Source organism: Pseudophryne corroboree, chromosome 3 (assembly GCF_028390025.1).
Source record: "Pseudophryne corroboree isolate aPseCor3 chromosome 3, aPseCor3.hap2, whole genome shotgun sequence".
In the NCBI taxonomy this organism is placed as follows: domain Eukaryota; kingdom Metazoa; phylum Chordata; class Amphibia; order Anura; family Myobatrachidae; genus Pseudophryne; species Pseudophryne corroboree.
This window is the reverse complement of record NC_086446.1, coordinates 783,263,687-783,407,865: the sequence shown is the minus strand read 5'-3', so window position 1 is coordinate 783,407,865 and position 144,179 is coordinate 783,263,687. Positions and strand designations below refer to the sequence as shown.

Sequence of the window (144,179 nt, the reverse complement as noted above, 5' to 3'; positions counted from 1 at the left end):
TTATGTACTCCTGCTATAACTGCTCCCCAGTCTCCCCCACAATTAAGCTGTGTGAGCAGTGAGCACTCAGCACAGTCAGATATACATAGATGATATTATCAATCATGCAGCACACTGAGGCTGAGCACAGATATGGTATGTGACTGTGTATCGTTTTTTTTCAGGCAGAGAACGGATTTTTTGAATAATAAATAAAACTGGTGGTCACTAGTATAACTATCAGCAAAACTCTGCACTCTCTGAGTACTCCAGTCCTAATGCTCCCCAAAATTACTAAAATTAAATTACTAGTAAATCAAGTGTCTCACTCTCTATCTAAACGGAGAGGACGCCAGCCACGTCCTCTCCCTATCAATCTCAATGCACGTGTGAAAATGGCGGCGACGTGCGGCTCCTTATATAGAATCCGAGTCTCGCGATAGAATACGAGCCTCGCGAGAATCCGACAGCGGGATGATGACGTTCGGGCGCGCTCGGGTTAACCGAGCAAGGCGGGAAGATCCGAGTCTGCCTCGGACCCGTGTAAAAAGGCTGAAGTTCGGGGGGGGTTCGGATTCCGAGGAACCGAACCCGCTCATCTCTAGTAGTGACCCTTACACATAATGCCCACAGTAGTGCCCCTTACACACAATGCCCACAATAGTAGTGCCCCTTACACACAATGACCACAGTAGTACTGCTTATACACATAATGCCCACAGCAGTGCCCCTTATCCACATCTCTGCTTCTGTCCTTCCAGCAGCTCCATGTCCTGTATCCCTCTAGCAGCTTCCCCATCTGTCTTGTACCTCCAACCCACTCTCCTCGTGTCTTCAAGATGCACAGAGCCTGCTCCTCTTTGTAGCTCTACTTCACATACGCTGTGTCAGAAAAGGAGGCCACTGGTACCTGAGGAGGGGATGAATGCTGTGCAATAGACACACCGTGTGTGAGTACCAGGAGGAGTTGGCTGTAGATGGAGGTGGACCATGGAACCACCAGGACCTGAGGAAGGGAGAGATGGCTGCAGCTCATTAGTAACACTAGCGTAATCAATTAACGTTGTTGATGGGGCAGGCTTTTCTGTAGAAATTACTGTGCAGGGCAATGGAGGAGGTGGAACTAGTTCCCCCTACCATTACAGGTGGTGGAACTCAGATCCACCTCATCCCCCCCCCACTTTAACCTCTGTATATATATATATATATATATATATATATATATATATATATTAGAGATGTGCGGCGGGCACTTTTCGTGTTTTGTGTTATGGTTCTAATTCCCCGCTCGTGTTTTGGTTTTGGCTTGGTTTTGCCAAAACTACCCTTTCGTGTTTTGGTTGTGGATCTGGATGATTTTTGAAAAAAAAACTAAAAACTGCTAAAATCACAGAATTTGGGGGTAATTTTGCTCCTATGGAATTATTAACCACAATAACATTCATTTTCACTCATTTCCAGTCCATTCTGAATACCTCACACCTCACACTATTGTTTTTAGGCCAAAAGGTTGCGCTGTGGTAGCTGGATGACTAAGCTAAGTGACACAAGTGGGTGGCACAAACACGTGGCCCATCTAGGAGTGGCACTGCAGTGTCAGACAGGATGGCAGTTTTCAAAAATAGGCTCCAAAGAGCACATAATGCAAAGGAAAAAAGAGGTGCAAGATGGAATTGTCCTTTGCCACTCCCCCTTACGTTGTTTAAACGTTACATGAACAGTTTAATAAACTCATCATTTCAGCGATAGGTGGTCCCCCTGGAAAAAGCTGGCCAAGTTCTCCGAATCATAGCTAGCTACCACATACCACCTCCATATTTGATGACTTTTCACATTATAAGAAGAGGCAAGAAGAGAGGACAGTGTCAATAAGGTGATTAAAAATTAGAGAGGCACACGCAATCAGGAACAACACACAGGCTTTCACCTCCACTCCTATCTTGGTGTGGAACAGAAAGGACTTTAACCAAGCAAATATATAATTACCACATTACTGGACAAACTGAAAAACTAGGGGCCAAAGCCTCTGAATTTGTACCTCTTCTCCATTTTCAGGGATTATGATAATCTTGGATTTAATGCTGGGATGCAAATAAACTGGTGTGTACCACAGTATCAAGATTGGATATTTTCCGCTCCACGGAGTCAGGAGACTTATTTTGTGAAAAAATTGTAATTGCATTTTTATTTACATATTTTGTGGCAGATGCCTTATTTTCGTTTTTCACAGCTCCCAGTTACACGCATGTGAGCATACCTGGGTATCCCAGTTACACGCATGTGAGCATACCTGTGTGTATTTATTCATATTTTATTTTTAAATAAAGCAGCCTCTTAGATGTTTTAGCAGCCCCTTGTGAGCCCCCACAGCAGCCCCTGGTTGAGCAAGTTGAGTTTGGTGGGTTCGGTACAGTACTAAGCTGGACTGTGCAGTGAATGTTTTGTTATTGAGCCCCTGCCCTAGTGAAGCTTACCACTCTGGTCGAAACTCATTTCATATTACAAGTAGGACTGTGGGAAGAAGCATCTGTGCCACCAGCATGCCTCAGCTTGGCAAGCCAGACATCTTACTGTCTGTAAGCCACCATGAGACTCCATACTGGGCCCTTATTCAGTAACTGTTTGTGCCTCACAGGAGCTCCTGGCCCATCTAGTGCTGTAGTGCAATGGAAAGCTGATGCAATGCAAGATCACTGAAACTCTGTTCTTCTAAAACTGTAAGGTCTTGCGATAACCCTACGCAGACCAACATTGTACAATTATTAAGGAGACAACATTTACAAAATAAAGGAAAAGACCCCTGTACAACGAATGTGCATCTTGTAAATAATTCCAAAAATAGGATTTTTATTCCTTTCCTTGTAGTCCGTAGAGGATACTGGGGTCCATTAAGTACCATGGGTATAGACAGGTCCACTAGGAGCCATGGGCACTTTAATAATTTGATACTGTGAAACTGTGCCCAAGGAGATGGACATACTTTGAGAGAAGAATAGATAAGGATAGTGATGAGATTCAGAACCAGCACACACAACAAGAGGAAAGCCAAGTTAACCAAACTTGAAACAGGAACAGCAACAGCTGAGCCAACATTACTTAACAAAGTAACAGTGCAGGAAGAACAAAGCACTGGGCGGGCGCCCAGTATCCTCTACGGACTAAGAGAAAAGGATTTACCGGTAGGTAATTAAAATCCAATTTTCTCTTATGTCCTAGAGTAATCTGGGGTACACTTAGTACCATGGGGATGTACCAAAGCTCCCAAACTGGGTGGGAGAGTGCTGAGGTTCCTGCAGAACTGATTGACCAAACTGAAGGTCCTCAGAGGCCAATGTATCGAACTTGTAGAACCTAGCAAATGTGTTTGAAACTGACCAAGTAGCTGCTTGGCAGAGCTGTAAAGCCAAGACACCCCGGGCAGCCACCCAGGAAGAACCCACCGACCTAGTAGAGTGGGCCTGTACAGATATTGGACATGGCAAACCTGCCGTGGAATAAGCATGCTGGATAGTAAGTCTGATCCAGCGTGCAATTGTCTGCTTTGAAGCAGGACACCCAATCTTATTGGAATCACAAAGAACAAACAGGGAGTCCGTCTTTCACATTTGACAAGCTGTTTTTTTCACATACACCATCAAAGACTTTGAAGTACAGTAGCAGAGGTGTCTGTGACAACCGGAACCACAATAGGTTGATTGATGTGAAATGCGGTCACCACTTCAAGAAGAAATTGCTGACGAGTTCTGAGTTCAGCTCTGTCCTCATGGAAAATTAAATATGGACTTTTGTGAGACAAGGCCCCCAGCTCCGACACACGTCTTGCTGAAGCCAAGGCCAACAGTGTGATGGTCTTCCACGTTAGATATTTTACGTCTACATCCTGTAACTGTTCAAACCAGGCCAATTGGAGGAACTGCAGCACCAAATTGAGATCCCAAGGTGCCGTAGGAGGCACAAAGGAAGCTTGGATGTGCAGAACACCTTGTTCCCCTTGTTTAGTAGATGAGGTGGAACTGAAGCAATGACCTGAGTCTGTACCAGTTTTTGGATTGCATGCTGTAAAGTTATACTTGCCTCTTGTGAAACGTGCAAGCCTAATTTGAAGAATCTGTGAGTTGGGAGCTCTTGGAACTCCAGTCTGTAGCCCTGGGAAATAAGATCTATGACCCAGGGATCCTGGCACGAATTGACCAGATCTGACTGAAGAATTGTAGTCGGGCTCACACCTGACAGCCTTCCAGGCATTGCGGTCAGCCGTCATGCTGAAGTCTTTGAGGAAGCAGAGCCTGAACTCTGTTCCTGAGCAGCTGCAGTTGCTGGTTTGCGTGGTTTACCTCTTATGCCGCTGGAGGACGTAGAAGGACCTCTGGATTTGCCCTTGAACTTGGCAGTCCAAAAGAACTGTAACTTAGAAGCTGAATAAGTCTTCTTGGTTGGGGGGGCTGCGCATGAAGGAAGATATGTAGATTTACCCGCAGTAGCTGTGGCGATCCATTTGTCTAGTTCATCTCCAAACAAGGCCTCTCCTGTGAATGGTAGGCCTTCCACGCCATTCCTGGAGTCCGCGTCAGCAGTCCACAGGAGTAGCCACAAGCCCCTGTGTGCCGACACTGCCATAGTGGTGGTGCGTGCGTTAAGCACGCCTATTTCCTTTATGGCTTCCACCATAAAGTTCGCAGAGTCCTGTATATGCTGCAGGAGTAAGACAACATCCCCCCTAGATAAAGAATCGAACCTCTCAATTAGGTTACCTGACCATTTCGCAATGGCTTTAGTGATCCACGCATATGCAATAGTGGGTCCTTGGACCACCCTAACAGCTGTGTACAATGATTTGAGTGTAGTCTCAATTTTTCGATCAGCCATGTCTTTTAGGGAGGCTGCACCAGGAACAGGCAATACAATTTTACGTGACAGCCTAGAGACTGATGCGTCCACTATCGGTGGATTTACCCATTTTTTCCTATCCTCCAGAGGAAAAGATGAGAGCAACATTTTAGGGATCTGAAACTTCTTATCAGTATTAACCCATGGTTCTTCAAACAGGGTATTCAATTTCTTTGACACAGGAAAAGTAACTGAGGACTTCTTCTTTACATTAAAATAAGATTCCTCACACTCTTCTGACACCTTATCAGGAATATGCAGACCATTTCTGATAGCCTCTACAGGGCCGAAAATAGGATTTTTGGCACCCGGGGCAAGGCAGTCATTTAGCGCTCCCCCCCCCCAAAAAAAAAGAAAAAAAGAAACAAAGAGAAACATTACATTAAAAATTAAGAAATAAAATGAAAGAAAATTCCCAACCTACGCCGCACAGTAGTGCATCCTTATTCACATTAGATAGTAAGCTCTCACGAGCAGGGCCCTCTTCCCTCATGTGCTTATCCTTTTCTTACTTTAATAATCCTCAACTGCCCAAATCAAGCAGTTTTTTTGGCCACCTGGAACTTCTGTCATTTACTGGTGTAGTTATGCTTAGTTACCCTGTACTTGTCCTAAATTGTCATCAACTGTAAGTCACTGTTTTCCTGTTTTGATTATGTGCATATGTACTCTGTAATTGGGCGCTGCGGAACCCTTGTGGCGCCATATAAATAAAGGATAATAATAATAATAGTAGTACCCCTCATTAACATTATACAGAATATACACTGCTCAAAAAAATAAAGGGAACACTAAAATAACACATCCTAGATCTGAATGAATGAAATATTCTTATTAAATACTTTGTTCTTTACATAGTTGAATGTGCTGACAACAAAATCACACAAAAATGATCAATGGAAATCAAATTTATTAACCCATGGAGGTCTAGATTTGGAGACACACTCAAAATTAAAGTGGAAAACCACACTACAGGCTGATCCAACTTTGATGTAATGTCCTTAAAACAAGTCAAAATGAGGCTCAGTAGTGTGTGTGGCCTCCACGTGCCTGTATGACCTCCCTACAATGCCTGGGCATGCTCCTGATGAGGCGGCGGATGGTCTCCTGAGGGATCTCCTCCCAGACATGGACTAAAGCATCCGCCAACTCCTGGACAGTCTGTGGTGAAACGTGGCGTTGGTGGATGGAGCGAGACATGATGTCCCAGATGTGCTCAATTGGATTCAGGTCTGAGGAATGGGCGGGCCAGTCCATAGCATCAATGCCTTCGTTTTGCAGGAACTGCTGACACTCTCCAGCCACATGAGGTCTAGCATTGTTTTGCATTAGGAGGAACCCAGGGCCAACCGCACCAGCATATGGTCTCACAAGGGGTCTGAGGATCTCATCTCGGTACCTAACGACAGTCAGGCTACCTCTGGCGAGCACATGGAGGGCTGTGCGGCCCCCTAAAGAAATGCCACCCCACACCATTACTGACCCACTGCCAAACCGGTCATGCTGGAGCATGTTGCAGGCAGCAGAACGTTCTCCTTGGCATCTCCAGACTCTGTCACATGTGCTCAGTGAGAACCTGCTTTCATCTGTGAAGAGCACAGGGCGTCAGTGGCGAATTTGACAATCTTGGTGTTCTCTGGCAAATGCCAAACGTCCTGCACGGTGTTGGGCTGTAAGCACAACCCCCACCTGTGGACATCGGGCCCTCATACCACCCTCATGGAGTCTGTTTCTGATCGTTTGAGTAGACACATGCACGTTTGTGGCTTGCTGGAGGTCATTTTGCAGGGCTCTGGCAGTGCTCCTCCTGTTCCTCCTTGCACAAAGGCGGAGGTAGCGGTCCTGCTGCTGGGTTGTTGCCCTCCTACGGCCTCATCCACGTCTCCTGATGTACTGGCCTGTCTCCTGGTAGCGCCTCCATGCTCTGGACACTACGCTGACAGACACAGCAAACCCTCTTGCCACAGCTCGCATTTGATGTGCCATCCTGGATGAGCTGCACTACCTGAGCCACTTGTGTGGGTTGTAGACTCCGTCTCATGCTACCACTAGAGTGAAGGCACCGCCAGCTTTCAAAAGTGACCAAAACATCAGCCGGAAAGCATAGGAGCTGAGAATTGGTCTGTGGTCACCACCTGCAGAACAACTCCTTTATTGGGGGTGTCTAATTGCCTATAATTCCCACCTGTTGTCTATTCCATTTGCACAACAGCATGTGAAATTGATTGTCAATCAGTGTTGCTTCCTAATTGGACAGTTTGATTTCACAGAGGTGTGACTGACTTGGAGTTACATTGTGTTGTTTAAGTGTTCCCTTTATTTTTTTGAGCAGTGTATATATATATATATATAATATATATAGGGGATGCAGTTATGTGACTGGCGGTCGAGAGACCACCAGTCACTATACCGACACCCCAAACAGTGAACAGCCCGCCCCTCGGCATACTAACCAACAGGCATTATTCCACAAAACCCCAAGAGTGGGAATAAAACCTGTGGCGAGCGCAGCTTGCCACCAAGAAAGCAAGGAGCTTTTTGTGCTCGCCCCCCCGCCAGCCAGCTAATAACCGGGTTCCCGGCGGTCTCCCAACCACCGGTCACATGAACCCTACCCATACAATATATTTCAGCAAACGAGATGCGGCACTCACGGGTTCTAATGTTAGCTGTGTGCAGCAGGTTTTCCTGGCTTGTCAACGTTTCATTAATTTAAATAAACAAAATTTATATGAATAAATGAAACATTGACAAGCCAGGAAAACCTGCTGCACACAGCTAACATTAGAACCCGTGAGTGCCGCATCTCGTTTGCTGGACATTTTACTTGATGGCACCCGGGCACACTTCCACATGTACAGGCATTTTATATATATATATATATATATATATATATATATATATAGATATAGTTTTTTGCTGGTTGTATATATATATATATAAAAATTTTATATATATATATATATATATATATATATAAACACACAGTATAAACACAGTATGTGTATACACAGTACAAGGTAGTGATCCCCTTGGTGAAGAGGAACACTCCGCTGTACAAGAAACACACTCTTTGCCTGACATAATGTAAATGTGACAGGGCCGTAACTACGTGTGTGCCAAGTGGGCTTGGCACACAGTGCAGTTGCCCTGAGGGCGCACGGCCAGTGGCATGTAATGAGTCAAACCACATCTCCATCAGAATCCTCATCGTCAATATCCTCCTCATCCTGGTGTACATGGTGACATCCTCAATCTCAATATCAGCAACTGGACTGGCGGTGCTCTTCCCAGCACTTGCAGAGGGTGTGCAAATGGTGGTAGGAGGCTCCTCTTCCCATACAGTGTTGGGAAGGTCAGGGCTAGATATCGCAACCGCGGACACAGTTGGACTCTCCTTGGGGATTTGTGATATCTCTGAACGTACAGTTGTTTCCCGTACTTTAGCAAGCTTTATTTTTCAATTTTTCGGGAGGGAGGAAGGCTTCCATCTTCATGAGAAGCCAAACCACCAGTCATGAACATAGGCCAAGGCCTTAGCCTTTCCTTGCCACTTCATGTTGTGAATGGCATTTTGACAATTTTACGTTTCTCATCAGATAATTTCTATCTTTTTTTTCTGGTTATTAATTTTTGCTTCTTGGAAAGTTTGTGCAGTCAAAGCAAGCTCAGGACTTACTCACCCACTGCGATGATCCGGCTTGGAGCTGACGTCAGGAACCCTCCTCTTCAACGGCTAGACATGCCTGCGTTTTTCCGGACACTGCTCAAAAACGGTGAGTTGCCGCCCAGGTCCGCCTTCTGCCTGTCAATCTTCTTGCGTTCGCCGCTGAGAACGGCTTCTTCGTAAGGTCCGTCGCTCCGTGGCATCAGCCGTCACCGGTGACCAACGCGCCTGTGCATTGCCACCCGCGCGCATGTGCAGTTCAGACCCCTTTGCACGGCTGCAAGAAATTGCAGCGTGCGGACAGGTCGGAATAACCCCCAGTGCCCCTTTATTTTTATAGCAACAGAACATTGCCCCTTTATATTTACAGCACCCCTGCATTTTTACAGCATACAGGACAGTGCCAGTGTTACTTTATTTTTAACAACACCCCTGTATTTTTACAGCATACAGGACAGGGCCAGTGTTCCTTTTTTTTTACAACACCCCTGCATTTTCACAGCATACAAGGCAGGGACACAGCACCCCTGTATTTTCACAGCACCTCTGTATTTTTACAACACCCCTGTATTTTTACAGCATACAGCTCAGGGCCAGTGTTCCTCTATTTTTACAACACCCCTGTATTTTTTTACAGCATACAGGACAGGGCCAGTGTTCCTTTGTTTTTTTTATAACACGCTTTTTTTTTTTTTTTTGCAGCATACAGGACAGGGCCAGTGTTCCTTTATTTTTACAAAACCCCTGTATTTTTAGGTTCCAGTATGAATGGTCGACAGTCATTAGGTCGACCACTATTGGTTGACATTTACATGACCTTATCTCTCTTCACATTCCCACCCGTCCTCTTCGGTCTGCTAATGCACGCCGTCTCTCCTGCCAACTAATTACCTCCTCCCACTCCTACCTTCAAGATTTTGCACGTGCTGCTCCCTTACTCTGGAATTCTCCCCATCCGACTCTCCAACTCTCTACAAAACTTCAAACGGGCTCTCAAGACCCACTTCTTCACCAAACCCAGCCAACTCTCCTCCTAACCCTCTTGTCTATGCTCACTGTCTACCCCTTCTGTGTCACCCCGGTCTGTCAGCCCTTCACCTTTTAGACTGTAAGCTGGTAAGAGCAGTGACTTCTTTTCTCATGTGCCTTTCCTTTTCTTACTTACACTATCTTATACTCCATACTCCCTTTGATGACACCTAACCCCGGGATTTCTGTACCAGTCCTATATTGTCCTGTACTGTAAGTGCGGTTTTCTTGTTTGCTCATTTGATTATGTAGTGTGTAATGGGCACTGCGGATCCCTTGTGGCGCCATATAAATAAAGGATAATAATAATAATAATAATAATAATAATAATGGTCGACATGGACACATGGTCGACACATGAAAATGGTCGACACATGACAGTTCGACACATGAAAAGGTTGACATGGATTTTTGAACTGTTTTTGGTGCCATTTTTTCCGTAACATAACCAGGAACCCCAATTAGTGTACCGCATCCCCTTGCATGGCGAGCGACTTCGGGCATTCCCAATCGTAGTCCACGTGGATGGTAAAGTATGAAAAATGTAAAAATCTATTTTTTTTTCCAAAAAATGCGTCAAGCGCTTAAACCCGAATAAAGTAATGGGTGTGATCGTGAAGAGACCCGTTTGGATGCTCGCGGGTAGTGAGCTGAAATGAAGTTGTTGAGCCCGTCAGCGGTAAAATTAGAATACCACCAGCGGGCGTGATATATCTTTACCCACCATCTACACTCTTAAGCCATTAATGAACTACCAAAGAGATAAAAATCTCAAAACCTTTCTAGTTCCTCTAACACAGGGGTGGCCAAACAGTCGATCGCGATCCACCGCCCATCCACCCGAGGCGAGGAGAGCGCAGCGCGCGCTTCTCCTGCCTGCCGCCTTGCCCCTCAGTCTAGTCTCCGGCAGTGACGGTGGAGTGTATAGCTCAAATCAGGCGCCGGTTCATTAGCCAATGAGAGCTCGCGGACCGGCGCCTGATTTGAGATATACACTCCGCCGTCATCGCCGGAGACCAGACTGAGAGGCAGGGCGGCAGGCTGGAGAGGCGCGCGCTGCGCTCTCCACACACAGCGGTGAGCAGTACTGTCGGGGCATATGTGGCACTGTGGGGGCATATCTGGCACTGTAGAGACATATCTGTATCTGGCACTATGGGGCATATGTGGCACTGTGGGGGCATATGTGGCACTGTGGGGTCATATGTGGCACTGTGGGGGCATGGCACTGTGGGGGCATATCTGTATCTGGCACTGTGGGGGCATATCTGGCACTGTGGGGTCAAATCTAGCACTGTGGGCACATGGCACTGTGGGGTCATATCTGTATCTGGACTGTGGGGGCATATCTGACACTGTGGGGTCATATGTGGCACTATGGGGGCATGGCACTGTGGGGGCATATCTGTATCTGGCACTGTGGGGTCACATCTGGCACTGTGGGGGCATATTTGGCACTGTGGGCACATGGCACTGTGGGGGCATATCTGTATTTGGCACTGTGGGGGCATATCTGGCACTCTGGGGGCATATTTGGCACTGTGGGGGCATATGTGTATCTGGCACTGTGGGGGCATATCTGGCACTGTGGGGGCATATGTGTATCTGGCACTGTGGGGACATACTGTATCTGGCACTGTGGGGGCATATCTGTATCTGGCACTGTGGGGATATACTGTATCTGACACTGTGGGGGCATATCTGTATCTGGCACTGTGGGGACATACTGTATCTGGCACTGTGGGGGCATATCTGTATCTGGCACTGTGGGGACATACTGTATCTGACACTGTGGGGGCATATCTGGCACTGTGGGCACATGGCACTGTGGGGGCATATCTGTATCTGGCATTGTGGGGGCATATCTGGCACTGTGGGGGCATATGTGTATCTGGCACTGTGGGGGCATATGTGTATCTGGCACTGTGTGGGCATATGTGTTTGAGGTTTTTACCTGTGGGGGCCCAATGTGTTATTTCGTGCGAGACAGTCATTACACTCTGTGCAGCACGGCTACGTCCCTTTTTTTGTTACACCACGCCAACTTTTTAAACCACGCCCACCTTTTGTTATGACACGCCCCCTTTTGGCGCACGCCTGCGGCTCGCGCTATTATCCCACCTAGGTAGATCACAAAAGCTTTTGAGCTTTAAAAGTAGATCGCCGACTCCAAAAGTCTGGCCACCCCTGCTGTAACACATGATACTGAAAAGGACACTTTTCGCTCAAAAAGTGGGACACTGTCCAAAAAAGGATGCTTCAAATGCATCACATGACTAACATGCACTAACTTGATATCAGGAGTTAAATGTAATGTAATCTTTCCTGTTTAGGAATTTTTTATTGTGTATGTTATTATATGCGCCTGTAATTTATTATACGTGGGCAAGACAGAACAGGAAACGAATGCACTATATCGTTCAGCTACAGTATCAAAAGAGCCTTATCTACAGGAATAAGTGATCAACCGGTGGCTGATCATTGGGCCTAATTCAGACTGGATCACTGCCGCAGCAGCGATCGCAGTCTAAAGCCATTTGGGGAGTGCACCCACGCAGCATGCACACTGTGCTGCACACCCCAGGATGCCCAATAAGATGCTAAAAGCAGAGGCGTAGGTGGTCATGGGGCGGGAGGGGGCAGAGGCGGTCATGGGGCGTGTCAACCGCGTTAGAACGCCGTTGGTGGGGCGTGGTCCAGACAACACAGGCGGGCCCGGATCGTTGCAGGGCCGGGCCACAGCAGCTGCGTAATGTCACACACCGCCGCTACGACCCGCAATGCAGCCGGTAGCCGCCTGTCAGTGAAGCTATACTTCACAGGCAGGGAGCTACTCGCCGGATGGCTGCAGTGCGATGCTTTCGCACCCATGTGGGGGTGGGGGAGCAGGGTCTGACATGCGGGCGGACTAGCCCAGTGCTGGGCGTCCCCCCGCATGTCTGAGTAACTGATCGTAGATGTGCTAAATTTAGCACATCTACGATCAGATCTGAATCCCCCCCAAACAGCTAAACTGAGACATTCTGTTAATTCCATTAAACATATTATAATTGATCATATTCCAATGCCGGCACGAGGTGGGGATTGTTCCAAGATGTTACTCAGACTGGAGACAAGATGGGTTTTCAAACTGAAAAGGGGAATCTTTTTGGACTCAATGAAGAACAAGATTTATCTTGTCTTCTTTATCTTGTCTTCTTTATTTTCACTGCAGTTTCTAATGACTATGTATATATTCCAGTTTTGATTTGACAATCTGTTTTTTAACTTTTTCATATTTCACTTTTTTTACGCTTTGGTTAGTCCTGCATAGATTGTGAATAATATACAATTGGGGAGTCCAACTGTTAAGAAACTTATGCTTAGATAATTAAGAATTCAACCCCAAGGTCATATTCAGCATTAAGCACACATTTCCCTAACATACACAATTCTCAAGGAGCCATCTGGATTTCCCGCAGATGAATTATGCAAGACTGAAGCATAGCCATGTGTTAAGTAAGAGTAGAGTGGCTGGCTGGAAGAGCGGTGGACAGGGTCGGACTGGCCCACAGGGGTACAGGGGAAACCACAGGTGGGCCCCACGGCCTGGGGGGCCCTCCTCCTCCTCTAGGGATCAGGTTCCAGACTGTGTTCTTGAATTATTCATTATACATATGTTACCTTATACTGCACAGGACTATGGTGTATTCTCTACAGTGCATTGCCAATATTTATCTTGTACATTATCATGCACGCACTAGCAGTATTTATATATTTGTCAAGGGGCCCAGCCCATGCACTCACTAATGGTTAAGCAAACCAATGTAGCAGCTGGCCACACCCCCTCGGGAGACTGACCACACCCCTAAACATGGGCCCCTACAACGACATTCCCCGGTGGGCCCTTCATGCCCCAGTCCGACGCTGGCGGTGGAGGATTTGTCCTATTGGGAGTTGTGCCATGTGACTCTGTTGTAGGGACACAGACAAGAGAAGACTCTTGGTGACCTCAGTAGATCTACTCAGTGGTGGAACTTAGTTTCCATTGACTTCAGACAGCAGAGCACACCAGATGATTTAAAACCCTGAAACCAACAAAGGACAATTATGGAGAGCTATCAAAGCTTGGAGAGAGTTAAAGTGGGGAGAGATAAAGTATCAAACAGCTCCTAACTGTCATTTCACAGGCTGTGTTTGAAAAATTAACATTTAAAGTTGATTGGTTGGTACTTTTTCTCTTTACACTTCTCTAAACTTCTCTCTTTTTTTCTCTAAACTTTGATAAATCTCCTCCTTAACACTGTAGATGTTACTTTCTATAAAGAAAAGGAACAGGTACAAAGAAACACCAGGGCTATATAATAGCAGACCACATCAAATAAAAATGTTGAATGTTTCTTCAACCTCTATCCCCATCACTGCCAGGCACCTGACTCGGTTCAATTCTGTGGTGCTTTCACCCAAGTAATTTCCTCTCTCCAGGAAGTAGATCTCGACAATGCACACCAGGCGTTCACTAAGCAGAACTCCTCCAAAACTGTAAACGAATTGTGGCAACTCAAATGACCACCAAAAGCAATGATAGCAAATGTGAATGGGTGAGGGCCACTGTTATAATACAGGTTGAGTATCCCTTATCCAAAATGCTTGGGACCAGAGGTATTTTGGATATCGGATTTTTCCGTATTTTGGAATAATTGCATACCATAATGATATATCATGGTGATGGGACCCAAGTCTAAGCATAGAATGCATTTATGTTTTATATACACCTCATACACACAGCCTGAAGGTAATTTTAGCCAATATTCTTTATAACTATGTGCATTAAACAAAGTGTATCTACATTCACACAATTCATTTATGTTTCATATACACCATATGTACACAGCCTGAAGGTCATTTAATACAATATTTTTAATAACTGTGTGTATTAAACAAAGTTTGTGTACATTGAGCCATCAAAAAACAAAAGTTTAATTATCTCACTCTCACTCAAAAAGTCCGTATTTCGGAATATTCCGTATTTCGGATATTTGGATATGGGATACTCAACCTGTATCAGAATTTGCTCACTTTTGGAATGCTCTGATGTAACTTCCTGGTTCCTCACTCCTCAGGCATGTTGGGAAATGTAGCCTTCAACACCTACGCCAGTATTTGAAAATCCCCACCATTGGTAAGCACCTCTTGGCTCAATTTCATGGTCCAGACCACTGTTTTACAGGTGAGCGGTGGATCTGGTTGTTGGTATCCGGTCTCTAGGTTGACCACACTTAGGTCGACAATGTCTAGGTCAACCACTATTGGTCGTCAGTAACTAGGTCGACAGGGTTTCTGGGTCGACATTTTCTAGGTCGACAGGTCAAAAGGTCGACATGAGTTTTTTTTAAAAAAATTCTTTTTTTTTTACTTTTTCATACTTTCCGATCCATGTGGACTACGATTGGGAATAGTAACCTGAGCCGAGCGCAGCGAGGCACCGTGCCCGAAGCATGGCGAGCGAAGCGAGCCATGCGAGGGGACACGGTGCTCTAACTGGGGTTCCCCGTCACTGTACGGAGAAACCAACACAAAAAAACAAAAAAAAAACTAATGTCGACCTTTTGACTCGTCGACCTAGAACATGTCGACCTAGAAACCCTGTCGACCAATAGTAGTCGACCTAGACACTGTCCTTCAATACCACACCCCTGGTTGTTACAGACACAATTGCGCAACAGATGGCATTAAATAAGCTTTTATCTATGCATTATGGATGGAGCTAGTGGTAAATATTTTATTACTCATTTAAATTGTTGGAAAAAATTAGTAGATAATTTGTGGTCCTATATTAAAGAAACCTTTGCATGTGACCTTGTAATAAGATTTTTTTGCTGCTGTATACTGTATACTGAATTTCTGGTTCCTAGTCTATAGACGACTGGAACAAAACAAAGTCGCCCTGACTGACCCTGACTGAACATAACAAAGCAAGAAACCCTTGTGGTTAATGATATAACATTTGTGTATGTCACCAGCTGTCACTTAGGGCTGAGCAAGTTCCCATAACTCTGCCCAGACACGGTTTCCAGAAATCACAGAGGACTTTACCTCTGTATCCTACTGAGCTTTTCCTGCAGGATACAATCTGACAGAGGTCTCAATGCCAAGTAGCAAACACTCCATCTATAGAGCCTCTGGCAGGAACAGGCTCAGTGCAAAGCACAAAAAAATTGTGTATTATTTAACCCTCGCTGTTGATTGTTCTGTAATTGTATGAAAGGAAAACGTGCACTGTTGCGGATATTTTAAAATAGATTTCGAGGACACAGCTTTATTCACAACAATACTGTTCGATGGAACTTGGAAAAGTACAATCCCTGTAATGTCACGTTTGTTGAGTTAAATTATAACTAGAGATGTGCACTTGAAATTTTTCGGGTTTTGTGTTTTGGTTTTGGGTTCGGTTCCGCTGCCGTGTTTTGGGTTCGACCGCGTTTTGGCAAAACCTCACCGAATTTTTTTTGTCGGATTCGGGTGTGTTTTGGATTCGGGTGTTTTTTTCAAAAAACACTAAAAAACAGCTTAAATCATAGAATTTGGGGGTCATTTTGATCCCAAAGTATTATTAACCTCAAAAACCATAATTTTCACTCATTTTCAGTCTATTCTGAACACCTCACACCTCACAATATTATTTTTAGTCCTAAAATTTGCACCGAGGTCGCTGGATGACTAAGCTAAGCGACCCTAGTGGCCGACACAAACACCTGGCCCATCTAGGAGTGGCACTGCAGTGTCACGCAGGATGGCCCTTCCAAAAAACACTCCCCAAACAGCACATGACGCAAAGAAGAAAAAAAGAGGCGCAATGAGGTAGCTGTGTGAGTAAGATAAGCGACCCTAGTGGCCGACACAAACACCTGGCCCATCTAGGAGTGGCACTGCAGTGTCACGCAGGATGGCCCTTCCAAAAAACACTCCCCAAACAGCACATGACGCAAAGAAGAAAAAAAGAGGCGCAATGAGGTAGCTGTGTGAGTAAGATAAGCGACCCTAGTGGCCGACACAAACACCTGGCCCATCTAGGAGTGGCACTGCAGTGTCACGCAGGATGGCCCTTCCAAAAAACACTCCCCAAACAGCACATGACGCAAAGAAGAAAAAAAGAGGCGCAATGAGGTAGCTGTGTGAGTAAGATAAGCGACCCTAGTGGCCGACACAAACACCTGGCCCATCTAGGAGTGGCACTGCAGTGTCACGCAGGATGGCCCTTCCAAAAAACACTCCCCAAACAGCACATGACGCAAAGAAGAAAAAAAGAGGCGCAATGAGGTAGCTGTGTGAGTAAGATAAGCGACCCTAGTGGCCGACACAAACACCTGGCCCATCTAGGAGTGGCACTGCAGTGGCACGCAGGATGGCCCTTCCAAAAAACACTCCCCAAACAGCACATGACGCAAAGAAGAAAAAAAGAGGCGCAATGAGGTAGCTGTGTGAGTAAGATAAGCGACCCTAGTGGCCGACACAAACACCTGGCCCATCTAGGAGTGGCACTGCAGTGGCACGCAGGATGGCCCTTCCAAAAAACACTCCCCAAACAGCACATGACGCAAATAAAAATGAAAGAAAAAAGAGGTGCAAGATGGAATTGTCCTTGGGCCCTCCCACCCACCCTTATGTTGTATAAACAGGACATGCACACTTTAACCAACCCATCATTTCAGTGACAGGGTCTGCCACACGACTGTGACTGAAATGACGGGTTGGTTTGGACCCCCACCGAAAAAGAAGCAATTAATCTCTCCTTGCACAAACTGGCTCTACAGAGGCAAGATGTCCACCTCATCATCATCCTCCGATATATCACCGTGTACATCCCGCTCCTCACAGATTATCAATTTGTCCCCACTGGTATCCACCATCTCAGCTCCCTGTGTACTACTTTGTGGAGGCAATTGCTGCAGGTCAATGTCTCCACGGAGGAATTGATTATAATTCATTTTAATGAACATCATCTTCTCCACATTTTCTGGAAGTAACCTCGTACGCCGATTGCTGACAAGGTGAGCGGCGGCACTAAACACTCTTTCGGAGTACACACTTGTGGGAGGGCAACTTAGGTAGAATAAAGCCAGTTTGTGCAAGGGCCTCCAAATTGCCTCTTTTTCCTGCCAGTATAAGTACGGACTGTCTGACGTGCCTACTTGGATGCGGTCACTCATATAATCCTCCACCATTCTTTCAATGGGGAGAGAATCATATGCAGTGACAGTAGACGACATGTCCGTAATCGTTGTCAGGTCCTTCAGTCCGGACCAGATGTCAGCATCAGCAGTCGCTCCAGACTGCCCTGCATCACCGCCAGCGGGTGGGCTCGGAATTCTGAGCCTTTTCCTCGCACCCCCAGTTGCGGGAGAATGTGAAGGAGGAGATGTTGACAGGTCGCGTTCCGCTTGACTTGACAATTTTGTCACCAGCAGGTCTTTGAACCCCAGCAGACTTGTGTCTGCCGGAAAGAGAGATCCAAGGTAGGTTTTAAATCTAGGATCGAGCACGGTGGGCAAAATGTAGTGCTCTGATTTCAACAGATTGACCACCCGTGAATCCTTGTTAAGCGAATTAAGGGCTCCATCCACAAGTCCCACATGCCTAGCGGAATCGCTCTGTGTTAGCTCCTCCTTCAATGTCTCCAGCTTCTTCTGCAAAAGCCTGATGAGGGGAATGACCTGACTCAGGCTGGCAGTGTCTGAACTGACTTCACGTGTGGCAAGTTCAAAAGGTTGCAGAACCTTGCACAACGTTGAAATCATTCTCCATTGCGCTTGAGACAGGTACATTCCACCTCCTATATCGTGCTCAATTGTATAGGCTTGAATGGCCTTTTGCTGCTCCTCCAACCTCTGAAGCATATATAGGGTTGAATTCCACCTCGTTACCACTTCTTGCTTCAGATGATGGCAGGGCAGGTTCAGGCGTTTTTGGTGGTGCTCCAGTCTTCTGTACGTGGTGCCTGTCCTCCGAAAGTGTCCCGCAATTCTTCTGGCCACCGACAGCATCTCTTGCACGCCCCTGTCGTTTTTTAAAAAATTCTGCACCACCAAATTCAAGGTATGTGCAAAACATGGGACGTGCTGGAATTTGCCCATATTTAATGCACACACAATATTGCTGGCATTGTCCGATGCCACAAATCCACAGGAGAGTCCAATTGGGGTAAGCCATTCCGCGATGATCTTCCTCAGTTGCCGTAAGAGGTTTTCAGCTGTGTGCGTATTCTGGAAACCGGTGATACAAAGCGTAGCCTGCCTAGGAAAGAGTTGGCGTTTGCGAGATGCTGCTACTGGTGCCGCTGCTGCTGTTCTTGCGGCGGGCGTCCATACATCTACCCAGTGGGCTGTCACAGTCATATAGTCCTGACCCTGCCCTGCTCCACTTGTCCACATGTCCGTGGTTAAGTGGACATTGGGTACAACTGCATTTTTTAGGACACTGGTGAGTCTTTTTCTGACGTCCGTGTACATTCTCGGTATCGCCTGCCTAGAGAAGTGGAACCTAGATGGTATTTGGTAACGGGGGCACACTACCTCAACAAATTGTCTAGTTCCCTGTGAACTAATGGCGGATACCGGACGCACGTCTAACACCAACATAGTTGTCAAGGCCTCAGTTATCCGCTTTGCAACAGGATGACTGCTGTGATATTTCATCTTCCTCGCAAAGGACTGTTGGACAGTCAATTGCTTGGTGGAAGTAGTAAAAGTGGGCTTACGACTTCCCCTCTGGGATGACCATCGACTCCCAGCAGCAACAACAGCAGCGCCAGCAGCAGTAGGCGTTACACGCAAGGATGCATCGGAGGAATCCCAGGCAGGAGAGGACTCGTCAGAATTGCCAGTGACATGGCCTGCAGGACTATTGGCATTCCTGGGGAAGGAGGAAATTGACACTGAGGGAGTTGGTGGGGTGGTTTGCGTGAGCTTGGTTACAAGAGGAAGGGATTTACTGGTCAGTGGACTGCTTCCGCTGTCGCCCAAAGTTTTTGAACTTGTCACTGACTTATTATGAATGCGCTGCAGGTGACGTATAAGGGAGGATGTTCCGAGGTGGTTAACGTCCTTACCCCTACTTATTACAGCTTGACAAAGGCAACACACGGCTTGACAAATGTTGTCCGCATTTCTGGTGAAATACTTCCACACCGAAGAGCTGATTTTTTTGGTATTTTCACCAGGCATGTCAACGGCCCTATTCCTCCCACGGACAACAGGTGTCTCCCCGGGTGCCTGACTTAAACAAACCACCTCACCATCAGAATCCTCCTGGTCAATTTCCTCCCCAGCGCCAGCAACACCCATATCCTCCTCATCCTGGTGTACTTCAACACTGACATCTTCAATCTGACTATCAGGAACTGGACTGCGGGTGCTCCTTCCAGCACTTGCAGGGGGCGTGCAAATGGTGGAAGGCGCATGCTCTTCACGTCCAGTGTTGGGAAGGTCAGGCATCGCAAACGACACAATTGGACTCTCCTTGTGGATTTGGGATTTCGAAGAACGCACAGTTCTTTGCGGTGCTTTTGCCAGCTTGAGTCTTTTCATTTTTCTAGCGAGAGGCTGAGTGCTTCCATCCTCATGTGAAGCTGAACCACTAGCCATGAACATAGGCCAGGGCCTCAGCCGTTCCTTGCCACTCCGTGTGGTAAATGGCATATTGGCAAGTTTACGCTTCTCCTCCGACAATTTTATTTTAGATTTTGGAGTCCTTTTTTTACTGATATTTGGTGTTTTGGATTTTACATGCTCTGTACTATGACATTGGGCATCGGCCTTGGCAGACGACGTTGCTGGCATTTCATCGTCTCGGCCATGACTAGTGGCAGCAGCTTCAGCACGAGGTGGAAGTGGATCTTGATCTTTCCCTAATTTTGGAACCTCAACATTTTTGTTCTCCATATTTTAATAGGCACAACTAAAAGGCACCTCAGGTAAACAATGGAGATGGATGGATACTAGTATACTTATGGATGGACCAGCGACTGCCGACACAGAGGTAGCTACAGCCGTGGACTACCGTACTGTGTCTGCTGCTAATATAGACTGGATGATAATGAGATGAAATTAATATATATATATATATAATATCACTAGTACTGCAGCCGGACAGGTATATATATTTATTATGTAATGACTGATGACGGACCTGCTGGACACTGTCAGCTCAGCAGCACCGCAGACTGCTACAGTAAGCTACTATAGTAGTATGTATCAAGAAGAAAGAAAAAAAAAACAAACACGGGTAGGTGGTATACAATTATGGATGGACCAGCGACTGCCGACACAGAGGTAGCTACAGCCGTGGACTACCGTACTGTGTCTGCTGCTAATATAGACTGGATGATAATGAGATCAAATTAATATATATATATAAAATCACTAGTACTGCAGCCGGACAGGTATATATATATTTATTATGTAATGACTGATGACGGACCTGCTGGACACTGAAAGCTCAGCAGCACCGCAGACTGCTACACTAAGCTACTATAGTAGTATGTATCAAGAAGAAAGAAAAAAAAAAAAAAACACGGGTAGGTGGTATACAATTATGGATGGACCAGCGACTGCCGACACAGAGGTAGCTACAGCCGTGGACTACCGTACTGTGTCTGCTGCTAATATAGACTGGATGATAATGAGATGAAATAATATATATATATATATATATATATATAAAATATCACTAGTACTGCAGCCGGACAGGTATATATATTTATTATGTAATGACTGATGATGGACCTGCTGGACACTGTCAGCTCAGCAGCACCGCAGACTGCTACAGTAAGCTACTATAGTAGTATGTATCAAGAAGAAAGAAAAAAAAAAAAAACACGGGTAGGTGGTATACAATTATGGATGGACCAGCGACTGCCGACACAGAGGTAGCTACAGCCGTGGACTACCGTACTGTGTCTGCTGCTAATATAGACTGGATGATAATGAGATGAAATTAATATATATATATATATATATATAATATCACTAGTACTGCAGCCGGACAGGTATATATATTTATTATGTAATGACTGATGACGGACCTGCTGGACACTGTCAGCTCAGCAGCACCGCAGACTGCTACAGTAAGCTACTATAGTAGTATGTATCAAGAAGAAAGAAAAGAAAAAAAACACGGGTAGGTGGTATACAATTATGGATGGACCAGCGACTGCCGACACAGAGGTAGCTACAGCCGTGGACTACCGTACTGTGTCTGCTGCTAATATAGACTGGATGATAATGAGATGAAATTAATATATATATATATATATATAATATCACTAGTACTGCAGCCGGACAGGTATATATATTTATTATGTAATGACTGATGACGGACCTGCTGGACACTGTCAGCTCAGCAGCACCGCAGCCTGCTACAGTAAGCTACTATAGTAGTATGTATAAAGAAAGAAGAAAGAAAAAAAAAAACCGGGTAGGTGGTATACAATATTATATATATATTATATACAATTATATATATATATATATATATATATATATATTAAACTGGTGGTGATTATTAAACTGGTGGTCAGGTCACTGGTCACACAATCAGCAACTTGCAAGTAGTACTCCTAAGCAGACAATCACAATATATATTATACTGGTGGTCAGTGTGGTCACAATGGCAGTGTGGCACTCTGGCAGCAAAAGTGTGCACTGTACGTTATATGTACTCGTGAGTCCTGCTCTCAGACTCTAACTGCTCCCCACTGTCAGTGTCTCCCCCACAAGTCAGATATACATTATACAGTCACACTATCTATCTATCACTTCAGCAAGTAGTAGTACTCCTCCTAATGCTCCCCAAAATTACTACTGTGTCTCTCTCTGCTCTAGTCTCACTCTCTTCTTCTCTTCTCTATAAACGGAGAGGACGCCAGCCACGTCCTCTCCCTATGAATCTCAATGCACGTGTGAAAATGGCGGCGACGCGCGGCTCCTTATATAGAATCCGAGTCTCGCGATAGAATCCGAGCCTCGCGAGAATCCGACAGCGGGATGATGACGTTCGGGCGCGCTCGGGTTAACCGAGCAAGGCGGGAAGATCCGAGTCGCTCGGACCCGTGTAAAAAAAACTGAAGTTCGGGCGGGTTCGGATTCCGAGGAACCGAACCCGCTCATCTCTAATTATAACATGTATTATTTTGCACTTTAAATACTTCTAAAAATATTAACTGATGAAGCAGTGGCGAAACTAGCGAGCGGTGGGCCCAGGTGCGACAAAATGCTTTGCCCCCCCCCCCCCCATCCCATCCAAGTCCACCCCCTCACCCCTGGAGAGGATCTGGTGAGGGGGACCTGCTCTGGGCCAGATAAATGGATACCTAGCAACAGTGCTGTAACTAGACATTTTAGCACTGTGTGCAAGAAACGGCATCGGAGCCCCACCCCTGCATGCAAAACAGAGACAGTGCACGCTGTAGGCGCGCGCAACAATACATAGTGGCGTGGCTTAGTGGGGAAGGGGTGTGGCCACAAAATAATACTAATTCATAAAACGGTGCACAGTAGTCTCCATTATTCAAATTACGCCACACAGTAGCACCACTACACCAGGTAGAGACCCTTTTACACCTTACGGCGGACAGATTCCTCTTTTTACACATTACAGCAGACAGCGTCCCCTTTTTACACATTACGGCAGACAGCATCCCCCTTTTTACACATAACGGCAGACAGCGTCCTCCTTTTTACACATAATGGCAGACAGCGTACCCTTGTTACACATAGCGACACAGCGTACACTTTTTACACAATACGGCAGACAGCATCCCCCTTTTTACACATAACGGCAGACAGCGTGCCTTCGTTACACATAGCGGCAGACAGCGTACACTTTTTACACATAACGGCAGACAGCATCCTCTTTTTACAAATAACGTCAGACAGTGTGCCCTTGTTACACATAGCGACAGACAGCATACACTTTTTACACATACCGGCAGACAGCGTGCCCTTGTTACACATTACGGCAGACAGCGTCCCCCTTTTTACACATTACGGCAGGCAGATTCCCCCTTTTTGCACATTACAGCAGACAGCGTTCCCTTTTTACACATTACGGCAGACAGATTCCCCCTTTTTACACATCACGTCAGGCAGATTCCCCCTTTTTACACATTGCGGCAGACAGATTCTCCCTTTTTACACATTGCGGCAAAGATTCCCCCTTTTTACACATTGCGGCAGGCAGATTCCCCCTTTTTACACATTGCGGCAGGCAGATTCCCCCTTTTTACACATTGCGGCAGGCAGATTCCCTCTTTTACACATTGCGGCAGGCAGATTCCCCCTTTTTACACATTGCGGCAGGCAGATTCCCTCTTTTACACATTGCGGCAGGCAGATTCCCCCTTTTTACACATTGCGGCAGGCAGATTCCCCCTTTTTACACATTGCGGCAGGCAGATTCCCCCTTTTTACACATTGCGGCAGACAGTCCCCCTTTTTGCACATGGAAAGAAAGAAAGAAAGAAAGAAAGAAAGAAAGAAAGAAAGAAAGAAAGAAAGAAAGAAAGAAAGAAAGAAAGAAAGAAAGAAAGAAAGAAAGAAAGAAAGAATTATACTTACCCTCTCCGCTGGCTCAGATGGATCACGATTCCCGGGCAGGAGAGAAGGAGGAGGAGGGAGGTGGAGGAGGGAGCCGCAGCAGCGCTTTGCTACTGGTTGAGCTGCTGCTGCTGCTGTCCCTCTGCTTCACTATAGGCTGTTCTCGGAAGACAGCCTTTAGTGAAGCAGAGGGACAGCAGCAGCTGCGCCTCAACCAGTAGCAACGCGCTGCTGCGGCTCCCTCCTCCACCTCCCTCCTCCTTACCTCCGTGACCGCTGCGCTCCTCTCCTGTGTCCTGTGGGCAGCTGTGTGCTGCGGGCAGCGGTTGCCCGCAACACACAGCGGCATGTAATGAGTCAGTTTGACTCATTACATGCTTTGGGCCCCTGGACAGTGGCGGGCCCCAGTGCAATGCACTGGTTGCACTGGCGGTAGTTCCGCCTCTGTGATGAAGCCCAGACTATGAAGACAGAAGGCATTTCATGTACCTTTTGGAAGTCAAACTACTAGGATGTGTCAGACTACATTTAGGAGCAAAGGATATACATGTCAAGGGTGTCCCCTTGTTATAGTCAGATTTGCATTGTCCTGTCACAGATAAGGGGTGGAATTTTGGAATGAGTTGTTGGTTTATAATAGTGATTTCCTTGTTGGGAGGTCTCTTGCGTCTTTGGAAGTTCTTACCTCTTCACCTGCTTGTTGGCTTTATTGTTTTGTGGTAAAGAACAGTAACAGTGACTGTCTTATTGTAGATTTTGAAGTGCTCTCACAGTCAATACATGGGTCTAAGCTAAGTCGACCCTACTGGGATCAGCAACACCATTGTTGGTGAATGGCTGGCAGTTGGCCATAATTTACAGTTGGTTTTGGCAGTTTACCCAGTTCTAAGCCTTGAATTGTTGGTGATGGGCTGGCAGTTGGCCCCCATCTAGGCTTTAAGTTGTTGGTGATGACCTGGCAGTTGACCTACATCTAGGCTTTAAGTTGTTGGTGATGGGCTGGCAGTTGGCCCCCATCTAGGCTTTAGGTTGTTGGTGATGAGCTAGCAGTTGGCCCCCACCTAGACTTTGGGTTATTGGTGATGGGCTGGCAGTTGGGTTGTTGGTGATGAGCGGACCCCCATGAGCTGGCAGTTAGCCCCCACCTAGGCTTTCGGTTATTGGTGATGGGCTGACAGTTGGCCCCATCTAGGCCTTGAGTTGATAGTGATGAACTGGTAGAAATCTCCATCTAAGTCTTCAGCTGTTCGTAATGGACTGGCAGTTGGCCCCAATTTAGGATTTAGGTTGTAGGTGATGACCTGGCAGTTGACCTCCATCTAGGCTTTAGGTTGTTGGTGATGATCTGGCAGTTGGCCCCCATCTAGACTTTAGGTTGTTGTTGATGACCTGGCAGTTGGCCCTCATTTAGGCTTTGGGTTATTGGCGATGAGCTGGCAGTTGGCCCCCTTTTAGGCTTTAATTTGTTGGCGATGACCTGGCAGTTGGTCCCCACCTAGGATTTGGGTGATTGGTGATGGGCTGGCAGTTGGCCCCCATCTAGGCGTTAGGTTATAGGTGATGGGCTGCCAGGTGGCTCCCATCTACACCTTTTATTAGATTGCAGATACTTTGTTTGTGACCATTCTTTCTTTGCCACCATAACTTTTACATCCTATCAATAAATAATTATATTAAGCTTATTTTCCCTGCATATTACTTGCAGTAATATTCAAAATATCTAATAAAATAATAAAATTAAATATACTTCAGCTTCGCAAAACTTATATAGAAATTGATAATTTGGATGATATCCAGACACAAGTATCTGCTAATAGAAATCTCTTATGCATAGAAGAAGAGTCGGATGCAAGTCCATAATTGTCTCTACTGTTAAAGTCTCCTCTCCAGGAGAAGCTTTTTGACACTCTGGGGGTCAAGACTGGGTTGTCAGTCACTAGGCCCCGCTTCCGAAATGTCATGATTCGTGGGCCCGCTACAACTTCCCTGCAGCCTTAAGTGACTTTTAATTAGCATCTAATTAGCATCTCAAATGATTCCCTTGTTATGGTTACTGATGCTAAATGCCCGGCGACTCGCAGTCCTATTGGCAATGGATGGAAAGGCAAAGCTGTCTGTATGTGGCCAGAGGCAAGAGATCTGCTCTGGTAATGACAAGTCAAAAAAGTATAACAGCACATATTGAATAATAGCCCTGTATGGATAATGTTAGGCCAAAGGTCATGTAAAACGAAACGAGAAAACATATCATATCCGGCAGTGTTTCCCTGGGTGACCTCTGATTGGAAGCATGTGAGGATAAATAGGAATCAAATGTATTAAATGCCTTACTATCGGTTTAAGCATTAGACGTTCAAATTTGATGGCAGGCCTTATGGTAAGGATTTTTTTAGAGCTGCAAAAATGTGGCTAACAACCAGTGCTTAAAGTGGCCCTGGAGAGGTGGTGGAACTCCGCCCACACACACACACACCCCAGCCCTAAAGGGATTATGCGCGCCTGCCGAGTGCGGCACAAAAGAGGGGCGTGGTCTAAAAAAGAAAGGGGCTTGGTCACCCAATAGTATCCCCAATTTAAATTACGCCGCACAGTAGCACAATCTTATTCACATTAGACCACATAGTAATGTCCCTTATTCATGTTATGACACACATTAGTGCCCCTTATACACAAAGCCCACAGTAGTAGCACCCCTAATACACATAATGCCCACAGTAGTAGCACCCCTAATACACATAATGCCCACAGTAGTAGCACCCTTAATACACATCACCACAGCAGTAGCACCCCTTAAACAATGCCCTCAGTAGTAGTGCCCCTTAAGCAATGCCCACTGTAGTGGTAGTGCCCTGTATGTAGAGCCCATAGTATTGGTGCCCCTTATACAGTGCCCCCAGTAGTAGTGCCCTTATGTCCCCAGGAGTGATGCCCCTTATCAAGTGCCCCCTATGCAATGCCCTCAGTAATACCGCCCCCAGTGGTAATGCCCCGTGTAGTATTGCCCCCGTAGTTATGCCCCCAGTAAAGATGCCCCCTGTAGAGATGCCCTCAGTAGAGATGCCCCCTGTAGTTATGACCCAATACAGATGCCCCCTGTAGCGATGCCCCAGTAGAGATGCCCCCCAGTACAGCTGCCCCCTAGTAGCGCCGCTTCACACACACACAAAAAACAAACAAAAACACACACACAATACTCACCAACACCACTCCTGCTTCTAGACCGCTGCCCTCTGCCTGACCGCCATCTCCTCGAATCTATGGGAGAGACGTCATGATGTCTCTCCCATAGTGCTGCACAGCGGAAGCCGTAGCTCAGCAGTGAGCTCAGGCTGCCGCTGAGGGGAAGGTGCCAGCACCTGCTGGTAACACAACCTCAGCGGGCGCCCGGCATCCCCATGCGGCTCCGGGCTCACTTTCTGTTACAATTGTAACTGACGGAACGCAGTTCTGCCCCATTCTGACTCACTTTAACCTCTGCTAACAACTCACACCCACCTCCAAACCCAACATTTGCCATGCAAGATAAATACTGGCTGCTTCAGATACTGGGCAGACTTGTATTTACACAGAAATATAGAATTGAGCAAGGTACAATAGGAGTCCCATACGCCCTTCCCAACTGTAAATCTGTACACTTAGTATAAATTTACCCCCCTGCAGTGTAACATGTGCAATACCCCTAAATCGGTGCCAGAAACATGAAACTACAGTGTGGGGTACTTACAAGGACCAGGGTCAGGTAAGATCAGAGAGGCAGATCTGTTTGTGAGATTTCCCCCTCAAGCACTATGACCCTTACACTGGATTACCAAATAGGCAGAGTAGGCACCGGCCTATGGGCCCCACGCCTTTTAGGGGCCCCGGACAACGGATCAAAAATATACTGATTTGATCTTGAAAGTTACAATCAAGCTTTCTTAAATTGTTTCCAAAAATAATAGGGATTCGCATACAGTTCTGCATTGTCAGCAGGTTGAGGCATAAACAGCAGTTACTGTAACTATCAACAATGTTCCCTACTGCAAAGTACACTCCAGCACAGATTAAACATAGCAGCGAGTCTTTGGTGAAAAGAAAAAACCAGCAACATCTAACTACAGATGGAGCCATGTTTATCTCGCCCTGTAATAGGATTAATTGAGCCAGGGCAGTCGGACTTAATCCCCTGCTGTAATGACTTAATCCCATGCTGTATTGTTCTCTCTGTATTGTACTGCAGCTGAGAACAATAGATGAAAGGTTTATGCTAATAAAGCATGGTGCACCTGGGTGCAGCAGAGAAGTCAAGATAAGTGTGGCTCCATCTGTACTATGCGCCTTACTTTACCTGACAGGTAAATCAGTATTGTCTCATCGTCCAAGCAGCGGCTCTTGTGCCTCCTCCGATCCCCTGGGCAGCCTGGGATGTGTCACCCCCCATGCATCAGCTCTTCTGCCTCCTCTAATCTCCTTTGCAGCCCGGGATTTACACCACCGCACTGCAGCCCTCTCCTCTGATCACTCCACACCTGGGGTGCTTTCAGGTCCTGAAGCAGGGGTTTTTACTTCGTATGGGTCCTGACATGGTCTTGAAGCCGTCGGGGAGCAGCCCTCTGTGGTGCCCATGGTGCCTCTGTCTCCTGGGGCTAGGTTATTTTGCCATCTTCTGCCACCGAGGTACTTCCAGTTCAGTGTCACACTGCTGCATCCTAGGGTCTCTTCATCCAGGGTCCATGCATCAGCGGGATTGTCACAGGGTCTTGCCGCAGGGAACTGCACTTCCCATCTGTGTATCCTTCTCTCTCCATGGCTGCCTCTTTTTATCCAGCAGTGCTCTGTTAAGCTCAAAGTGTGGGTTTATAGAAGTGGAGATGTTGCTCATACAGTAGCAACCAATCACATTCTAGCTATTATCTTCAAGAAGGTGCTAGAGAAATACTGTAATGAGATTAATCTGATTGGTTGCTAAGGGCAACAGCTATATTTATATAAACCCGCACTTAAATATACCCACCAGTGTTTGGGTTCACTGCTTCCTCATATGCCACTCTCCCCCCGGAAACCGCCAGCCCTGGGGATTTTTGCCCTGGCAACCTGGGTCTCCAATCAGCAGGCAGGATTTTTACCAGGTGTTTGTGTTGCTGGCCAGCTCAGGTCCCCTGTAAGATCTCCCTGCACATGCTCAGTATTGGCCAAGAGGGGAGGGTCACATCAAGCCTGAAAGGATTGAATGGGACAACACTAAACTAAACTACAGGGCTACAGTAGTGATGAGCGGGTTCGGTTCCTCGGAATCCGAACCCCCCCGAACTTCAGTCTTTTTACATGGATCCGAGGCAGACTCGGATCTTCCCGCCTTGCTCGGCTAACCCGAGCGCGCCCGAACGTCATCATCCCGCTGTCGGATTCTCGCGAGGCTCGGATTCTATCGCGAGACTCGGATTCTATATAAGGAGCCGCGCGTCGCCGCCATTTTCACACGTGCATTGAGATTCATAGGGAGAGGACGTGGCTGGCTTCCTATCCATTTAGATTAGAAGAGAGAGAGTGAGAGTGAGACACTTGATTTACTGGAGCTTAGGAGTACTCAGACAGTGCAGAGTTTACTAGTGACTGACCAGTGACCACCAGTGCAGTTTTATTATATTATTATTTAATATAATCCGTTCTCTGCCTGAAAAAAAACGATACACAGTGACACAGTAACAGTATACCATATCTGTGCTCAGCCTCAGTGTGCTGCATCATCTATGTATATCTGACTGTGCTGAGTGCTCACTGCTCACACAGCTTAATTGTGGGGGAGACTGGGGAGCAGTAGCAGGAGTACATATTATTTAACAGTGCACACTTTTGCTGCCAGAGTGCCACTGCCAGTGTGACTGACCAGTGACCACTGTCTGACCACCAGTATATTGTGATTGTCTGCCTGAAAAAGTTAAACACTCGTCGTGTGGTGTTTTTATTCTATAAACGCATTCTGCTGACAGTGTCCAGCAGGTCCGTCATTAATTATATAATATATACCTGTCCGGCTGCAGTAGTAATATATATATATATATTTTATATCATTATCATCCAGTCTATATTAGCAGCAGACGCAGTACGGTAGTCCACGGCTGTAGCTACCTCTGTGTCGGCAGTCGCTCGTCCATCCATAATTGTATAACACCTACCTGTGGTGTTTTTTTTTTTTCTACCTTCTTGATACTTGTAGCTTACTTTAGGAGTCTGCAGTGCTGACAGTGTCCAGCAGGTCCGTCATTATAATATATACCTGTCCGGCTGCAGTAGTGATATATATATATTTTTTATATCATTATCATCCAGTCTATATTAGCAGCAGACGCAGTACGGTAGTCCACGGCTGTAGCTTCCTCTGTGTCGGCAGTCGCTCGTCCATCCATAATTGTATACCACCTACCTGAGGTTTTTTTTTTCTATCTTCTTGATACTACTAGTAGCTTACTTTAGGAGTCTGCAGTGCTGCTGACAGTGTCCAGCAGGTCCGTCATTATATAATATATACCTGTCCGGCTGCAGTAGTGATATATATATATTTTTTATATCATTATCATCCAGTCTATATTAGCAGCAGACGCAGTACGGTAGTCCACGGCTGTAGCTACCTCTGTGTCGGCAGTCGCTCGTCCATCCATAATTGTATACCACCTACCTGTGGTGTATTTTTTTTTTCTATCTTCTTGATACTACTAGTAGCTTACTTTAGGAGTCTGCAGTGCTGCTGACAGTGTCCAGCAGGTCCGTCATTATATAATATATACCTGTCCGGCTGCAGTAGTGATATATATATATTTTTTATATCATTATCATCCAGTCTATATTAGCAGCAGACGCAGTACGGTAGTCCACGGCTGTAGCTACCTCTGTGTCGGCAGTCGCTCGTCCATCCATAATTGTATACCACCTACCTGTGGTGTTTTTTTTTTCTATCTTCTTGATACTACTAGTAGCTTACTTTAGGAGTCTGCAGTGCTGCTGACAGTGTCCAGCAGGTCCGTCATTATATAATATATACCTGTCCGGCTGCAGTAGTGATATATATATATTTTTTATATCATTATCATCCAGTCTATATTAGCAGCACACGCAGTACGGTAGTCCACGGCTGTAGCTACCTCTGTGTCGGCAGTCGCTCGTCCATCCATAAGTATACTAGTATCCATCCATCTCCATTGTTTACCTGAGGTGCCTTTTAGTTGTGCCTATTAAAATATGGAGAACAAAAATGTTGAGGTTTCAAAAATAGGGAAAGATCAAGATCGACTTCCACCTCGTGCTGAAGCTGCTGCCACTAGTCATGGCCGAGACGATGAAATGCCAGCAACGTCGTCTGCCAAGGCCGATGCCCAATGTCATAGTACAGAGCATGTAAAATCCAAAACACCAAATATCAGTAAAAAAAGGACTCAAAAATCTAAAATAAAATTGTCGGAGGAGAAGCGTAAACTTGCCAATATGCCATTTACCACACGGAGTGGCAAGGAACGGCTGAGGCCCTGGCCTATGTTCATGGCTAGTGGTTCAGCTTCACATGAGGATGGAAGCACTCAGCCTCTCGCTAGAAAAATGAAAAGACTCAAGCTGGCAAAAGCACAGCAAAGAACTGTGCGTTCTTCGAAATCACAAATCCACAAGGAGAGTCCAATTGTGTCGTTTGCGATGCCTGACCTTCCCAACACTGGACGTGAAGAGCATGCGCCTTCCACCATTTGCACGCCCCCTGCAAGTGCTGGAAGGAGCACCCGCAGTCCAGTTCCTGATAGTCAGATTGAAGATGTCAGTGTTGAAGTACACCAGGATGAGGAGGATATGGGTGTTGCTGGCGCTGGGGAGGAAATTGACCAGGAGGATTCTGATGGTGAGGTGGTTTGTTTAAGTCAGGCACCCGGGGAGACACCTGTTGTCCGTGGGAGGAATAGGGCCATTGACATGCCTGGTGAAAATACCAAAAAAATCAGCTCTTCGGTGTGGAAGTATTTCAACAGAAATGCGGACAACATTTGTCAAGCCGTGTGTTGCCTTTGTCAAGCTGTAATAAGTAGGGGTAAGGACGTTAACCACCTCGGAACATCCTCCCTTATACGTCACCTGCAGCGCATTCATCATAAGTCAGTGACAAGTTCAAAAACTTTGGGCGACAGCGGAAGCAGTCCACTGACCAGTAAATCCCTTCCTCTTGTAACCAAGCTCACGCAAACCACCCCACCAACTCCCTCAGTGTCAATTTCCTCCTTCCCCAGGAATGCCAATAGTCCTGCAGGCCATGTCACTGGCAATTCTGACGAGTCCTCTCCTGCCTGGGATTCCTCCGATGCATCCTTGCGTGTAACGCCTACTGCTGCTGGCGCTGCTGTTGTTGCTGCTGGGAGTCGATGGTCATCCCAGAGGGGAAGTCGTACTCGTAAGACCACTTTTACTACTTCCACCAAGCAATTGACTGTCCAACAGTCCTTTGCGAGGAAGATGAAATATCACAGCAGTCATCCTGTTGCAAAGCGGATAATTGAGGCCTTGGCATCCTGGGCGGTGAGAAACGTGGTTCCGGTATCCATCATTACTGCAGAGGCAACTAGAGACTTGTTGGAGGTACTGTGTCCCCGGTACCAAATACCATCTAGGTTCCATTTCTCTAGGCAGGTGATACCGAAAATGTACACAGACCTCAGAAAAAGACTCACCAGTGTCCTAAAAAATGCAGTTGTACCCAATGTCCACTTAACCACGGACATGTGGACAAGTGGAGCAGGGCAGGCTCAGGACTATATGACTGTGACAGCCCACTGGGTAGATATATGGACTCCCGCCGCAAGAACAGCAGCGGCGGCACCAGTAGCAGCATCTCGCAAACGCCAACTCTTTCCTAGGCAGGCTACGCTTTGTATCACCGCTTTCCAGAATACGCACACAGCTAAAAACCTCTTACGGCAACTGAGGAAGATCATCGCAGAATGGCTTACCCCAATTGGACTCTCCTGTGGATTTGTGGCATCGGACAACGCCAGCAATATTGTGTGTGCATTAAATCTGAGCAAATTCCAGCACGTCCCATGTTTTGCACATACCTTGAATTTGGTGGTGCAGAATTATTTAAAAAACGAGAGGGGCGTGCAAGAGATGCTGTCGGTGGCCAGAAGAATTGCGGGACACTTTCGGCGTACAGGCACCACGTACAGAAGACTGGAGCACCACCAAAAACGCCTGAACCTGCCCTGCCATCATCTGAAGCAAGAAGTGGTAACGAGGTGGAATTCAACCCTCTATATGCTTCAGAGGTTGGAGGAGCAGCAAAAGGCCATTCAAGCCTATACAACTGAGCACGATATAGGAGGTGGAATGCACCTGTCTCAAGCGCAGTGGAGAATGATTTCAACGTTGTGCAAGGTTCTGCAACCTTTTGAACTTGCCACACGTGAAGTCAGTTCAGACACTGCCAGCCTGAGTCAGGTCATTCCCCTCATCAGGCTTTTGCAGAAGAAGCTGGAGACATTGAAGGAGGAGCTAACACAGAGCGATTCCGCTAGGCATGTGGGACTTGTGGATGGAGCCCTTAATTCGCTTAACAAGAATTCACGGGTGGTCAATCTGTTGAAATCAGAGCACTACATTTTGGCCACCGTGCTCGATCCTAGATTTAAAACCTACCTTGGATCTCTCTTTCCGGCAGACACAAGTCTGCTGGGGTTCAAAGAACTGCTGGTGACAAAATTGTCAAGTCAAGCGGAACGCGACCTGTCAACATCTCCTCCTTCACATTCTCCCGCAACTGGGGGTGCGAGGAAAAGGCTCAGAATTCCGAGCCCACCCGCTGGCGGTGATGCAGGGCAGTCTGGAGCGACTGCTGATGCTGACATCTGGTCCGGACTGAAGGACCTGACAACGATTACGGACATGTCGTCTACTGTCACTGCATATGATTCTCTCCCCATTGAAAGAATGGTGGAGGATTATATGAGTGACCGCATCCAAGTAGGCACGTCAGACAGTCCGTACTTATACTGGCAGGAAAAAGAGGCAATTTGGAGGCCCTTGCACAAACTGGCTTTATTCTACCTAAGTTGCCCTCCCACAAGTGTGTACTCCGAAAGAGTGTTTAGTGCCGCCGCTCACCTTGTCAGCAATCGGCGTACGAGGTTACATCCAGAAAATGTGGAGAAGATGATGTTCATTAAAATGAATTATAATCAATTCCTCCGTGGAGACATTGACCAGCAGCAATTGCCTCCACAAAGTACACAGGGAGCTGAGATGGTGGATTCCAGTGGGGACGAATTGATAATCTGTGAGGAGGGGGATGTACACGGTGATATATCGGAGGATGATGATGAGGTGGACATCTTGCCTCTGTAGAGCCAGTTTGTGCAAGGAGAGATTAATTGCTTCTTTTTTGGTGGGGGTCCAAACCAACCCGTCATTTCAGTCACAGTCGTGTGGCAGACCCTGTCACTGAAATGATGGGTTGGTTAAAGTGTGCATTTCCTGTTTATACAACATAAGGGTGGGTGGGAGGGCCCAAGGACAATTCCATCTTGCACCTCTTTTTTCTTTCATTTTTCTTTGCGTCATGTGCTGTTTGGGGGGTGTTTTTTGGAAGGGCCATCCTGCGTGACACTGCAGTGCCACTCCTAGATGGGCCAGGTGTTTGTGTCGGCCACTAGGGTCGCTTAGCTTACTCACACAGCTACCTCATTGCGCCTCTTTTTTTCTTTGCGTCATGTGCTGTTTGGGGGGTGTTTTTTGGAAGGGCCATCCTGCGTGACACTGCAGTGCCACTCCTAGATGGGCCAGGTGTTTGTGTCGGCCACTAGGGTCGCTTATCTTAGTCACACAGCTACCTCATTGCGCCTCTTTTTTTTCTTCTTTGCGTCATGTGCTGCTGTTTGGGGGGTGTTTTTTGGAAGGGCCATCCTGCGTGACACTGCAGTGCCACTCCTAGATGGGCCAGGTGTTTGTGTCGGCCACTAGGGTCGCTTAGCTTACTCACACAGCTACCTCATTGCGCCTCTTTTTTTCTTTGCGTCATGTGCTGTTTGGGGAGTGTTATTTGGAAGGGCCATCCTGCGTGACACTGCAGTGCCACTCCTAGATGGGCCAGGTGTTTGTGTCGGCCACTAGGGTCGCTTAGCTTACTCACACAGCTACCTCATTGCGCCTCTTTTTTTCTTTGCGTCATGTGCTGTTTGGGGAGTGTTTTTTGGAAGGGCCATCCTGCGTGACACTGCAGTGCCACTCCTAGATGGGCCAGGTGTTTGTGTCGGCCACTAGGGTCGCTTAGCTTACTCACACAGCTACCTCATTGCACCTCTTTTTTTCTTTGCGTCATGTGCTGTTTGGGGAGTGTTTTTTGGAAGGGCCATCCTGCGTGACACTGCAGTGCCACTCCTAGATGGGCCAGGTGTTTGTGTCGGCAACTTAGGGCCGCTTAGCTTAGCCATCCAGCGACCTCGGTGCAAATTTTAGGACTAAAAATAATATTGTGAGGTGTGAGGTGTTCAGAATAGACTGAAAATGAGTGGAAATTATGGTTATTGAGGTTAATAATACTTTGGGATCAAAATGACCCCCAAATTCTATGATTTAAGCTGTTTTTTAGGGTTTTTTAAAAAAAACACCCGAATCCAAAACACACCCGAATCCGACAAAAAAAATTTGGTGAGGTTTTGCCAAAACGCGTTCGAACCCAAAACACGGCCGCGGAACCGAACCCAAAACCAAAACACAAAACCCGAAAAATTTCCGGTACTCATCACTAGGCTACAGTCACCAATTTGAGCCCTTGCATTAACAGTGGGGGGCAGGGGTGACTTAAGTAACTTTAGGCGGTGACCCCAATTATGGGGGTACTACACATGGCTTTGCCCAGGTGCAAATTTGCTCCTGTTTTGCACCTCTTTGTTTTCGTTGCTTCCAGCTCTGCATCAGGGCCCATAATGTATAACAGAGAACAGATAACATTCCAGACTAGTGGCGGGGATGGCATCATAAATCTTGGGGTCTGGTACACTTTAGAATCTTCCCCCTTCCCCCTCACCACCTCACCCCTTCCTGGTAGATGCACTGTGGTTTCAGTTGCACCAAACAGCAAGCCCATATTTTTTAAGAACTCTGTAAAATGAATAACTAAACCTACTGTCGGCTGTGTCGGCAGGCAGACCTGGTAGCATTGTGCTGTTGAACACATTAACTGTACAGCGGCTTACCTGACAGAGCTGTACATCTGATGCTTGCTCCTAGGTGGGATCCACAGTAGATGCACTGGAGTGTCAACTGGTGGTTTCTCCCCATCTATCACACCACGGGGGTAACCACCAGGGGGGTAGTTAATTTTGACCATGTTCCTCTTGCTGTGTCGGTCCAGTTTGTCTGTTGTGGCAGGCAACTGCCCCTTAGGGGTTGGGGCCCCTCTGATCCTCGTGTCCTGGTACAAGTATCTAAAATGGTGTGTAAAAGAATTATAATGTTCCCCCTAGCAATGTCGTTATTAAAGGCTTGTGGAGAAACGTGGTGCGCCGGAGGCGCGTTCGCGGGGAAAGGGGGTGTGGTCGCACATAAAGGGGCATGGTCCTATAAAGAGGGGGCGTGGCCTTGTAGATATTCCACGACCATTCCCCACTCTGGGGGCGTGCCCATCATCTCTGGAGATGCTGGGCTGCCCCCCTGTAGACAATCTTCCTGTACTGTTGGCTCCTCATCTATGACAGGCGCCGAGTGCTGCAGGACACTGTCGCACTGCAGCATCCAGCGCCTGTCACTGCCGAGGATCCGGCATTTTGGTGTCATCCCCTCCGAGGGTGACACCCAGGTGCAGGCCGCACCCCCCTTATGACGCCACTGGTCGTTATAAAATTACAGCAAAAGAAAGCAAGATCATAGTGTAATCTTTTGTGCAGTTGTGATGGTGTATGGTGGAATATAAAAACTCACATACTGTACTGTATTAATGACACATACAGGCATTGGAAAATCTTATCGCTGTTGTTCTGTAGCGGTTGCTCAGCAATGCAGCATCCTCTTTACATCTGGGGGTTCAGTATCGTGGTTCCAATACTCTGGATAGGAAAAAAGTGAAACAAAACAGTGAGTATCCACCAAACCCAGTGATGGATGCAGATGCTTCTGAACAGTGTCGGACTGAGGCATAAAAGGCCCACCGGGGGAATGCAGTGGTAGGGCCCATGTGTAGAGGTGTGGCCAGTCTCCTGAAGGGGTGTGGCCAGACACCACATTGGTTTGCCTAACCATGAGAGAGTGCATGGGCTGGGCCCCTTGATAAATATATACAGTAAATACTGCTAATACATGCATGATAATATACCAGAGTTATACACCATAGGCCCTCATTCCGAGTTGTTCGCTCGCTAGCTGCTTTTAGCAGCATTGCACACGCTAAGCCGCCGCCTACTGGGAGTGAATCTTAGCTTATCAAAATTGCGAACGAAAGATTAGCAAAATTGCGAATAGACACTTCTTAGCAGTTTCTGAGTAGCTCGAGGCTTACTCGGCAACTGCGATCAGTTCAGTCAGTTTCGTTCCTGGTTTGACGTCACAAACACACCCAGCGTTCGCCCAGACACTCCCCCGTTTCTCCAGCCACTCCCGCGTTTTTCCCATAAAACGGTCAGTTTCCGCCCAGAAACACCCACTTCCTGTCAATCGCACTCCGATCACCAGAACGAAGAAATTTCTTCGTTAAGCCGTGAGTAAAATACCAAACTTCTTAGCAAATTTACTTGGCGCAGGCGCGGTGCGAACATTGCGCATGCGCATTTTGCGGAAAATCGCTGCGATGCGAAGAAAAATAACGAGCGAACAACTCGGAATGAGGGCCATAGTCCAGTATAAGGTAACATGTAAAATGTACAATTCAAGTGCACAGTCTGGAACCTGATCTGTAGTCGAGGGGAAGGGCTCCCCAGACAGTGGGGCCCACCGGTGGTTTCCCCTGTACCCCTATGGGCCAGTCCAACCCTGCTTCTAACGGTTGCACTCACCTTTAATAAAAAATTGTGGAGCTTTGGACATTCATTTGTCTATCCAGATGTCCATTGGTGTGATTAGAAATATTTACTATTTCCAGCCCATAAATCTGGAACTGTAATAACCCAATAAATAAATAAGTAAAAGGGTACAGTTAAATAAAAAAAGTATTAATATATTAATTAGAAATATTAAAAACTGTACATTTTTGCCAGTACAAACATGGTTATTTATGCAATATAATACTAATGAACCACAACCTAGGCAAATGTTTCAGCAAAAAATTATATCAAGGCAAAAACAGGATTTTAATACTTACCGGTAAATCCTATTCTCCTAGTCCGTAGAGGATGCTGGGGTCCACTTCAGTACCATGGGGTATAGACGGTTCCACTGGAGCCTTGGGCACTTTAAGACTTTTTCAGAGTGTGAACTGGCTCCTCCCTCTATGCCCCTCCTCCAGACCTCAGTATAGGAACTGTGCCCAGGGAGACGGACATTTTGAGGAAAGGATTTACTTTTTTAGTTAATGGTGAGATTCATACCAGCTCACACTTCAACCATGCCGCACACATGGCATTCAACAAAATACATGACAACGGGCATGAACATTATAGCAACCGTGCTGAAAATATTTATAACAAAATAACAACTGCAGGTGAAGTACGCACTGGGCTGGGTGCCCAGCATCCTCTAAGGACTAGGAGAAAAGGATTTACCGGTAGGTATAAAAATCCTGTTTTCTCATACGTCCTAGAGGATGCTGGGATCCACTTCAGTACCATGGGGTTATACCAAAGCTCCAGTACGGGCGGGAGAGTGCGGATGACCCTGCAGCACCGATTGACCAAACAGTAGGTCCTCATCGGCCAAGGTGTCAAACTTGTAAAACTTAGCAAACGTGTTTGCCCCTGACCAAGTAGCTGCTCGTCAAAGTTGTAATGCCGAGACCCCCCAGGCAGCCGCCCACGACGAGCCCACCTTTCTAGTAGAATGGGCAGTCACCGAATTCGGTATCGGCAATCCTGCCGTAGAATGAGCGTGCTGAATCGTACCTCTGATCCAGCGCGCAATTGTCTGCTTAGAAGCAGGACACCCAATCTTGTTGGGAGCATACAGGACAAACAGCGCCTCTGTTTTCCTTATCTGAACCATTCTTGCGACATAGATTCTCAAAGCCCTGACTACATCCAGAGACTTTGAAGCAGCGATGGTGTCAGTAGCCACTGGCACCACAATAGGTTGGTTTATATGGAAAGAAGAAACCACCTTTGGAAGAAATTGTTGATGGGTTCGTAACTCAGCCCTATCTTCATGGAAAACCAAGTAAGGGCTCTTGTGAGACAAGGCCCCTAACTCAGACACCCGCCTTGCGGATGCCAAGGCCAACAGCAAGACCACTTTCCAAGTGAGAAATTTCAACTCTATCTCCTGGAGAGGTTCATACCAATCCGATTGAAGGAATCGCAACACCACGTTAAGATCCCATGGTGCCACAGGAGGCACAAATGGAGGTTGGATGTGTAGCACCCCTTTCACGAATGTCTGAACTTCTGGAAGGGAGGCCAGTTGTTTCTTAAAGAAAACGGACAAAGCTGAAATCTGGACCTTGATTGAACCCAATAGTAGGCCCGCATCCACACCCGCCTGGAGAAAATGGAGAAAACATCCTAACTGAAATTCTTCCATTGGAGCTTTCTTGGTTTCACACCAGGACACATATTTTCTCCAAATACGGTGGTAATGTTTAGACGTTACTCCTTTCCTGGACTGAATAAGAGTGGGAATGACTTCTTTGGGAATACCCTTTCGGGCTAGGATCCGGCGCTCAACAGCCATGCCGTCAAACGTAGCCGCGGTAAGTCTTGATACACGCACGACCCCTGCTGTAGCAGGTCCTCGCGAAGAGGAAGAGGCCGAGGATCTTCTATTATCAACTCTTGAAGATCTGGATACCAAGACCTCCTTGGCCAGTCTGGGGCAATGAGGATCGCTCGAACTCCTGTTCTCCTTATGACTTCGAGAACTTTTGGTATCAGTGGAAGTGGAGGGAAGACATATACCGACCGAAACACCCACTGGGTCACTAGTGCATCCACTGCTATTGCTTGAGGGTCTCTTGACCTGGAACAATATCTCTGAAGCTTCTTGTTTAGACGAGATGCCACCATGTCTACTTGAGGAACTCCCCAAAGACCTGTCACCTCTACGAAGACTTCTTGGTGGAGGCCCCATTCTCCTGGATGGAGATCGTGTCTGCTGAGGAAGTCTGCTTCCCAGTTGTCCACTCCCGGAATGAAAATTGCCGACAGAGCTTTTGCATGTCTTTCTGCCCAGCGGAGGATCTTTGTCACCTCTGCCATTGCTGCTCTGCTTTTCATTCCGCCCTGACGGTTTATGTACGTGACTGCTGTTACATTGTCCGACTGGATCTGTACGGGTTGATCTTGAAGAAGGTGTACCGCTTGTAGAAGGCCGTTGTAAATGGCTCTCACCTCCAGAACGTTATTGTGAAGACAAGTTTCTTGACTTGACCATCTTTCTTGGAAGCTCTCCCCCTGTGTGACCTTCTCGGAGACTTGCATCCGTGGTCACCAGGATCCAGTCTTGAATCCAGAACCTGTGTCCCTCTAGGAGGTGAGAACTGTGTATCCACCACAGGAGCGAAATTCTGGCTTTGGATGACAGGATTATCCTCTGATGCATGTGTAGATGCGATCCGGACCACTTGTCCAATAGGTCCTACTGGAATACTCTGGCATGGAATCGGCCAAACTGCATGGCCTCGTAGGCTGCTACCATCTTTCCCAACAACCGAATACATTGATGAATCAACACTCTTGTTGGTTTCAGAAGTTGTTTGACCATTCTCTGGATTTCCAAAGCATTCTATACTGGAATAAATAGCCTCTGTAGTTCTGTGTCCAGTATCATCCCGAGGAAGGACAATCTTGTCGTTGGTTCCAATTGTGACTTCGGAAAATTTATGATCCAACCGTGATGTTGGAGTATTGTCAGGGTGAGTGCAACGTTCTGCAACAAATTTTCCCTTGACCTCGCTTTTATCAGGAGATCATCCAAGTAAGGAATTATATTGACTACTTGCTGTCGAAGGAGGACCATCATCTCCGCCATCACCTTGGTGAATACCCTCGATGCCGTGGAGAGTCCGAACGGCAATGTCTGAAACTGGTAATGGCAATCCTATACTGCGAATCTCAGATAAGCTTGCTGCGGAGGATAAATTGGAACATGTAAGTATGCATCTTTTATCTCCACCAACACCATGAATTCACCCTCCTCCAGACTGGAAATGACTGCCCTCAGAGATTCCATCTTGAACTTGAACCTTTGTAGGTAGAGATTCAGATTTTTCAGGTTTAGAATTGGTCTGACCGAGCCGTCCGGCTTCGGAACCACAAATAGGCTTGAATAAAACCCTTCTCCATTTTGTAACAAGGGAACCAGGACAATGACTTGATCCTGACACAATTTTTGTATTGCTGCTGCTGCTACCACTTCACTGTCCAGGAAAGAAGCTGGTAAGGCCGATTTGAAAAAGCGGCATGGGGGAACGTCTTGAAACTACAGTTTGTACCCTTGGGACACTATTTGTATGACCCACGGGTCCAGGCCAGATTGAACCCAGAAGTGACTGAAAAGTTTCAGATGTGCCCCCACCTGAGCGGACTCCCGCAAAGGAGCCCCAGCGTCATGCTGCAGGTTTGGCAGAAGCAGAGGATGATTTCTGCTCCTGTGATCCCGGAGACACTGTGGGCTTTTTTTCCTTTTCCCCTTCCTCTACCTGCAAAGAAAGGGGAACCTTTACCCTTTTTGTATCTATTGGGCCGAAAGGACTGCATCTGAGAGTGATGTGTCTTTTTTGCCGGCACAGGAGCATTAGGCAAGAATGTCGACTTACCTGCGGTAGCCGCAGACACCAAGCATCCAGCCCATCTCCAAACAAGGCCTCACCTTTGTACGGGAGAGCCTCCATATTCCTTTTGGAATCTGCGTCAGCGTTCCACTCCGTCAACGCCCTCCGTGCTGAGATTGCCATGGTAGCGGCTTTCGATCCCAATATCTTTCTTGGCCTCTAGCATATAAGCAGCAGCGTCTTTGATATGACCTAACGTTAGGAGTATCTCATCTCTATCTATTGTGTCAATTTCTGATGACAAGTTTTCTGACCACTTTTCAATAGCACTACTCACCCACGCACAGGCAATGGTAGGCCTGAGTAATGTCCCATTGGCCACATAAATAGATTTCAACGTATTCTCCAACTTGCGGTCAGCCGGATCTTTTAGTGAAGCCGTCCCAGGTGCAGGGAGAATCACCTTTATTGTTAACTTTGACAGGGCACTGTCTAAAACAGGGGGTGACTCCCACCTTTTCCTGTCCTCTGCAGGGAAAGGGTAAGCTACCTGAATTCTTTTAGGAATCTTACATTTCTTTTCAGGGTTTACCCAGATTCCTTCAAATAAACTGTTCAGTTCATGAGACGGAGGAAAAGTTACCTTAAGTTTCTTTTCTTTACAAAAGTAAGCCTTCTCCTGAAATAAAGGAGGGGGCTCCGTAACTTCTAATACCTCCTTTATAGCCACAATCATGTATTGAATGTTTTTTTGCCAATTTTGGATCTATTTCCCTGGAATCACTAGTGTTGACATAGGAATCAGAGTCCGTGTCGGTATCAGTCTGTACTATTTGTGCAAATGACCTTTTATGTGACCCAGAGGGATCCCCTGTAGATGAAAAAACAGAACCACTAAAAATCACATCTTCCACGGATTTTCTCCAAGTATTCTGCATGAGACTCAGACTTATCCAATCTCTTACTGATATGATTCCCACTATCACGTAATTCTTTCACCCATTCAGGTTCATGGTGTGCCGGCAGCGCCACCACATTACAACTCTGTGTCCCTAAAATGGCTCCCTCAGGGAAAGAGCTCCCTGCCTCAGACATGCCACACACTTGCACAAACACACCACAGACACTCCGGGCTTATAGAGGACAGACCCACAGTAAAATCTGTCAGAAGGACTTGCCAGCTCACAAACTCAGCGCCAGTGACTAAAATCCCTGTGCAGGTAAAATGTCTACAGAGACTTTTAGCGCTTATTAAACTGCCAAATTGTATTAATTGAGCACCAATACACTCTGCCCCCCCCCCCCCCTTTTTGTCACCCTGATACTTGTTTCAGAAGTGGAGGAGGACCAGCGTTTCTTCCCCTGCAGTCTGCCTTGGAGAAAATAAGATTTTAAACCTACCGGTAAATCTTTTTCTCGTAGTCCGTAGAGGATGCTGGGGACTCCGTAAGGACCATGGGGATAGACGGGCTCCGCAGTAGACATGGGCACTTTAAGAAAGAACTTTAGGTATGGGTGTGCACTGGCTCCTCCCTCTATGCCCCTCCTCCAGACCTCAGTTAGAGAAACTGTGCCCAGAGGAGACGGACAGTACGAGGAAAGGATTTTTGTTAATCCAAGGGCAAGATTCATACCAGCCCACACCATTCACCCCGTATAACTTGTGATATACTAACCAGTTAACAGTATGAAAACAACATAGCATCAGTCCGAGACCGATGAAACTATAACATAACCCTTTAGTAAGCAAAACATTATACAAGCCTTGCAGAAGTAGTCCGCACTTGGGACGGGCGCCCAGCATCCTCTACGGACTACGAGAAAAAGATTTACCGGTAGGTTTAAAATCTTATTTTCTCTTACGTCCTAGAGGATGCTGGGGACTCTGTAAGGACCATGGGGATTATACCAAAGCTCCCAAACGGGCGGGAGAGTGCGGATGACTCTGCAGCACCGATTGAGCAAACAGGAGATCCTCCTCAGCCAGGGTATAAAACTTATAGACTTTTGCAAAGGTGTGTGAAACCAACCAAATAGCAGCTCGGCACAGCTGTAGTGCCGAGACCCCTCGGGCAGCCGCCCAAGAAGAGCCCACCTTCCTAGTGGAATGGGCCTTGACCGATTTTGGTAACGGCAATCCAGCCGTAGAATGAGCCTGCTGAATCGTGTTACAGATCCAGCGAGCAATAGTCTGCTTTGAAGCAGGAGCGCCAGCCTTGTTGGCTGCATACAGGGCAAACAGTGCTTCTGCTTTTCTGACTCTAGCCGTTCTGGCCACGTAAATTTTCAAAGCCCTGACCACATCAAGGGACTCGGAATCCTCAAAGTCTCGCGTAGCCACAGGCACCACAATAGGTTGGTTCATATGAAAAGATGACACCACCTTAGGCAGAAATTGAGGACGGGTCCGCAATTCCGCTCTATCCATATGGAAAACCAGATAGGGGCTTTTATGAGACAAAGCCGTCAATTCCGACACTCGCCTAGCCGAAGCCAAGGCTAACAACATGACCACCTTCCAACTGAGATATTTTAACTCCACTGTTTCAAGTGGTTCAAACCAGTGCGACTTAAGGAAACTCAACACCACATTAAGGTCCCAAGGCGCCACCGGAGGTACAAAAGGAGGCTGAATATGCAGCACTCCCTTCACAAAAGTCTGTACTTCTGAGAGAGAAGCTAATTCTTTCTGAAAGAAAATGGATAGGCCGAAATCTTAACCTTAATGGTGCCTAATTTTAGGCCCATATTAACTCCAGTTTGTAGAAAGTGAAGGAAACGGCCCAGATGGAATTCTTCCCTAGGAGCCTTCCTGGCCTCACACCAAGAAACATACTTTCGCCATATACGGTGATAATGTTTAGCTGTCACGTCCTTCCTAGCCTTTATCAGAGTAGGAATGACCTCATCCGGAATGCCCTTTTCTGCTAGGATCCGCGTTCAACTGCCATGCCGTCAAACGCAGCCGCGGTAAGTCTTGGAACAGACAGGGCCCCTGTAGCAACAGGTCCTGCCTTAGAGGAAGAGGCCATGGATCGTCTGTGAGCATCTCCTGCAGATCCGGATACTAGGCCCTTCGCGGCCAATCTGGAACAATGAGAATTGTCTGTACTCCTCTTTTTCTTATTATTCTCAACACCTTTGGGATGAGAGGAAGAGGAGGAAACACATAAACCGACTGGAACACCCACGGTGTCACTAGGGCGTCCACAGCTACCGCCTGAGGGTCTCTTGACCTGGCGCAATACCTCTGCAGCTTTTTGTTGAGGCGGGACGCCATCATGTCTATCTGGGGCAGTCCCCACTGACTTGCAATTTGTGCGAAGACTTCCTGATGAAGTCCCCACTCTCCTGGAAGCAGGTCGTGCCTGCTGAGGAAGTCTGCTTCCCAGTTGTCCACTCCCGGAATGAACACTGCTGACAGTGCGCTTACATGATTTTCCGCTCAACGAAGAATCCTGGTGGCTTCCGCCATTGCCACTCTGCTCCTTGTGCCGCCTTGGCAGTTTACATGAGCCACTGCGATGATGTTGTCTGACTGAATCAGAACTGGTAGGTCGCGAAGTAAGGTCTCCGCTTGACGAAGGGCGTTGTATATGGCCCTCAGCTCCAGGACGTTGATGTGAAGACAAGCCTCCTGACTTGTCCAAAGTCCTTGGAAGTTTCTTCCCTGTGTGACTGCTCCCCTACCTCGGAGGCTCGCGTCCGTGGTCACCAGAACCCAGTCCTGAATGCCGAACCTGTAGCCACCACAGGAGAGATACCTTGGCCTGGGGGACAGGGTGATCATCCGATGAATCTGTAGATGTGACCCGGACCACTTGTCCAGTAGGTCCCATTGGAAGGTCCTCGCATGGAACCTGCCAAAGGGAATGGCCTCGTATGATGCCACCATCTTTCCCAGGACTCGAGTGCAGTGATGCACTGACACCTGTTTTGGTTTCAATAGGTTCCTGACCAGGGTCATGAGTTCCTGAGCCTTTTCTATCGGAAGATAAACCCTTTTCTGGTCCGTATCCAGAATCATGCCCAAAAAGGTCAGACGAGTCGTATGAACCAACTGCGACTTCGGGATATTGAGAATCCAGCCGTGTTGCTGTAACACTTTCAGTGAAAGTGACACGTTGCTCAGCAACTGCTCTCTTGATCTTGCTTTTATGAGGAGATCGTCCAAGTACGGGATAATTGTGACACCCTGCTTGCGCAGGAGCACCATCATTTCCGCCATTACCTTGGTGAAAATCCTCGGGGCCGTGGAAAGCCCAAACGGCAACGTCTGAAATTGGTAATGACAATCCTGTACCGCAAATCTCAGGTACGCCTGATGAGGTGGATATATGGGAACATGAAGGTAAGCATCCTTTATGTCCAGGGATACCATAAACTCCCCCCCTTCCAGGCTGGCGATGACCGCTCTGAGCGATTCCATCTTGAATTTGAACCTTTTCAAGTATATGTTCAGGGATTTTAAATTTAAAATGGGTCTGACCGAACCGTCCGGTTTCGGGACTACAAACAGGGTTGAGTAATATCCCCTCCCTTGTTGAAGTAGGGGAACCTTGACCACCACCTGTTGAAGATACAATTTGTGAATTGCATTTAAAACTAACTCCCTTTCTGGGGGAGAAGCCGGCAGGGCCGATTTGAAAAACCGGCGAGGAGGCACCTCTTCGAATTCCAGCTTGTAACCCTGAGAAACAATTTCTATTTCCCAGGGATCCACCTGTGAGTGAACCCAGATGTGGCTGAAAAGTCGAAGACGTGCCCCCACTGGGGCAAACTCCCTTAGCGGAGCCCCAGCGTCATGCGGTGGATTTTGTAGAGGCCGGGAGGACTTCTGTTCCTGGGAACTAGCTGTGTTGTGCAGCTTTTCCCCCCTGCCCTTACCTCTGGCCAGAAAGGACGCATCTCGTACTTTCTTGTTTCTCTGTGACCGAAAGGACTGCATTTGATAATGTGGTGCTTTCTTAGGCTGTGAGGGAATATAAGGCAAAAAATTTGATTTACCAGCTGTAGCTGTGGAGACCAGGTCCGAGGGACCTTCTCCAAACAATTCCTCACCCTTGTTATGTAAAACCTCCATATGTCGTTTTGAGTCGGCACCACCTGTCCATTGTCGGGTCCATAGGACTCGTCTAGCAGAAATCAACATGGCGTTGACTCTAGAACTCAGTAAACAAATGTCTCTTTGAGCATCTCTCATATATAAGACAGCATCTTTTATATGTCCTAGGGTCAATAAGATAGTGTCCTTATCCAGGGTCTCAATCTCCGCTGATAAGGTATCTGTCCACGCTGCTACAGCGCTACAAACCCAAGCCGACGCAATAGCCGGTCTGGGTAAAGTACCAGAATGTGTGTAAATGGACTTCAAAGTAACCTCCTGCTTGCGATCAGCAGGATCCCTTAGGGCAGCCGTATCTTGGGATGGCAGCGCTACCTTTTTGGATAAGTGTGTCAACGCTTTGTCCACCGTAGGGGAGGATTCCCACCGTATCCTGTCCTTTGCCCGGAAAGGATACGCCATAAGAATCCTTTTGGGAATCTGCAGTTATTTGTCTGGAGATTCCCAAGCTTTTTCACACAACTCGTTCAGCTCATGAGAAGGTTACCTCAGGTTTCTTTCCCTTATACATGTGTACCCTCGTGTCAGGGACAGGGGGTTCCTCTGTGATATGCAAAACATCTTTTATTGCAATAATCATATATCGAATACATTAAGCCACTTTTGGCTGTAACTTTGAATCATCGTAGTCGACACTGGAGTCAGAATCTGTGTCGGTATCAGTGTCTACTATTTGGGATAGTGGGCGCTTTTGAGACCCCGAAGGTCCCTGCGACATAGGGACAGACATGGGTTGACTCCCTGGCTGTTCCCTAGCCTCAGCTTTGTCTAATCTTTTGTGCAATAAATTCACATTAGCACTTAAAACATTCCACATATCCATCCAGTCAGGTGTTGGCGTTGTCGACGGAGACACCACATTCATTTGCTCCACCTCCTCCCTAGGAGAGCCTTCTACCTCAGACATGTTGACACACACGTACCGACACACCACACACACAGGGAATCCTCTTATCTGAAGACAGTTCCCCCACAAGGCCCTTTGGAGAGACAGAGAGAGAGTATGCCAGCACACACCCAGCGCTAATGACCCAGGAAAAAACACAATATGTTTACCCAGATAGCGCTGTAATCTGTATATTGCGCCAATTATGTGCCCCCCCCCTTCTTTAAAACCCTCTTTCACCGTGGATAAGCAGGGGAGAGTCCGGGGAGCTTCCTCTCAGCGCTGTGCTGTGTAGAAAATGGCGCTGGTGAGTGCTGAGGAAGAAGCCCCGCCCCCTTGGCGGCGGGCTTCTCTCCCGCTCAAATATCGAAAAAACCTGGCTAGTACTCTTTATATATACAGTGCCCAGCTGTATATATACACATTTGCCAGAAAAGAGGTTTTATTGCAGCTCAGGGCGCCCCCCCTGCGCCCTGCACCCTTACAGTGACTGCCGTTTGTGTGTGCTGTGTGGGAGCAATGGCGCACAGCTTTACTGCTGTGCGTTACCTCAGTGAAAATCTGAAGCCTTCTGCCGCCTCTGAAGTCTTCTTTCTTCTCATACTCACCCGGCTTCTATCTTCCGGCTCTGAGAGGAGGACGGCGGCGCGACTCTGGGACGGACGGCGAGGGTAAGACCTGCGTACCGATCCCTCTGGAGCTAATGGTGTCCAGTAGCCTAAGAAGTAGAGCCTTGAAACTCACAGAAGTAGGTCTGCTTCTCTCTCCTCAGTCCCTCGATGCAGGGAGTCTGTTGCCAGCAGGCTCCCTGAAAATAAAAAACCTAACAAATATACTTTCTTTTAGGAAACTCAGGAGAGCTCCCTGTAATGCACCCAGTCTCCTCTGGGCACAGTAGTAAACTGAGGTCTGGAGGAGGGGCATAGAGGGAGGAGCCAGTGCACACCCATACCTAAAGTTCTTTCTTAAAGTGCCCATGTCTCCTGCGGAGCCCGTTAATCCCAATGGTCCTTACGGAGTCCCCAGCATCCTCTAGGACGTAAGAGAAAATGGTGCTGAGCAGTGTGCTGGCTGACTGAGGAGGCGCCCCCGTAATGGCACGTTTCTCCTCAGAATTTTCCACACTATTTTTTATACTGGCGGGGATAGGACTGTGCCTCAGCATCTTATGTCCCCTTTTAGCCAGTTTTGAGTAGGTTTCATGCTTCCCAGGGCGCCCCCTCCCCCCCCTGCGCCCTGCTGTGCATGTGTAATGGGTAGTATGGTCGCGCAGCGTTCCCGCCCGCTGCGCGGTACCTTTTAGCCGTCACGATTACTGAAGATCCTCTCTTCTGTACACTCACCTGTCTTCTGACTTCTGGCTCTGTTAGGGGGGTGACGGCGTGCTGTGGGAGTGAGCGCATAGCCGCAGCTAGTGTTCAGTACCCTTCAAGAGCTAATGGTGTCCTGTCAGCAAGAAGCAGAGCCATGAAACTATTCAGGAAGTTGGTTCCTGCTTCTTCCCCCTAAGTCCCACGACGCAGGGAGACTGTTGCCAGCAGTTCTGCCTGAAAATAAAAAATCTAACATAAGTCTTTTTTAGTGAAACTCAGTAGAGCTCCACTAGAGTGCGACCAGTCTGCCTGGGCACATTTTCTAAACTGAGGTCTGGAGGAGGGACATAGAAGGAGGAGCCAGTTCACACTTTGAAAAGGTCTTGAAGTGCCCATGGCTCCTGCGGTGCCGTCTATACCCCATGGTACTGAAGTGGACCCCAGCATCCTCTAGGACGTATGAGAAATAAAAAATAATAACTTACAAGAAAGTGAGGTAAAAGAATGAGAGTTCTGTTAATTTTCTCAGCAGAAATAGGGCGGGATGTACTAAGGGAAAAATGCGGTAAAATCCCCGTTTTATAAGACCCCACCGCTGGTTTTTCGCCGCCCAGGGTATCGCCATCTCTGGCGATACCTTATAGAAGCCTATGGGCTTCTTATCGCCGGCCGCCGCAACCCGCCGCAGACGCCAACCCCCCTACCCCCTGACATACCTTCCTCCAGGCAGCCCTGGTCCCGGAAGGTAATCTCCTCTTCCCCCTTCTTAAAAGAAGAATCCATTCGCACAGCCGGTCGCAAAGTGATTGACAAAAAGAGGGCGTTTATGGGTGGCAACTGAACATTTTCCGGGAGTGTTTGGGGAAACGCAGGCGTGTCCAGGCGTTTGCAGGGCGGGTGTCTGACGTCAATTCCGGACCCGGACAGGCTGGAGTGATCGCAGCGGCTAAGTAAGTCCAGAGCTACTCAGAAACTGCAAAAATCTTTTTTGTGCCGCTCAGCTGCAAACGCGTTCACACACTTGCAAAGCGAAAATACACTCACCCATAGGCGGCGACTATCTGATCGCTGCGCTGCAAAAACTTGCTAGCCAGCGATCAACTCAGAATGACCCCCAATGTGCGGTCATCAGGCCCTCGTTAAAAGTTGCCTGATCAGTAGGGGGACTAATAAGTTCACTCTGAGACACAGACATAAGTCAGGCCTGTGATTGTATCTTCTATGCGTTTTTTGTCTGTTTGCATGTAGAAATAAAACTCTGGTAAGAGTCCATTTGCACCCACTGAGTTATTTTATGGATGTTTTTATCTAATAAATCTGGTAATGCACTATTGGAAATATTTCTCTTCATGCATATTTGGATAATCTTGGTTGGATATTAAGGCTGGCATTGACCGCTCCTCTGTTTATTGCTCTAAAGTCTACATTCATGGTAGACCACCCATGAGGGTAAGAGTTTATATATTTGCTTTCTGGGAAAGATTTATAAACTACAGGAATACACTACTGGATTATTTCTTTTTTTCGTGTCACACCTGAGCCATATTGGAGGACCGTACTAGGGGGGTAATTCCAAGTTGATCGCAGCAGGAAATTTTTTAGCAGTTGGGCAAAACCATGTGCACTGCAGGGGGGAGGGGGGGGGGGGGGGGGGGGCAGATGTAACATGTGCAGAGAGAGTTAGATTTCGGTGGGTTATTTTGTTTCTGTGCAGGGTAAATACTGGCTGCTTTATTTTTACACTGCAATTTAGATTGCAGATTGAACTCACCACACCCAGTTCCGGCGCAAACCGCTCAGCACCGAAGAGGCGCTCTCCCTGGTCTGCACTGCAGCCTGTTGTTGCTGGCGGCAGCGTGAAGATCGGCTCTTGTTCACTTCCCTCCGGCTCCCTCCCTCCTCTTTCCTACCCCTCCTTCCCTGCACCATCACCAGCGGCGCCAGCAGATTGAAGAGCGCTGTCTCCACGGAGGAAATCTCATCTGCTGCTGCACCTGCCTCTCCTCTCACGGACGTCCTATAGCTGCTGCACCCACACCATATGCTGTAAGTACAAGTATTATCCACTTGGCAGCGCTGTGCTGCTGTTATTATACCCTCCATTTTATAGGGCCCCCCTGTTGGATCTGCTCCCAGACAGCTCTAGCAGGGGATGATAGAGATAACACAGCAGCAGTAGTTGGACAGAGGGAGAAGAGAGACCTCCAGGCCAATCACAGAGAGCTTCTCCCCGGAGTCTCCGCCCCCTGCAAAGCACTGCTGGAAGAAGACTGGTGGTGTGCATGTGGGCTGAGAGCTCTGCAGGGTGAGAGCAGAGCCAACACTGGACAGAGGGGCAGCAAAGTACGCTGCCGGGGAGAGAGAAAACTCTGCAAGTAAGTGGCTGCTTTACCTGCTGCTTCCTAGGAACATCACACTGCCCACTAAGCTGCTTCCAGTTATCATGTCCTGCTATTCACACACACACACACACACACACACACACACACACACACACACACACACACACACACACACACGTTGTGTGTACTTTACATGTGACTGTAAGTTGGTGGATGCTATAACCCTCCCTCCCATCAGCCTATTGCTAGATTCAAGTGGCCTAAGGGACCATTTACGCCAGGGGGAGGAGCCACGACACCACGGAGGAGGAGCTAGGCCAGCGGCATAGTTCCTCTGCTATCCACGCCACCAACTATTACCTTTAGTAATCAGGTGGCGAGCGAAGGGGAGCGAGCCACCGAGCTCGAAGCATGGCAAGTGTACATTTCGGGTACCCAGTTCAGTCGTGGCTACTCCCCCGGTGACGTCAGAGGTCCCTTACCCCACTCCGATTTAGAACTATCCATTGCCTAACCCTAACCCTCCCTCTCCTCAACCTATTCCCTAACCCCCCCCCCCCCCCTCAGTCTATTCCCCAACCCTCCCTCCCCTCAGCCTATTCCCTAACCCTCTCTCCCCTCAGCCTATTCCCTAACCCTCTCTCCCCTCAGCCTATTCCCCAACCCTAACTCCCCCCCTCAGCCTATTCCCCAAACCTTAATCCCCCCCAGCCTATTCCCTAACCCTCTCTCCCCTCAGCCTATTCCCTAACCCTCTCTCCCCTCAGCCTATTCCCTAACCCTCTCTCCCCTCAGCCTATTCCCTGACCCTCTCTCCCCTCAGCCTATTCCCTAACCCTCTCTCCCCTCAGCCTATTCCCCAACCCTAACTCCCCCCCCCCCCCTCAGCCTATTCCCTAACCCTCTCTCCCATCAGCCTATTCCCTAACCCTCTCTCCCCTCAGCCTATTCCCTAACCCTCTCTCCCCTCAGCCTATTCCCTAACCCTCTCTCCCCTCAGCCTATTCCCTAACCCTCTCTCCCCTCAGCCTATTCCCCAACCCTAACTCCCCCCCCCCCCTCAGCCTATTCCCTAACCCTCTCTCCCCTCAGCCTATTCCCTAACCCTCTCTCCCCTCAGCCTATTCCCCAACCCTAACTCCCCCCCCCCTCAGCCTATTCCCTAACCCTCTCTCCCCTCTGCCTATTCCCTAACCCTCTCTCCCCTCAGCCTATTCCCTATCCCTAACTCCCCCCCCAGCCTATTCCCTAACCCTCTCTCCCCTCAGCCTATTCCCTAACCCTCTCTCCCCTCAGCCTATTCCCCAACCCTAACTCCCCCCCCCCTCAGCCTATTCCCTAACCCTCTCTCCCCTCAGCCTATTCCCTAACCCTCTCTCCCCTCAGCCTAATCCCCAACCCTAACCCCCCCCCAGCATATTCCCTAACCCTTTCTCCCCTCAGCCTATTCCCCAACCCTAACTCTCCCCCCAGCCTATTCCCTAACCCTCTCTCCCCTCAGCCTATTCCCTAACCCTTTCTCCCCTCAGCCTATTCCCCAGCCCTAACTCCCCTCAGCCTATTCCCTAACCCTAACTCCCCCCCCCCCCCTCAGCCTATTCCCTAACCCTCTCTCCCCTCAGTCTATTCCCTAACCCTCTCTCCCCTCAGTCTATTCCCTAACCCTCTCTCCCCTCAGCCTATTCCCTAACCCTCTCTCCCCTCAGCCTATTCCCTAACCCTCTCTCCCCTCAGCCTATTCCCTAACCCTAACTCCCCCCCCCTCAGCCTATTCCCTAACCCTCTCTCCCCTCAGCCTATTCCCTAACCCTCTCTCCCCTCAGTCTTCTCCCTAACCCTCTCTCCCCTCAGCCTATTCCCTAACCCTCTCTACGCTCAGCCTATTCCCTAACCCTCTCTCCCCTCAGCCTATTCCCCAACCCTAACTCCCCTCAGCCTATTCCCTAACCCTCTCTCCCCTCAGCCTATTCCCTAACCCTCTCTCCCCTCAGCCTATTCCCTAACCCTAACTCCCCCCCCCTCAGCCTATTCCCTAACCCTCTCTCCTCTCAGCCTATTCCCTAACCCTAACCCCCCCCCCCCCAGCCTATTCCCTTACCCTCTCTCCCCTCAGCCTATTCCCTAACCCTCTCTCCCCTCAGCCTATTCCGTAACCCTAACTCCCCTCAGCCTATTCCCTAACCCTCTCTCCCCTCAGCCTATTCCCCAACCCTATTCCCCCCCCCCCTCAGCCTATTCCCTAACCCTCTCTCCCCTCAGCTTATTCCCTAAACCTCTCTCCCCTCAGTCTATTCCCTAACCCTAACTCCCCTCAGCCTATTCCCTAACCCTCTCTCCCCTCAGCCTATTCCCTAACCCTAACTCCCCCCCCCCTCAGCCTATTCCCTAACCCTCTCTCCCCTCAGCCTATTCCCTAACCCTAACTCCTCTCAGCCTATTCCCTAACCCTAACTCCCCTCAGCCTATTCCCTAACCCTTTCTCCCCTCAGCCTATTCCCCAACCCTAACTCCCCCCTCCCTCAGCCTATTCCCTAACCCTCTCTCCCCTCAGCCTATTCCCTAACCCTCTCTCCCCTCAGCCTATTCCCTAACCCTCTCTCCCCTCAGCCTATTCCCTAACCCTCTCTCCCCTCAGCCTATTCCCCAACCCTAACTCCCCTCAGCCTATTCCCTAACCCTCTCTCCCCTCAGCCTATTCCCTAACCCTAACTTACAGGTGACTAACAAGTGAGTTGGACACCTGCGCACAGGTTCTTGTGTCATGCTGATCACCTACTGCACTGGGACATGTGTATAATAATGCACTGCAAAATGCAGTGACCGGAACTGTGCATCTTGTCCCAAGTGACCACTGGGTGAGGCTGGGGCAGATGGATGCAGTGAGAGCTGAACAATGGGAAGGGACAAGGGATAGTGTAGTTGAGGGCATATCTGTATAGCTTAGTATTGTGCATGGTATACCCCATCCCCCTGCTGTGGCGCCCTGTATGTGCGGTGTTATACTCTGTTACTGCAGCTCAACAACATGCTTATGGACAGCGATACTGGCATCCAGATGTTTAAATCCCGACAGGTGAAGGTAAGTATGCTATCCCCTGCCCCCTACCCCTCCCTTCCCGCAGCCTAACCCCAACTTCCCCCCAAGTGCCTAACTCTAATCCCCCCCCCCCCCCTCCTGGTGGAGCCTAGCCCCCCCTACCCACAGTGTAACCTGAATAAGGTACACAACTATGTGGTACAATATGAATCATGGCCACTATGTATGGTGTAATGTGACTAAGATTGTGTTACTGTGTGGCGTAATTTGAATTCAGGTACTATTGTGTGTCCATGCCCCTTTCTGGTGAGACCACACCCCTTTTTGCAGCGTGCACCTATCCCTTTATTACGTATTGGAGGGCGCAAATTAATCTTTTGCAGGTGGGCGCCGAACCCCCTAGCACCGGCCCTGACCACACCCAAATCTATGTCTCTCTGCACATGTTATATCTGCCCCCCCCCTGCAGTGCACATGGTTTTGCCCAACTGCTAAAAAATTTCCTGCTGCGATCAACTTGGAATTACCCCCTAGGATCAATTTAGAACCGGCAGTGTCCGCTCCTATATGCTCGAGTAGTCTACATTGGGAAAACTTTCCTATTGGTAAGTGTCCTGGATGAAAAGTACATTATAAACAAAAAGTCTGAAACATAATTACACTAGGATATTTTTTTATGTACAGTATTTGTCTTTTGAACAAGGAAAAGTTCTGTGGTGATTCTTAAGTGTATAGCGCCAGAAACACTAAGGGGGAGATTCAAATGTTTCAAAAGTCGGTTGGGTGTCTGTTTTTTCCTGTTTATTAGATAGGAAAAAACAGACTCTCAACTGACTTTTCAAACATTTGAATCTCCCCCTTAGTGTCTTTTTTTGTTTGTCATAAGTTAGTGTAAACACCAGCGGGTGTCTTGAACTACAAACAGCACAATTGCTTAAACAGTGGTGTGTTTTATTGAAGCAGTACAGCCATAACTACCTATATACACATTGCTCATGCAGACACGGCCACAGGTATATTTATTCAACAAAATAGCATAAAATAAGCTTTAAAGTAGATCTGATTTACCTAATTATTGAATTTTAAAAATCAACAATTTTCAAGATATTTTTGGAAAAAGTGTTGGCCAGCTTAGTTGTTTATGGATTCATATCCTCCTGCTTTGCGGAGCACTGGGGTTAAGAGAAAGAACCGCATACTTGTCTTAAGGCATTAGATTTCTTCAGCCTTTACAGTACGTTCAGATGTGCAGTGCATTGAACCAGGATCTAAACTGGTATAACCATAAGTACTTCAATGCCATAGGGCAATATAAGAAAGAACAGCCTCTGTGTGCACAGTGCTACTATAGGTATGATATAAGTACAGCACTGAAATTGGTTGATTACTTAATACTATAAATTGAAATGTTGGACACTTCTTATTTTAGCAGCTCCCATCCTCAACGCCGCTAAGTTATTCCAGAAAGCAATCAGCAGCGCATGTCATCTCATATTTCATTATTCTTGAGTCAGAATTTAATCATAATCTTGTTGGATCAACCCTTCAACCAGTGAGCACTTCCAGGACAGAGTCAGTGTGTTCCCAGTAATCTCACGGCAGTGGTAATAAGCATATTAATGATATTTGGCAAACCCCTAAAATCTATTTTGATTGAATGAGAAGGTTTTTTTTTTTAAGTAAATGAATAAGCGCCAACTTCCACCTAATCCAGATCCACTGGAATGTTGGCATAAGAAGCTTAAACCAGTTGTCAGAATGTGAACCTTTCCCCACCCATGTTCTAGCGAGCTGCATTGTCTGAATGAGTATTTGCTGCTGCTCGCGGAATTGTAATCTAAAATCAGTTATCACCAAAAGTTTATATTGTATTTGGGTGGTCTTCAGTTTGCCGGCTGTCGGGATCCCGGTGCACAGTATACCGGCGCTGGAATCCCGACACCCGGCATACCGACACCTTTTCTCCCTCTTGGGGGTCCACGACCCCCCTGGAGGGAGAATATATAGCGTGGCGCACCGTGCCCGCAAAGGGCTCATTTGCGCTCGCCTAGCTGTCGGTATGCCGGCGGTCAGGATTCCGGCGCCGGTGTGCTGGCCGCCGGAAGCCCGGCCACCGGCATACCATACTACACCCTTGTATTTTATGGCATTCAGTAAAAGTACGTTTTCACCCAGCGGGCGATCAGACACAATCTGCGCATGCATATGCACCGCAATGCGCAGGTGCGCCGCATGGCTACAAAGCAGATCGCCGCTCAGCGATGGGTTTGTGCGAATGACCCATTCACATGGGCAAACGCAAGGAGATTGACAGGAAGAGGGCGTTTGTGGGTGACAACTGTCCATTTTCTGGGAGTGTCTGGAAAAACGCAGGCGTGTCCAAGCGTTTGCAGGGAGGGTAACTGACGTCAATTCCGGCCCCGGACAGGCTGATGTGATCGCAGCGGCTGAGTAAGTCCCGGGTTGCGCAGAGACTGCACAAACTCTGTTTGTGCAGCTCTGCTACACATGCGATCGCACACTTGCACAGCTAAAATACACGCTCCTATGGGCGGCGACTATCTGATTGCAGGGCTGCAAAAATCGCTGCCCAGCGATCAGGCCTGACTTACCCCCATGATCTCCACCCCGCAAGAGCGTGCAGTAGAGGCCACTCATGGATAGACCCCAGAAGACTGTGCTGATAGTGAGATCATTAAAAGGAACCTCATTATGCTTTAATTCCAGTGAGAAGCAAAATATTGGAACTTAACCATGAGCAACCATAACATCAATGAAAAATGTGTCAATAAAATGGGTGGTAGAGCCACTTTCCAGACCTGGAAAGGGTAATGAACATATACTGGAGGTGATTCAATGGGTGCTCAACCCCCTCTACTGCGCTCCAAACAAACACCAACCTACTTGGTTGTTCTAAACTAGCCACAACTAGGGCCCTCATTCCGAGTTGTTCGCTCGGTATTTTTCATCGCATCGCAATGAAAATCCGCTTAGTACGCATGCGCAATGTTCGCACTGCGACTGCGCCAAGTAACTTTGCTATGTAGAAAGTATTTTTACTCACGGCTTTTTCATCGCTCCGGCGAACGTAATGTGATTGACAGGAAATGGGTGTTACTGGGCGGAAACACGGCGTTTCAGGGGCGTGTGGCTGAAAACGCTACCGTTTCCGGAAAAAACGCAGGAGTGGCTGGAGAAACGGTGGGAGTGCCTGGGCGAACGCTGGGTGTGTTTGTGACGTCAACCAGGAACGACAAGCACTGAACTGATCGCACAGGCAGAGTAAGTCTGGAGCTACTCTGAAACTGCTAAGTAGTTAGTAATCGCAATATTGCGAATACATCGGTCGCAATTTTAAGAAGCTAAGATTCACTCCCAGTAGGCGGCGGCTTAGCGTGTGTAACTCTGCTAAATTCGCCTTGCGACCGATCAACTCGGAATGAGGGCCTATATTCAGATGCTGGCAACTACGGTATCAGAGACCACAGGAGTCCTGGCTTGAGAGAAAGTGCTATGTTGACAGGAAAACCTGGCACTTAAGAATACTGTGTTCCACAAGTCAAGTACCCAAGATTCATGCCACCAATCACTATCTGGGAGGCCAACGTGTTGCTGAAACAATTAAGGTGAGCCAACAGAAATTGATCCCAACCAGGCATCCCAATAGTGTGACACAGACATAAAACACTCAGTGGAGTTGCTTTTTTGGATCCCTCTGACAGCACTGATGCAGACAAAGCCCCTAGGCTTCTATAGGGTAAAACCAGCTTTTGATGACGTTACCTTCCGTATCGGAAACCTGGCATTCGGAAATGTGGTAAATTCCGGCATTTTACTATTACTACATCCCACCCATTCAATTAAACCACATACACTATTTATATAACTTTCACCATCAACCCCATATAACTGCTTGCACTACTGTCCTGTTATATGCTTACTGTATATACAGTCACATCCTCAGACATTTAGGAGGGGGGAGTTGGGACATTGCGCATGCGTCAGGCTCTCATTTTACATCACACTGTGGGTAGGAGAATGACCCAGTTCTACTTACTCTTACTGACCCCTTTCTCTTAGGGCCCTACACACAGATAAAATGCACGATATGAACGTTCTCGTTCATTAATGAACGAGAACTCATTCATATCGTGCAGTGTGTAGGCAACAACGATTAATGATGCGCTGCCACACGCTCGTTCATCGTTGGTGCCCCGTCGCTTATGCATGCAGGCCAATATGGACGAGATTGTCCATATTAGCATGCAGTGCTTTGGAGCCGGGTGACGGGGGGAGTGAAGATCCAGGGAACGGTTGGTGCAGAACATTGCACTATCCCTGTCAGTTCTCCAACAACACGGTTGGATCATGAATTTTCCGAAGTCACAATTGGAACCGACGACAAGATTGTCCTTTCTGGGGATGATACTGGACACAGAAGTACAGAGAGTATTTCTGCCAGTAGAAAAGGCTCTGGAAATCCAGAGAATGGTCAAACAGATTTTGAAACCAACAAGAGTGTCAATACATCAATGCATTCGGTTGTTGGGGAAAATGGTGGCAGCCTACGAGGCCATACAGTTTGGCCGATTCCATGCCAGAATATTCCAGTGGGACCTGTTGGACAAGTGGTCCGGATCCCACCTACACATGCACCGGAAGATAATTCTGTCCTCAAAAGCCAGGATTTCGCTCCTGTGGTGGCTACACAGTTCTCACCTACTAGAGGGACGCAGGTTCGGGATTCAGGACTGGGTCCTAGTAACCACGGATGCAAGTCTCCGAGGCTGGGGAGCAGTCACACAGGGGAAAAGCTTCCAAGGAAAATGGCCAAGTCAGGAACCTGCCTTCACATAAACATTCTGGAATGGAGAGCCATTTACAACGCCCTTCTACAAGCAGTATATCTTCTTCTAGATCAACCCATGCAGATCCAGTCGGACAATGCAACAGCAGTCGCGTACATAAACCGTCAAGGCGGAACGAAAAGCAAAGCGGCAATGGCAGAGGTGACAAAGATCCTCCGCTGGCAAGAAAGGCATGCAAGAGCTCTGTCAGCAATTTTCATTCTGGGAGTGGACAACTGGAAAGCAGACTTCCTCAGCAGACACGATCTCCATCCAGGAGAATGGGGCCTCCACCAAGAAGTCTTCACAGAGGTGACAAGTCTTTGGGGAGCTCCTCAAGTAGACATGATGGCATCTTGTCTCAACAAGAAGCTTCAGAGATATTGTTCCAGGTCGAGAGACCCTCAAGCAATAGCAGTGGATACACTGGTGACCCAGTGGCTGTTTCGGTCGGTATATGTCTTCCCTCCACTTCCACTGATACAAAAAGTTCTCAAAATCATAAGAAGAACAAGGGTTTGAGCAATCCTCATTGCCCCAGACTGGCCAAGGAGGGCTTGGTATCCAGATCTTCACGAGTTGCTCATAGAAGATCCTCGGCCTCTTCCCCCTCGCGAGGACCCGCTGCAGCAGGGGCCGTGTGTGTATCAAGACTTACCGCGGCTACGTTTGACGGCATGGCTGTTGAGCGCCGGATCCTAGCCCGAAAAGGTATTCCCAAAGAAGTCATCCCCACTCTTATTCAGGCCAGGAAAGGAGTAACGTCTAAACATTACCACCGTATTTGGAGAAAATGTGTGTCTTGGTGTGAATCCAAGAAGGCTCCTACGGAGGAGTTTCAGTTGGGACGTTTTCTCCATTTTCTGCAGGCTGGTGTGGATGCGGGCCTAAGATTGGGTTCAATCAAGGTACAGATTTCGGCCTTGTCAGTTTTCTTTCAAAAACAATTGGCCGCCCTTCCAGAAGTTCAGACGTTCGTGAAAGGGGTGCTGCATATCCAGCCTCCATTTGTGCCTCCAGTGGCACCATGGGACCTTAACGTCGTGTTGCAGTTCCTTCAATCGGATTGGTTTGAACCTCTACAGGAGATATAATTGAAGTTTCTCAATTGGAAAGTGGTGATGCTTTTGGCCTTGGCATCCGCAAGGAGTGTGTGTGAGTTGGGGGCCTTGTCTCACAAGAGCCCTTACCTGATCTTCCATGAAGATAGGGCAGAATTGAGAACTCGCCAACAATTTCTTCCAAAGGTGGTTTCGTCTTTCCATATGAACCAACCTATTGTGGTGCCAGTGGCTACTGACACTTTCACTGAGTCAAAGTCTCTTGATGTGGTCAGAGCTTTGAAAATTTATGTCGCTAGAACAGCTCGGATAAGGAAAACAGAGGCTCTATTTGTCCTGTATGCTTCCAACAAGATTGGATGTCCTGCTTCTAAGCAGACTATTGCGCACTGGATCAGTGGGACGATTCAGCACACTCATTCCACGGCAGGATTGCCAATACCGAAGTCGGTAAATGCCCATTCTACTAGAAAGGTGGGCTCATCCTGGGCGGCTGCCCGGGGGGTCTCGGCATTACAACTTTGCCGAGCAGCTACTTGAGTTTGACACCTTGGCTGATGAGGACCTCAAGTTTGGTCAATCGGTGCTGCAGGGTCATCCGCACTCTCCCGCCCGTACTGGAGCTTTGGTATAACCCCATGGTACTGAAGTGGACCCCAGCATCCTCTAGAACGTATGAGAAAATAGGATTTTAATACCTACCGGTAAATCCTTTTCTCCTAGTCCGTAGAGGATGCTGAGGACCCGACCCAGTGCGTACTTTACCTGCAGTTGTTATTTTGTTGTAGTTACACAAGTGTTGTGTTACAATTATTTTCAGCATGTTACTAAACAGGTTCATGCCTGTTGGCGTGTGTTATGTTGAATGCCATGTTGTGCGGCATGGTTGAGGTGTGAGCTGGTATGAATCTCACCGTTAAATTAAAAGTAAATCCTTTCCTCGAAATGTCCATCTCCTTGGGCACAGTTCCTATGCTGAGGTCTGGAGGAGGGGCTTAGAGGGAGGAGCCAGTTCACACCCTTGAAAAGTTTTAAAGTGCCCATGGCTCCTGCGGAACCAACTATACCCCATGGTACTGAAGTGGACCACAGCATCCTCTACGGACTAGGAGAAAAGGATTTACCGGTAGGTACTAAAATCCTATTTTCTTTTCTCTATCCCTTCTACCTCTATTACTGTCTGTTCACTGGCGTATCAATAATGGATGCAAGGTGTGCGGTGCACAAGGGCCCCTGGGTCCAGGGGCCCACACACTGCACCCCCTGCACCCATTCATTTATACTTACCGCACCGCTGGCCCAGTGCTGGCTGCTAAAATCACTGGGAAAATGGCTGCCGCGGCCATTTCCGGTAATTCACACATGCGTAATAGAGATGTCCCCGGGAATCTGGCGCGGACGCCATGTTCCCGGTGACCTGCGCATGCACAATGTCAGAGTGTACTGCACCGCTGGCGAGGAACCTGCAAACGATCCCTCTCCTCTCTTATAGCGCTTCTGTGTCTGATATTACCCAGTTTTGTTTTATCACTGTTGTTTCCAATTGTAAAGTGCAACGCAATTACCTGCACTATGGGGGTCATTTCTGAGTTGATCGCTCGCTAGCAGTTTTTAGCAGCCGTGCAAACGCTAAGCCGCTGCCCTCTGGGAGTATTTTAGCTTAGCAGAAGTGCGAACGAAAGGTTCGCAGAGCGGCTACAAAAATAATTGTGTAGTTTTAGACTAGCTCCAGACCTACTCAGCGCTTGTGATCACTTCAGACTATTCAGTTCCTGATTTGACGTCACAAACACGCCCTGTGTTCGCCCAGCCACGCCTGTGTTTTTCCTGGCACGCCTGCGTTTTTCCGAACACTCCCTGAAAAAGGTCAGTTGACACCCAGAAACACCCACTTCATGTAAATCACTCTGCGGTCAGCAGTGCGACTGAAAAGCATCGCTAGACCTTGTGTAAAAATACATCGGCCGTTGTGAAAGTACGTCACGTGTGCGCACTGCGCCGCATGCGGATGCGCAGAAGTGCCATTTTTTTTCTTAATCGCAGCGCAGCGAACTTTTTCGGCTTGCGATCAACTCAGTATGACCCCCAATATAAGAAACTGCTAATACATAAATAATAATAAAATAGCTTTATCTGCTTCTATAGTTCTTCTATCAGCCCAGAGGTGTCACTGCCAGTGGTGACACCCAGAGCGGGGCGAAGGGAAGGGGGGGGGGGGGGCGCAGCGTGCCCATAATGACACAGTGCAGCACCCTGCTCTTGCTACTGAAGAGGAGTTGGCAATTTGGTGTCACCCTTTCTCTGACATCCTAGTGGATGCTGGGAACTCCGTAAGGACCATGGGGAATAGACGGCTCCGCAGGAGACTGGGCACTCTAAAAGAAAGATTAGGTACTATCTGGTGTGCACTGGCTCCTCCCTCTATGCCCCTCCTCCAAACCTCAGTTAGAGTCTGTGCCCGGCCAGAGCTGGGTGCTCCTAGTGGGCTCTCCTGAGCTTGCTAGAAAAGAAAGTATTTGTTAGGTTTTTTATTTTCAGTGAGATCTGCTGGCAACAGACTCACTGCTACGTGGGACTGAGGGGAGAGAAGCAAACCTACCTGCGTGCAGCTAGCTTGTGCTTCTTAGGCTACTGGACACCATTAGCTCCAGAGGGTTCGAACATAGGGCCTGACCTCGATCGTCCGTTCCCGGAGCCGCGCCGCCGTCCCCCTTGCAGAGCCAGAAGACAGAAGAAGAAGCGATGAAATCGGCGGCAGAAGACTCCTGTCTTCATTAAGGTAGCGCACAGCACTGCAGCTGTGCGCCATTGCTCCCACAGCACACCACACACTCCGGTCACTGTAGGGTGCAGGGCGCTGGGGGGGGCGCCCTGGGCAGCAATTATAATACCTTTTGGCAAAAATACACATAATACAGCCAGTTAACTGTATATGTGTAAAAACCCCCGCCATTAAGTTACAGAAAACGCGGGACAGAAGCCCGCCGCTGAGGGGGCGGGGCCTTCTTCCTCAGCACACCAGCGCCATTTTCCCTTCACAGCTCCGCTGGAAGCACGTTTCCCAGGCTCTCCCCTGCAGTATCCAGGTACAAGACGGGTTAAAAAGAGAGGGGGGGCACATAAATTTAGGAGCAAATCGATACAGACAAGCAGCTATTGGGAAAATCACTTATTAGCAGTGTAAATCCCTGTGTTATATAGCGCTGTGGTGTGTGCTGGCATACTCTCTCTCTGTCTCCCCAAAGGACTTTGTGTGGTCTTGTCCTCAGTCTGAGCATTCCCTGTGTGTGTGCGGTGTGTCGGTACGGCTGTGTCGACATGTTTGATGAGGAGGGTTACGTGGAGGCGGAGCAGAGGCAGATAAGTGTGGTGTCGCCCACGACGGGGCCGACACCTGATTGGATGGATATGTGGAAGGTCTTAACCGATAGTGTCAACTCCTTACATTAAAGGTTCGATGACGCAGCAGCCTTGGGACAGCCGGGGTCTCAGCCCGCGCCTGCCCAGGCGACTCAGAAGCCGTCAGGGGCTCATAAACGCCCGCTAGCTCTGATGGTAGACACAGATGTCGACACGGAGTCTGACTCCAGTGTAGATGAGGATGAGACAAATGTACAGTCTACAAAAGCCATCCGATGCATGATTACTGCAATGAAAGATGTATTGCACATTTCTGATGTTAACCCGGTTACCACCAAGAGGGGTATTATGTTTGGGGAGAAAAAGCAGCCAGTGACTTTTCCCCCATCTGATGAATTAAATGATTTGTGTGAAGAAGCGTGGAGTTCCCCTGATAAGAAACTAGTGATTTCTAAGAGGTTACTGATGGCGTACCCTTTCCCGCCAACGGATAGTTTACGTTGGTAAACATCCCCTAGGGTGGACAAGGCGCTAACACGCTTATCTAAAAGGGTGGCACTGCCGTCTCAGGATACGGCTGCCCTAAAGGATCCTGCGGATAGAAAGCAGGAAGCTATCCTGAAGTCTGTGTATACACACTCTGGTACTCTACTGAGACCTGCTATTCCTTAGAGATGAGCGCCTGAAATTTTTCGGGTTTTGTGTTTTGGTTTTGGGTTCGGTTCCGCGGCCGTGTTTTGGGTTCGAACGCGTTTTGGCAAAACCTCACCGAATTTTTTTTGTCGGATTCGGGTGTGTTTTGGATTCGGGTGTTTTTTTCAAAAAACACTAAAAAACAGCTTAAATCATAGAATTTGGGGGTCATTTTGATCCCAAAGTATTATTAACCTCAAAAACCATAATTTACACTCATTTTCAGTCTATTCTGAATACCTCACACCTCACAATATTATTTTTAGTCCTAAAATTTGCACCGAGGTCGCTGTGTGAGTAAGATAAGCGACCCTAGTGGCCGACACAAACACCGGGCCCATCTAGGAGTGGCACTGCAGTGTCACGCAGGATGTCCCTTCCAAAAAACCCTCCCCAAACAGCACATGACGCAAAGAAAAAAAGAGGCGCAATGAGGTAGCTGTGTGAGTAAGATTAGCGACCCTAGTGGCCGACACAAACACCGGGCCCATCTAGGAGTGGCACTGCAGTGTCACGCAGGATGGCCCTTCCAAAAAACCCTCCCCAAACAGCACATGACGCAAAGAAAAAAAGAGGCGCAATGAGGTAGCTGTGTGAGTAAGATTAGCGACCCTAGTGGCCGACACAAACACCGGGCCCATCTAGGAGTGGCACTGCAGTGTCACGCAGGATGTCCCTTCCAAAAAACCCTCCCCAAACAGCACACGACGCAAAGAAAAAAAGAGGCGCAATGAGGTAGCTGTGTGAGTAAGATTAGCGACCCTAGTGGCCGACACAAACACCGGGCCCATCTAGGAGTGGCACTGCAGTGTCACGCAGGATGTCCCTTCCAAAAAACCCTCCCCAAACAGCACATGACGCAAAGAAAAAAAGAGGCGCAATGAGGTAGCTGACTGTGTGAGTAAGATTAGCGACCCTAGTGGCCGACACAAACACCGGGCCCATCTAGGAGTGGCACTGCAGTGTCACGCAGGATGTCCCTTCCAAAAAACCCTCCCCAATCAGCACATGATGCAAAGAAAAAGAAAAGAAAAAAGAGGTGCAAGATGGAATTGTCCTTGGGCCCTCCCACCCACCCTTATGTTGTATAAACAAAACAGGACATGCACACTTTAACCAACCCATCATTTCAGTGACAGGGTCTGCCACACGACTGTGACTGATATGACGGGTTGGTTTGGACCCCCCCCAAAAAAGAAGCAATTAATCTCTCCTTGCACAAACTGGCTCTACAGAGGCAAGATGTCCACCTCATCTTCACCCTCCGATATATCACCGTGTACATCCCCCTCCCCACAGATTATCAATTCGTCCCCACTGGAATCCACCATCTCAGCTCCCTGTGTACTTTGTGGAGGCAATTGCTGCTGGTCAATGTCTCCGCGGAGGAATTGATTATAATTCATTTTAATGAACATCATCTTCTCCACATTTTCTGGATGTAACCTCGTACGCCGATTGCTGACAAGGTGAGCGGCGGCACTAAACACTCTTTCGGAGTACACACTTGTGGGAGGGCAACTTAGGTAGAATAAAGCCAGTTTGTGCAAGGGCCTCCAAATTGCCTCTTTTTCCTGCCAGTATAAGTACGGACTGTGTGACGTGCCTACTTGGATGCGGTCACTCATATAATCCTCCACCATTCTATCAATGTTGAGAGAATCATATGCAGTGACAGTAGACGACATGTCCGTAATCGTTGTCAGGTCCTTCAGTCCGGACCAGATGTCAGCATCAGCAGTCGCTCCAGACTGCCCTGCATCACCGCCAGCGGGTGGGCTCGGAATTCTGAGCCTTTTCCTCGCACCCCCAGTTGCGGGAGAATGTGAAGGAGGAGATGTTGACAGGTCGCGTTCCGCTTGACTTGACAATTTTCTCACCAGCAGGTCTTTCAACCCCAGCAGACTTGTGTCTGCCGGAAAGAGAGATCCAAGGTAGGCTTTAAATCTAGGATCGAGCACGGTGGCCAAAATGTAGTGCTCTGATTTCAACAGATTGACCACCCGTGAATCCTTGTTAAGCGAATTAAGGGCTGCATCCACAAGTCCCACATGCCTAGCGGAATCGCTCCCTTTTAGCTCCTTCTTCAATGCCTCCAGCTTCTTCTGCAAAAGCCTGATGAGGGGAATGACCTGACTCAGGCTGGCAGTGTCTGAACTGACTTCACGTGTGGCAAGTTCAAAGGGCATCAGAACCTTGCACAACGTTGAAATCATTCTCCACTGCACTTGAGACAGGTGCATTCCACCTCCTATATCGTGCTCAATTGTATAGGCTTGAATGGCCTTTTGCTGCTCCTCCAACCTCTGAAGCATATAGAGGGTTGAATTCCACCTCGTTACCACTTCTTGCTTCAGATGATGGCAGGGCAGGTTCAGTAGTTTTTGGTGGTGCTCCAGTCTTCTGTACGTGGTGCCTGTACGCCGAAAGTGTCCCGCAATTTTTCTGGCCACCGACAGCATCTCTTGCACGCCCCTGTCGTTTTTAAAAAAATTCTGCACCACCAAATTCAAGGTATGTGCAAAACATGGGACGTGCTGGAATTTGCCCATATTTAATGCACACACAATATTGCTGGCGTTGTCCGATGCCACAAATCCACAGGAGAGTCCAATTGGGGTAAGCCATTCCGCGATGATCTTCCTCAGTTGCCGTAAGAGGTTTTCAGCTGTGTGCGTATTCTGGAAAGCGGTGATACAAAGCGTAGCCTGCCTAGGAAAGAGTTGGCGTTTGCGAGATGCTGCTACTGGTGCCGCCGCTGCTGTTCTTGCGGCGGGAGTCCATGCATCTACCCAGTGGGCTGTCACAGTCATATAGTCCTGACCCTGCCCTGCTCCACTAGTCCACATGTCCGTGGTTAAGTGGACATTGGGTACAACTGCATTTTTTAGGACACTGGTGAGTCTTTTTCTGACGTCCGTGTACATTCTCGGTATCGCCTGCCTAGAGAAGTGGAACCTAGATGGTATTTGGTAACGGGGGCACACTGCCTCAATAAATTGTCTAGTTCCCTGTGAACTAACGGCGGATACCGGACGCACGTCTAACACCAACATAGTTGTCAAGGCCTCAGTTATCCGCTTTGCAGTAGGATGACTGCTGTGATATTTCATCTTCCTCGCAAAGGACTGTTGAACAGTCAATTGCTTACTGGAAGTAGTACAAGTGGGCTTACGACTTCCCCTCTGGGATGACCATCGACTCCCAGCGGCAACAACAGCAGCGCCAGCAGCAGTAGGCGTTACACGCAAGGATGCATCGGAGGAATCCCAGGCAGGAGAGGACTCGTCAGAATTGCCAGTGACATGGCCTGCAGGACTATTGGCATTCCTGGGGAAGGAGGAAATAGACACTGAGGGAGTTGGTGGGGTGGTTTGCGTGAGCTTGGTTACAAGAGGAAGGGATTTACTGGTCAGTGGACTGCTTCCGCTGTCACCCAAAGTTTTTGAACTTGTCACTGACTTATTATGAATGCGCTGCAGGTGACGTATAAGGGAGGATGTTCCGAGGTGGTTAACGTCCTTACCCCTACTTATTACAGCTTGACAAAGGGAACACACGGCTTGACACCTGTTGTCCGCATTTCTGGTGAAATACCTCCACACCGAAGAGCTGATTTTTTTGGTATTTTCACCTGGCATGTCAACGGCCATATTCCTCCCACGGACAACAGGTGTCTCCCCGGGTGCCTGACTTAAACAAACCACCTCACCATCAGAATCCTCCTGGTCAATTTCCTCCCCAGCGCCAGCAACACCCATATCCTCCTCATCCTGGTGTACTTCAACACTGACATCTTCAATCTGACTATCAGGAACTGGACTGCGGGTGCTCCTTCCAGCACTTGCAGGGGGCGTGCAAATGGTGGAAGGCGCATGCTCTTCACGTCCAGTGTTGGGAAGGTCAGGCATCGCAACCGACACAATTGGACTCTCCTTGTGGATTTGGGATTTCGAAGAATGCACAGTTCTTTGCTGTGCTGCTTTTGCCAGCTTGAGTCTTTTCATTTTTCTAGCGAGAGGCTGAGTGCTTCCATCCTCATGTGAAGCTGAACCACTAGCCATGAACATAGGCCAGGGCCTCAGCCGTTCCTTGCCACTCCGTGTGGTAAATGGCATATTGGCAAGTTTACGCTTCTCCTCCGACAATTTTATTTTAGGTTTTGGAGTCCTTTTTTTACTGATATTTGGTGTTTTGGATTTGACATGCTCTGTACTATGACATTGGGCATCGGCCTTGGCAGACGACGTTGCTGGCATTTCATCGTCTCGGCCATGACTAGTGGCAGCAGCTTCAGCACGAGGTGGAAGTGGATCTTGATCTTTCCCTAATTTTGGAACCTCAACATTTTTGTTCTCCATATTTTAATAGGCACAACTAAAAGGCACCTCAGGTAAACAATGGAGATGGATGGATTGGATACTAGTATACAATTATGGACGGGCTGCCGAGTGCCGACACAGAGGTAGCCACAGCCGTGAACTACCGCACTGTACTGTGTCTGCTGCTAATATATAGACTGGTTGATAAAGAGATAGTATACTCGTAACTAGTATGTATGTATAAAGAAAGAAAAAAAAAACACGGTTAGGTGGTATATACAATTATGGACGGGCTGCCGAGTGCCGACACAGAGGTAGCCACAGCCGTGAACTACCGCACTGTACTGTGTCTGCTGCTAATATAGACTGGTTGATAAAGAGATAGTATACTCGTAACTAGTATGTATGTATAAAGAAAGAAAAAAAAACCACGGTTAGGTGGTATATACAATTATGGACGGGCTGCCGAGTGCCGACACAGAGGTAGCCACAGCCGTGAACTACCGCACTGTACTGTGTCTGCTGCTAATATATAGACTGGTTGATAAAGAGATAGTATACTCGTAACTAGTATGTATGTATAAAGAAAGAAAAAAAAAACCACGGTTAGGTGGTATATACAATTATGGACGGGCTGCCGAGTGCCGACACAGAGGTAGCCACAGCCGTGAACTACCGCACTGTACTGTGTCTGCTGCTAATATATAGACTGGTTGATAAAGAGATAGTATACTCGTAACTAGTATGTATGTATAAAGAAAGAAAAAAAAACCACGGTTAGGTGGTATATACAATTATGGACGGGCTGCCGAGTGCCGACACAGAGGTAGCCACAGCCATGATCTACCGCACTGTACTGTGTCTGCTGCTAATATAGACTGGTTGATAAAGAGATAGTATACTCGTAACTAGTATGTATGTATAAAGAAAGAAAAAAAAACCACGGTTAGGTGGTATATACAATTATGGACGGGCTGCCGAGTGCCGACACAGAGGTAGCCACAGCCGTGAACTACCGCACTGTACTGTGTCTGCTGCTAATATATAGACTGGTTGATAAAGAGATAGTATACTCGTAACTAGTATGTATGTATAAAGAAAGAAAAAAAAACCACGGTTAGGTGGTATATACAATTATGGACGGGCTGCCGAGTGCCGACACAGAGGTAGCCACAGCCGTGAACTACCGCACTGTACTGTGTCTGCTGCTAATATAGACTGGTTGATAAAGAGATAGTATACTCGTAACTAGTATGTATGTATAAAGAAAGAAAAAAAAACCACGGTTAGGTGGTATATACAATTATGGACGGGCTGCCGAGTGCCGACACAGAGGTAGCCACAGCCGTGAACTACCGCACTGTACTGTGTCTGCTGCTAATATAGACTGGTTGATAAAGAGATAGTATACTCGTAACTAGTATGACTATAAAGAAAGAAAAAAAAACCACGGTTAGGTGGTATATACAATTATGGACGGGCTGCCGAGTGCCGACACAGAGGTAGCCACAGCCGTGAACTACCGCACTGTACTGTGTCTGCTGCTAATATAGACTGGTTGATAAAGAGATAGTATACTACTAATATTATATATACTGGTGGTCAGGTCACTGGTCACTAGTCACACTGGCAGTGGCACTCCTGCAGCAAAAGTGTGCACTGTTTAATTTTAATATAATATTATGTACTCCTGGCTCCTGCTATAACCTATAACTGGCACTGCAGTAGTGCTCCCCAGTCTCCCCCACAATTATAAGCTGTGTGAGCTGAGCAGTCAGACAGATATATAATATATATAGATGATGCAGCACACTGGCCTGAGCCTGAGCAGTGCACACAGATATGGTATGTGACTGACTGAGTCACTGTGTGTATCGCTTTTTTCAGGCAGAAAACGGATATATTAAATAAACTGCACTGTGTGTCTGGTGGTCACTCACTATATAATATATTATGTACTCCTGGCTCCTGCTATAACCTATAACTGGCACTGCAGTAGTGCTCCCCAGTCTCCCCCACAATTATAAGCTGTGTGAGCTGAGCAGTCAGACAGATATATATAATATTATATATAGATAATAGATGATGCAGCACACTGGCCTGAGCCTGAGCAGTGCACACAGATATGGTATGTGACTGAGTCACTGTGTGCTGTGTATCGCTTTTTTCAGGCAGAGAACGGATTATAAAGTAAACTGCACTGTCCTCACTAGTAAACTCTCTCCACTCAGTCTCTACACTTCTACAGTAACAGTACTCCTCCTAGTCAGCTCCAGTAAATCTCTCTCAGTCTCTTATAATCTAAATGGAGAGGACGCCAGCCACGTCCTCTCCCTATCAATCTCAATGCACGTGTGAAAATGGCGGCGACGCGCGGCTCCTTATATAGAATCCGAGTCTCGCGATAGAATCCGAGCCTCGCGAGAATCCGACAGCGTCATGATGACGTTCGGGCGCGCTCGGGTTAACCGAGCAAGGCGGGAAGATCCGAGTCGCTCGGACCCGTGAAAAAAAACATGAAGTTCTGGCGGGTTCGGATTCAGAGAAACCGAACCCGCTCATCTCTACTATTGCTTCAGCCTGGATGTGTAGTGCTGCAGCAGCATGGACTGATACCCTGTCAGACAACATTGATTCCCTCGACAGGGATACTGTTTTGCTAACCATCGAACATATAAAAGACGTCGTCTTATATATGCGGGATGCACAGAGGGACATTTGCCTACTGGCATCTAGAATTAATGCAATGTCCATTTCTGCCAGGAGAGTATTATGGACTCGGCAGTGGACAGGTGATGCTGATTCTAAAAAACACATGGAGGTTTTGCCTTAAAAGGGTGAGGAATTGTTTGGGGACGGTCTCTCGGACCTCGTATCCACAGCAACTGCTGGGAAGTTGACTTTTTTAACTCAGGTTCCCTCACAGCCTAAGAAAGCACCGTATTATCAAATGCAGTCCTTTCGGCCTCAGAAAGGCAGGCGGGTCAGAGGAACATCCTTTCTGGCCAGAGGCAAGGGTAGAGGAAAGAAGCTGCACCAGGCAGCCAGTTCCCAGGAACAAAAATCCTCCCCTGCTTCCACTAAGTCCACCGCATGACGTTGGCGCTCCACAGGCGGAGCCAGGTGCGGTGGGGGCGCGTCTCCGAAACTTCAGCAACCAGTGGGTTCGCTCACAAGTGGATCTCTGGGCTGTACAAATTGTATCTCAGGGATACAAGCTGGAGTTCGAGGCGACTCCCCCTCGCCGTTACCTCAAATCAGCCTTGCCAGCTGCTCCCAGGGAAAGGGAGGTAGTACTGGCGGCAATTCACAAGCTGTACCTACAGCAGGTGATAATCAAGGTCCCCCTCCTTCAACAGGGCAGGGGTTACTATTCCACAATGTTTGTGGTACCGAAACCGGACGGTTCGGTGAGACCCATCCTGAATTTAAAATCCTTGAACACTTATATAAAGAAGTTCAAGTTCAAAATGGAATCGCTCAGGGCGGTTATTGCAAGCCTGGAAGAGGGGGATTTTATGGTGTCGCTTGACATCAAGGATGCTTACTTGCATGTCCCCATTTACCCACCTCACCAGGAATACCTCAGGTTTGTGGTACAGGACTGTCATTACCAATTCCAGACGTTGCCGTTTGGTCTCTCCACGGCACCGAGAATATTTACCAAGGTAATGGCCGAAATGATGATACCCCTTCGGAAGAAGGGAGTTATAATTATTCCGTACTTGGACGATCTCCTCATAAAGGCGAGGTCCAGAGAGCAGTTGTTGGTCAGCGTAGCACTCTCTCAGGAAGTGTTGCAACAGCACAGCTGGATTCTGAATATCCCAAAGTCGCAGCTGATTCCTGCGACGCGTCTGCTTTTCCTGGGCATGATTCTGGACACAGAACAGAAGAAGGTGTTTCTCCCGGTGGAGAAGGCCCAGGAATTGTCATCTCTGGTCAGGAACCTCCTGAAACCAAAACAGGTGTCGGTGCATCACTGCACGCGAGTCCTGGGAAAGATGGTGGCTTCTTACGAAGCAATTCCCTTCGGCAGGTTCCATGCAAGAATCTTTCAGTGGGATCTGCTGGACAAATGGTCCGGATCGCATCTGCAGATGCATCGGTTGATCACCCTGTCCCCAAGGGCCAGGGTGTCTCTGCTGTGGTGGCTGCAGAGTGCTCATCTTCTCGAGGGCCGCAGGTTCGGCATACAGGACTGGGTCCTGGTGACCACGGATGCAAGCCTCCGAGGATGGGGGGCAGTCACTCAGGGAATAAACTTCCAAGGACAGTGGTCAAGTCTGGAGACTTCACTACACATAAATATACTGGAACTAAGGGCCATTTACAACGCCCTGAGTCAAGCAGAGCCCCTGCTTCAAAACCACCCAGTACTGATTCAGTCAGACAACATCACGGCGGTCGCCCATGTAAACCGCCAGGGCGGCACGAGAAGCAGGATGGCAATGGCAGAAGCCACAAGGATTCTTCGATGGGCGGAGAATCACGTGCTAGCACTGTCAGCAGTGTTCATTCCGGGAGTGGACAACTGGGAAGCAGACTTCCTCAGCAGGCACGACCTCCACCCGGGAGAGTGGGGACTTCATCAAGAAGTCTTCACACAGATTGTAAATCGCTGGGAACTGCCACAGGTGGACATGATGGCGTCCCGCCTCAACAAAAAGCTAAAAAAATATTGCGCCAGGTCAAGGGACCCTCAGGCGATAGCTGTGGACGCACTAGTGACACCGTGGGTGTACCAGTCAGTTTATGTGTTCCCTCCTCTTCCTCTCATACCCAAGGTGCTGAGGATAGTAAGAAAGAGAGGAATAAAAACTATACTCGTCGTTCCGGATTGGCCAAGAAGAACTTGGTACCCAGAACTACAAGAAATGATCTCAGAGGACCCATGGCCTCTGCCTCTCAGACAGGACCTGTTACAGCAGGGGCCCTGTCTGTTCCAAGACTTACTGCGGCTGCGTTTGACGGCATGGCGGTTGAACGCCGGATCCTAACGGAAAAGGGCATTCCAGATGAAGTGATTCCTACGCTGATAAAAGCTAGGAAGGATGTGACTGTAAAGCATTATCACCGCATATGGCGGAAATATGTTGCTTGGTGTGAGGCCAGGAAGGCCCCAACTGAGGAATTTCAGCTGGGTCGATTTCTGCACTTCCTACAGTCAGAGGTGTCTATGGGCCTAAAATTGGGGTCCATAAAGGTCCAGATTTCGGCCCTATCTATTTTCTTTCAAAAAGAACTAGCTTCACTGCCTGAAGTTCAGACGTTTGTTAAGGGAGTGCTGCATATTCAGCCCCCTTTTGTGCCTCCAGTGGCACCTTGGGATCTTAACGTTGTGTTGGATTTCCTGAAATCCCACTGGTTTGAGCCACTTAAGACCGTGGAGCTAAAGTATCTCACGTGGAAAGTGGTCATGCTGTTGGCCTTAGCTTCGGCTAGGCGTGTGTCAGAATTGGCGGCTTTGTCATGTAAAAGCCCATATCTGATCTTCCATATGGACAGGGCAGAATTGAGGACTCGTCCCCAATTTCTCCCAAAGGTGGTATCAGCGTTTCATTTGAACCAACCTATTGTGGTGCCTGCGGCTACTCGGGACTTGGAGGATTCCAAGTTGCTGGACGTAGTCCGGGCTTTGAAAATTTATGTTTCCAGGACGGCTGGAGTCAGAAAAACTGACTCGCTATTTATCCTGCATGCACCCAACAAGCTGGGTGCTCCTGCTTCAAAGCAAACTATTGCTCGCTGGATCTGTTGCACGATTCAGCTGGCACATTCTGCGGCAGGACTGCTGCATCCTAAATCAGTAAAAGCCCATTCCACAAGGAAGGTGGGCTCTTCTTGGGCGGCTGCCCGAGGGGTCTCGGCTTTACAGCTTTGCCGAGCTGCTACTTGGTCGGGTTCAAACACATTTGCAAAATTCTACAAGTTTGATACCCTGGCTGAGGAGGACCTTGAGTTTGCTCATTCGGTGCTGCAGAGACATCCGCACTCTCCCGCCCGTTTGGGAGCTTTGGTATAATCCCCATGGTCCTTACGGAGTTCCCAGCATCCACTAGGACGTCAGAGAAAATAAGAATTTACTCACCGGTAATTCTATTTCTCGTAGTCCGTAGTGGATGCTGGGCGCCCGTCCCAAGTGCGGACTCTCTGCAATACGTGTATATAGTTATTGCTTAACTAAGGGTTATTGTTATGAGCCATCCGTTTAGTGAGGCTCAGTTGTTGTTCATACTGTTAACTGGGTATAGTTATCACAAGTTGTACGGTGTGATTGGTGTGGCTGGTATGAGTCTTACCCTGGATTCCAAATCCTTTCCTTGTTGTGTCAGCTCTTCCGGGCACAGTTTCCCTAACTGAGGTCTGGAGGAGGGGCATAGAGGGAGGAGCCAGTGCACACCAGATAGTACCTAATCTTTCTTTTAGAGTGCCCAGTCTCCTGCGGAGCCCGTCTATTCCCCATGGTCCTTACGGAGTTCCCAGCATCCACTACGGACTACGAGAAATAGAATTACCGGTGAGTAAATTCTTATTTTTTGCAGGTGGCACCCGGTTGCGGGCTGTGATGCCATTGTGTCAGCCTAAGGAGTGACCACGTGTTCTGAGCAATTAATAGTTTTCTCAATGCAAAATCTTAAGTACTGCCTTATAAAACGGTGCGTAATATCCAGATAATGAATTTAACCTTGAATGTGCCGTAAATAATTTCCAGTGATTAAAATCAATGCTGCATTTCAGAGCTGGTTTTCCCCTGCTGATTGGCTTCAGCGTGTGTGCAAATACTTCACTTGCCATATTGTTGATTCATTATCAGTCATTATTTAATCATGGATAAATTTACAACACGGTCTCACGCGTTCGGAGCCTGAAGCCAGCTGACAGTGTGGTGTTTTCTTGTTCAGACTAATCGCCCAGCCTGAAACATCTTGTTCCTGATAGAGCTCTTGAAGTGACCCTAGAATTTTGCCAGATTCAGCGTGTCACAAACAAGAGTTGGCTGCAACGTCTGGCGTTACTGCTTCCTCTGAAATCAGGCGGTTGTTTCCTCTGATAAGTGGATTGTGCATATTAATGCAGAATGTGAGACACAAACAAATGTGTTATGGAGAAACTGATCTACAACACATTTCACACTCCGCTTCCAGTTCTCAAGGCTGGCCGCTCACACAACACGACTGTGGATTTTTAACACTGTGCATGCTCCATAGCTGAATGGGGATCCGGTCTGAAGATCGACAGTGTCTAGGTCGACAATGTTTAGGTTGACCACTATAGGTCGACAGTCACTAGGTCGACATGGATGGAAGGTCGACAGGGTTTCTAGGTCGACATGTGCTAGGTCGACAGGTCTAAAGGTCGACATGAGTTTTTCAAATTTTTTTTTTTTTTGGATTTTTTCATACTTAACAATCCACGTGGACTACGATTGGAATGGTAAAGTGTGCCGAGCGAAGTGGTAGCGGAGCGAAGGCACCATGCCCGAAGCATGGCGAGCGAAGCGAGCCATGCGAGGGGACGCGGTGCACTAATTTGGGATCCCGGTCACTTTACAAAGAAAACGACACCAAAAAATAAATAAATCCTCATGTCGACCTTTAGACCTGTCGACCTAGCACATGTCGACCTAGAAACCCTGTCGACCTTCCATCCATGTCGACCTAGTGACTGTCGACCTATAGTGGTCGACCTAACATTGTCGACCTAGATACTGTCGATAAAACGAACCACACCCAGCTGAATGCATGGTTCCGTGGGTGATACAAAGTCGTACATGTTTCATCTGGAACTTCATGTGCCCTTGGAGGGGGGTATTAGGGTGGTAACGGGGTGTTTGCATGTAGGGTAAGATGAGTGAGGGTGTGCTGTGGGAGTGGAAGTGGAATTGCAGAGCCCATTTATTCAAATGTAGTAAAACAACAAGAGCATTGTGTAAATTAATACACTATAAGGAACCTGCATTTATCACAAATAAACACTGATCCACGCCTCAGTCCAGTCTCACCCAGGTACGGCAAATGTCGGCACGGCCATTAATGGTTGATGATTTTTCACTATCGGCAAGAAATCATCGATAGTTGACCAATCGATAGTTTGCCTATGCAGATATGCAGATGACATTTGTATATGGTATAGCGCATGGCAGTCGTCCCTCACTATTGGGGATCACCCACCGATGTTTACCATTAGTGGCCTCCCATCAATGGTGAAACCACTCACCATCACCGCCAGACCATAGATGGTTGTTAACCATTGATGGTTTATGGCCATCTCTAGTCTCACCTTAGGTACAACAAGGGGAGGGAGTCACAAGTCGACTTCAGAACACGCAACTGACTATTGGTCACAGAGATTTTTTTAAAAAGCACAAAATGTGATCCCGTTTCTGACTAATACGGAGACATCAGACCTTGGTGAGAAATAAAGAGGAGAGAGATAAAGTGGAGAGAGACAAAGGGGACATTTACTAAGCAGTGATAAGAGCGGAGAAGTGAGCCAGTGGAGAAGTTGCCACATCAACCAATCAGCAGCTCTGTATAATTTTATAGTATGCAAATTATAGATGTTACTTCAGTGCTGATTGGTTGTCATGGGCAACGTCTCCGCTGGCTCACTTCTCCGCTCTTATCACTGCTTAGTAAATGTCCTCCAAAGTACCAACCCGTCAGCTCCTAACTGTAATTTTTTAAACAAAGTCAGTCACATGGCAGTTAGGGGCTGATGGGTTGGTAGTACTTTATCTCACTCCAAGATTTGATAAACCTCCCCGACTCTGAATACGGTCCTTAGGTTTGTGCACACTGTGCACGAGCCACTGCAGCTGACTTACCTGTGACTCTTAATTAGCCCCCAATTATCAGACTTCCAGCTCTTGAACAAAACTTATACCAAAAAAAGAACTTTAACTCAATAATCTGTTCTACAGTTGCTGAATTCTATGTATAGACGATGGACGTATGTGCTGTATATACTCGGTGATCTGTACTGTCCAACATGTACTGCATGCAGAGAAAGTGTGGGAATAAATGCGACACTGAGTGCACTTGGGAATTTTGCATTTGAAGGCTTTTTGGAGTAACACATTAGTCAGTGGCGTTACTTCCCACATAGCACGCCGATCCTTCATGCAGCACTTGTAACTTTTGGTTTTATCTTATTTTATGGACTTTCAAAATTTGACCAAACTCTTAGAAACTACTAACTTTGTGAAGAGTCATATATCTAAGTAAAGTGTAATAATATATTATCTATGGCTATTGTATAAAGCTGGTTGTAATGTTGATTAATTTGCACTTAACATGTTCCTTGTCACCGGATAATTACCTGAGCAGCATTCTCGCTGCGTCCAGGGCCGGATTAAGGTTTGTGGGAGCCCCTGGGCAACTAAGTTGTGGGGACCCCTTCCAATAAAATGTTCCCTTTCCTTGTTTCCCCTCAATATGGCCCCAGCACCCCCCTGTATGCTGCACAGTACACCTTTCCCCTCCTGCTGTGTACCATGAGTACTCAACTCACATGGCAGCGTGCTTCCTACAGGCCAGAGCAGTGGCTCTCGAGTCCCCTTATCAGCGGCACAGAAGTGATGTGTCATCTGACCCTGATGAAAGGACTAGGGAGCGGCTTTGTGCTGTATGCAGTCTGTGCCTCGGCAGCCCCCCTTCCAGGAATTCTCACCAATTGTGTGCCCCACCCCCACCCTGTGCGCCCCCCCCCCCCCCAAGTTTATCAGCTTTAATTATTTAAATGAGTGTTTAATGAAAGGGATAGTATGATGGTGAAAGACAGAATGGCCCAACTCTTGGCAATAACTGAACATATGAGGCCCTAGATGGAGGCCTTCTGCCCTCCAATCATACTCCACTTAAAGTATCCAACTCCCCTCCCAATGACAGAAATCGCAAGGTCCACCTGGACTGGTGGTGCCACTAACCCTAGTAGGGTAAAATCAGCCCAACCTGTGTATTGGGGGGTGGGGAGCACCTCCAGATCTAATGATAAGTTGGTAACGACAACCCTTTGTTCCCACCACATGATGCTATCTAACCAAAGCCGCTACCATCCAAAAAGCAACCAGTCTCAAAACCAAACTAAGCCTTCCAAAACCAGAAGAATGCCCTTGGGGCCACCTATTTGGAAGGAATGGATGCCAAAGTACACTGGAGGTAGACCCAATGAAAGGATGCAATGCTTCAAACCCCAAACAAACTTGTATTTAGTGACTGGCGAGCCATCGTTATGCAACAGCCATGCGCTACTGACCTGAGGCCGAAGTGCCATGTATCTTACAGCGAGTGCAACCAGGCAACCAGTGATCACGCTGAAATTGTGGTGCAATCGCAATTTCAGCATGATCGCAGTGGGTGGGCACTGGGTGGCCGTGCCCTGCGATGGGCGGCCCCCAGCATACGAGCAAAAGAATTGTAAATTCTGCTTCATTGTACAATTGCAGCTCAGCGCTATGTGCAGGAGGGGTGGGCCAAACCCTGATGCCATTAATGTGGGACAAAAACTCCTCCTAGTACAGCAGGTACCTCCTATTTTCAGCTGAAATGTAAATAAAATTGTGCAACCTGCGAACACCTGGCGTAGCCTGCGTGATACCCAGATAAGACAGACGGTCTTATCATGAGTGGTGGGTACATTGAAATAATCGAACAAGCACCGTACCAACGACAGTAGACTAGCGCATTGCCAGGATAAAGAGAAAAGTTTCTCCCAGCACACCAAGAAGTATCAGCAATAGTAGACTAGCACATTGCCAGGATAAAGAGAAAAGTTTCCCCCAGCACAACAGAAGTATCAGCAATAGTAGACTAGCACATTGCCAGGATAAAGAGAAAAGTTTACCCCAGCACAACAAGAAGTATCAGCAGTAGAAGACTAGCGCATTGCCAGGATAAAGAGAAAAGTTTCCCCCAGCACACCAAGAAGTATCAGCAATAGTAGACTAGCGCATTGCCAGGATAAAGAGAAAAGTTTCCCCCAGCACACCAAGAAGTATCAGCAATAGAAGACTAGCGCATTGCCAGGATAAAGAGAAAAGTTTTCCCCAGCACACCAAGAAGTATCAGCAATAGAAGACTAGCGCATTGCCAGGATAAAGAGAAAAGTTTCCCCCAGCACACCAAGAAGTATCAGCAATAGTAGACTAGCGCATTGCCAGGATAAAGAGAAAAGTTTCCCCCAGCACACCAAGAAGTATCAGCAATAAGACTTCAGCACTTCATGGCCTCATCTCTGCACAAACTCTGGAAATTGTTTAAAGCAAGTTTTACTGTTAATTCTTCATTTGCAATTAACATGTTTTTCATCGCCGGATAATTACCTGAGCAGTATTCTTGCTGCGTAACCTCTCATAAAGCTCTTTCTTGCAATGCGTTTAGAACAATTCTCTCCTTAATTTATCGTGATCCCGGCTTGCTGTGACTTGGTGCTGGGATCAGTACTAAACAAGTATGTTGATTATAAAGCAGCGTTCCTTTATATACAGTATGAACAACTCATCATGTACAGCCAGGAGAAGAAGAAAAAGAAGAGGAGAAAAAATTGCTGTAATTTCATAACTTTATTTTTTTGTGTCTTGTTATTTCTAAATATTCTAACCAGTCTACTTGGATCTTTCCCTCAAGAACCAAAAACATTATGTCTCCAACTCTCCATATATATCTCTAGGTATTTTTTAGCTTCTTTCTTTAAATGTATGTTTACTGATGTCAATGTACTTACGCTGTTCGGTCCTCCTTGTAAATAAAGTAAAATCTAATTTTTTGAATGCACTGAGTTTAAAGCATTTGCATTTTACCAACAATTTATGGGGCACCAGCTGTGGGGGCCACCACCGGCTGCTGGGGCAGTAGCCACACAAGTTCAGCTTTAAGATAAGTAATAAATGTGTTTTAGAAATAAATGTTTATCAAAATAAATAAAACAAAATATGCCCCCCTGTACCAGATGTGGTGGAAGTGCAAGGTTTCTGTATGGTGGGTGCAGAGTGTGGACTTTGTTCATCTGGATGAAGGCTCGGAAATGGCCCACAGGGGTACAGGGGAAACCACCAGTAGGCCCCACTGCCTGGGGGGCCCTCCTCCTCTAGGGATCAGGTTCTAGACTGTGCACTTGAATTATATATTATTAGTGATGAGCGGGATCGGATCCTCGGGATCCGAACCCCCCCGAACTTCACCCTTTTTTGCACGGGTCCGAGCAGACTCGGATCCTCCCGCCTTGCTCGGTTAACCCGAGCGCGCCCGAACGTCATCATCCCGCGGTCGGATTCTCGCGAGATTCGTATTCTATATAAGGAGCCACGCGTCGCCGCCATTTTTCACTTGTGCATTGGAGATGATCGTGAGAGGACATGGCTGGCGTCCTCTCAGTTTCTATGTTCAGTGGGCTACAAATTGTGCTGCAAATATCTGTGCTCAGTGTGCTGCAAATATCTGTGCTCAGTGTGCTGCAAGTGCAAATATCTACGTTCTCTGCCTGAAAAACGCTCCATATCTGACTGTGCTCAGTGTGCTGCAAATATCTGTGCTCAGTGTGCTAATTGCTTTATTGTGGGGACTGGGGACCACCAGTATTATATAGGAGGAGTACAGTGCAGAGTTTTGCTGACCAGTGACCACAAGTATTATACGTTCTCTGCCTGAAAAACGCTCCATATCTGTGCTGCATTGTAGTATATAGAAGGAGGACAGTGCAGAATTTTGCTGACCACCAGTATAACTATATATATAGCAGTACGGTACAGTAGTCCACTGCTCTACCTACCTCTGTGTCGTCAAGTATACTATCCATCCATACCTGTGGTGCATTTCAGTTTTGCACAGTTTGCTGACCACCAGTATATACTATATAGCAGTACGGTACAGAAGGCCACTGCTCTACCTACCTCTGTGTCGTCAAGTATACTATCCATCCATACCTGTGGTGCATTTCAGTTTTGCTGACCACCAGTATATAATATATAGCAGTACGGTACAGTAGGCCACTGCTCTACCTACCTCTGTGTCGTCAAGTATACTATACAGTTTTGCACAGTTTGCTGACCACCAGTATATACTATATAGCAGTACGGTACAGTAGGCCACTGCTCTACCTACCTCTGTGTCGTCAAGTATACTATCCATCCATACCTGTGATGCATTTCAGTTTTGCACAGTTTGCTGACCACCAGTATAACTATATATATATAGGAGTACGGTACAATAGTCCACATCTCTACCTACCTCTGTGTCGTCAAGTATACTATCCATCCATACCTGTGGTGCATTTCAGTTTTGCACAGTTTGCTGACCACCAGTATATACTATATAGCAGTACAGTACAGAAGGCCACTGCTCTACCTACCTCTATGTCGTCAATTATACTATCCATCCATACCTGTGGTGCATTTCAGTTTTGCACAGTTTGCTGACCACCAGTATATAACATATAGCAGTACGGTACAGAAGGCCACTGCTCTACCTACCTCTGTGTCGTCAAGTATACTATCCATCCATACCTGTGGTGCATTTCAGTTTTGCACAGTTTGCTGACCACCAGTATATACTATATAGCAGTACGGTACAGAAGGCCACTGCTCTACCTACCTCTTTGTCATCAAGTAAACTATCCATCCATACCTGTGGTGCATTTCAGTTGTGCGCATTATATATAGTAGTAGGCCATTGCTATTGATATATTACTGGCATATAATTCCACAAATTAAAAAATGGAGAACAAAAATGTGGAGGGTAAAATAGGGAAAGATCAAGATCCACTTCCACCTCGTGCTGAAGCTGCTGCCACTAGTCATGGCCGAGACGATGAAATGCCATCAATGTCGTCTGCCAAGGCCGATGCCCAATGTCACAGTAGAGAGCATGTAAAATCAAAAAAAATAAAGCTCAGTAAAATGACCCAAAAATCTAAATCAAAATCGTCTGAGGAGAAGCGTAAACGTGCCAATGTGCCATTTACGACACGGATTGGCAAGGATTGGCTGAGGCCCTGGCCTATGTTCAAGGCTAGTGGTTCAGCTTCACCTGAGGATGGAAGCACTCATCCTCCTGCTAGAAAACTTAAAAGAGTTAAGATGGCAAAAGCACAGCAAAGAACTGTGCATTCTTCTAAATCACAAATCCCCAAGGAGAGTCCAATTGTGTCTGTTGCGATGCCTGACCTTCCTAACACTGGACGGGAAGAGGTTGCGCCTTCCACCATTTGCACGCCCCCTGCAAGTGCTGGAAGGAGCACCCGCAGTCCAGTTCCTGATAGTCAAATTGAAGATGTCACTGTTGAAGTACACCAGGATGAGGATATGGGTGTTGCTGGCGCTAAGGAGAAAATTGACAAGGAGGATTCTGATGGTGAGGTGGTTTGTTTAAGTCAGGCACCCGGGGAGACACCTGTTGTCCGTGGGACGAATATGGCCATTGACATGCCTGGTCAAATTACAAAAAAAAATCACCTCTTCGGTGTGGAATTATTTTAACAGAAATGCGGACAACAGGTGTCAAGCCGTGTGTTGCCTTTGTCAAGCTGTAATAAGTAGGGGTAAGGACAATAACCACCTAGGAACATCCTCCCTTATACGTCACCTGGAGCGCATTCATCAGAAGTCATTGACAAGTTCAAAAACTTTGTGTGACAGCGGAAGCAGTCCACTGACAACTAAATCCCTTCCTCTTGTAACCAAGCTCCTGCAAACCACACCACCAACTCCCTCAGTGTCAATTTCCTCCTTAGACAGGAAACCCAATAGTCCTGCAGGCCATGTCACTGTCAAGTCTGACGAGTCCTCTCCTGCCTGGGATTCCTCCGATGCATCCTTCAGTGTAACGCCTATTGCTGCTGGCGCTGCTGTTGTTGCTGCTGGGAGTCGATCGTCATCCCAGAGGGGAAGTCGGAAGACCACTTGTACTACTTCCAGTAAGCAATTGACTGTCCAACAGTCCTTTGCGAGGAAGATGAAATATCACAGCAGTCATCCTGCTGCAAAGCGGATAACTCAGGTCTTGGCAGCTTCGGTGGTGTTAAACGTGTTTCCAGTATCCACCGTTAATTCACAGGGAACTAGAGACTTGATTGAGGTACTGTGTCTCCGGTACCAAATACCATCTAGGTTCTATTTCTCTAGGCAGGCGATACCGAAAATGTACACAGACGTCAGAAAAAGAGTCACCAGTGTCCTAAAAAATGCAGTTGTACCCAATGTCCACTTAACCACGGACATGTGGACAAGTGGAGCAGGGCAGACTCAGGACTATATGACTGTGACAGCCCACTGGGTAGATGTATTGCCTCCCGCAGCAAGAACAGCAGTGGCGGCACCAGTAGCAGCATCTCGCAAATGCTAACTCGTTCCTAGGCAGGCTACGCTTTGTATCACCGCTTTCCATAAGAGGCACACATCTGAAAACCTCTTACGGAAACTGAGGAACATCATTGCAGAATGGCTTACCCCAATTGGACTCTCCTGGGGATTTGTGACATCGGACAACGCCACCATTATTGTGCGTGCATTACATCTGGGCAAATTCCAGCACGTCCCATGTTTTGCACATACATTGAATTTGGTGGTGCAGAATTATTTAAAAAACAACAGGGTTGTGCAAGAGATGCTGTCGGTGGCCCGAAGAATTGCGGGCCACTTTCGGCATTCAGCCACCGCGTGCCGAAGACTGGAGCACCAGCAAACAGTCCTGAACCTGCCCTGCCATCATCTGAAGCAAGAGGTGGTAACGAGGTGGAATTCAACCCTCTATATGCTTCAGAGGATGGAGGAGCAGCAAATGGCCATTCAAGCCTATACATCTGCCTACGATATAGGCAAAGGAGGGGGAATGCACCTGACTCAAGCGCAGTGCAGAATGATTTCAACGTTGTGCAAGGTTCTGCAACCCTTTGAACTTGCCACACGTGAAGTCAGTTCAGACACTGCCAGCCTGAGTCAGGTCATTCCCCTCATTCCCCTCATGCAGTGTCAGACAGGATTGCAGATTTAAAAAAATAGTCCCCAAACAGCACATGATGCAAAGAAAAAAAGAGGTGCACCAAGGTCGCTGGATGGCTAAGCTAAGCAACCTAAGTGGCCGACACAAACACCTGGCCCATCTAGGAGTGGCACTGCAGTGTCAGACAATATGGCACTTCAAAAAATAGTCCCCAGACAGCACATGATGCAAAGAAAAAAAGAGGAGCACCAAGGTCGCTGGATGGCTAAGCTAAGCGACCCAAGATGCCGACACAAACACCTGGCCAATCTAGGAGTGGCACTGCAGTGTCAGACAGGATGGCACTTCAAAAAATAGTCCCCAAACAGCACATGATGCAAAGAAAATTAAAAGAAAAAAGAGGTGCAAGATGGAATTGTCCTTGGGCCCTCCCACCCACCCTTATGTTGTATAAACAGGACATGCACACTTTAATAAACCCATCATTTCAGCGACAGGGTCTGTCACACAACTGTGACTGAAATGACTGGTTGGTTTGGGCCCCCACCAAAAAAGAAGCAATCAATCTCTCCTTGCACAAACTGGCTCTACAGAGGCAAGATGTCCACCTCCTCCTCATCGTCCGATCCCTCACCCCGTTCACTGTGTACATCCCCCTCCTCACAGATTATTAATTTGTCCCCACTGGAATCCACCATCTCAGCCTGCCTAGGAACGAGTTGGCGTTTGCGAGATGCTGCTACTGGTGCCGCCGCTGCTGTTCTTGCTGCGGGAGGCAATACATCTACTCAGTGGGCTGTCACAGTCATATAGACCTGAGTCTGCCCTGCTCCACTTGTCCACATGTCCGTGGTTAAGTGGACATTAGGTACAACTGCATTTTTTAGGACACTGGTGACTCTTTTTCTGAGGTCTGTGTACATTCTCGGTATCGCCTGCCTAGAGAAGTGGAACCTAGATGGTATTTGGTACCGGAGACACACTAACTCAATAAATTCTCTAATTCCCTGTGAATTAACGGTGGATACCAGACACACGTTTAATACCACCCAGGCTGCCAAGGCCTGAGTTATCTGCTTTGCAGCAGGATGACTGCTGTGATATTTCATCTTCCTCGCAAAGGACTGTTGGACAGTCAATTGCTTTCTGGAAGTAGTACAAGTGGTCTTCCGACTTCCCCTCTGGGATGACGATCGACTCCCAGCAGCAACAACAGCAGCGCCAGCAGTAGTAGGCGTTAAACTCAAGGATGCATCGGAGGAATCCCAGGCAGGAGAGGACTCGTCAGACTTGACAGTGACATGGCCTGCAGGACTATTGGCTTTCCTGTCTAAGGAGGAAATTGACACTGAGGGAGTTGGTGGTGTGGTTTGCAGGAGCTTGGTTACAAGAGGAAGGGATTTAGTTGGCAGTGGACTGCTTCCGCTGTCACCCAAAGTTTTTGAATTTGTCAATGACATCTGATGAATGCGCTCCAGGTGACGTATAAGGGAGAATGTTCCTAGGTGGTTAACGTCCTTACCCCTACTTATTACAGCTTGACAAAGACAACACATGGCTTGACAAATGTTGTCCGCATTTCTGTTAAAATAATTCCACACCGACGAGGTGATTTATTTTGTAATTTGACCAGGCATGTCAATGGCCATATTCGTCCCACGGACAACAGGTGTCTCCCCGGGTGCCTGACTTAAACAAACCACCTCACCATCAGAATCCTCCTTGTCAATTTCCTCCTCAGCGCTAGCAACACCCATATCCTCATCCTGGTGTACTTCAACAGTGACATCTTCAATTTGACTTTCAGGAACTGGACTGCGGGTGCTCCTTCCAGCACTTGCAGGGGGCGTGCAAATGGTGGAAGGCGCCACCTCTTCCCGTCCAGTGTTGGGAAGGTCAGGCATCGCAACTGACACAATTGGACTCTCCTTGGGGATTTGTGATTTAGAAGAACGCACAGTTCTTTGCTGTGCTTTTGCCAGCTTAAGTCTTTTCATTTTTCTAGCGAGAGGCTGAGTGCTTCCATCCTCATGTGAATCTGAACCACTAGCCATGAACATAGGCCAGGGCCTCAGCCATTCCTTGCCACTCCGTGTCGTAAATAGCATATAGGCAAGTTTACGCTTCTCATCAGACGCTTTTAATTTTGATTAATTCAGGCTTTTGCAGAAGAAGCTGGAGACATTGAAGGAGGAGCTAAAATGGAGCGATTCCGCTAGGCATGTGGGACTTGTGGATGGAGCCCTTAATTCGCTTAACCAGGATTCACGGGTGGTCAATCTGTTGAAATCAGAGCACTACATTTTGGCCACCGTGCTCGATCCTAGATTTAAAACCTACGTTGTATCTCTCTTTCCGGCAGACACAAGTCTGCAGAGGTTCTAAGACTTGATGGTGAGAAAATTGTCAAGTCATGTGGAACGTGACCCGTCAACTGCTCCTCCTTCACATTCTCCCGCAACTGGGGCTGCGAGGAAAAGGCTAAGAATTCCGAGCCCACCCGCTGGCGGTGATGCAGGGCAGTCTGGAGCGAGTGCTGACATCTGGTCCGGACTGAAGGACCTGCCAACGATTACTGACATGTCGTCTACTGTCACTGCATATGATTCTGTCACCATTGAAAGAATGGTGGAGGATTATATGAGTGACCGCATCCATGTAGGCACGTCAGACAGTCCATACGTATACTGGCAGGAAAAAGAGGCAATTTGGAGGCCCTTGCACAAACTGGCTTTATTTTACCTAAGTGGCCCCCCCCTCCAGTGTGTACTCCGAAAGAGTGTTTAGCGCAGCCGCTCACCTTGTCAGCAATCGGCGTACCAGGTTACTTCCAGAAAATGTGGAGAAGATGATGTTCATCAAAATGAATTATAATCAATTCCTCCGTGGAGACATTCACCAGCAATTGCCTCCTGAAAGTACACAGGGACCTGAGATGGTGGATTCCAGTGGGGACGAATTAATAATCTGTGAGGAGGGGGATGTACACAGTGAAAGGGGTGAGGAATCGGACGATGAGGAGGAGGTGGACATCTTGCCTCTGTAGAGCCAGTTTGTGCAAGGAGAGATTGATTGCTTCTTTTTTGGTGGGGGCCCAAACCAACCAGTCATTTCAGTCACAGTTGTGTGGCAGACCCTGTCGCTGAAATGAGGGGTTTGTTAAAGTGTGCATGTCCTGTTTATACAACATAAGGGTGGGTGGGAGGGCCCAAGGACAATTCCATCCTGCACCTCTTTTTTCTTTTATTTTTCTTTGCATCATGTGCTGTTTGGGGACTATTTTTTTGAAGTGCCATCCTGTCTGACACTGCAGTGCCACTCCTAGATGGGCCAGGTGTTTGTGTCGGCCACTTGTGTCGCTTAGCTTATCCATCCAGCGACCTTGGTGCACCTCTTTTTTTCTTTGCATCATGTGCTGTTTGGGGACTATTTTTTTGAAGTGCCATCCTGTCTGACACTGCAGTGCCACTCCTAGATGGGCCAGGTGTTTGTGTCGGCCACTTGGGTCGCTTAGCTTAGTCATCCAGCGACCTCGGTGCAAATTTTAGGACTAAAAATAATATTGTGAGGTGTGAGGTGTTCAGAATAGACTGGAAATGAGTGGAAATTATGGTTATTGAGGTTAATAATACTATGGGATCAAAATGACCCCCAAATTCTATGATTTAAGCTGTTTTTGAGGGTTTTTTGTAAAAAAAACACCCGAATCCAAAACACACCCGAATCCGCCAAAAAAATTTTAGTGAGGTTTTGCCAAAACGCGTCCGAATACAAAACACGGCCGCGGAACCGAATCCAAAACCAAAACACAAAACCCGAAAAATTTCCGGTGCACATCACTATATATTATACATATGTTACCTTATACTGCACAGGATTATGATGTATTCTCTACATTATATTGCTGTCATTAATCTGACACATTATCATGCATGCACTAGCATTAATAATTACTATATAAATTATCAAGGAGTCTAGACCAGGTACTCTATAATGGTTATACAAACCTCTGTGACTGCTGGCCACACCCCCTTTGGAGGCTGGCCACACCTCTAATCATGGGCCCCTACCACTGCATACCCCTGGTGGGCCCTTCATGCTCCAGTCCGACACTGTCTGGATGTATTTTCCACCATTCTGGGACCCAATATTTGGTGTAACTGTCTCCTCTCAGGTCCCACCTGAGAGCCCCATCCGTATAACCCTATCCTTATAGTCCAGTAAAGGTTGGACTATTCTCTGATCATAGACCACATTGTATGAGGCACCTTTAGTGACGCAGTCCGTGTACACTTACTACAAGAAAAGTATATGACCTTAGACTATGTCATTCGCATCAGCATGCTGCACGAGCAATCAGAACATGGCGCAAAGGAGTTATGGAGGGAAGCTGAAATACACAGTCTGCAGCGCACACAAGCGCAGCACAGGCCATGCTACAACTGTGTGGGACGCCATGCTTTTGCATGGGAGACGTGCCTTGCTTTCAACAAACGCTGCAACCACCGCAACAAGCTCAACCACCTTGCAAAGTGTTGCAGATCCAGGCATACCCTGACACACAGTGAGCCACATGCGACACATGGAGAAAGACAAATTGCATAAAGTCAGTCACATGGGCACAGAGTCCACAGAACAAAAAGAGATTTACTAACCTGAGTGAAAAAAACAGTGGCAATACATTGAAGATTAAAATTGACACTGCTGCCAAATGCAATGTAATGTCCAGGACATAGCTGCACCAAACTAGCCCTCAGGCAACAATAGACCGCACAGACACTGTAAACTTTGTGGCATATGGGGGTCAAATAATTAAGACCATGGGCACCGCCACCAAATACACGTGTGCACCATTGCTTTTTCCACATAGTAGATGGTGACGTTAGACCATTGCTTGGACTGCCTGCCAACATGCTCCTTGGGTTGATACATCTGGGGCCAGAAGTACACATGATACAGCAAGACACACCAAAGTTCTGCGAATTTAAGGCTTTATTCACTTGCAACACAAGCGCGATGAGCGTCGGGTATTGGAAAAAATATGGGCTATCAACTTAAAGCACAAACCAGATTAGTGGAGATTCAGAGTGGCTGAAGCTCCGTACGTGGGTTACCACTTCACGGACCAAGATGTTAAGCCCGACCCTGTCAAAACGGCGGTCATCTAGAACATGCCCCTACCGGTGGACAAACTTAGTCTCCGATGCTTCTTAGGGATGACTAATTACCTGTCAAATTCCATCCCCAATTATAGTGAGATCACTAGACCCCTGTGACAACTTCTACACCAGGATACATAGTGGTGTTGGTTGAGTGGAGCTATGGTGTCGAGTTTGAAGAGCATGCTCACCAGCCCTCTTGTACTACAGTACTTCAATGTACACTTACCATTGGTGATCTCTGCTGATGCCTCTCAGCACATGCTGGGTGCAGACTGCCTCTAAAAGAATAGATCAATTGCTTTTCATTCCAGGGCACTGACGGAAACAAAATCACACTTCACTCGCAAAAAAGAGCTGCTAACATTGGTGTTCGGCTGCCACAAATTCCATGATTTCATCTACGGACAGCCAGTCACCATCGAAACTGACTACCAAACATTAATCACCATCATAAGAAAGCCCCTGCACAATGCATCTGCCCATATTCAAAGGATTATGCTCAAATTACAGGGGCACCACCTAGACATCGTCTACAAGCATAGCAAAGAAATGTCCATTGCTGATGCCCTCTCCAGAGCATTCCTTTCTCATTCTGCAAATCCTGTCCTCTCCCCACATGGAGGAGTTGCGAATTGAGTCTCTGGTGGATGGTTTGTATCAACATCCATCTTAGGTTGTCCTGCAAGGCTGGCCCCAGTCCTCCAGGAATCTTCCCCAAAACTTACGCCTGTTTTTTTTACCATGCAAGATAAGTTGTCTCTGTCAGACGGGATCATCTTGAGAGGTCAGAGATCTGTTATATCTTACACATTACAAATGTATTACACCATGGAATTGCACCAAGGACACCCCGACCTGGAGGCCACCAAGTGCAGGGCCAGGGAACTGCTCTGTTGGTCCACCATGTTTAATGACCCTGAGAGGGACGTCTCTGTTTGTGGCCCTTCATGTATACCAACCAAAATAGCCTCTGCGTCCACATGACATCCCGGATCTCCTGTGGTTCATCAATGCTGCTGATGTTTTTGTATGGAGGGGTAAGGACTGGAGTACCTGGTTCTCATAGACTTTTACTCAGGGTGGTTAGAAATCGATCATTTACCCACTCTTACCGGCATCATTACCAAGCTCAAAGGACACTTTGCTACACATGGAATATGCAATTGCAGTAATTTTATTATTAAATATTTTTTTTAATTATATTATGTGTGAATAAAAGTCATCTCATTGATTATATATTGTTTATGTTTGACACTTAATAATATTGATGCGCCCCCTCTAGTGAGATCACTCACATTACATCTTGTACAAATACATAAATTGTAAAGTGTGCCTGGGGTAGAGATGTGCACCGGAAATTTTCCGGGTTTTGTGTTTTGGTTTTGGATTCGGTTCTGCGGCCGTGTTTTGGATTCGGATGCATTTTGGCAAAACCTCCCTGAAAATTTTTTGTCGGATTCGGGTGTGTTTTGTATTTGGGTGTTTTTTTACAAAACCCCCTCAAAAACAGTTTAAATCATAGAATTTGGGGGTCATTTTGATCCCATAGTATTATTAACCTCAATAACCATAATTTCCACTCATTTCCAGTCTATTCTGAACACCTCACACCTCACAATATTATTTTTAGTCCTAAAATTTGCACCGAGGTCGCTGGATGACTAAGCTAAGCGACCCAAGTGGCCGACACAAACACCTGGCCCATCTAGGAGTGGCACTGCAGTGTCAGACAGGATGGCAGATTTAAAAAATAGTCCCCAAACAGCACATGATGCAAAGAAAAAAAGAGGTGCACCAAGGTTGCTGTGTGACTAAGCTAAGCAACCCAAGTGGCCGACACAAACACCTGGCCCATCTAGGAGTGGCACTGCAGTGTCAGACAGGATGGCATATTTAAAAAATAGTCCCCAAAAAGCACATGATGCAAAGATAAATGAAAGAAAAAAGAGGTGCAAGATGGAATTGTCCTTGGGCCCTCCCACCCACCCTTATGTTGTATAAACAGGACATGCACACTTTAACAAACCCATCATTTCAGCGACAGGGTCTGCCACACGACTGTGACTGAAATGACTGGTTGGTTTGGGCCCCCACCAAAAAAGAAGCAATCAATCTCTCCTTGCACAAACTGGCTCTACAGAGGCAAGATGTCCACCTCCTCCTCATCGTCCGATTCCTCACCCCTTTCACTGTGTACAGCCTTCTCCTCACAGATTATTAATTTGTCCCCACTGGAATCCACCATCTCAGGTCCCTGTGTACTTTCTGGAGGCAATTGCTGCTGGTGAATGTCTCCACGGAGGAATTGATTATAATTCATTTTGATGAACATCATCTTCTCCACATTTTGTGGAAGTAACCTTGTACGCCGATTGCTGACAAGGTGACCGGCTGCACTAAACACTCTTTCGGAGTACACACTGGAGAGGGGGCAACTTAGGTAAAATAAAGCCAGTTTGTGCAAAGGCCTCCAAATTGCCTCTTTCTCTAACGTCCTAGTGGATGCTGGGGACTCCGTAAAGACCATGGGGAATAGACGGGCTCCGCAGGAGACAGGGCACTTTAAGAAAGAATTTGGATACTGGTGTGCTCTGGCTCCTCCCTCTATGTCCGTCCTCCAGACCTCAGTTTGAATCTGCCCGAACGAGCTGGGTGCTACTTAGTGAGCTCTCCTGAGCTTGCTAAAAAGAAATTTTGTTAGGTTTTTTTTATTTTCAGAGAGATCTGCTGTCAACAGACTCTCTGCTACGTGGGACTGAGGGGAGAGAAGCAGCCCTACTCACTGAAGATAGGTCCTTCTTCTTAGGCTACTGGACACCCTTAGCTCCAGAGGGATCGTACACAGGATCGCACCCTTTGTCGTCCGATCCCGGAGCCGCGCCGCCATCCCCCTCGCAGAGCCGGAAGACAGAAGCCGGTGACAGAAGCAAGAAGACTTTGAAATCGGCGGCAGAAGACTCCAGTCTTCATATGAGGTAGCGCACAGCACTGCAGCTGTGCGCCATTGCTCCCACACTAAACCCACATACTCCGGTCACTGTAGGGTGCAGGGCGCAGGGGGGGGTGCCCTGGGCAGCAATTAGAGACCTCTTGGCAAAAGTGGGCATATATACAGTTGGGCACTGTATATATGCATGGGCCCCCGCCATATTTTTACACAGAAACGCGGGACAGAAGCCCGCCGCTGAGGGGGCGGGGCTGCTTCCTCAGCACTCACCAGCGCCATGTTTTTTCTCCACAGCACCGCTGAGAGGAAGCTCCCCAGTCTCTCCCCTGCAGTTACACGGTAGAAGAGGGTAAAAAGAGAGGGGGGGCACATAATTAGGCGCAAAAATCAATATAAACAGCAGCTACTGGGTTAACATTAAGTTACTGTGTTATTCCTGGGTTAACATACCCTCCAACTGTACCTTTTTAATAGGTACAGTACCTTTTTTTCATGGTCTGTACCGATTTTTAGCTCTTCAAGCTCCCATTGTAAGTATGGGAAAAGGGGTGACCCGTGGCCACGCCCCTTTTACTACTTTGTACCGATTTTTATGTGTAAAATGTTGGAGGGTATGGGTTAATAGCGCTGGGGTGTGTGCTGGCATACTCTCTCTCTGTCTCTCCAAAGGGCCTTATCGGGGAATTGTCTTCAGATGAGCATTCCCTGAGTGTGTGGTGTGTCGGTACGTGTGTGTCGACATGTCTGAGGTAAACGGCTCCCCTAAGGAGGAGATGGAGCAAATATGTGTGTGAGAGGGTGTCTCCGTCGACAACGCCGACACCTGTTTGGATATGTGTAATTAAGTGCTAAGGTGAATTTATTGCACAGGAAATCTACCCATGTCTGTCCCTATGTCGCAGAGACCTTCAGAGTCTCTCAATGCTCACTATCCAAAATAATAGACACTGATATCGACACGGAGTCTGACTCCAGTGTCGACTACGATAATGCAAAGTTACAGCCAAAATGGCAGAAAAGTATTCAATATATGATTATTGTAATAAAAGATGATTTGCATATCACTGATGACTCATCTGTCCCTGACACAAGGGTACACATGTTTAAGGGGAAGAAAGCTGAGGTAAATTTCCCTCCTCTCATGATGAAAAAGAGCGGGAATCTCCAGACAAGAGACTGCAGTTTCCCACAAAGAGTTCTCAGGCAGTATCCTTTCCCCACTAGGGCCAGGATATGATGGGAATCTTCCCCTAGGGTGTCACGTTTGCCCAAAAGGTAGCCCTGACGTAACAGCTATTCTCAGGGATCCTGCAGATAGCGTGCACATTCTGGTACACTACTCAGACCGGCGATTGTGTCGGCATGGGTTTATAGCGCTGTGGCAGCGTGGACAGGTACCTTATCAGCAGAGATTGAGACCCTAGTATGTATATATATATATATATATATATATATATATATATATATAGAGATATATATATATATATTAAAGATGCTGTCTTAAGAGATATATATATATAAAACATGCCCAAAGAGACATGAGTATACTGGGTCCTAGAGTCAAAGCTATGTCGATTTCTGCTTGACGTGTCCTGTAGAATATGCAATGGACAGATGATGCCGACTTAAGAGGCATATGGAAGGCTGAGGATTGTGTGGAGAAGGGTTCTCGGACCTGGTCTCCACAGCTATAGCTGGTAATTCTGATATTTTGCCTTATATTCCTGCACAGCCTAGGAAAGCACGACATTATCAAATGCAGCCTTTCAAACAAAGAAACAAGAAAGTCCGAGGTGCGTCCTTTCTTGCCAGAGGCGGGGGCAGAGGAAAGAAGCTGCACAACACAGCTAGTTCCCAGGAACAGAAGTCCTCCCCGGCCTCTACAAAATCCACCGCATGTCGCTGGGGCTCCACAGGCGGAGCTAGGCCCGGTGGGGGCACGCCTTTGTAAGTTCAGCCACAAGTGGTTTCACTCCCTGTTAGATCCCTGGGCAATAGATATTGTGTCTCAGGGATACAAGCTGGACTTTGAGAAGATGCCCCCTCACCGACGGCCCTGCCGGCTTCCCCCCACGAGAGGGAAACAGTGTTAACTGCAATTCACAAATTGTATCTTCAACAGGTGGTGGTCAAGGTTCCCCTCCTTCAACAAGGAGGGGGTTATTATTCGACCATGTTGTAGTCCCGAAACCAGACGCTTCGGTCAGACCCATATTGAATTTAAAATCCCTGAACATATACCTGAAAAGGTTCAAGTTCAAGATGGTATCGCTAAGAGCTGTCATTGCAAGCCTGAAAGGGGGAGATTTTATGGTGACTCTGGACATAAAGGATGCATACCTTCAGGTCCCCATTTATCCACCTCATCAGGCGTACCTCAGAATTGCGGTACGGGATTGTCATTACCAATTTCAGATGTTGCCGTTTGGTCTCTCCACGGCCCCGAGAATATTCACCAATGTAATGGCGGAAATGATGGTGTTCCTGCGGAAGCAAGGTGTCACTATTATCACGTACTTGGATGATCTCCTCATAAAAGCGAGATCAAGAGAGCAGTTGCTGAACAGCGTATCACTTTCTCTGGAAGTGTAACGGCAACACGGCTGGATTCTATATATTCCAAAGTCGCAGTTGGTTCCTACAGCTAATCTGCCTCTCCTAGGCATGATCCTAGACACAGACCAGGAAAGGGTTTATCTCCCGATAGAGAGAGCTCAGGAGCTTGTGACACTGGTCAGGAATCTATTAAAACCATAACAGGTGTCAGTGCATCACTGCACTCGAGTCCTGGGAAGGATGGTGGCATCATACGAGGCCATTCCCTTCGGCAGGTTCCATGCGAGGACCTTCCAATGGGACTTACTGGACAAGTGGTCCGGATCACATCTTCAGATGCATCGGTTAATCACCCTATCCCCCAGGGCCAGGGTGTCTCTCCTGTGGTGGCTGCAGAGTGCTCACCTTCTCGAAGGTCGCAGATTCGGCATTCAGGACTGGGTCCTGGTGACCACGGATGCAAGCCTCCGAGGGTGGGGGGCAGTCACACAGGGAAGAAATTTCCAAGGGCTGTGGTCAAGTCAGGAGACTTGCCTTCACATCAATATCCTGGAACTAAGGGCCATATACAACGCCCTACATCAAGCGGAGTCCCTGCTTCGCAACCAACCGGTTCTGATTCAGTCAGAAAATATCACCGCAGTGGCTCATGTAAACCGCCAAGGCGGCACAAGGAGCAGGGTGGCGATGGTAGAAGTCACCAGAATTCTTCGCTGGGCGGAGAATCACGTAAGCGCACTGTCAGCAGTGTTCATTCCGGGAGTGGACAGCTGGGAAGCAGACTTCCTCAACATGCACGATCTCCACCCGGGAGAGTGGGGACTTCATCAAGAAGTCTTCATGCAGATTGCAAGTCGGTGGGAACTGCCACAGGTGGACATGATGGCATCCCGCCTCAACAAAAAGCTGCAGAGATATTGCGCCAGGTTAAGAGACCCTCAGGCGATAGCTGTGGACGCACTGGTGACACCGTGGGTGTTCCCGTCGGTCTATGTATTTCCTCCTCTTCCTCTCATACCCCAGGTGCTGAGAATCATAAGGAAAAGAGGCGTGAGAACAATACTCTTTGTTCCGGATTGGCCAAGAAGGACTTGGTATCCAGATCTGCAAGAGATGCTCACAGAGGACCCGTGGCCTCTGCCTCTAGGACAGGACTTGTGCAACAGGGGCCCTGTCTGTTCCAAGACTTAGCGCGGCTGCGTTTGACGGCATAGCGGTTGAACGCCGGATCCTAGCAGAAAAAGGCATTCCGGATGAGGTCAGTCCTACGCTGATAGAGGCTAGGAAGGATGTGACGGCTCAACATTATCACCGTATATGGCGAAAATATGTGGCTTGGTGTGAGGCCAGGAATGCCCCTACGGAGGCATTCCAGCTGGGCCTTTTCCTTCACTTCCTACAGTCGGGAGTTACTTTGGGCCTTAAATTGGGTTCCATTAAGGTTCAGATTTCGGCCTTATCCATTTTCTTTAAAAAAGAACTGGCTTCTCTGCCTGAAGTTTAGACGTTTGTAAAGGGAGTGCTGCATATTCAGCCCCCTTTTGTGCCTCCAGTGGCACCTTGGGATCTTAACGTGGTGTTGAGTTTCCTGAGATCACACTGGTTTGAACCACTCAAAACGGTGGAAGTAAAATATCTCACGTGGAAGGTGGTCATGCTATTAGCCTTGGCTTCGGCTAGGCGTGTGTCAGAATTGGCGGCTTTGTCACATAAAAGCCCTTATCTGGTTTTCCATGCGGATAGAGCAGAATTGCGGACCCGCCCACAATTTCTGCCGAAAGTGGTTTCATCCTTTCATATAAACCAACCTATTGTGGTGCCTGTGGCTACTACTGACTTGGAGGATTCCGAGTCACTGGATGTAGTCGGGGCTTTGAAGGTTCATGTAGCCAGAACGGCTAAGGTCAGGAAAACAGAATCTATGTTTATCCTGTATGCTTCCAACAAGCTTGGGGTGCCTGCTTCAAAGCAAACTATTGCTCGCTGGATCTGTAACACGATTCAGCAGGCTCATTCTGCGGCTGGATTGCCGCTGCCTAAATCAGTTAAGGCCCATTCCACTAGGAAGGTGGGCTCTTCCTGGGCGGCTGCCCGAGGGGTCTCGGCATTACAGCTTTGCCGAGCGGCTACTTGGTCAGGTTAAAACACTTTTGCAAAGTTCTACAAGTTTGATACCCTGGCTGAGGAGGACCTTGTGTTTGCTCATTCGGTGCTGCAGAGTCATCCGCACTCTCCCGCCAGTTTGGGAGCTTTGGTATAATCCCCATGGTCCTTACGGAGTCCCCAGCATCCACTAGGACGTTAGAGAATATAAGATTTTACTTACCAGTAAATCTATTTCTCGTAGTCCGTAGTGGATGCTGGGCGCCCGTCCCAAGTGCGGACTTCTTCTGCAATACTTGTATATAGTTATTGCTTAAATAAGGGTTATGTTATGGTTGCATCAGGGTTGATCTGATGCTCCGTTGTTGTTCATACTGTTAACTGGGTAAGTTTATCACAAGTTATACGGTGTGATCGGTGTGACTGGTATGAGTCTTGCCCTGGATTCCTTGTACTGTCAGCTCTTCCGGGCACAGTTTCTCTAACTGAGGTCTGGAGGAGGGACATAGAGGGAGGAGCCAGAGCACACCAATATCCAAATTCTTTCTTAAAGTGCCCTGTCTCCTGCGGAGCCCGTCTATTCCCCATGGTCCTTACGGAGTCCCCAACATCCACTACGGACTACGAGAAATAGATTTACCGGTAAGTAAAATCTTATTTTTTCCTGCCAGTATACGTACGGACTGTCTGACGTGCCTACTTGGATGCGGTTACTCATATAATCCCCCACCATTTCAATAGTGACAGAATCATATGCAGTGACAGTAGACGACATGTCAGTAATCATTGGCAGGTCCTTCAGTCCGGACCAGATGTCAGCACTCGCTCCTGACTGCCCTGCATCACCGCCAGTGGGTGTGCTCGGAATTCTTAGCCTTTTCCTCGCAGCCCCAGTTGCGGGAGAATATGAAGGAGGAGCTGTTGACGGGTCACTTTCCGCTTCACTTTACAATTTTCTTACCAGCAGGTCTTTGAACCTCTGCAGACTTGTGTCTGCCGGAAAGAGAGATACAACATAGGTTTTAAATCTAGGATCGAGCACGGTGGCCAAAATGTAGTGCTCTGATTTCAACAGATTGACCACCCGTGAATCCCGGTTAAGCGAATTAAGGGCTCCATCCACAAGTCCCACATGCCTAGCGGAATTGCTCCATTTTAGCTCCTCCTTCAATCTCTCCAGCTTCTTCTGCAAAAGCCTGATGAGGGGAATGACCTGACTCAGGCTGGCAGTGTCTGAACTGACTTCACGTGTGGCAAGTTCAAAGGGTTGCAGAACCTTGCACAACGTTGAAATCATTCTCCACTGCGCATGAGTCAGGTGCATTCCCCCTCCTTTGCCTATATCGTAGGTAGCTGTATAGGCTTGAATGGCCTTTTGCTGCTACTCCATCCTCTGAAGCATATAGAGGATTGAATTCCACCTCGTTACCACCTCTTGCTTCAGATGATGGTGGGGCAGGTTCAGGAGTGTTTGCTGGTGCTCCAGTCTTCGGCACACGGTGGCTGAATGCCGAAACTGGTCCGCAATTCTTCGGGCAACCGACAGCATCTCTTGCACGCCCCTGTCGTTTTTTAAATAATTCTGCACCACCAAATTCAATGTATGTGCAAAACATGGGACGTGCTGAAATTTGCCCACATTTAATGCACGTACAATATTGGGTGCATTGTCCGATGTCACAAATCCCCAGGAGAGTCCAATTGGGGTAAGCCATTCTGCGATGATGTTCCTTAGTTTCCGTAAGAGGTTGTCAGCTGTGTGCCTCTTATGGAAAGCGGTGATACAAAGCGTAGCCTGCCTAGGAACGAGTTGGCATTTACGAGATGCTGCTACTGGTGCCGCCGCTGCTGTTCTTGCTGCGGGAGGCAATACATCTACCCAGTGGGCTGTCACAGTCATATAGTCCTGAGTCTGCCCTGCTCCACTTGTCCACATGTCCGTGGTTAAGTGTACATTGGGTACAACTGCATTTGTTAGGACACTGCTGACTCTTTTTCTGACATCTGTGTACATTCTCGGTATCGCCTGCCTAGAAAAATGGACCCTAGATGGTATTTGGTACCGGGGACACACTATATCAAGCAATTCTCTAGTTCCCTGTGAATTAACGCTGGATACCGGACACACGTTTAACACCACCGAAGCTGCCAAAACCTGAGTTATCCGCTTTGCAGCAGGATGACTGCTGTGATATTTCATCTTCCTCGCAAAGGACTGTTGGACAGTCAATTGCTTACTGGAAGTAGTACAAGTGGTCTTCCGACTTCCCCTCTGGGATGACGATCGACTCCCAGCAGCAACAACAGCAGCGCCAGCAGCAATAGGCGTTACACTGAAGGATGCATCGGAGGAATCCCAGGCAGGAGAGGACTCGTCAGACTTGACAGTGACATGGCCTGCAGGACTATTGGGTTTCTTGTCTAAGGAGGAAATTGACACTGAGGGAGTTGGTGGTGTGGTTTGCAGGAGCTTGGTTACAAGAGGAAGGGATTTAGTGGTCAGTGGACTGCTTCCGCTGTCACACAAAGTTTTTGAACTTGTCAATGACTTCTGATGAATGCGCTCCAGGCAGTGCCGGTGCAAGGTTTCTCGACACCCTAGGCAAAACTTCAGCCTGCTTTTAACCGCCCCCCCAAACCCCCCCCCCCCCCCCCCCGACCAAAACCACAAACCAGTACACATTTTCCAGTCTGTCAGATGAAAGTATGTAGGCAGCATCTTAGAAGTTCAACAGCTACCGTCTAAATTAAGTTTTACAGGGATGCATCTCACGGAGTTATCCTTAAATTTGTGATAAGCAGACTCAGGGCAGCCCACTCAGATACTGGCACCCTAAGCAGCTGCCTAATGGTAGAACCAACCCTGCACTTACACATAATGCCCACAGTAGTAGTGCCGCTTACATATAATACACACAGTAGTAGTGCCGCTTACATATAATACACACAGTAGTAGTGCCGCTTACATATAATACACACAGTAGTAGTGCCGCTTACATATAATACACACAGTAGTAGTGCCGCTTACATATAATACACACAGTAGTAGTGCCGCTTACATATAATACACACAGTAGTAGTGCCGCTTACATATAATACACACAGTAGTAGTGCTGCTTACATATAATACACACAGTAGTAGTGCCGCTTACATATAATACACACAGTAGTAGTGCCGCTTACATATAATACACACAGTAGTAGTGCCGCTTACATATAATACACACAGTAGTAGTGCCGCTTACATATAATACACACAGTAGTAGTGCCGCTTACATATAATACACACAGTAGTAGTGCCGCTTACATATAATACACACAGTAGTAGTGCCGCTTACATATAATACACACAGTAGTAGTGCCGCTTACATATAATACACACAGTAGTAGTGCCGCTTACATATAATACACACAGTAGTAGTGCCGCTTACATATAATACACACAGTAGTAGTGCCGCTTACATATAATACACACAGTAGTAGTGCCGCTTACATATAATACACACAGTAGTAGTGCCGCTTACATATAATACACACAGTAGTAGTGCCGCTTACATATAATACACACAGTAGTAGTGCCGCTTACATATAATACACACAGTAGTAGTGCCGCTTACATATAATACACACAGTAGAATGCCGTTGTTGGGGTGCGGTCCAGAAAACGTATCCGAACTGTTGCGGGGGCGGGCCACAGCAACTGCATGATATCACCTAGGCTGCGCAGGCAGGTAGCTACTCAGCGAATGCAAAAGCATCGCCGCCGTGCATTGAGAAGTACATTTGGATCTGGACTATGTACATGCTATTTGAGGATGATATGCAGTGTTTAATACTATTTATGTGAATAGAACTAATAAATCATCTATGATTCTTTATCCCAACAGTCTGCACTGTGTCTGCTTGTTTCAATTTTTTCAGAACAATATCTTTATAAAGAAAGAATACATTAGTGCAGACTTCACTGTCTAATTGGTTGAAAGATCGTAAGCATTGATTGTTTTACTCGGGATATGTGGCTGCGCCACGTGTTATTAAGATATTAGCATTCCCCTCAGATGTGCAATCTGTATACGAGTGCTCTGCCTTTATACATGCCATATCTGCTCACTCACTACTAATACAGTAAGCAGGTAACTGTATTATCCACTATATATTTCTCTGACGTCCTAGTGGATGCTGGGACTCCGTAAGGACCATGGGGATATAGCGGCTCCGCAGGAGACAGGGCACAAAATAAAAGCTTAAGGATCAGGTGGTGTGCACTGGCTCCTCCCCCTATGACCCTCCTCCAAGCCTCAGTTAGATTTTTGTGCCCGGCCGAGAAGGGTGCAATCTAGGTGGCTCTCCTGAGCTGCTTAGAATAAAAGTTTAGTTAGGTTTTTTTATTTTCAGTGAGTCCTGCTGGCAACAGGCTCACTGCATCGTGGGACTAAGGGGAGAAGAAGCGAACTCACCTGCGTGCAGAGTGGATCGGGTTTCTTAGGCTACTGGACACTAGCTCCAGAGGGACGATCACAGGTTCAGCCTGGATGGGTCACCGGAGCCGCGCCGCCGTCCCCCTTACAGAGCCAGAAGAGACGAAGAGGTCCGGTGAAATCGGCGGCAGAAGACATCCTGTCTTCAGACTAAGGTAGCGCACAGCACCGCAGCTGTGCGCCATTGCTCTCAGCACACTTCACACTCCGGTCACTGAGGGTGCAGGGCGCTGGGGGGGGAGCGCCCTGAGACGCAATATAACAGAATACCTTAGGTGGCAAAACAGAATACATCACATATAGCTCCTGGGCTATATGGATGTATTTTAATCCCCTGCCATTTTACACAAAAAAGCGGGAGATAAGGACGTCGTGAAGGGGCGGAGCCTATCTCCTCAGCACACAAGCGCCATTTTCCCTCACAGCTCCGCTGGAAGGACGGCTCCCTGACTCTCCCCTGCAGTCCTGCTTCAGAATCAGGGTAAAAAAGAGAAGGGGGGGCATTGTTGGCAGCAAATAACAATAATTAACAGCAGCTATAAGGGAATAACACTTATATAAGGTTATCCCTGTATATATATATAGCGCTGGGTGTGTGCTGGCAGACTCTCCCTCTGTCTCTCCAAAGGGCTAAGTGGGGTCCTGTCCTCTATCAGAGCATTCCCGGTGTGTGTGTGCTGTGTGTCGGTACGCGTGTGTCGACATGTATGAGGAGGAAAATTATGTGGAGGCGGAGCAGTTGCCTGCGTTGGTGATGTCACCCCCTAGGGAGTCGACACTTGACTGGATGATTGTATTTAAACAATTAAGTGATAATGTCAGCAATTTGCAAAAAACTGTTGACGACATGAGACAGCCGGCAAATCAGTTAGTGCCTGTCCAGGCGTCTCAGACACCGTCAGGGGCGCTAAAACGCCCGTTACCTCAGTGGGTCGACACAGACCCTGACACAGATACTGAGTCTAGTGTCGACGGTGACGAGACAAACGTAATGTCCAGTAGGGCCACACGTTACATGATCATGGCAATGAAAGAGGCATTGAACCTTTCTGACACTACAAGTACCACAAAGAAGGGTATTATGTGGGGTGAGAAAAAACTACCAATATTTTTTCCTGAGTCAGAGGAAATAAATGAGGTGTGTGAAAAAGCGTGGGTTTCTCCCGATAAAAAACAGCCAATTTTTAAAAAATTATTAGCATTATATCCTTTCCCGCCAGAGGTTAGGGCGCGTTGGGAAACACCCCCTAGGGTAGATAAGGCGCTCACACGTTTATCTAAACAAGTAGCGTTACCGTCTCCTGATACGGCTACCCTCAAAGAACCAGCTGATAGAAGGCTGGAAAATATCCTAAAAAGTATATACACACATACTGGTGTTATACTGCGACCAGCAATCGCCTCAGCCTGGATGTGCAGTGCTGGAGTCGCATGGTCGGATTCCCTGACTGAGAATATTGATACCCTGGATAGGGACAATATTTTGTTAACTATAGAACATTTAAAGGATGCATTATTATATATGCGTGATGCACAGAGGGATATTTGCACCCTGGCATCAAGAGTAAGTGCTATGTCCATCTCTGCCAGAAGAGCGTTGTGGACGCGACAGTGGTCAGGGGATGCGGATTCCAAACGGCACATGGAAGTATTGCCGTATAAAGGGGAGGAGTTATTTGGGGCTGGTCTATCGGACCTGGTGGCCACGGCAACGGCTTGAAAATCCACCTTTTTACCCCAGGTCACTCCACATCAGCAGAAAAAGACACCGTCTTTTCAATCTCAGTCCTTTCGTTCCCATAAGTACAAGCGAGCAAAAGGCCACTCCTTTCTGCCCCGGGGCAGAGGAAGAGGAAAAAGACTGCACCATGCAGCCGCTTCCCAAGAGCAGAAGCCCTCCCTTGCTTCTGCCAAGTCTTCAGCATGACGCTGGGGCTTTACAAGCAGACTCAGATATGGTGGGGGCCCGTCTCAAAAATTTCAACGCGCAGTGGGCTCACTCGCAAGTGGATCCCTGGATTCTACAGGTAGTATCGCAGGGGTACAAACTGGAATTCGAGGCGTTTCCCCCTCATCGTTTCCTGAAGTCTGCTTTACCAAAGTCTCCCTCCGACAGGGAGGCAGTTCTAGAAGCCATTCACAAGCTGTATTCCCAGCAGGTGATAATCAAGGTACCCCTCCTGCAACAAGGAAAGGGGTATTATTTGTGGTACCGAAGCCGGACGGCTCGGTGAGACCAATTTTAAATCTGAAATCCTTGAACACTTACATAAAAAGGTTCAAATTCAAGATGGAGTCACTCAGAGCAGTGATAGCGAACCTGGAAGAAGGGGACTATATGGTGTCTCTGGACATCAAAGATGCTTATCTCCACGTCCCGATATACCCTTCTCACCAAGGGTACCTCAGGTTTGTAGTACTAAACTGTCATTATCAGTTTCAGACGCTGCCGTTTGGATTGTCCACGGCACCTCGGGTCTTTACCAAGGTAATGGCCGAAATGATGATTCTTCTACGAAGAAAAGGCATTTCAATTATCCCTTACTTGGACGATCTCCTGATAAGGGCAAGATCCAGGGAACAGTTAGAAGTCGGAGTAGCACTATCTCAGGTAGTGTTACGTCAGCACGGGTGGATTCTAAATATTCCAAAATCGCAGCTGATTCCAATGACACGTCTACTGTTCCTAGGAATGATTCTGGACACAGTCCAGAAGAAGGTGTTTCTCCCGGAGGAGAAGGCCAGGGAGTTATCCGAGCTAGTCAGGAACCTCCTAAAACCAGGACAGGTCTCAGTGCATCAGTGCACGAGGGTCCTGGGGAAAATGGTGGCTTCTTACGAAGCGATTCCATTCGGAAGATTCCATGCAAGAACATTTCAGTGGGATCTACTGGACAAATGGTCCGGATCGCATCTGCAGATGCATCAGCGGATAACCCTGTCGCCAAGGACAAGGGTGTCTCTCCTGTGGTGGCTGCAGAGTGCTCATCTACTAGAGGGCCGCAGATTTGGCATTCAGGATTGGATCCTGGTAACCACGGATGCCAGCCTGAGAGGCTGGGGAGCAGTCACACAGGGAAGGAATTTCCAGGGCCTGTGGTCAAGCTTGGAAACGTCTCTTCATATAAACATTCTGGAACTAAGGGCCATTTACAATGCCCTAAGTCAAGCAAAACCTCTGCTTCAGGGTCAGGCGGTGTTGATCCAATCGGACAACATCACGTCAGTCGCCCACGTAAACAGACAGGGCGGCACGAGAAGCAGGAGGGCAATGGCATAAGCTGCAAGGATTCTTCGCTGGGCGGAAAATCATGTGATAGCACTGTCAGCAGTATTCATTCCGGGAGTGGACAACTGGGAAGCAGACTTCCTCAGCAGACACGACCTTCACCCGGGAGAGTGGGGACTTCACCCAGAAGTCTTCCACCTGATTGTAAACCGTTGGGAAAAACCAAAGGTGGACATGATGGCGTCACGTCTAAACAAAAAACTGGACAGATATTGCGCCAGGTCAAGGGACCCTCAGGCAATAGCAGTGGACGCTCTGGTAACGCCGTGGGTGTACCAGTCAGTGTATGTGTTCCCTCCTCTGCCTCTCATACCAAAAGTACTGAGAATCATAAGAAGGAGAGGAGTAAGAACTATACTCGTGGTTCCGGATTGGCCAAGACGGACTTGGTACCCGGAACTTCAAGAGATGCTCACGGACGAACCGTGGCCTCTACCTCTAAGAAAGGACCTGCTACTGCAGGGGCCTTGTCTGTTCCAAGACTTACCGCGGCTGCGTTTGACGGCATGGCGGTTGAACGCCGGATCCTGAGGGAAAAAGGCATTCCAGAAGAAGTCATCCCTACTCTGGTCAAAGCCAGGAAGGACGTAACCGCAAAACATTATCACCGCATTTGGCGTAAATATGTTGCGTGGTGTGAGGCCAAGAAGGCCCCTACAGAGGAATTTCAACTGGGTCGTTTCCTTCATTTCCTGCAAACAGGACTGTCTATGGGCCTAAAATTAGGGTCCATTAAGGTTCAAATTTCGGCCCTGTCGATTTTCTTCCAGAAAGAACTGGCTTCAGTACCTGAAGTTCAGACATTTGTAAAAGGGGTGCTGCACATACAGCCTCCTTTTGTGCCTCCAGTGGCACCTTGGGATCTCAATGTGGTGTTGAGTTTTCTAAAGTCACATTGGTTTGAACCACTTTCCACTGTGGACTTAAAATATCTCACATGGAAGGTGTCGATGCTGTTAGCCTTGGCTTCAGCCAGGCGTGTGTCAGAATTGGCGGCTTTATCATATAAAAGCCCTTACTTGATATTTTACACATGAACCAACCTATTGTGGTACCTGCGGCTACCAGGGACTTAGAGGACTCTAAGTTGCTTGACGTTGTCAGGGCCTTGAAAATATATGTTTCCAGGACGGCTGGAGTCAGAAAATCTGACTCGCTGTTTATCCTGTATGCACCCAACAAGCTGGGTGCTCCTGCTTCTAAGCAGACGATTGCTCGTTGGATTTGTAGTACAATTCAGCTTGCACATTCTGTGGCAGGATTGCCACAGCCAAAATCAGTAAAAGCCCATTCCACAAGGAAGGTGGGCTCATCTTGGGCGGCTGCCCGAGGGGTCTCGGCTTTACAACTTTGCCGAGCAGCTACTTGGTCAGGGGCAAACACGTTTGCTAAATTCTACAAATTTGATACCCTGGCTGAGGAGGACCTGGAGTTCTCTCATTCGGTGCTGCAGAGTCATCCGCACTCTCCCGCCCGTTTGGGAGCTTTGGTATAATCCCCATGGTCCTTACGGAGTCCCAGCATCCACTAGGACGTCAGAGAAAATAAGATTTTACTTTCCGATAAATCTATTTCTCGTAGTCCGTAGTGGATGCTGGGCGCCCATCCCTAGTGCGGATTGTCTGCAATACTTGTATATAGTTATTGTTACAAAAATTCGGGTTATTATTGTTGTGAGCCATCTTTTCAGAGGCTCCTTTGCGTTTATCATACTGTTAACTGGGTTCAGATCACAAGTTGTACGGTGTGATTGGTGTGGCTGGTATGAGTCTTACCCGGGATTCAATATCCTTCCTTATTATGTACGCTCGTCCGGGCACAGTATCCTAACTGAGGCTTGGAGGAGGGTCATAGGGGGAGGAGCCAGTGCACACCACCTGATCCTTAAGCTTTTATTTTGTGCCCTGTCTCCTGCGGAGCCGCTATATCCCCATGGTCCTTACGGAGTCCCAGCATCCACTACGGACTACGAGAAATAGATTTATTGGTAAGTAAAATCTTATTATATATCAGCAATAGATAGCTACAGGCTACAATCCATACAGAAATATTATTATACGATTGCAAAAAAAAAAAAAAAGGTAATTTGTGCGATTAATGTTTTAAAAATGTCCTGTGTAAATACATGTAACTTCATCCTCGTTGCTACAATGCCGTATTGCAGCCACGCTGCTCCCCAAGCAGAGCGCCATAACACCTGCCATTGCACAGACTTGCCCTCTCCATACCTTGACAAAGTCCACTGGGTACAGGCTCCAGGACAGGGTCGTAGCAAGAACTTTGTGGGCCCCATCGCAACATATTGAAGGGGTTCAGGGTATACCAAGATATATTGCAGACCCAAAGGCAACTTTTTTTTTTAAGGACACCTATGTATCACCCAATGGTGAAAAATATATACAACACATGTAACTGTGACAGGGAAGGTGGCCCCTTTTAGCTCTGGGCCCCATAACAGCTGCACTCCCTGCACCTATGGTAGCTACGACCTTGTTCCAGGATCTGACAGCTCCAGGATCCCTACCACGGCTCCAACTGCCATTTGCGTCAGTGGAGACACCCTGTCCAACAGGCTCTTGTAGTTGTTTCCAGGCAGAGAGGGCATCCCCTCTTTAACCCCCATTGGGATACCAGCATTTCGTAGCTCGTTGGGGCTGCCGAGAACAGGAAAGGGGCTCAGCCCTCCCCCTGGTGCAGCTAGCAGTTCGAGCTCCGCCTGCTGTGTGCAGCCAGCACGCAGCACAGTGACCAACATGAATCGATGAAGTGCAGCACAGGCAAGGGGACACAAGAACTGGACTCCTGAGATTCATGAGGGTCCAGGGCCCCTCGGAATCTCAGTGCCTGTTACAAGTGTCCCCTTTGTCCCCCCGTCGCTGGGCCTGTTTACAAATAATGACAGACATATTGCCCCACATTATTAAATGCCCTAATACATGACAGACATAATGGCCCTAATGCTGGGTACGCACTGGTAGATATATCTGTAGATCAATTGATCTGCAGGTATATCTGCGGATGGACCGGGCAGTGTGTTGAGCACACACACTGCCTGATCCGTTGGCACTGATGTCACAAACTGGGCGGGCATTTACATACACCCGCCCAGTTCAGCGGTCAATCACCTCTAGCTGTTGCAGCATGTGTGTGGGCGGTTGTCTGACTGCCTGCACACACAGCGATGCGCCAATATATCACTAGATATATTGTCCGTCGGCTGTGCTGCAGGGCCGACGCGATATGTCTGTGAACGACAACGTTCACGGAGATATCGCTCGTACACACTAGCCGACAGACCAGCTATATATCGGCCAGTGTGAACGCACCATGACACATATGCCCCACATTATTACATTCCCTTATATACATGACAGACATAATGGCCCTGTTACACAGCGAGCCAATCTCTGTAACACTTTCGACTGCAATCCCCCACCACCTCCACAGCACTCACCCAGCTTGAGATATTAAACAGCCACGGCCCACGTAGGCTGAGCAGACAGACCGCAGCCAGTCACTCCACACACATAGGAAGAGTCCGGGACCTGGGTGAGCCGGGGAGGCAGCAGCAGCGGAGGCAGACATGCGTGGATTGCGGCCTCACACACGGCGCTCCACCACAAATATTTTCTGCCCTCCGGGACCTGGGAGAGCCAGGGAGGCAGCAGCAGCGAAGGCAGACATGCGCAGATCGCGCCCTCACACCATACTTGCCTACTTTTGGAAATTAATTTCAGGGAGATTCTAAATGGTATGAGAGGTCGCACAGCGCGCTGCTGAGCTGGCATGTCATGCTCCGCCTAAAGGATCTGTCTAGCTCCACCTATGGTCATGTCAATTGCAGCTCAGGGTGATATTATGCAGTGGCAGGTGGAAACTAAAGTGGCAATGTTCTATAGTACTTCCTGCTTCGCCTCATTAGCGAGGCGAAGCAGGAAGCTACATTGACAAGATGTATGAATATCTTGTCTGCCGAAGCAGCGGAATTAAATTTTCCCCTACGCGTCTAGTTACCCTTCGTGGAGAGGACCTTGGCTGTGCAGATCGCGATGACGTCATCGCGCACCGCACAGTAAATGACCTCTCCACGAACGCGTCTAGTTTCCCTTCCCAGCGGCCAGCGGCAGCAGGGGGACAGCGGGGGCCGGGGGGCACACACTGCAGCAGCGGATCTTGCCCTGGTGCGGCGCCCTCCGGATGGCGGCGCCCCGGGCAAAAATCCTGCTTGCCCGTGGCAAGATCCGCTACTGATGGGCAGTCGCCAAATATCGCCAATTTATGTGATCATTGACACTGATTGACTCCTCTCAACATGAGCCCTCTTGTGTTTTTATAACTTCCACTGTTCGAGCACACAGGAGTCAGTGCCACCTTACACACACACAGGAGTGCCAGCCTACACACATAGGTCAGTGTCAGCCTACACACACACACACACACGCAAACACACACACACACACGGGAGTGCCAGCCTACACACATAGGTCAGTGCCAGCCTACACACACACACACGCAAACACACACACACACACACACACACACACACACACAGGGGAGTGCCAGCCTACACACATAGGTCAGTGCCAGCCTACACACATAGGTCAGTGCCAGCCTACACACATAGGTCAGTGCCAGCATACACACACATGTGGGGGAGTGCCAGGCTACACACACACACACACGAGAGTGCCAGCCTACACACACAAGGGAGTGCCATCTTATACACACACACACACACACACACACACACATCAGTGCCAGCCTACACACACACACACACGTCAGCCTACACACACACACACACACACGGGGAATGTCAGCCTACACACACATACATACATACATACACACACACACACACACACACACACACACACACACGGAGTGCCAGCCTACACACACACACACGGGAGTGCCAGCCTACACACACACACACGGGAGTGCCAGCCTACACACACACGGGGGGGGGGGGGGGGAGTTACAGCCTACACACACACACACACAGAGTGCCAGCCTACGCACACACACACAGGGTAGTGCCAGCCTACACACACACACTCACACGGGGGAGTGCCAGCCTACACACATGCACGGGGGGGGGGGGAGTTCCAGCCTACGCACACACACGGGGGAGTGCCAGCCTACACACACACACGGGAGTGCCAGCCTACACACACACGGGGGGGGGGGGGGGAGTTACAGCCTACACACACACACAAACACACAGAAGAGGGCCAGCCTACACACACACACACGGGGGAGTGCCAGCCTACACACACACGTCAGCCTACACACACACATGGGGGAGTGTCAGCGTACACACACACACACACACACACACACACACACACATGGAGTGCCAGCCTACACACACACACACACACACACACACGAGGGAGTGCCAGCCTACACACACACACACACACACACCCACGGGGGAGTGCCAGCCTACACACACACACACACACACACACACACACGGGGGAGTGCCAGCTTATACACACAGGTCAGTGCCAGCCTACACACACACAGGTCAGTGCCAACCTACACACACACACACACACACACACACACACACACACACGTCAGCCTACACACACACACATGGAGTGCCAGCCTACACACACACACACTGAGTGCCAGCCTACACACACACACACACACACACACATGGAGTGCCAGCCTACACACACACACAGAGTGCCAGCCTACGCACACACACACACACACACACGGGGGGGGGGGGGAGTTCCAGCCTACACACACACACACACACACACTCGGGGGAGTGCCAGCCTACACACACACATGGGGGGGGGGCTACATACACACACACACAGTGCCAGCCTACACACACATGGGGGAGTGCCAGCCTACACACATAGGGGAGGAGTAGCAGCCTACACACACACACACACACACACACACACACACACGGGGGGAGTGCCAGCCTACACACATGGGGGGAGTGCCAGCCTACACACACACACATGGGGGGAGTGCCAGCCTACACACACACACACACACACACACACACACACACACACACGTCAGCCTACACACACACATGGGGGAGTGTCAGCGTACACACACACACACACACACATGGAGTGCCAGCCTACACACACACAGGGGAGTGCCAGCCTACACACACACACGAGGGAGTGCCAGCCTACACACACACACACACACACACATCCACACACACACGGGGGAGTGCCAGCCTACACACACACACACACACACACACACATCCACACACACACGGGGGAGTGCCAGCTTATACACACACAGGTCAGTGCCAGCCTACACACACATGGAGTGCCAGCCTACACACACATGGAGTGCCAGCCTACACACACACACACACACACACACATGGAGTGCCAGCCTACCTACACACACACACACACACACACACACACACACACACACACACACACACATGGAGTGGCAGCCTACACACACACACGGAGTGCCAGCCTACACACACACATGGAGTGCCAGCCTACACACACACACACAGTGCCAGCCTACGCACACACACACATGGGGGGGGGGGCTACATACACACACACACACACACACAGTGCCAGCCTACACACACATGGGGGAGTGCCAGCCTACACACACACAGGTCAGTGCCAGCCGACACACACATAGGGGAGGAGTAGCAGCCTACACACACAAGTGCCAACTTGCACAGACACATAAGGGTCAGTGCCAGTCAGTGCCAGTCTGCCCCCCCCCCCCATACACACAGATCAGTGCCAGCCAACCAACACACCACAGCACACAGGACAGTAGCAGCCTATACACAATGCCAGCCTATGAAGCTGCTGAGTTAGAACCATGTACTGTACACTGACCTTTGGAACGGCCACTCCTTCTCCTGCTCCAGCCTCTCCTCTGAGCTCCCAGTCACCCCAGACCGTCAAACTCCCCAGCAGACCAAAACTGCTTTCCGTGCCAGCTCCCATCAACCCCCCCTTAAGGTCAATCTGCAGCTCCCAACATGAGGGGGAGAGAGGGAGATCCAATCGTGGGGGCGTGGGTAACATGTGGGAGGGCGGTGCAGCATCCCTGCTGAGCCGTGAAACTCATCTAAGCTAAGGGTAAGGAATTATTCTTTCACTGGCAGCGTGCAGCACCGCCCTCTAGTGGCCGGCGCCCATAGGCAGCTGCCTAAAGCTGCCTAGTGGTGGCGCCGGCCCTGGCTCCAGGTGACGGTTAAGGGAGAATGTTCCTAAGTGGTTAACGTCCTTACCCCTACTTATTACAGCTTGACAAGGGCAACACACGGCTTGACACCTGTTGTCCGCATTTCTGTTAAAATAATTCCACACCGAAAAGGTGATTTTTTTTGTAATTTGACCAGGCATATCAATGGCCATATTCATCCCACGGACAACAGGTGTCTCCCCGGGTGCCTGACTTAAACAAACCACCTCACCATCAGAATCCTCCTGGTCAATTTCCTCCTCAGCGCCAGCAACACCCATATCCTCATCCTGGTGTACTTCAACAGTGACATCTTCAATTTGACTATCAGGAACTGGACTGTGGGTGCTCCTTCCAGCACTTGCAGGGGGCGTGCAAATGGTGGAAGGCGCCACCTCTTCCCATCCAGTGTTGGGAAGGTCAGGCTTCGCAACCGACACAATTGGACTCTCCTTGGGGATTTGTGATTTAGAAGAACGCACAGTTCTTTGCTGTGCTTTTGCCAGCTTAAGTCTTTTCATTTTTCTAGCGAGAGGATGAGTGCTTCCATCCTCATGTGAAGCTGAACCACTAGCCATGAACATAGGACAGGGCCTCAGCCGTTCCATGCCACTCCGTGTCGTAAATGGCATATTGGCAAGTTTACGCTTCTCCTCAGACGCTTTTAATTTTGATTGTACTGAACTTTTGTTTTTTGGATTTTACATGCTCTCTACTATGACATTGGGCATCGGCCTTGGCAGACGACCTTGATGGCATTTCATCGTCTCGGCCATGACTAGTGGCAGCAGCTTCAGCACGAGGTGGAAGTGGATCTTGATCTTTCCCTATTTTACCCTTCACATTTTTGTTCTCCATTTTTTAATGTGTGGAATTATATGCCAGTAATATATCAATAGCAATGGCCTACTGTACCGTACTGCTATATATTATATACTGGTGGTCAGCAAAATTATGCACTGTCCTCCTACTATATATACTGCGCACAACTAAAATGCACCACAGGTATGGATGGATAGTATACTTGACGACACAGAGGTACGTAGAGCAGTGGCCTACTGTGCCGTACTGCTATATATTATATACTGGTGGTCAGCAAAATTATGCACTGTACTCCTACTATATATACTGCGCACAACTAAAATGCACCACAGGTATGGGTGGATAGTATACTTGACGACACAGAGGTAGGTAGAGCAGTGGACTACTGTACCGTACTGCTATATATTATATACTGGTGGTCAGCAAAATTATGCACTGTACTCCTACTATATATACTGTGCACAACTAAAATGCACCACAGGTATGGATGGATAGTATAATTGACGACACAGAGGTAGGTAGAGCAGTGGCCTACTGTACCATACTGCTATATATTATATACTGGTGGTCAGCAAAATTATGCACTGTCCTCCTACTACTGCGCACAACAACTAAAATGCACCACAGGTATGGATGGATAGTATGCATGATGACACAGAGGTAGGTAGCGCTGTGGCCTACTGTACTGTACTGTACTGCTATATATTATATACTGGTTGTCAGCAAAATTATGCACTGTCCTCCTACTACTGCGCACAAAACTAAAATGCACCACAGGTATGGATGGATAGTATACTTGACGACACAGAGGTAGGTAGAGCAGTGGCCTACTGTACCGTACTGCTATATATTATATACTGGTGGTCAGCAAAAATATGCACTGTACTCCTACTATATATACTGCGCACAACTAAAATGCACCACAGGTATGGATGGATAGTATACTTGACGACACAGAGGTAGGTAGAGCAGTGGCCTACTGTACCGTACTGCTATATATTATATACTGGTGGTCAGTAAAATTATGCACTGTCCTCCTACTACTGCGCACAACAACTAAAATGCACCACAGGTATGGATGGATAGTATACTTGATGACACAGAGGTAGGTAGAGCAGTGGCCTACTGTACCGTACTGCTATATATTATATACTGGTGGTCAGCAAAATTATGCACTGTACTCCTACTATATATACTGCACACAACTAAAATGCACCACAAGTATGGATGGATAGTATACTTGATGACACAGAGGTAGGTAGAGCAGTGGCCTACTGTTCCGTACTGCTATATATTATATACTGGTGGTCAGCAAAATTATGCACTGTCCTCCTACTACTGCGCACAACAACTAAAATGCACCACAGGTATGGATGGATAGTATACTTGATGACACAGAGGTAGGTAGAGCAGTGGCCTACTGTACCGTACTGCTATATATTATATACTGGTGGTCAGCAAAATTATGCACTGTACTCCTACTATAAATACTGTGCACAACTAAAATGCACCACAGGTATGGATGGATAGTATAATTGACGACACAGAGGTAGGTAGAGCAGTGGCCTACTGTACCGTACTGCTATATATTATATACTGGTGGTCAGCAAAATTATGCACTGTCCTCCTACTACTGCGCACAACAACTAAAATGCACCACAGGTATGGATGGATAGTATGCATGATGACACAGAGGTAGGTAGAGCTGTGGCCTACTGTACTGTACTGTACTGCTATATATTATATACTGGTTGTCAGCAAAATTATGCACTGTCCTCCTACTACTGCGCACAAAACTAAAATGCACCACAGGTATGGATGGATAGTATACTTGACGACACAGAGGTAGGTAGAGCAGTGGCCTACTGTACCGTACTGCTATATATTATATACTGGTGGTCAGCAAAATTATGCACTGTACTCCTACTATATATACTGCGCACAACTAAAATGCACCACAGGTATGGATGGATAGTATACTTGACGACACAGAGGTAGGTAGAGCAGTGGCCTACTGTACCGTACTGCTATATATTATATACTGGTGGTCAGTAAAATTATGCACTGTCCTCCTAATACTGCGCACAACAACTAAAATGCACCACAGGTATGGATGGATAGTATACTTGATGACACAGAGGTAGGTAGAGCAGTGGCCTACTGTACCGTACTGCTATATATTATATACAGGTGGTCAGCAAAATTATGCACTGTACTCCTACTATATATACTGCGCACAACTAAAATGCACCACAAGTATGGATGGATAGTATACATGATGACACAGAGGTAGGTAGAGCAGTGGCCTACTGTTCCGTACTGCTATATATTATATACTGGTGGTCAGCAAAATTATGCACTGTCCTCCTACTACTGCGCACAACAACTAAAATGCACCACAGGTATGGATGGATAGTATGCATGATGACACAGAGGTAGGTAGAGCTGTGGCCTACTGTACTGTACTGTACTGCTATATATTATATACTGGTTGTCAGCAAAATTATGCACTGTCCTCCTACTACTGCGCACAAAACTAAAATGCACCACAGGTATGGATGGATAGTATACTTGACGACACAGGGGTAGGTAGAGCAGTGGCCTACTGTACCGTACTGCTATATATTATATACTGGTGGTCAGCAAAATTATGCACTGTACTCCTACTATATATACTGTGCACAACTAAAATGCACCACAGGTATGGATGGATAGTATAATTGACGACACAGAGGTAGGTAGAGCAGTGGCCTACTGTACCGTACTGCTATATATTATATACTGGTGGTCAGCAAACTGTGCAAAAATGAAATGCACCACAGGTATGGATGGATAGTATACTTGACGACACAGAGGTAGGTAGAGCAGTGGCCTACTGTACCATATTGCTATATATTATATACTGGTGGTCAGCAAAATGATGCACTGTACTCCTACTATATATACTGCGCACAACTAAAATGCACCACAGGTATGGATGGATAGTATACTTGACGACACAGAGGTAGGTAGAGCAGTGGCCTACTGTACCATACTGCTATATATTATATACTGGTGGTCAGCAAAATTATGCACTGTACTCGTACTATATATACTGCGCACAACTAAAATGCACCATAGGTATGGATGGATAGTATACTTGACGACACAGAGGTAGGTAGAGCAGTGGCCTACTGTACCATATTGCTATATATTATATACTGGTGGTCAGCAAAATTATGCACTGTACTCCTACTATATACACTGCGCACAACTAAAATGCACCACAGGTATGGATGGATAGTATACTTAACGACACAGAGGTAGGTAGAGCAGTGGCCTACTGTACCGTACTGCTATATATTATATACTGGTGGTCAGCAAAATTATGCACTGTCCTCCTACTATATATACTGTGCACAACTAAAATGCACCACAGGTATGGATGGATAGTATACTTGACGACACAGAGGTAGGTAGAGCAGTGGCCTACTGTACCATACTGCTATATATTATATACTGGTGGTCAGCAAACTGTGCAAAACTGAAATGCACCACAGGTATGGATGGATAGTATACTTGACGACACAGAGGTAGGTAGAGCAGTGGCCTACTGTACCGTACTGCTATATATTATATACTGGTGGTCAGCAAACTGTGCAAAACTGAAATGCACCACAGGTATGGATGGATAGTATACTTGACGACACAGAGGTAGGTAGAGCAGTGGCCTACTGTACCGTACTGCTATATATTATATACTGGTGGTCAGCAAACTGTGCAAAACTGAAATGCACCACAGGTATGGATGGATAGTATACTTGACAACACAGAGGTAGGTAGAGCAGTGACCTTCTGTACCATACTGCTATATATTATATACTGGTGGTCAGCAAAATTATGCACTGTCCTACTAATGCGCACAACAACTAAAATGCACCACAGGTATGGATGGATAGTATACTTGACGACACAGAGGTAGGTAGAGCAGTGGCCTACTGTACCGTACTGCTATATATTATATACTGCTGGTCAGCAAAATGATGCACTGTCCTCCTACTATATATACTGCGCACAACAACTAAAATGCACCACAGGTATGTATGGATAGTATACTTAACGACACAGAGGTAGGTAGAGTAGTGGACTACTGTACCGTACTGATATAATACTGGTGGTCACTGGTCAGAAAAATTCTGCACTGTCCTCCTACTATATACTACAATGCAGCACAGATATGGAGCGTTTTTCAGGCAGAGAACGTATAATACTGGTGGTCACTGGTCAGCAAAACTCTGCACTGTCCTACTATATAATACTGGTGGTCCCCAGTCCCCACAATAAAGCACACTGAGCACAGATATTTGCAGCACACTGAGCACAGATATGGAGCTTTTTTCAGGCAGAGAACGTAGATATTTTCAGCACACTGAGCACAGATATTTGCAGCACACTGAGCACAGATATTTGCAGCACACTGAACACAACTGAGAGAACGCTGCACGTCCTCTCCCTATCATCTCCAATGCACGAGTGAAAATGGCGGCGACGCGCGGCTCCTTATATAGAATACGAATCTCGCGGGAATACGACAGCGGGATGATGACGTTCGGGCGCGCTCGGGTTAACCGAGCAAAGCGGGAAGATTCAAGTCTGCCTCGGAACCATGTAAAATGGGTGAAGTTCGGGGGGGTTCGGATTCAGAGGAACCGAACCCGCTCATCACTAGCCTAGGGTGCAGGAATGTTTTGGGCTGTCCACAATGGTCTCCCCAGGTCCTCATGCAATCTACAATGACAACAAAGTCCTAGGGCAGGGGTATCCAGCCCTGGTCCTCGAGAGCAACCAACAGTTCATGTTTTCCAGCTCACCTAGCAGGTGCACAGGTGTAGTCATTACTAACTGATACTGTATTTTAAAAGATCCACAGTTGAGGAGACCTGGAAAACGTGAACTGTTGGTAGCTCTTGAGGACCAGGGTTGACTACCCCTGTCCTAGGGGTACAGTTGCTATACAGATGTGCCCCTTTACACTAGCTCACAGGTCCCGGACGCTCCCAGCGCAGCAGGGTGTACGCATCGCGATCCCGTTACAGCACCCGGCTATAAGCAGCAAAGCTGTAGTGGAACACATCTGTATGTGAACGGAGTATTTGTGCAGTACAAAAGTTTAAATATATAAATATATTTTTAATCTGACCATGGAGCGTTTCCGCCGGACATGAACCCACAAGAAGGAAAAGTAATGTGTAAACAGACAATGTCCTGTTAGGGATATAATAAGGTCCCTTTCCATGCTGGGCTTAGGATAAATATACAAATACTCTGATTATACATTGGCGCTGTCCTCTCACTTCCTGCTTCATAATGTGACAACGAGAATCAGCTCTGGGACAGTCTATATATATATATATATATATATATAGAGAGAGAGAGAGAGAGAGAGAGATAAATATTATATATGGGTTCAGTATGAATTATCGACGGTCGGGATGCTGTCCGTCAGTATACAGGGATTCCAGCTGCCGGCATTGTCATATATATATATATATATATATAGTATATTTCAGTCATTCATCTCAGTCCCTAACGCAGTGGAGCTTGCAATCTATTTTGCCTACTATATGGTCAGACGCCCATGATAATAAAAGCGACATGGACTATGTCAATATTTATCATGTAGACAGTGCAGGGGCGTTTTAAGAGAGGAGAAGGCCCTTGTGCAGCCTTCTGCTTCAGGGGCCCCCTCCTCTCTGACCGAGGCACAGCATTTAATACATACCTCTCCTGGGTCCCTCGGCGGTGCCATCCTTCTCCGCAGCGGCAATAGAGTCTGAGACCAGACTCTATTGCGCTTGCGCAAACCTCCGGGAACACGGCGCAGCGGCAATTTTCCTGAAGATTTTGCTACTGCGCATGCGCAAAACTCTGGAAAAATGGCCGCCATGCCATCTTTCTGGGGTTTTCAGCAGGCGCAATAGAATTTGTTCCCCCTAGTGTTCAAACGCTATTGCACTGCCGAAAAAGGGATGGCTTCGACGGGGGACTTCAGAGAGGTAAGTATTAAGCAAATGGGTACAGTGTGTGCAGGGTGGGCCCCCCTGGACCTGGGGGCCCGTGTTCCTCGCACACACTGCACCCATTATAGAAACGCCAATGAGACAGTGATGAAATGTTGACATGCTAGAATGTCAGTGTATCGTTACTGGTGGCCCAGCGGTCACTTACCTTCTTTGGCAGCTGCAACAGCATCTTCTGGGCCTGGTGCCTCCTGCAGCCTAACCCTAATGTTGACATTTCACCTGTTGACATTCCGAGAATGTTGACACATTGCCTGTCAACATTTTACCAATGCCAACATCATAACTGTTGACATTGAGATTATGCATTATGCAAATTGATGTGCAGTAGACGTTTCAGTTAGCGTAACAGAAAACGAGACAGGAAAAATGCATGGTTGAGATACTGCAAATGTCTTTACTGCTTACTGGGGAAAACACATATGTACATAATAAATGACATGCCAGGAGATTTAGAGACAGGGCCCTCCCAGTGTGTTTGCTGCAGATTTAGCAAAGTTCAAAAAATTCCATTAAACTGCACACACTGAGGTCAGGGGTTCATAAACTTGTCTAATGGCGCTTTCTGCCGAGCTCTGCAAAATGGCTAGCTGGCTGACGGATGGTCCAATAAGAGCAACTGATTAAATAATGCCCACCTGGGATATTATCAAATATTGCTGAGGAAAATGTTACTGTACGTGCACAGAATCCTCCTGACTTTCCTTTATTATTATGTAGAGGAATGTTCCCGTCACTGAACTTCCAATCTCTGCTGTAAACACAAATGAGGCTTAGTTTGAGCTGGGATGTGTTCTCAGGCACTAGTTGACGCCGGCCAAAGAGCCATAATCGGCGTCTCAACCAAAAGAGAAGGTGATGAACAATTTGACACAATTTGGTCAGCTGCAAGTGGATCGGTACCTCACAGGAACACTAACTGCAGAAGGAATTGTCTAACCGTACAACCAAGGACACCACATCCTAGCAGTTTGTATGAAATGCTGGTGGAATTTTCATTTTATTGCTGAATTATAACACTCCTGCCAACATTGGGGGTCATTCTGAGTTGTTCGCTCGCAAGCTGCTTTTAGCAGCTTTGCACACGCTAAGCCGCCGCCTACTGGGAGTGAATCTTAGCATATTAAAATTGCGAACGAAAGATTAGCAGAATTGCGAATAGACACTTCTTAGCAGTTTCTGAGTAGCTCCAGACTTACTCGGCATCTGCGATCAGTTCAGTGCTTGTCGTTCCTGGTTTGACGTCACAAACACACCCAGCGTTCGCCCAGACACTCCTCCGTTTCTCCAGACACTCCCGCGTTTTTTCCTGAAACGGTTGCGTTTTTTCACACACTCCCATAAAACGGCCAGTTTCCGCCCAGAAACATCACATTACGATCACCAGAACGAAAAAAAACCTTGTAATGCCGTGAGTAAAATTCCTAACTGCATAGCAAATTTACTTGGCGCAGTCGCACTGCGGACATTGCGCATGCGCATTAGCGACTATTCGCTCCGTTGCGACAAAAAAATAATGAGCGAACAACTCGGAATGACCCCCATTGTGCATTATCTGTCATGTATTCAGTTCACATACTTTAACTGAAGGTACTATAGGCGGCATCTTAAAGGAGTTGAAGTAGATTTCTAGCTCCCAGTGAAAGGTTTATCTATCTGCACAGGTATTACCAAATAATACAACAGGGAGCAATCCCAACCCCTTAAGTGTTTATAGTGAGATGTCACCTAGCAGTCACTGCTAGTTGATTGTTCTTTTTTTCGGATCTGAACTGATGTCGCTCTTCGCAAACCAATCTGCCACTGTGGCCCCTGGTTTTAGAACAGTAGATGAATACATTCTTGCAGCATGTGAATATTTCCCTAGGCCTTGTACCCTTATTTTTATCTGAAAATAAATTTATTTAAAAAATGTCCCAATTTATGTATTAAACTTTAGGCACAAATATATAATCATAGAAATACCAAATATTGAAATATATAAACAATGTATTTGTTATATGCTGCCTTGCTAAACATTTGTTTAGGACCCATACCTCCCACTTCAACAGATTAGCACATTTGTTGAAGTGGATTCCTAGCTCCCGTTAAACTATCTGCACAGGTATTACCAACATAACCAAAGTGAGCAAGCCCATCTCCCTAAGCACTTATAGCCAGACCTCACCTAGCTGTCACTGCTAGGTGATTGTTCTTTTTTCTGCTCTAAACTGATCTCGTTCTGCACATACAATAACCATCTGCCCATTTGATATTGCTGTGTATTGTCTTGATCTGCCTAATGACCCCACTCTGCACATATCCATCTGACCATACAAAACACCAGTGGCGTAACTACTGCCCCCGCAGTCCTCGCGGTGGCTTGGGGGCGAGGGGCTGCGGGGGCGCCACTGACTTAGAACAAATTGACATGCGGACGAGTGCGTCCGCATGTCAATCTGCGGTCTCCTTCCCTCCGCTGCTGTGTTGGAGGGACACGGAGGGCACCGCGCGCGCCTCTCCAGTGTCCCTCCTGGCTCTCCGGCCGGTCTAATAAAGGAAGTGCCGTTCGTGAGCTCTGATTGGCTCACGAACCGGCACTTCCTTTATTAGACCCGCAGGAGAGCCAGGAAGAACACGGGAGAGGCGCGTGCTGTGTCCTCCGTGTCCCTCCAACACAAAGGAGCGGCACTGTGGGGGAATATCTGGCACTGGGGGGAGCAGGCACTGAGGGGGCTTATGTGGCACTGTGGGGGAATATCTGGCACTGGGGGGCATATACCTGGCACTGTGGGGGAATATCTGGCACTGGGTGAATATACCTGGCACTGTGGGGGAATATCTGGCACTGGGGGGAGCAGGCACTGAGGGGGCATATGTGGCACTGTGGGGGAATATCTGGCACTGGGGGCATATACCTGGCACTGTGGGGGAATATCTGGCACTGGGGGGGCTTATGTGGCACTGTGGGGGAATATCTGGCACTGGGGGCATATACCTGGCACTGTGGGGGAATATCTGGCACTGGGGGCATATGTGGCACTGGGGGGGGGGGTATATTTGGCACTGGGGACATGTACCTGGCACTGTGGGGGAATATCTGGCACTGGGGGCATATGTGGCACTGGGAGCACGGCCCTAGCAACAAGCACTACCCCCTAGCAACGAGCATGACACCCAGTGCATGAAACCCCTGGCAACGAGCATGACACCCTGAGCATGAAAATCCCTGGCACCGTGCATGGAACCAAGAGCATGAAACCCCTGGCAATGAGCAGGTAATTTAAAAGTAATTAGAAGCCTTACTGTAGAACTTAATGTGTAATGGGCATTACGGTGTGTGGCATAATGTATCACGGACATTGCGGTGATTGTCATAATGTGTCAGGCATTACGGTGTGTTGTATACTATATCACGATCATTGTGGTATGTGGTATAATGTCTCAGGGTCATTGCGGTGTGTGTTATAATGTGTCACAGACATTGTATGTGCTATAATGTATCAGGGGCATTGCAGTGTGTAGCATAATGTATAACGGGCATTGCGATTCCTGTCATAATGTGTCACAGGCATTACGGTGTGTGGCATAATGTGTCGGGGGCATTACAGTGTGTGCATATTGTGTCATGTGCATTATTGTGTGTGGCATAATGTCTAAGGGCCATTGCAGTATGTGGCATAATGTATACTGGGCATTACTATAAGGAGGAAAAATGACAAATAATGTAAGGGGCGTGAATCAGGATTATTTTTCTTTCCTGTGGTGGCTAACGTCTGGGCGTGCAGGTTGCAAAACTGGGGTATAAGGTAGTCTTTTCCTGCAATGTCACGCCCCTTTATACGAAGCCACGCCCATTTCAATGAATCCACACCCCTTTTTGGCGGCGCGCACATTCGGCGCGCGCAGATTTGTCCCTTTACTACTGCCAATTATGGGGGGGAGGGGGGGGGGGCGAAGAATTTTTTGGCTTGGGGGAGAAAAATTTCTAGTTACGCCACTGCAAAACACACTTCCATTGCATGCATTTCACTACTGTGTATCACTGTCTACGCTGTTAGATCTTAACAGTCACACCATAAATTAGTTTTTTAGTATATTTTACCAAGGCAGTGATACGAACTCTCTTCCAAACAGTTCTCTTTAGCGCTCCTGATATGCTGATACTTTTAATCTTCTTTTTCATCCGTAAAATAAAAATGAATAAATGCGGAATGTTTACTGATAATCTTATTGTTAATAGGGGTTTGTTTTTCTTTTTTATTTCCTTTTTTTTAATTGTGTTTTTGGATTTTTTTCCCGACTTGCCACTTAACAACATGTCTCTATACTGGCAGGAGTCCCAAAGCCGCACGCAATAAAAAAAAATTTGATTAAAAAAAATAACTATTTTATTAAATTACACAGGAAAGAAAACTTTGCTTTTAAATATTGCAACATATTTCACAAATAACGATTAAAGTCTATGGAGCAGCAATGCATGATGGGATAGAGAAAGGCGAAATAACTGCTTCAAAATCTGTAGTGACACCACTCAAACGTGACCCCGGGCAAAAGTCTGAGAAACAAAAACAGTTTATTAATATCTACATTAAGCAGAACGTCTGTCAGTTTGTAAATGCAAGGTATCGTGTGTACTTGTAGGGGTACATTCAGTGGCAAACGCAGGATTTCTAGAGGGGGGTTTCCAAATGCAATCTACAATCTCCCATTATGCGAAACATGGAATACAGTATTATTATATAGTATAGATTGTATATAGCATAGGCTGTATCAGTCATATTTAAATAATATCAATAAGATACTGCAAGTGGTCAGGAAAATGTTAAACATACTATAATAAATATCCAGACATAATGGAACAAGTACTACACTTTCTAAGCACACATTCTCCCACTTCATGGTAAGGCTCCTGTCTCTTCTTCCTGGTAGCTACTCTCTGGTCCAGTGCACTGATTGAGGACTCAGATCCACACACACAGCAAAATTGGTAGAAGAAGCTGCTACCGCTGTGCCACAGCTCTGCTTTGTCCCTTAAACTGCACAATGTGGCGGCAGCTCTAGTAATTGTATTATATACCATTGCTATTGTCCTAATGTGAGCCACTTGCCAAGGGGAGAGGGGTTTTTGGGCAACCAGAAATCCCCCCTGCGTTTGCCTATGACATTTATCAATTGTCAGCTTTCAGGAGTTTTGGAAAAAACCCCACACATCCCTGGGAAACTGAAGCACCAAAGCACTGTATTTACTATACAGTGGTTTTGATGAGGCCAGTTTCTAACGGGATTTATTCCCTAAGCCTTGGAGATAAAGTCGCTGCAGATAAAGTGCCAGCCAATCAGCTCCTAACTGTCATTTTTCAAGCACAGCCTGTGGAATAGCAGTTAGGAGTGGATTGGCTGGTGCTTTATGTCCAGCGACATTATCTCCATCCAAGGCTTTAGTAAATAGACCCCCTTCACACTAGACCATAGGGTTCTCAAACACATACCGACCAACTGTTCCGATTCCAGCAGGACAGTCCCGCTATTCGGACACTGTCCCATTGTCCCACCTGCATGCAGCAATGTCCCGCTGGTGGGGGTGGGGGGGCAGTTAGGAGGTTCCTTTGATCACTCTCTGCTCTGCAAAGCAGTGAGTGGTCGCTGAATGCATGCACACACCATCTATACAGTACAAGGAGGTAAGCAGGGGGCTTCCTAGCTGCTAGGGGAGTGCTGGGCATGGCCGCCAGAATGCCAAAAACCAAAGCCATGCCCCTAAAGGCAGCAAGTGACAGGAGCCTCCCCACTGTGTCGTCGTCCCCCCCCCCCCCCCCCCCCGCCCCGCACTCTGCAGGACAATGCTCACGAAAATTGGGACAGTTGGGAAGTATGCATTTGCGGTGAAGACAGGGGTGAGGCCACGCTTACTGATTTTGGTTTTGCACCTTAGGCTCATGCCTGTGTCCCTCCACCAAACTTACTAAAGTTAAGAGGTATGCACTTGAATTATACATTATGCATAAGTTACCTTATACTGCACAGGACTGTGGTGTATTCACTACAGAGCATTACTGTCACTAATCTGGTACATTATCATGCATGCACTAGCAGTATTTACTATATATATTTAGCAAGGGACCCAGATGATGCACTAATGCTTAATCAAGCCTCTGAGCATGGGCCCCTACCACTGCATTTGGTGGGCCCTTCATGCCAAAGTTCGACGCTGACTGTGCATAATGTAAGGCTACTGTAATAGACCTTTTGCAACCAACATTCTTTGTACAACCTTGCAACTTTTTAACTTGCGCTTTTTTTTAAATATACTGTGGGGAATGTAATAGGGTGTGAGAAACACTTTTCTCCTAATAGGACTCAAAGTGCTTTACATTTGCCAGCACAAAATGCAAAACAAGCTTAACATTAGTGAAACACGTGGGTGAACAGATGAGTATGGAGTCTATTTTGGATTAGTGAAACACATGGGTGAACAGGTGAGTCTGGAGTCTATTTTGGATTATTGAAATGCGTGGGTGAACAGGTGAGTCTGAAGTCTATTTTGGATTAGTGAAACGCATGGGTGAACAGGGGAGTCTGGAGTCTATTTTGGATTAGTGAAACACGTGAGTGAACAGGTGAGTCTGAAGTCTATTTTGGATTAGTGAAATGCGTGGCTAAACAGGTGAGTCTGGAGTCTATTTTGGATTAGTGAAACGCATGGCTAAACAGGTGATTCTGGATTCTATTTTGGATTAGTGAAATGTGTGGGTAAACAGGTGAGTCTGGAGTCTATTTTGGATTAATGAAATGCGTGGGTGTACAGGTGAGTCTGGAGTCTATTTTGGATTATTGAAATGCGTGGGTGAACAGGTGAGTCTGAAGTCTATTTTGGAATTTTGGATTAGTGAAACACATTGGTGAACAGGTCAGTCTGAAGTCTATTTTGGATTAGTGAAATGCGTGGGTGAACAGGGGAGTCTGGAGTCTATTTTGGATTAGTGAAACGCATGGCTAAACAGGTGATTCTGGATTCTATTTTGGATTAGTGAAACGCGTGGGTAAAACAGGTGAGTCGAGTCTATTTTGGATTAGTAAAATGCATGGGTAAACAGGTTAGTCTGGAGTCTATTTTGGATTAGTGACACACATGGGTGAACAGGTGAGTCGAGTCTATTTTGGATTAGCGAAACGCATGGGTAACCAGTTGAGACTGGAGTCTATTTTGGATTAGTGAAACGTGTGGGTTAACAGGTGAGTCTGGAGTCTATTTTAGAAGGATTCTAGTGTAGAGGCTTCTTGAACTGAGCAGGGAAGTGAGTTCCAAAGAGTCGGAGCTGTAAAGCTAAAAGCTCGACCCCCAGATGAATTTAGGGAGTTTCTAGATACTGTTAAGATCACATAAGACCACTTGAATGAAAATAAAAAGAGGTCAAGCTGCTACTTTTATCACATTTATGTATGAGTTTGATGTACAAAGTGTTTCGGCTAGTTAGCCCCTTCCACACCAACAATCACTTCCTCTCTGCTTCTGATCTGGAACCACGTTCTCTGTTATTGCTGGACCCTGCAAACAAAGCCGGTAACAAACCACTTTCTTTGTACTTGGCACTAATTACTGACTTTTATATATTTTAGTGTATTTTGACTTTTCTAAAAAAAAAAATCCGCAACTTTTATCTAAATAAACTTTTAGAGGCCGAACATATGAGACTTCAAAAAACAAAAACAAAACTCAGTTGAAGGACTTTGTATTTTAATATCAAAAGACTTTGGGAATGCTGTAATGTGGGGTGGATATTATCCACAGAAAACATTCCATATATCTCAAACCGCTTCTCATATAATCACAGACATTCCTGGTGCTCTTATTGGGACTGGATCAGGATTACAATAGAGTAGGGATACATCTATGGCTATTTATCCAGACATGTATTATTGAAGGTTTTATAATATTATGTATTTTTATTTTTGACATTTTTCTAAATATCTACCAGTGAATATATGTTTTACAGTATTCTTGCTTTAGGATCTAAATTCTTTCATAGTAATAGTAAATCCTATGACAAAGCAGAGATGCCATTGTTTCTCTTCTCTTGCCCATTTATCTAGTGCCAGAGCTCTCCTGTCAATCTTAGAGGCCTATTTATTAACATTATTTTTACTAAAATAACATGAAAAAGGGTGTTTTCTGTTTTCACGCCATTTTCACATTATTTTAGTATCACTCCAAGGTATTAAAGGGCATTTGGAGCAGTTTTCATGAAAGACTGCTCCAAACCCTTTAATTGTAATTTTTTTCAGTAACCCCCATCGCATTCCCCCCATACTTATAATGGAAGATGTGATATGGCTGAATTTACAAAAAAAATATATATATTTTTTTAAAAACCACAGCATTGTGCCCTGTGATAATAACACCAGCTCAGGCTGGCGAGATCACAGGGCAGCACTGTGATCTACAGCCTATGCCCAGCTTTCTCTGCCCCCTGGCAGACAAAGCTGTGCGGGTACCAGCAGGGTGATCAGCTCTGTGTGTCCGATGGAAGCTGATCACTGCTTAAAACAAAAAAAACAAAAAAAAGTAAAATAACCCCAAATTCATACTCACCAGTCCAGGAACCGGTGATCGGTGCTCCGGTGCAGGCTGCCAGGTGCTGGGTGCTCCATATGCTGTGCTGTGACCCCCGGTGCAGTAAAAGTGATGCTGCAAAATGGCAGCTCACTTTACAGCACTGGGGGTCACCGCAGCGCACAGGATCCGGCAGCCCTGCAGGAGCAGTGATCACCGACTCCCTGGACTGGTGAGTATACTCACCGCGTGGTGGTGGGGAGGGGGTCCACGGCACGCAGGTGTAGTAGCGATGGGGGGTGTTGACCCGGCGGCGGTGGTCGTGGCAAGGTCGGCAGTGGTGGCGCATGCGCAGCAGGACATCAGGGTATTTTTCATGAAAAATACCCTGAGGATGCTGCGGAGTGTCATCGCAGGGACAGAGCTTGCCCGCAACCTCTGTCCCTGCATGCGATCATTGATACATCAGTGCGATTAAATCAATTATCGCAGTGCGAATATGGGTGATTTTATCATATTTATGGTGACAAATAGACCCCTTACTGAAGTGCGATAATCCTTACACAACACATTACAGCATAGAGTGTAAGTTTGCGAGCAGGGCCTTCCTACCTCTATGACTGTCTGATATTACCCAGTTTTGTCTTTTCACTGCTGTTTCCAATTGTAAAGCGCAACAAAATTTGGAGCGCTATATAAGAAACTGTTAATAAACAAATAAAATAATGGACTATTGGCCAAAGACGTAAGACATCCTTTGGAGTACAGTAGGTATTACATTTTTAGAATTCGGTCCAGAAAGGACTAAACGTTTGTTTGGTAACAGTCGGAAACCCTGGAGTTTGCACGTATCTTGCATAGATAATATGGAATAATACAGTATCTTGCAAATACATTCTCCTGCATTCTGCACAATTAAGCAACTAAAATGTGACCTTAGTACATTTCAGTAGCTGAAGAAAGACTATAAAAATCCTGATGTGCTGTATTATAGCGGACTAGCATGGAAGAAAAATCGAAGATAAATGATTTGGTGACTGCCTGTCTCGGAGCATCTAGGAATGCATCAATCACCACTGCACTCTGCAGCCTATCATATCTCACTAAGCAGAGCACCCATCATCCTCAGGCAGAGAGTTAAATGCAACCTTACATTCTCGCTCAAAACCGAAAAATGTAATGAATGTAATGTTTAGGAGCGGTGGCATCCGCCAGAAAACATTCCTGTCTCATCAGTCAAGTACATATAAATTGTGTCATTTCCTAAAGTTGTTTGTGGGCTCCTTGCTCAGGGTGCAGAATGACTGGCGAAGGTGGGGACTCATCTGCCTAGTATGGATTTGGGACCTGCACAGCCAGAGCTTCAAACATTACATTAATAGTGTATTAGGTGACTCCAGGAGGGTGTCATAAGCAAAGGGTCGGACTGGCCCACAGGGGTACCAGGGAAACCACCGGTAGGTCCCACTGTCTGAGGGCCCACTCCTTCCTCTAGTGATCAGGTTCCAGACTGTGCACTTGTATTATACATGGTAGATATGTTGCATTACACTGCACAAGACTATTGTGCATTTCAAGCCTCTGTGGAGGCTGGCCACATCCTTTTTGCAGACTAGCCACACCCCTAAGTATGGGCCCCTAGCACTGCATTCCCCCGGTGGGCCCTTCATACCCCAGTCCGACACTGCATAAGCCACAATGTTATACCTAGAAAAGACTAATCCTAAATCCATCAGTGCAGTACAATGTATGTAATAGCTTGCAATATTATAAACTAGCACTGTTTTATATACAGTACAGTGTTTACAGTATATACAACGTCAATAGAGAGCAAATTCATGTAAATGTTTATATCATATTGTAGACAGCAATTTCTCTGTTTAATCCTTTAATGCATAAATAATATGACAAATTGGCTAATCCCACACATTGTGTCTCCCTGTATCTTCAGTTACTAACACAAGGTCTCATATTGGGCATCTGAACATATGTTGAAATAAAAAACTATGGCCCAGATTTATCAAGACTTGGAGCGTGACAAAGTGGATGGTGATAAAGTACCAGCCAATCAGCTCCTAACTGCCATGTTACAGGCTGTGTTTGAAAAATGACAGTTAGGAGCTGATTGATTGGCACTTTATCACCGTACAATATATCACTCTCCAATGCTTGATAAATCTGGGCCTATGAATGTAAAGTCTCAGAGTCTGGTGACAGCATACAGGAAAAGCTCCGTAATGTTCAGCAATAATGCACAATTATGCAGATTTTGTAGTGTGATATTAACCAAGTCCTGCTAAGAAATCACTGCTGTTACCACTGCAGACATACTGTAATTAATATTGTTGTTTTATTACACACAGCATGGTGATACTATTATACTGATGTTATATTTAGCCGGTGAGTACTAGCCTACATACTGTATATATCTATTCTTTAGAATGTAAGCTCTCACGAGCAGGGCCCTCTTCCCTCATCTCCTCCCCACTGTCTACAACTGCACTAAACCCTTGGGTTCTGCCTGCCCTGCTGCTATTTGGGTATTATGACAGATTGATGCAGCAATGTTTATAAACCATTTCCATTGTCTGCAATGTTCTGTACTGCAAGTTACTTTTTCTTGCTTTGTTCATACTGTTTCTGTACTTTGAAAGGTGCTGCGGACCCCTTATGGCGCCATATAAATAAATAAATAAATATTATTATTATTATTAATAACTATTATTATTAATCTGGCTAATATAGTTGTTAGAACGTGATACTTCCTACTTGCAACCACTAGAGGCCGCCACCTTGCTCAACAAGTGTCATTGCTGCATCACTTGGTGTCAATCATGTTTCTGGTTTGCTATTTGTGTCTAAATTTCTCCTGCTTGATAATGGTGATAGGTGTGCACAGAGCCACCCCATGTCATCTGCCATTGTGGAACCCAAGGTAAGTGTATTCTACCTGGGGTCGCAAATCTCAAAACATTTTGAGAAACTGTAGTTATACGATGCATGTTACATTAAGACCTGGGCCAGTATTTACTAAAAATTCGAGTTTGGCCGATTTGTGTTTTTTTTTCTAAGTCCCAATCCGGGAATTCACTAAGCACCAATCTCGGCAGTGTCTGGTCTATTCATAATGGTTTGAATGACAGCCTTCCGAAATACGAATGAATAGACCATCGGTCAAACGCGGCTGTTATTTCATACAATACGGGCATTCACTATTCATTTGTATTTGGGTGTTAGTTTCTGAGTGCTCAAGTGCGGGCCTGTTTTTTTCCGATTCGTAAAAAAAGCAGCAAAAAAATAGACCTGCTTTTTCCAGTCGAGTTTGGATAACCATGCACGGATCAGTGAGATCTGTGCATGGTTATCTATGGGAAAGGGTCTGTTTAGTGTAAAAACGGGGAAAAAAGTTGCATGGGGTCCCCCCTCCTAAGCATAACCAGCCTCGGGCTCTTTGAGCCGGTCCTGGCTGAAAAAATATGGGGAAAAAAATGACAGGGGTCCCCCCATATTTAATCAACCAGCACCGGGCTCTGCGCCTGGTCCTGGTTCCAAAAATACAGGGGACAAAAAGCGTAGGGGTCCCCCGTATTTCTGAAACCAGCACCGGGCTCCACTAGCTGGGGAGATAATGCCACAGCCGGGGGACACTTTGATATAGGTCCCTGCGGCCGTGCCATTAAAACCCCAACTAGTCACCCCTGGCCGGGGTACCCTGGAGGAGTGGGGACCCCTTCAATCAAGGGGTCCCCCCCTCCAGCCACCCAAGGGCCAGGGGTGAAGCCCGAGGCTGTCCCCCCCATCCAAGGGTGGCGGATGGAGGGCTGATAGCCTTGTGTTGAATTTGTGAATATTGTTTTTAGTAGCAGTACTACAAGTCCCAGCAAGCCTCCCCCGCAAGCTGGTACTTGGAGAACCACAAGTACCAGCATGCGGAGGAAAACCGGGCCCGCTGGTACCTGTAGTACTACTACTAAAAAAATACCCCAATAAAAACAGGACACACACACCGTGACAGTACAACTTTATTACATACATGCACACCAACATACACACATACTTACCTATGTTCCCACAAGGCTCGGTCCTCTTCTCCATGTATAATCCTAGGGGTACCTGTGAAAAAAATTATACTCACAAAATCCAGTGAAGAATACGGCCTTTGAATAATCCACGTACTTGGCAAAAAAATAAAACGGAAACCCGACCACGCACTGAAAGGGGTCCCATGTTTACACATGGGACCCCTTTCCCCGACTGCCAGGACCTTCCCTGACTCCTGTCAAAGAGGGTCCCTTCAGCCAATCAGGGAGCGCCACGTCGTGGCACCCTCCTGATTGGCTGTGTGCTCCTGTAGTGTTTGTCAGGCAGCACACGGCAGTGATACAATGTAGCGCCTATGCGCTCCATTGTAGCCAATGGTGGGAACTTTGCGGTCAGCGGTGAGGTTACTTTCGGTCAACCACTGACCGCAAAGTTCCCACCATTGGCTACAATGGAGCGCATAGGCGCTACATTGTATCACTGCCGTGTGCTGCCTGACAGACACTACAGGACCACACAGCCAATCAGGAGGGTGCCACGACGTGGCTCTCCCTGATTGGCTGAAGGGACTCTCTTTGACAGGAGTCAGGGGGGGGGTCCTGGCAGTCGGGGAAAGGGGTCCCATGTGTAAACATGGGACCCCTTTCAGTGCGTGGTCGGGTTTCCGTTTTATTTTTTTGCCAAGTACGTGTATTATTCAAAGGCCGGATTCTTCACTGGATTTTGTGAGTATAATTTTTTTCACAGGTACCCCTAGGATTCTACATGGAGAAGAGGACCGAGCCTCGTGGGAACATAGGTAAGTATGTGTGTATGTTGGTGTGCATGTATGTAATAAAGTTGTACTGTCACGGTGTGTGTGTCCTGTTTTTATTGGGGTATTTTTTTAGTAGTAGTACTACAGGTACCAGCGGGCCCGGTTTTCCTCCGCATGCTGGTACTTGTGGTTCTCCAAGTACCAGCTTGCAGGGAGGCTTGCTGGGACTTGTAGTACTGCTACTAAAAACAATATTCACAAATTCAACACAAGGCTATCAGCCCCCCATCTGCCGCCCTTGGATGGGGGGGGACAGCCTCGGGCTTCACCCCTGGCCCTTGGGTGGCTGGAGGGGGGGACCCCTTGATTGAAGGGGTCCCCACTCCTCCAGGGTACCCCAGCCAGGGGTGACTAGTTGGGGTTTTAATAGCACGGCCGCAGGGACCTATATCAAAGTGTCCACCGGCTGTGGCATTATCTCCCCAGCTAGTGGAGCCCGGTGCTGGTTTCAGAAATACGGGGATCCCTACGCTTTTTGTCCCCCATATTTTTGGAACCAGGACCAGGTGCAGAGCCCGGTGCTGGTTGATTAAATATGGGGGGACCCCTGTCATTTTCCCCCCCATATTTTTTCAACCAGGACCGGCTCAAAGAGCCCGAGGCTGGTTGTGCTTAGGAGGGGGGACCCCATGCAATTTTTTCCAGATTTTAAAAGACTTTAATAAACTTTTTAAGGTACACAATGAAGCCCTGCACGGATCTCACAGATCCGGCCGGGATTCCTTGTGTTTTTTCAGGCAGTGTTTTTCTCATCACTCCCGTAAAACACTGCCTGATATTACGAATCACATCGACATCGGAAAAAACGATTGTGCAAAACTCGGCAGCTTAGTAAATGATCGTATCAGGATTCAAAAAGTTGCAGTAAAATGCACCCGATACCATTCGAGTTCAAACACCCTTCAAAACGGCCAAAACACGAATATTAGTAAATATTGCCCCAAGAGTTTACTTTCCTGAAAAAGGTATCAGTTATACATCCCTCCTACATGGTGATTCTCAAATTTGGAAGTTTAAGGGCATATTTGCCACAATGCAATTGTAAAGCGCAACGGAATTTACTGCGCTATATAAGAAACTGTTAATAAATAATAAATAAATGCGCATTTCTAATGTAGATGTGATAAATATTTTTCACAGAAATTTACAAAGGGAAAATGAATATTTCTTATGAATTATCTAAGTCGCACTTGCCAGGAGGAGGGATCTGATAAGAGCCCGTCCCGGCATAGAGCTGGAAGCAGTGTGAGAGTGTAAAGTTAGCACACCGCTATCTGGTTTGAATCCCCGTACACTGTGCTTGCGTGTCGATCGGTCTCTCCCTTTCACCCACTGCAACTACCTGTTACCCTCTCCCTATCACCCTCTGCTTATCCCTGTCATTCTCTACACGTCACCCTCTGCAGGTTACCCTCAGCCTCTCACTGTCACCCTCTGCCTGTCATGTTCTCCCCATCATCCACTGCCCCTCCACATCACTCTTTCCATTCCTTGTGGAATGGCCATAGCTCACTGCTTGTTGATGATTCACTTCTCTGCTCAGTTATATTTGTTAAGTGTATACCATAATTTCTCCAGTAGCAGCACCTGGATTCAGAAAGATGTAATACCTTTGTGACATGTTCCTGTTGATATAGACTCTGATGCACCAACATCATCAGCAGCATTCTTGTACTGCTGTTGCTGCCTGTTGCTGCTAGAGAGACAATGCATCTGTAGACATTTACAGCACGTTTAACAGTGTTGGCAGACACGATTGTACAATTAGCAACTGCTGAAATCTAATGCAGTGATTTGATTTAGAAGATACAAATGATGCTGAAGGAGAGACGCAGAGCACAAAGGGTAAGCTATTTTATATATGTGACCCCTATTCAGGGTCTATTAATTGTAACTATGTTAGGTGTATAGGTAAAAAGGGGCAGTGGTTTCCACACTCGGTCCTCAAGTCATGCTAACAGTCCAGGTTTTAAGGCTATCCAGGCTGAAGCACATGTGGCTTAATTAGTTCTTCAGTCAATGTGATTTAACCAAATGTCCATAAGCATGGCTATCCTTAAAACCTGGGGGGAGGTTTACTAAAGTGTGATTTTAGTCGATTTGCATTTTTAGTGGCGATTTTCCAAATCACAAATTTACTAAAGACCAAATCTCATGAAAGTAGCATGTGAAACACAAATTTGCCAACAAAATCACAGCAAATCATCACTGGAACAAACATTGTCAGAATAATATTGGTATCAATTGAATTCGCAAATTTACGAAGAATGGTCTTTGACAAATTGATGGAATTCGCACCATGATTGACAAAGAGACGTATTACAGCACTCAGGAATTAATATACATAATTTATTAAAATACAATATGTATAAATTATATAGAAAAATAGAAAATCACATCCACCGGCCGGTAAGTCGATTTTACAATATTGCAGCTGATATTATGGTCAACATATATAAGAAAACAACATCTGTTCCACAACAAGTATAGCAAGAAAATTATTCTTTGTAGCCCAAATGATTTATGGCTTGGGTCTCAACATTGAAGCAATTTTAGTATTAAAGAAGTTACTCTGTTTCATATGCAATGTTGTAGATAATTCAAGATACTGCTGGAGTATTTAGTGTTAAAGTCCCCGTGTACGATCCTTTATAATCAGTGTCCAGAGGGATCCAACATACAAAACTTAATACACAAATGTATAAGTTTGGCCAGACAAATTTAGTTTTAGCCGTGGTCTCACCACTCCTGTTGTAACTGAGTCTTCCCCGGCTGATGGAGCTGTTTATCCTTTTATGGCAGACATATCTGGAAGACTGGTTATCAGGCAGTTGCTTGTGCTGCAGATTGCTAGACAGAGACTCTCCGGCTCAGGTGTAAGTGATCGAAGAAAATGAGACTTGGTGCGTTTCCCCGCCTCCTTAAGGTATCAGCAGCTTCCTCGGAAGTGTTTTGTTACCGCTCTGTGCCCTCCTTTTAAAGTCCGCAGCTTGAGCTGCCGCGCCTGCACACTCCTTGCGTTCCAGACCTCTCTCTGGTCATGGAGCGCATCGTGGCTTTCTTGTCCACGCATGCATCTTGGCTGCGGTTCACGGACTTTATGCTGCTCTGGGCATTCCGTTCTTTAGTATGACGTGTACATTGTCGTGGCTTTCGTTGCCGCACACATTTAGCAGGAATGCTTCTCATGCTCATTAGCACTGTTCAGTCGCATAATGTCAATTAAGATGTGTTGTTATTACACCATTTCAAGTCAGGACACAAAGACAAAAATATATAATTGCACCTCATTGCATAAAGTCAATGCACTCTTTCTTTTAGCGTCTTGGCATGTGAAAACCTTTTTTTTTTTCAATTCAATCAAAACCACCACTAAAATTGCTCCAATATCGCTCCTCAGTGCACCAATTCCAAAAAGTAACATGTGAAAACCATTTATATTATGGATGTACCAATCAGAATACTAATAAAAACCCAAGGGGATATGTACTAAGCAGTTAAAATAGTGAAGTGAGCCAGTGGAGAAGTTGCACATGGCAACCAATCAGCTGCTCTGTAGAATTTTATAGTATGCAAACTATGGGTGGGATTCAATTCTTTTCACCCCTTTTCACACCCGTTCTGTTTCTGCTCTCAGGGATGTTGTATCATTATTTCAGCTCGCTACCCCCGGAGTAGCGAGGCACCCAACCCTTTACACAGCTAAATCTGATTACTATGGGCGCAATATGCATGTTAACGGAGATCATTTTATAAAGGAAATTGGGCGTGATATATCATTGTTACTTCAATGCTGATTCATTGCTATGGGCAACTTCTCCACTAGCTCACTTCTCCGCTCTTTTCACAAATGCGGGATGGATGGCTGATTCGTCAGTACACATTCCCTTGGTTACTTTCTCATTACACACCTACAAATGTCATATAATACATTTTTATTTTTGCATTACAGAGGACTGGTGATATGGATGTTTCTCCCGGCTTCTGACTCCATTGTCACTTCCTGATAGTCTCGAAGAGCACAAGTATAATGATGCACATAAGTGCCTTGATCTGTGATGGAATGTACATTTGGGCTATTAAAATCTAGGTTTCATTGTTTTGAAAGATCTGGAGGGACTATGTTGTATTCTATTAATTAGATCTGTAACATTGTGCACTGGTGCTGTGTGTTGCATAATCTGTGCCTTAATCAACCACCTCTGCCAGATTCTGCAACACGCAGTCAGCAGACAGGCCTACTGGTTTCATCTGGTGCCTCTGTGAGCACAGAAAGTTGGATGTAGATTAGGTCACAGTAAGTATATTACACAACTAGGTGCTTCATCGCGCCCTACGGGCGCTCTTCACACCGTCGCAAGGGGCTACGCCCCCTTAACCCTTGCATGCCTTTCTGGGGTTTAATATTTGTATTATATGGAGTATTACCTGCATTCCTTTGTTAGTGGTTAAATATTGCACAATGAAAGGGCGTGCGATGGTGAAGGAGGCGCAGCCCCTTGCGACGGCGTGAACAGCACCTGCAGGGCACGATGTACAGAATGTAGCGGGTGCGGGGGGGACTGCGGATGGTGTCTGTAGATGCTGCAGGTGGAGGGGAGGCAGAAGTGGGGGTGGGGCCCGGATGGGGAAGGTTCGGGAGGTGCTGCGCGTGGGGGAGGGGCAGAGGAGTGGGGGATGCAGATGGGGGAGGGGTCCGGAGGCACTGAAGGTGGGGGAGGGGCAGGGGTGCCACGGGTGGGAGAGGGGCAGGTGTGGGGATGTTGTGGATGGATGAAGGGTTCCGGAGGTGCTGTGGGATGGGAAGGGACGGGAGTGCCGGGGGTGGGGTAGGGGACCGCAGGCACCATGGGTAGGGTAGGGGCAGGTACGGGTGTTGCGGCGGATGGGAAAGGAGGTCCGGAGGTGCTGCAGGTGGTGGAGGGGCAGGTGCGGGGGTGCCATTGGTGGGGGAGGGGTGGGTGAGGGGGGGACCGCTGATGGAGGAGGGTGTCTGCAGATGCTGCGGGTGGAGGGGAGCAGGTGTGGGGGGAGACATATAAGGGGGGTGAATGGTGGAAGGGGCCTGGAGGTGCTGTGGGTGGTGAAGGGGTGGAGGAGTGGGAGCCACGGGTGGTGTAGGGGGTCTGGAGGCACAGCATGTGGGGGAGGGGGTGGAGTGCCGCATGTGGTGGAGGGGAAGGTGCGGAGGTGTGGTGTATTGGGGAGAGGTCTGGAGGCGCTGCAGGTACTGTATATGCCATAAAAGGTAGTTGGAGGGTATGCAGTAACAGGGCCAGGACAGGGGTGACAGGGTCAGTACAGGGTTGACGGGGCCAGGACCGGGGTGACAGGGTCAGAACAGGGGTGATGGTGCCAGGACAGGGGTGACGGGGCCAGGACAGGGGTGACGGGGCCAGGACAGAAATGATAGGGACAGGGCCAGGATAAGGGTGAAAGGGCCAGGATAAGGGTGGCAGGGCAAGGCCAGGGGTGACAGGGACATGACAGAACACAGGGCACGGGAGAGATTGGTATTAGGGACAAAACAGTGGTGACAGACAGATGTGTCTTACCGGAGTCACTGCTGCTGGCTGCTGCTGTTCCACTCCAACCTGTTGGGATCTGCTGCTGGTGGAGACTTGGCATGGCTGACTCTCTCAGGCTGGAGTCCTGCTTCCTCTGCCCGTCCGCATCCCTCCCCCCCTCCTCAGTCACACACCGCAGACCTCGCGCAGCTGCCGGGCACTGTGGTAAGGTGAGACTGGGAGTGACTGGTTAGCCCCCAGGAGATGCTGCGGCTGGAGGGAGGAGGGGGTCATAGCATGCACGTGGCGCGGACCTCACGGCTTCCGGGCACTGTGGTAAGGGGAGACTGGGAGTGACTGGTTAGAGCCCAGGAGACGCTGTGGCTGGAGGGAGGAGGGGGTCGGAGCCTGCAAGCAGCTCGGACTTCTGCAGTGCTGCCCGCCAGCTAAAGTGTGTGAAGGAGCTGGGCGCACCTCACTGCGGGTGGCAGTGCTGCAGCTAGCGGTGGGGTTGCTGGGGCTGGAGATAACAGAGGCAGTACGGAACCTGCACAGCGGCAGGTGCCCCACAAAACTGCAGCTAAGAAGCGTGGAGTGTGCCAGAAAGTGACGCTCCTCCGCGCCAGAGAGCCCCTGCTGAGTATGCTGATGTGGGGGGTCAAGCACACAGTGAGCCGGTGCCCGTCTGTCTGTATGACATACCCCTCACACACCCCCATACCTCCCAAATGTCCCGATTTTCGCGGGACAGTCCCATTTTTTGGGGTCTGTCCCGCTGTCCCACCCGCGGGTCGCAATGTCCCGCGGTAACGGGGGGGCAGTTGGAAAGTTCCTGTACTCGCTGTTCTGCTTAGCAGAGCAGCGGTGAATAGTGGAGACAGAGGGAGAGGGGGCATCAGGGGGTACGGATTAATGGGGGGGTTCCAGCAGCAGAGCCGGATCAAGGTGGGGGGGGGCAGGGGATACGTACCGTTGGCCCCACAGTTTTAGGGGCCCCCCGGCTGGAGTAGCTCTGTTCCAGCTCAGAAGCTCCCCCCCCCCGTCCTGCCAGCAACAGCGGCAGCATTTGTGCTACTGTCAGCACACGCTGCTGCATATTGGCAGGTCTGTGGTGTTGCAGGGAGGCAGCAGTCTCCCTGCTTTCTTCTCCCTGTGCGGGTGTGTAGGGGGGAGCGACCACCTCCTCTGGATTTACCCCTAGCTGAGGGGCCAAAATCCCATCAAAAAAATAAAAATAAAAATCGAAATTTGCATAAGGGGGCGTGGCCACGCAGGCGCGATTAGGCCACGCCCCTAACCCACAGCAGGCACAGCAATGAGATAGGGCTCCCCTGTCACAAGTGCCCTGGGCCCCCCGGACTCATAATCAGCCCCTGGGAGCATGCCAGCAGCTCACAGAGCGCTGGGCATGCTCCCTCACTGACGAAAACGGGGCCCTCCCGTGAAGCCACGCCCCCTTTTCGCCGAGTGTGTGTCCCTCCTTCTGCCTGGATAAAGCTCCTGCAGAAAGCTGGGAGGTATGCACCCCTGCCTGTGCCATGCCCAATGTCCATGCTATCTGCTTCTGCTCCTAGTCTCCTGTAGATTTGGCCAGATCTCTGTGACTCATTTGACTAACTCCGCCCAGTGTTGTAACTCCGCCCAGCGTTAGCAAATGAATCACAAGGTCACAGAATAGGGCTATTATATAGGAGATATTGCTATTTTTTCCCTTCACAAAAAATTTGTAACCTAAAATTGAACAAATTACTCATCATCCTGCACAATGTACCCATTCAAGAAATTGTTAAATTATGTGCATCTTGCCTTCACTCTGAATGAATGTTTTTCCCCACCTTTGGTATTCTACTTATCGTAGGAAGATCAACATAAGTGATGGCCTTCATAATTAAATATTGTAGCTTAGGTACAAATGCATTCAGCCCTTTCTGAAATGTATGAGGTTGGCAGTTCTGAAAGAGTGCTTCACATTACATGTCACTTTGAGATGAAGTTTGTGACTGTATTTGATCCATACACTTTCACTACTATTTCAGTGTAATAACACATTTGTAAGCCATAAAAAGTACCAAAAATCAATTTACACTTATTTTAAGGTGCATTGTTTCCAATTAACTAATTGCATGTGATTAAGATTTACATTGTAACACACCAGCATATAATGCTAGTGACTTCACATTAGAGTGGTGTTTACGTTTGTAAAATAAGCCTGAAACAGGCCTCAATCACAAATGACAAAAACTTAGCTTTTTTGTTACCATGGAAATAGCAATGAAACATACTGTACAGTACTGTAGGAATTTGTATACAACTGACAAATTAAACAAAGAATGTTTTGTATTTGTGTACAGCTAACAAATTCAACAAAAAATGTTTTTGGCAGCATACAAATATTCATGGCAAATATAAAATATAAAAAAAGAAAAATGTTATCAAAAAAATACCAACAAAAAAGTAATGCTTTTTTCCCCCAGAATAATAGACACAACAAAGCTTTAGAATCAGCATAATAGCAACAGCAATGCTTTAGAATCAGCATACAAATATTGTAAGTCGTTTTTTAACTGCTTCTGTTAAAGCATACAATTAAATGCTCAAGAAATATATTTTTCAAAATAATAATTAAACTGTAACATATTTTGTAAATGTATTGTGATCGTTTCCTTTAGGTGGATGGCTAGGGGTGAAAGAAGAGTGGCAAGAGTAAGTAGCTCCACCTCTAGTGCGGGCCCCTGCTTGGGTGGCATTGGTGCAGGTAAGGGGTTTAGACTACTACTGGTGGTACTTGAGACCTTAGGGAGGTTACTAAAAATTTGATCACACTCTCTAATCATATTTTGATTGACTGGGTGATCAATAATAATAAAATAATGCAAAATTGATTTGATGCATTTGTGTCTACATTTCTGACATTTTCGGTTAGACTCGTTAAATTTTCATTTAAAAGTGGGAAATTAGTATTAATTTCAGATAGACTACTGTCATGTTTCTGTAAATTCCACGACATTTTTAACAAGTGCTTAATTTATCTGTCTAATAGCGCAACATGGCGGTCATGTAAAGCAGCCGTGAAAGAGAGGAAGGCAGAGGCAGCTTTATCATCCGTTTGTGTTGCAGGCTCCTGCAAGTCTGGGCTTGGTGGCGTTGGAGTGTGGGGCTCTGGTGGTGTGACTGGAAACAAATGTCATTTGAAATTATCATCTTCTTGAGTTTCCACAGGGTCAATTGTTGGGGCCCAAGGCTCATCACTCTGCGGGTTTAAATTAGGTCAGAACAAGAGAATAGAGGAAATACAAGGGTACACACAGCAGAATGACAAATTGTGGTGTCTGGCCCATAAAAAAAAGTTGATACAACAACAAGCCCCCACAAAATAAATAAATAAATAAATGAAACACAAAAAAATGTTTGCCAGCCCAATATGCAGAGGATGGCAGCTAGGACTAAGAATCGGGGGTGACGGTCAAGGCTAAGAATCGGTGGTGGCAGCTAGGGCTAGGATACAGGAGGTGGCAGCTCAGGCTAGGACTCAGGGAAGGGTGGCGGCTAGGGCTAAGACTCGGGGGGGGGGGGGGAAGTGGCTAAGGCTAACCCCCACCTCTAGTGCCTAACCCTAACGGATTACTCTGATACTTACCTTCGGGATGTTGGCGGTCGGTGTTCTGGCACCAGGATTCCGAGTGGTGTCGGGATTCCAGCATCAGTCAACTTTGTGAATTATATATTTTTTCAGACATGTAACTGTAGGTTTCAAATTTTAAAAATGCTTACAAACATTTGTCTGAAAGAGAACATGGTAAGGATTTTCATTCTTCTTGTAGGTGCCAAATGTCTGTGCACATAGAGGTGTCTGTTGACCTTTCAGTTGCTACTCCTCCCTACTCCACTGAAGAAGCCAGTGGTGGTGGTGATGGCCATCTGGCAGATGGACCTTAAAGTAATAAAGAAAACTGTATATAAATTGCAAGACAACATTGTATTTTGTGACTAATCACAACACAATCCTGCAAATGTACTTACCTGGCTGATCCTGAAGCTGCCTTTGGGGTGTATGGGAAACTTTTTTCTTCTCTTTACCACTTTTGGACATGATGTTATATTGAGAGCTTGGGGGGGGGGGGGGGGGGGGTTTGTTTGCCAAAAATATGCAATTATTTTAGAATAATTTTGAATGAAAAAAAAAAAAAAAAAAAAAACAGCCAAAACATGCATGGGCATTTGTATAAATCAATTAAAAGCATCCATACTGGCCTAACCATTAGCAGAGCAGACAAGCAACTTTACAATGTATAGGCCTAATGATTATCCTTTTGATGATGGCAACAGTTCTAAAGTATTTTTTATAAAATACATAGAGTATGGAGATATTAAAGGGACATTAAGGGAATGCTGCGGAATATGGAAATTCAAGTCTGTTTTTGAAAGATTCTAGAGTGGGGGCCTCTCACACTGTGCGGGGAAGTGAGTTCCATAAAGTCGGAGCCGCATGGCTAAAAGCTCGACATTCGGATGAATAATTATCTATTTTTTTTTTAAACAAACCAAATACAAGATGGCCACCAAAAATAAAAAATGAATCACCTTAGCAAATACAATATATGTGGCCACACGCCACATATATTGTATTTGCTAAGGTGATTAATTTTTTGCAGGTCTTTGCAAAACACATTAATGTTTGTAAATTACTATGCAGATTTGGACAAAAGAACAGTTTAAAAAATACTAGAGATACGTGCTAAAACCAGTATTTTGGTTTGGGCTGTGGATTTGTAGTAATTTTGTGTTTTGGTCTTGCAAAAACTACCCTAGTATGTTTTGGTTTTGATTTTGGATTCAAAAATTGATTCAACAAAACTTGTTAATATTAGTGATGAGCGCCTGAAATTTTTCGGGTTTTGTGTTTTGGGTTCGGTTCCGCGGCCGTGTTTTGGGTTCGACCGCGTTTTGGCAAAACCTCACCGAATTTTTTTTTGTCGGATTCGGGTGTGTTTTGGATTCGGGTGTTTTTTTCAAAAAACCCTAAAAAACAGCTAAATCATAGAATTTGGGGGTCATTTTGATCCCATATTATTATTAACCTCAAAAACCATAATTTCCACTCATTTTCAGTCTATTCTGAATACCTCACACCTCACAATATTATTTTTAGTCCTAAAATTTGCACCGAGGTCGCTGGATGACTAAGCTAAGCGACCCTAGTGGCCGACACAAACACCTGGCCCATCTAGGAGTGGCACTGCAGTGTCACGCAGGATGTCCCTTCCAAAAAACCCTCCCCAAACAGCACATGACGCAAAGAAAAAAAGAGGCGCAATGAGGTAGCTGTGTGAGTAAGATTAGCAACCCTAGTGGCCGACACAAACACCGGGCCCATTTAGGAGTGGCACTGCAGTGTCACGCAGGATGGCCCTTCCAAAAAAACCTCCCCAAACAGCACATGACGCAAAGAAAAAAAGAGGCGCAATGAGGTAGCTGACTGTGTGAGTAAGATAAGCGACCCTAGTGGCCGACACAAACACCGGGCCCATTTAGGAGTGGCACTGCAGTGTCACGCAGGATGTCCCTTCCAAAAAACCCTCCCCAAACAGCACATGACGCAAAGAAAAATAAAAGAAAAAAGAGGTGCAAGATGGAATTGTCCTTGGGCCCTCCCACCCACCCTTATGTTGTATAAACAAAACAGGACATGCACACTTTAACCAACCCATCATTTCAGTGACAGGGTCTGCCA

General features: G+C 47.3%; 1 long non-coding RNA gene across 1 annotated transcript; it reads left to right on the top strand.

Annotated features, from left to right (window-relative positions):
• The first annotated feature begins 51,602 nt into the window (after positions 1–51,602).
• LOC135058267 (uncharacterized) lies at positions 51,603–137,011 on the top strand. The gene is made up of 4 exons (XR_010244715.1): positions 51,603–51,688; positions 130,447–130,483; positions 134,745–134,786; positions 136,894–137,011. It is a non-coding gene; the product is annotated as an uncharacterized LOC135058267 (long non-coding RNA).
• Positions 137,012–144,179: the final 7,168 nt, after the last annotated feature.